The following is a 144,179-nucleotide window of genomic DNA, read 5'->3' on the forward strand; positions in this document are numbered from 1 at the left end:
ACTATAGAAATCCACACACTTGCTTGCTTTTGATGCCCAACACTATAACTATATTTCCATTTTCTCCTTCCTTTTTGAACTTCAGCTCAATTCTCCTCATAGTCTCAACTGTAGCAATTGCTTATTTGTAATTCATGGAATAATATTTAGTGCATTGCTTTCTGCTTGTGTTGAAATTGCACATTCTTTAAAACACTATGTAAGTTCATTATGGATAAATCTGTAGTCTTCATTTTTGGATCCTCTCGGAACATATTGTAGTGTTTGAATATGAATGATCAGTAAACATATGTCATTCATTAGCATAGAATAAATTTTTTTAAAGCTCAGTGAGAGCCATTTAGGGCCCGGAATGCCTCTTAAGATCCCTTGAGATAATTATCTTAATTCAAGACAAACAAACTAGTGCTTATAATGGTGTCTCATGAACCAAGAGAATTTAAATATTATGACAAGTACTCAGTCAAGAAAGAATATATGGAAAATAAATCTATCTGAATTGTACAAACCCGTTAAGTTCTGATCCTAAAGCAAATAAACATAATCTGAACATTCATTTATTTTAGATACCTTTCAAGATAGATTTCATATAATGTTGCTGTACTAAGAGTACAATTCACCAAGTAGTCTTTACCTTATTCTACATGCAGAATTGTTAGTATCTCATCATCACAGAAGAACTTTCTTAACTATGGAACAATTTAACAACTTTTTCTCTAGAGAGATCATAGAGGTCTATACCCAACAATATGTGTCATCTACTCTGAAGGAAAATAAAGCATCCAGAATGCATTGTTTTATAATAAAATCATCTTCCATAGTATTTGATTTATCCTGGACTCATTCCTCAGAGTAAAATCAATGTAATGAGGCAACACATCTTTTGGAGTTCTAATTTCTTTTTAAGTCATATTCTTTTTAAAGACGTGAAAATACTTAGATGGCTTAAAATTAAAAAATAATAGTTAATTATTTTGAAAATAAACCTACATGTTAGAGGAACTGACTCTAAAACTGTGTTTTACCTTGTTTTAACAAGTACAGGGTATTTATATTTAACCTGATAGGAAATTGATTCCTCACTTTAGTTGCAGTGAATAATTGTCATTAATTCACAATGTTAATTTCTTAACATTATAAAGAATAGTATAAGTTTTTAAAATAAATTTTAAAATGCATTTGTTTTAATGTCTTCTAGTAAGTATTCATATTATGACTAAAGTTATATATTCTAAGTTTATTTAAGCTACCAAGGAGTCTTCGCTTTTACAGAGGAATATTTGATAAATTTATGCTATAATATTTAACTGAAGGAATAGGGTATAGTATGATCATAAATGGTTCTCAGGACTTTCACCTTTGTGATGCATATCGGCAGTCCCATTTGTTTAACTTGTCCCAAACATCACACAATTTCCCAATGCCTATTTTCTAATTTTTATACCTGATAATTTCCAGTTAACTTTTCCTCTCATTAAGGAATAGAAATTAGGAAAGCCCTGCTTTTAATTAATGTAGCAAAAGACTTTGAGACTTTATCTCAAATTTGATTTTTTTTTACTTCATTTCTATGTGGTGATAAATCTAAAAATGATATGAATTATATAAAGTGAAAATTGATTCTTTTTAGTTTTTTAATTCATTTGCCTTTTAAAAGAACAGCAAATGAGTTTGCATTTTTTTACAGAGAAATTCTTGGTTTTCTAGGACTTCCCTGAGAGGCTGAAATGAAAATATAACATTATTAGAAAGCCAGAGTATGGAGACCCCAGAAGTAAATCTGCCAGTTGTAACTTACAGTTCTTTAAATCATGTTTAAAATATTATTGGGGGTTTATAAAGCAGTTATACGGGACAGAAAAAGCTCCAAATGTGGGTCTCAAGGATCAAATATAACAATGTTCATTCTAAAGTATCTCCCTACTTTACAGATGCATTAAGATTGTTGACTGAATAATGACCCTTTGTTCAATAACATGTGTAAGTTCCCTCTCCAGGTCACTGTAGGAGTGGGTATCATTGTTGCCCTCCTAAGTGACTTTAAACATTATAATGATATCTTATTCCCATTCTAATCAAAATATCATATTGATATACCATGTGTTAGGAGGCTGAATTTTAGTAGTAGTTGCCTAAATTCAGCTATTTCTTTCATCATGTTTAAACTTCAATATCACATTTACATAAATAATATATACTTCCTCGTATGATTCTACATTTTATTTACCTTTCTATAGTCAACTTCAAATGTCTATGTAGATAGTGAGATCTAGAATGTTGTTTCCTTGTTCTGAAATTTTGGTAGCCATCAGCTTCTAGGAAGTAGGAATTTTGTAAAAACTACTTAGGCTGACTTTCTTTTCATTGCTCAAATACATGAGCGAAACAGACAATTCCTTAAACCTAGCCTAAGAAGAGCAATCTGTTTATGATATATTGAAACGGTAAGAGTCACCCTGAACACTCAGCTTCTTTGTTTTCATTATCCCACCTTATTTTTGCCCTTTACTATATAGCATCCAGCTCATCCTATGTTCGAAGGGTTTTATATTGTATTTCTTACCCCCTCCCATTATCAATGGTTGCATGTAAGTGTTGCCACCCACCCAATAGTTATCTTTTTGTAACATGATTACTGATGATTTTAACCTTTGAACATGTCAGCAGTTTAACTAAAAACATAAATCCAATAATGGTAATAGTTTACAGATATTGTAATTTAGTATCATGAACACTTTCTGTGAATGGCAAATACAACAACAGAATGCTTCTATTATGATTAAAGATGATAAAGAAAGATGTTAACTACAGAAGTTAATACTTTTTTTTGTTTGAGGGTTCATTTTTGTTATCTTTAAATAGTTAATTTCAGAAAAGTTACTTAACCAATATTGCATAAGTTTTCTCATCTCTAAAATAGTAATAATAAAGCAATCTACTTATAAGACATTTGAGGATTAAATAGGACAATATATAGGAATTGTCCAGAATACCACCTATCACACTTAATTAACAAATAATAGCTATTATTATCTAATAACATGATTTGGGTACATAAGATATTTAATGGTGAGAATTAATGTCTTAGTAATACAGCCAGTATAATTTGTTTCTTAGTATATATTAAGTAAGTAGAAAAATTGATTAAGTTTAAATATGATATGGTTGAGACTAATTTTTTAAATATTCTTCTTATCAATGTAGAAAGTTCAAATCTTCCTCTATAATAGTCAATAAAGTTAGAAAATAACATTTGAAAAAATAACTGTTGTATGTTATCAGAACCAGGACACTAGTTCATGTTTTGCTGCTGCTGCTGCTGCTGCTGCTGCTTTTGCTGCTTCTTCTTCTTCTTCTTCTTCTTCTTCTTCTTCTTCTTCTTCTTCTCCTTCTTATCTTCTTCATCCTCTTCTTCTTTTTAAGATTTTATTTGTTTATAGCATTTTATTTAAATTCAATTTGCAAACATATAGTATAACACCTAGTGATCATCTCATCATGTGCCTTCCTTAAGGCCTGTTTCCTTGTCTTTCTCCAATTGACTTAATTCACTCAACATAATACCCTCCAGTTCCATCCACATCAATGTAAATGGTAGGTATTAATACTTTCTAATGGCTGAGTAGTATTGAATTGTGTGTATATACTATATCTTCTTTATTCAGTCATCCTTCAAAGGGCATCGTGGCCCCTTCTACAGTTTGTCTATTGTGGACATTGCTGCTATGAACATTGGGGTGCAGGTTCCTGTCGTTTCATTGCATCTGTATCTTTGGGGTACTCAGGAGTGCAATTTCTGGGTCATAGGGTAGCTCTATTTTTAACTTCTTGAGGAAACTCCACACTGCTTTCCAGAGAGGCTGCACCACCATGCATTCCCACAAACAAAGTAAATAGGTTCCCCTTTCTCCATATCCTCACCAACATTTGTTTCCTGTCTTGTTATTTTTAGCCATTCTCACTATGTAAAGTAGTATCTCCTTGTAGTTTTGATTTGTATTTCCCTGATGGCCAGTGATGCAGAGCATTTTCTCATGTGCATATTGGCCATGTCTATGTCTTCCTCTGTGATATTTCTCTTCATGTCTTTTGCCCATTTCATGATTGGATTGTTTGTTTCTTTGCTGTTGAGTTTAATAAATTCTTTATAGATCTTGGATGCTAGCCCTTTATTTGATATGTCATTTGCAAATATCTTCTCCCATTCTGTAGGTTGCCTTTTAGTTTTGTTGACTGCTTCCTTTGTCATGAAGAAGATTTTTATCTTGATGAAGTCTCAATAGTTCATTTTTGCTAGTGTTTACCTTGTCTTTATAAAGTGTCTGGCAAGAAGTTGCTCTGGCCAAAATCAAAAGGTTGTTGCCTGTCTTCTCCTCTAGGAATTTGATGTATTCTTATCTCACATTTAGAACTTTCAACCATTTTGAGTTCATCTATGTGTATGGTATAAGAGAATGGTCCACTTTCATTCTTCTGCTGGCTGTTCAATTTTCCCAACACCTTTTATTGAAGAGATTGTCTTTTTTCTAGTGGATCTTTCCTGCTTTGTCAGATATGAGTTGATCATAGAGTCAAGGGTCCATTTCTGGGTTCTCTATTCTGTTCCATTGATCTATGTGTCTGTTTTTATGCCAGTACCATACAGTTTTGATCATCACAGCATTGTAATACAAGGTTGAAGTCAGGCATTGTGATGCCCTCAGTTATAGTTTTCTTCTTTCTATCTATCTTTATTCTTAAAAAAAGAAAGATTTATTTATTCATGAGAAAAAATATTTATTTATTCATGAGAGACACTGAGAGAGAGGCAGAGATTAGGCAGAGGGAGAAATGGGCTCCCTGTGGGAACCCAATGTGGAATTTGATCCTAGGACCCCAGGATCGCACCCCGAGCCAATGGCAGACACTCAACCACTGAACCACCCAGGCATCCTTGGTTTCCTGTTTCAACATTCCTCCAGTTATTCGGGGTCTTTTCTGGTTCCACACATATAATAGTATCATTGATTCCAACTCTATGAAGAAAGATCATGGTATTTTGATAGAGATTTCATCAAATGTGTAAATTGCCCTGGGTAGCATAGAAATTTTCACAACATTTATTATTTTAACCTATGAGCATGGAATTTTTTCCCTACCTCTTTGTGTCTTCCTCAATTTCTTTCATAAATATTCTATGGATTTTAGAGCACAGATCTTTTACCTCTTTGGTTAGGTTTATTCCTTGGTATATTATGGTTTTGGGAGCAATTGTAAATGAGATTGATTCTTTAATTTTTCTTTCTTCAGTCTCATTGTTAGTCTATAGAAATTTAATTGATTTCTGTGCATTGTTTTTGTATCCTGTCACATTACCGAATTGCTGTATGAGTACTAGCAATTTTGGGGTAGAGTCTTTTGGGTTTTCTACATACAGTATCATGTCATCTGCAAAGAGGGAGAGTTTGACTTCTGCTTTGGCAATTTAAGTGCATTTTATTTCTTTTTGTTGTCTAATTGCTGAGGCTAGGATTTCTAGTACTATGTTGAATAACAGTAGTGAGGGTGGGCATCCCTGTCCTGCTCCTGACTTTAGGGGAAAAGCTCTCAGTTTTTCTCCATTAAGAATGATATTCACTGTGGGCTTTTCATAGAAGGATTTTATGATATTGAGGAATGTTCTCTCTATCCCTACACTTTGACGAGTTTTAATTAGGAATGGATACTATGTTTTGCCACATGCTTTTTCTGCTTCCATCAAGAGAATCATATTGTTCTTGTCTTTTATTTTATTAAGGTAATCTATCACATTGATTGTCTTACAAATGGTGAATCACCCTTGCATCCCAGGGATATATCCCACTTGGTTGTGGTGAATAATCCACTTAACGTACTGTTGGATCCTATTGGCTAGTATCTTGGTGGGAATTTTTACATCAATGTTCATCAGGGATATGTCTGTAATTCTCCTTTTTGGTGGGGTCTTTGTCTGGTTTTGGGATCAAGGTAATGCTGGCCTCATAGAATGAGTTTGGAAGTGTTCCTTCCCTTTCTATCCTGCGGAACAGTTTTAGTAGAATGGGTATTATTTCTTCTTTAAACGTTTGGTAGAATTCACTTGGGAAGCCATCTGGCCCTGTACTTTTGTCTTGGGAGGGTTTTTTTTTTAAGATTTTATTTATTTATTCATGAGACACAGAGAAAGAGCGAGAGGGAGAGAGAGGCAAACACAGTCAGAGGGAGAGAAGCAGGCTCCATGCAGGGAGCCTTATGTGCGACTTGATCCCAGGTCTCCAGGATCATGCCCTGGGTCAAAGGCAGGTGCTAAACCACTGAGCCACCCAGGGATCACATCTTGGGAGGTTTTTGATGACTGCTTCAATTTCCTTGCTGGTTATTGGCCTGTTCAGGTTTTCTATTTCTTCCTGTTTCATTTTTGGTAATCTGTAGGTTTCCAGGAATGCATCCACTTCTTCTAGATTGCCTAATTTGTTGGCACATATTTGCTCATAATACATTTTTTTAAATCATTTGTATTTCCTTGGTATTGGTTGTGATCTGTCCTCTTTCACTCATGATTGTATTATTTTTGAGTCTTTTTTCTTTGTAACAAGTCTGGCTAGAGGTTTGTCTATCTTATTAATTCTTTCAAAGAACCAGTTCCTGTTTTGTTGATCTGTTCTATAGTTCATCTGGTCTATTTCATTGAGTTCTGCTCTAATCTTTATTATTTATATTCTCTGCTTGGTTTAGGTTTTATTTGATGTTCTTTCTCCAGTTTCTTTAGGTGTACATTTAGCTTGAGTATTTGAGATTTTTCCAATTTTTTGAGGGAGGTTTTTATTGAAATGTATTTCTCTTTTAGGACCACCTTTGCTATAACCCAAAGATTTTGAACAGTTGGGCTTTCATTTTCATTAGTTTGAATGAATCTTTTAAATTCTTCTCTAATCTCCTGTTTGACCCATTCATTTTTAGTAGAATGCTCCTTTACCTCCAAGAGTCTCAGTTCCTTCCAAATTTCTTACTGTGATTGAGTTCTCATTTCAAAGCATTGTGGTCTGAAAATATGCAGGGAATAATCCCAATCTTTTGGTATCAGTTGAGACCTAATTGGTGATCCAGCATGTGGTCTATTCTAGAGAAAGCTCCAGGTGCACTTGAAAAAATTGCCTATTCTTTTGCATTAGGATAGAATGATCTGTATAAATCTGTGAAATTCATTTGGTCTAGTATATCATTCAAAGCCCTTGTTTCTTTGGTGATCTGCTTAGAAGATCTGTCCTTTGCTGAAAATGCCACTTTTAAGTCTCCTACTATTAATGTATAATTATCTATGTGTCTATTTACTTTGGTTATTGATAGGTTGATATAATTGGCTGCACCTGCAATTAGAGGCATAAATATATATAACTGTTAGGTCTTCTTGTTGAATATACCCTTTAAGTATGATAGTGTCCCTCTTCATCTCTTAGTACACTCTTTGATTTAAAATCTAATTTATCTGATATGAGGATGGCTAACCCTCAGACTTTTTTTGAGGATCCATTTACATGGTAAATGATTGTCCATCCCCTCATTTTCAGTCTGAAGGTGTCCTTAAGTCTAAAGTGAGTCTCTCTCGTAGACAGCATATAGATGGGTCTTGCTTTTTTATCCAGTCTGATACCCTGTCTCTTGACTGGATAATTTAGTGCATTCACATTCAGAGTAACTATTGAAAGACATGAATTTAGTGTCACAGTATTACTTATACAGTCTGTGTTTATGCATATTATTTATTTGGGCTCCCTCTTTGCTTACAGTGTCCCCCTTAATATTTCTTGCAGAGCTGTTTCATGGTCACATATTTTTTTCAGTTTCTGTTAATCCTGGAAGTTCTTTATCTCTCCTATTTTGAATAACAGCCTTGCTTTATAAAGTATTCTTGGCTGGATATTTTTTTCTCATTTAGTACCCTGAATATATCATGCCAGCCCTTTCTGGCCTGCTAGGTCTCTGTAGATAGACCTGCTGATATTTCTCCCCATATAAGTTAGGAATATCTTGTGTTGAGCTGCTTTTAGGATTTTCTTTTTATCTCTGAAATTTGCAAGCTTTACTATTATATGTTGGGGGTATTGATCAGTTTTTGTTGATTTGGAGGGGTCCTCTTGCATATGAATGTCTGTTTCTTTCCCCAGATTAAGGAAGCTATCAGCTATGATTTGTTAAAACATAGTTGCTGGTCCTCTCTCCACAACATCTGGAATCCCAATAAGATGGATGTTATTTCTCAAACTATCACTTAATTCTTGGAGTCTCTCCTCATGGGCTCTTCATTATTTTTCTCTTTCTCAGCTTCTTTCCTTTCCATTAACTTGTCTTCTATGTCACTATTTTCTTCTGCCTCATTTCCTTAGGTGTTAGAGCATCCAGTTTAGACTACATCTCAGTGAAAGTATTTTTAATTTTGGCCTGATTAGATCTCATTTCTGCAATAAGAGACCCTCTAGAGTCTTTTACGCTTTTCTCCAGAGCCACCAGTAATTTTACAATTGTATTCCTGAATTCTACCTCTGACATTTTACTTAAATCCTAATCCATTAGATCTGTGGCAGAAAGTATTACTTCTGGTTCTTTCTTTTGTGGTGAATTCTTCTTTCTAGTCATTTTGTCCAGTGGAGAATGGCTATATGAGTGATCAGAGTAAAAAACATCAACCACCACCAAAACAAAATACGCCCTAGACAATTCCAAAGAGGAACAGGGACCAGAAAATAAAAGAAAAAAGACAACAAAAATGAAAAACAAAGTAAAAAATAATAAAAAAATTAAAAGGGGGAGGAAATAAAGGGGGAGAGAAAATATAGTCCCACAGAGTGGACTAAGATGGTGATCCACTTGGTTCTGTGTATTTTGGTTTGTATTTTAGAAGGCACTAAATTCCAAATTTATATTAAAAAGCAAAACTTACATAGAGAAACAACAGCAACAACAAAAAAACAAAAATGAGAAGAAAAAAAGGGAGGTGGAATGGGAAGGAAGAGAGAATATAATCTCACAGAATGGACTAACACGGTGCTCCATTTGGTTTTGTGTGTATTTTGGTCTGTATGTTAGAAGGTACTAAGTTCCAAAATTAAAAAAAAAAAAAAAGAACACACAAAACATATATCTACAAAAACTAAATTGAATACGTTGAAAGGAAGCCAAAAATGAAGAATATATCTATGACATGTAATTGTAAAAATATGAAAGTCAAAAAGGAAAAAAAAATGCTCTGAAAAATGAAGAGTTGATAAAATATTATAGTTAAGAAAAAGGAAGGAATATTGGAAATTTTTAACCTGAAAAATAAACCATAAGGAAAAGATCTTGAGTTTTATATTGTATTTTCCCTCAGTCCTAGAGTTTTCCAGTCCTGTTTGATCAGTAAATTTGCTGTTCCCTTGTCCTTCTAGCTGGTCTTCTACAAGAGGGGTCTGCTGCACTGATTCTCTGTGCCTGGGTGGGGATGCCCCGGCCTTTGCCAGGTGGCTGAGCTCAGTGTAGGCATTTTGCCTTGTCGTGTCTTTGTTCCCTGGAAGCTGCAACTCTCTTGAGGGTCTAACAACAACAACAACAACAACAACAACAACAACAAATAGTGGGGGCCAGATCTCCAGCCCCAGAGCCAAGAACTCCCAGAATATACCAAATTGCATATTCCTTTAGGACTCACTGGCTCAGATCTTCCAGGGGGCAGGCAGGGGTTTGGGTGAATAGCAACAATTCCTACAATTCCTTTCCACCTTGCAGCAGGAAAGCTTTCATCATCTTGAGTGATGAAAGGCTCCCTCCTTCCTGGAGAAAGCAGAGATTAGCCTGTTTTTCTCTGCTGCCAGGCCCTGGGTCCCCTGGGTTGGAGAGCATTCACCCTGTGCAGTGGGCACCTGCTCCACCTCTCCTAGATACAGCAGAGGGTTGCTGCATTCCAGTCCTTGACAGCAACCCAGCGCCGACAGTGGTCTCCTGATCCAACCATGGTTTGCATTTTATGGCACAAATTGAGCTTTCTCCCAGGCTCACTGACCTAAACCTATTTCTCAATCCAGTGCTTGGGAACTTTCCCAGCTTAGGCACCCCTGTTCTTTCTGACCCTCTGGAAATACTGAGACCTCACTGCCCCTCCTGCAATTCTGCCCTGTTTCATCACTGAGCACTTTTCAGGCAGGGAAGACGCTCTCAGGAGCAGATTTCTAAAGGTCTTGATTGTGCACCCCAGGGCTCTATCACTTTCCTGCAGCTGGCTTGCAAAGGCTCCCTCCCACTCCCCTCTTCTCGTCTCCACACTCCTACCTTGGCAAGAAGTAGTCAATTTTCTATTTGTAGCATTCCAGCTGATCTTTCTTTACACTTCATGTTGAATTCATAGGTGTTCAGGATGGTTTGAAAGTTACCTAGCCAAATTTGAGGAACCAGATAAAATTAGGACCCCTATTTTTCTGCCATCTTGCCTCCCTCTTGTTTTTTAGATTCTATTTATTTATTTGATAGAGAGAGAAGCAGCAAGCACAAGCAGGGGTGGTGGCAGGCAGAGGGAGAAGGAGAAGCTCTTTTCCTGAGCAGGGAGCCAGATATGGGCCCTGATCCTAGGCCCCAGGGATCATGACCTGAGCTGAAGGCAGACACTTAAGACTGAGCCACCCAGGTGCGTGCTATGTTTTGCTTCTTACTGGACATGTTAGTTTAAATACATAGTTTAAAAACATATGTATGTTTAATACATATCACATATGACTAAGATATGAACAAACTGATCTGTCCTCATAACAACCATAATAACCTCATAACAACTGTAAACTCTGTACAAAATACAACCACCAGAAGGCTCTGAAAGTAGAGAAAGCAAGAAGATTCTGGAGGGACTTTGAAATTTGGAGGAATGGACCAGCACAGGTGGATTTCTCATTTAGGGATAGTTTCTAACAGCTTTTTAGAATTATATTAATTACAGTGATATTTTATTTTCAAGTGGTCTCCTTCAGATCCCCTTTCCTCCCCAGAGGCTCTGCCATTGAAACTGGTTGTAGCAGAATTATGTGTATAACAGCAAAACATAAAGGCCTCCAGCTGAGACATCATGCTGGGCTCCCTGGTTCTGAAGTGTTCTGTGCACACATTGGTGATTCTTTATAGGAAAAAGTGCTTTCTGACACAGCTTTACAAATGGAGGACAATAGAAATCTTCACCTGACCTCTCTGGTCTCTTTGCTCTAAGACCATACAGCTGTGATTCACATCCTTATTTTAATATCATTGCTATATTGTATCATTTTCCTTCAAATAAGTGTAGACTTGGAAGCATCATCTTTGTGGGTTCTGTGAGAATTTTTTAACAATTGAACCCTATTTATCTATCATTGTTATTGCATGTATATGTTACTGGAACATAGATATAGGTATAATTTAATAAAGAGAATTATGATTGCAATTAATTAGCACAAAACTATGCTCAATTGATGAAAAATGTCAAGCAAGCATTTTGTAGGAAAAGCATGACCTGTGAATTCAAATGTAGATAAATAATTGCATTTATTTCTTTAGTTCCTTTTTTTATTCTTCACTATTAAGCTGTGTTACTGGTCTTTGACTTGTTTGGTTGATCAGTGGGAGATTACAGTGAATAATTACAGGAGTGCAATATTTGCAAAATTATGCTATGTCACTAACTCTACATTGACTTTCCACAAAATGACCTTTTATTAATCAATATATAAAAGTCTGTGTTTTAGAATAATATCTGTTAATTTCTTTTTTAAAATATAGTTCTATTTTGTGTTTTCATTGCACATTAAAATATATCAATATTCAAAGAACTTGGACAAATCAATCTCTGAGATGCATTTGCAAAATACTTCGTTTTGATAAAACATTATGAAATGTGGTCTATAATTTGATACTTTGGTCAGTTTTATTTTCTGTTCCATTGTTATGGAATAAAATTAAGTAAATTGTTATTGTATCTGATTATATTGTGTGTGTGTGTGTGTGTATGTGTGTGTGGTTGCTCCTGATAGTTAATAGCCTTGGTATCCACTATAATATGCCTATGTGACCAGCAAGGCATAAAAACCCCAACTGAGACTCCATTTTGGGTCCTTCACTTCTAAAGGTTTTGTGTACATGTTGGTGGGTCTTGATCTTACAGACAATTTGTGTTCTTACAGACGGAGGATAGTTTCAGCTCCCACTTGACCTCTCTAGAGTTTGAACCCTCAAGGCAGTTTGGCTGTGATACATTTTTTTTTTTTTACCTTTAATGGAGTTCCCTGGTCCTAAAATAAACTAGATTTGTCATAATCGTTCTGTTGGAACTTCCGAGTTACTTTTAGACATTGAAGCCTATTTAGCTGCAACTATTAGTGCAAAACCCCATACTTTTTGGCTTGAAGAATTGGAAAGCATTTTGAGGGATCCGCAGTCTCTTGAAATTAGGGAAAGAATCCAATTCTAAGGATAAAGTTTGCCTATATCCCTGCTGATCCCTAAGCCATGTGTGTAGGATAGATGGCAAAGAGTAAATCTTCAGGAAATAAAGAATTGAATTGAAATTTGAGCTTCTACACAAGGACACTGCAGCTTGAATCCAACCAAGTTAACTGCCTACTAACACAATAAAAATCACAAAAATCAGCACTATGCCAATGAAAATAACAGAGTTCTTATATCAAGTGTCCATAGTATAAGATCACAATAAGCAGGACACAATACAACATAGCACTGTATTTTATTCTACAAACAAAGAATCAGAGAAATGTGACCTTTTTTTCAAAAGAAAAAAAAATCAGTGTAGACCTCCCTCTAGATGACCCAGATGTCAGAATTAGCAAACAAGGACTTTAAGCAACTATTATAACTGTTCTTGAGGTAAATAAAAATGTGCTTGCAATGAATGAAAGAATGAAAACTTAAGGAAGTTTCAGCAGGAAATAGAAACTACATTACAAAATCTTTTTTTTTTTTTTTAAGATTTTATTTATTTATTCATGATAGTCACACAGAGAGAGAGACGCAGAGACACAGGCAGAGGGAGAAGCAGGCTCCATGCACTGGGAGCCCGACGTGGGATTCGATCCCGGGTCTCCAGGATCACGCTCTGGGCCAAAGGCAGGCGCCAAACCGCTGCGCCACCCAGGGATCCCTACATTACAAAATCTAAAGGAAAAGTTCCTTGCAAAATAAAATGAACAATTTTTAAACCATTTATAAAATGACAAATTATATGATTGAATTGATAAACAAATCCATCTGTGTGGTACTTTCTCATATGACTAAAATGGACCCTGTTCTCTGCAGTACTTTGACTTTACTTGTGTTTAAATCAATGGTCCCATTCCAAGCAGAAGCCCACTTTGAGAACTAAGGAATTTCTTTCCTACAGAAATCTATAAATCCTGATGGACCATAAAGACATCATAAAGCAACAAGGGAGTATTCCAGGTATCATATATCATATAAACCTAAATATGCTGAAAATCAGAGAATTCTTGTCCTTTAAAACACCTTCATTTTCCTAATATTTTTATATTACAATATGATCATCATATTGTCATAGACATCACCTTTGCCAAAAATTACAACAAAGTTAGAGGATCTTTGGAATGTATAGCCTCATTTTACTATCAGCAGTTTTGGGTTCCCACTTGTAATATTTAATTGTGTTGGAGTTACATTTCTAGTTTAATCTATTTCCTATGTCATAACAAGAGTCAAGTCAATACTCATTTTTATAAGCAAACATATTTTGTAATTTAAAAACAGTAGGAAAATGAAATATAAGCTGTATAATCCTACTTAGGTATTTGCGAGTAAATATTTGGTTTTGTCAGATGGCAAATTAGTGTGTATCTGTGCTAATGTAGCACAACGTACTTAAAATAATTATAAACAACATATTTTTCTTTAAACTGAGCAAATCGATTTGTACAAATGAACATGTGCTTTTAAAGTTCCGTGTTAGAAACACTTTTAAATGTGTTCTGAAGGGTCAGTTTGTGACAAGATATAACATATTTAACACAGTGGTAGATCACCTCATGATGAGCTAGGTCATTTGAAGCAATAAAACCTACGGTATTGCTTTTTTACTTTGCTTCACCAAAGAGCAGCATGGAAGCATAATTGGGGAATTCAAAATGATGCAGTTCTCTAAGACCTGTGGTGAAAATGGCTATGTTTTCATTGAAGATTTTTTGTTTGTTTGTTTTGGCTGCTATTACTAATCCTTTTCTTTTTATCTACTTGCTTGCTTTTAAAGGATTTCTTTTTCAACCAAACTACCAAGCAACACTTTCTGCTTCAGTTAATCCAGCTTCTACTTATGTTTGTAGGTGTTTTTATCTTTTCAGGTACTCAGATCTTCCAAGGTTTATTCAGTCCCAGGCCTACATCCCTTTAGTTGGTGGTGGACAGTTTCTTTTATTCTGTGAAAGAATGAATAGTCACTTTCAGCCTCTAATAAATTTTATCGTCATTCAAGTCAGTAAAATGGCTTTTAGGCTCTGTGCTTGTAAACTATAGAGTACACATGCCCAGCTTTCTGGGAATTAGTAGAACTCTTTTTAAAAATGATTTTTTCCCTATTTGCTAAAAGTCAGTTATAATCTTGATGGATAGCACTTTTCCTATTCTGAGGAAATACTTCTTCATAAGTTAAATCTACCCTGTTTTCAGTCATCATTCTGGCCTGCAAGATGAGATAATGTTATATGAAGTAATGCATTATGAGGGCAGAAAAAGGGAAAAGAAAAAAAGAAAAAGAAATTTTTCAAATAAAGGAACTACTATCTTGACATTTTATCCCAAATAATTAAATCAACCAAAGGGAATGAAAAACTGAGCTTATAATTGTACAGATAGCTGATGGATACCATTTTGCAAAGCTAACTACAGCCTTATCTCAAGTCTCTTCTTTAATTCCTTTAGATATTATCTTACTTATGTTTTACAGCAGCTGTTTTATTATATGTTACAATAAAGTAAAGGTATTAATAGAGCAAAGTGGAGAGCACATAATGAGCTTAAGCTTCATCTAGAAAACTTAATGTTTTCCCATGCATGAGAAAAGAAGCTCAGAAGTAACATGACTTCATGACTGACAGGGCCTTTTCTGGTTCTAAGAATCATACCCTGTGGCAACACAGTTCCTGATTATTTGCATAAAATAATGCTTCACATATACTTTCATTTTTCATATATTAATCTGACCTGAACATGTGTTCATCTTGTAATTTTTCCTGAATAGGTGTATATGATATTTCCTAATATCAAAAGGCAAAATACATATTCTGTTCAAAAAGAGAAAAAAACTATCTTGTTTTCATTACTATTCAGTCTTATCATTATGTATTTTTAAAAACCTATAAGGAATGCTTTTGTTCTCATTTTGGGAATATATTCCAAAATAGTCAAGTGTAGACATGAAGGTTAGGAAACCATATGTCTGATACAGGGTTCATATCTAAAAAATATAGGGAACTCATATAACTCAAAGGCAAAAAAACCCACAAACAATCCAATTAAAAAATGGGCAGAGGCCCTGAATAGACATTTCTCAAAAGAATGCATACAAATGGACCAACGGATATGTGAAAAGCTGCAAAACATCAGTAATCATCAAATAAATGCAATTCTAAACCACAATGAAATATCAACTCACACTTATTAGAATAGCTATTAGCTAAAAGTCAAGAGATAACAAGAACTGGCAAAGATGTGGAGCAAAGGGAAACCTTGTACACTCTTGATGGGAATGTAAATTCATGCAGGCATTATAGAAAACAATATAGAGGTTCCTTAGAAAGCAAAAATAGAACTACTATACAGCCCAGCAATTTCATTTCTTGTTATTTATCCAAAGGAAATAAAATCAGTAATTTGAAGAATAAATGCCACTTCCTTATTCATTGCAGCATCATTCACAGTAGCCAAGATATGGAAACAACTTAAATGTCAATGGATAAATGAATACAAAAAAAAAATGTGCTGTGTCTGTGTACTTGTGTATATGATGGGATATTATTTAGCTTAAAAAAAAAGAGGAAATCCTGCCATTTGTAGCAACATTGATTAATTGGAAGACATTATGCTAAGTGAAGTAAGCCAGACACAGAAAGAAAAATTACTTCATGATCTCACTTATATGTGGAATCTAAAATACTCAAACTCATAGAAGCAGAGAAGTAGAATGGTACTTGCCAGGATCTGTGGGGAAAGGGAACTGGAGAGATGTCTGTCAACAGATACGATGTTTCAGTTACACAAAATGATTAAGTTCTGGAGATCTAGTGTACAGTGTGGTAAAGATAAGAAGAATGTATTGTATGCTTAAAATTGGCTAAGAGGGTAGATCTTAAGCGTCTGACAAGAAAGAAGAGAGAAAGAAAGGAAGATAGGGAAGGGAAGAAGGAAATGATCATTATGTGAGGTGATGGATATGTTAACTAACCTGTTTGCATTGTAAACTTTAAATATACACAATTTTATTTGTCAGTTATACCTTAATAAAGCTGACAAAAACTAGTCCATGTGTAAAGGCAATAAATATGCTCAATGTTTGAGTAAGAAATATTCACAACGTTGAAATAAAAGTGTTTGCAAAGGAAAATTGCAGTCTTTATAATGCACTGTTTTAGTTTATCTGATCCTGTAGGGATTCTGTGCTTTCCTTTGCCTTTATTTTTCAACTTAGTGATTTGTAGATAATCAATAGCAATGCAAAATAATTTGTGTGTGTAGGTATGCAAACAAATTCTGTCACATGGAGGTTCAATCTGATTCTTTCCCCAACTGTATTAGAAGTCAGTCTTGCATTTGTTTGCAAATTCATTTCAATATTCCAGATCTATAAAAAATGTCTGTTCTTTGGAATCCTCCTTGATCCATTTGTAACTTCTCATCAGTTCTCTCATTTAATTAATGGGTTACTAAAATCTTTGCTATGTGTTCATTTTATCAATATATCAGAGCCATGATTCTTACTTGAAATTTATTTTTTTTTACCTTGGTAAATTCCAAAATCATTAAAGGCATTAGATATTTATATATTTGAAGGTAGGAAAAAAAACAAAAACATGTTATAAACCTCAGCACAAATGTCTTAATCACCAAAAACATATCGAAGGAGACTGGAAGCTAGAATTGGGAAGTGAAAAAGAGTGCTTAGGGATTGTCTCCTTTGGTTTGTTCTAATCTATCTATATGTTTCTTATCAAGAAAGAAGAAATAGGGATGCCTGGATGTCTCCGTGATTAAGTGCCTCCCTTTGGCCCAGAACATGATCCTGTAGTCCCGGGATCGAGTCCCACATCAGGCTCCTACATGGATCCTGCTTCTCTCTCTGACTATGTCTGTCTGTCTGTCTGTCTCTCTCTCTGTGCCTCTCATAAATAAATAAATAAAATCTTAAAAAAAAAAAGAAAGGGGAAATAAACAATTGGTCTCAAGTGCAGGCCTGGAAGGTTTAAAGATGAAGAGAGCAGTCATTCTGTTGTTGAGCAGAATAATATAAAGATTGCAGGAAATGGGCTGGAGACAAGATAGCCAAATAGGAACTGGAGCTAAAGAAAACAAGTAGCATTAAAGAAACACTTAAGAAGTGTTATTTCTTTCTTTCTTCTTTCTTTCTTTCTTTCTTTCTTTCTTTCTTTCTTTCTTTCTTTCTTTCTTTCTTTCTTCTTTCTTTCTTTCTTTCTTTCTTTCTTTCTTTCTTTCTTCTTTTTCTTCATTCCTTCCTTCCTTGGGTTTTTTAATGTAATTAGTATATAATTTTATATTAATTTCAAGTGTTCAATATAAGGATTTAACAAGTCTATCCATTTTCAATGCTCATCAAGATAGATGTATTCTTAGTCCCCTTTAATCTAAAAAGAGATACTTTAAATTATCTAAATCATCATGAATTTGCCTGACACCATTGATTCCTGTCACACATATATTTCAGTTAAGGAAGTGTGAAGTGTGGTTTTAAACTCAATATTGTGATCTCTGTTAGGATGTTCTCATTCATACATAAGTTATTATGAGACATAACTAATGTGAAAAGTGGATATACAAAGAATATACTAGGAAACCTTCTATTCTTAGGATAATTTTATTTTTTTTCTTCCCAACACTTTTTCTAGATTTCAAAATTTTTTTTTTTTTTAAGTTTTTTATTTATTTATGATAGTCACACAGAGAGAAAGAGAGGCAGAGACACAGGCAGAGGGAGAAGCAGGCTCCATGCACCAGGAGCCCGATGTGGGATTCGATCCCGGGTCTCCAGGATCGCGCCCTGGGCCAAAGGCAGGCGCCAAACCGCTGCGCCACCCAGGGATCCCACTTTTTCTAGATTTCACATGCTACACTTTAAAATCTGTATTTGGCATTAAAAATTTCAACTTTCTTATACTTTATAGTTTGACTGACTTTTTAAATAGTAGGCTGATACTTGGATAAGATGCTTCTTATTGAGAAAATATTATGTACTTGGCAATCTGGTTTCTGGTTTATAGTTGAATTCCAAAACTGAACATATCTATTGTGTCTATGTATAAGATGATTTTTTAAATGCCTATATTTTATTATAAATGCATCCAATATTTTAGGTTTATCATCCCAGTTATAGTTACTCCCAACCACAATTAGAATTCTTGAAAAATGACACAAGAGAAAACTAATGTATTATGTGATGCTAGCACATTCAGATTTTTTTTAACATGTGTGAGCAAAAGAAGGTGAAAGCAATGACTGTTCAGTGTAAAAACTGATGCTTAAAAAGTAGCAAATATGCTAATCCAAAGAGGTCTACAAGATATCTATCTTATTCCTCTAAATTCAGAAATATGAAAGAGAAAGCCTTTAATCTAAAGCACAATTTCCAAGGACAGTGGTCCAGATACCTTTGCTGTCTGCATTTCTTCCTCCACCTAGCACATCTCTATATCTATTGCAGTTCACAGTGACCAAAGAATATGGATAAGGAATTAGGAAATGGAAATATTGGTTTTGGTGATGGAATTTGAAAGTTGTACACTTGATATTGAGACCAGGGTTGGGATAGGAGTACTCCTGATAATATTTCATAAAAGGTACCACAGTTATTCATATATTAAATTATGTTGAATAAAAAAGTAGATAATGAAATATAAAATATTTCTTAAACCTAGAAAAATATTTGTAGGCAAATTTGTAGAATGATATACTTTAACCCATGCTCCAATATTTTGTCTGAATGAAAAGCTAGTATCACCCAAAGGATACCAACTAGGGATAAATGCCATTTTTAAAAATAAACAGCCAGTCTGAAGACTCTTGTCTTGGTTGAGAATGATTTAAGTTAAGAAATGAAAAACAACAATATAAGTATATGAAAATAAATTCAAACATTATGGAAATGGATTACGGATAATCCATATGGCTGAGAGGAAAAGTATATCGTTGGCCCTCATTTTGAAAAGAAAAGCAGCCTTCATAATTACCACATTTTTACTTTACATATTTGAAAATGTGAAGTCTCTACTAAAAAAAAAAACAAATCTCAATGTTTTACTTCCCTGAAGAAATGTGGCAGATTCAAGTATATATTCCAGATATTTAATACTTGAATCAAATATATATTACCAGTACTAATTTCAAAGAGCATCTTTAATATTTACTAACAATATTACAAGGCTCACCTCTGCTGCTCAGTATGGGAAGGTGTTTTCTTTCCTATGGGAATATTATGAGATATTCTTGCCTATTTTGGTGTCAAAGTAATTCTTGGAATGGGTGTTAGGCTATAAAAGTTTACAAAATAAATCTTGCTATTTTTGTGAGTTATTCTGGAATTTAATAAAGTAAAATATAGAATAAATTACAACACTAAGATTTGTTTGGATGCCTACAAATTAGAAATAATTCTACAGAAATAAGAAGCATAGGTAGGGAGAACATAGTCTCCATAATATAAATGAAAAGACAATCAAATGGGGATGTGACAAAAAAAAAAAAAAAAAAAAAATGTAGAACCACAGGATAGAAGGATCCAAAACTAAATATCATGATTTGGTTTCTGGAAATGACAGATTAGTTTATATCGAACTAACTTTCCTCCAGATCTTAATTTTTAAATATGAACAAATATTTTCCAAAGCAACTATGTGAAAGCACCAGAGAAAAAAACAATTATCAGGCCAAAACTAGAGAACATTTGACTCTTGAATGAAGACACTGTGCTGGGGGAAATTGACATTTCTGTAACTTTTCATTAGAATCATTTTAAGCCCATTAGGTATAGAGTAGCTCTACTGACTTGAGAACTCAAAGAATGAAGTGTAGCACAGCAGTATCTGGGATATGGTGGTGGAGAGGAGATATCCCAAAGAGAAGGAACTACCAAAGAAAGAATGCACAAAATCCGCATTTTAACTCTGCCCAAAGCTTAGCTGACTCCAGAACAGGATGTGTGTGGTCATGCCAAGAACCATGGTGAAATCAAAGGCAGGGGCTGAAAGAACCACAGGAGGTACAAGTTTGGAGTTTGAGTCCAGCTAGATTAACCGTCTGTTTGAAGAGAAATCAATACTCTTCAGGAAGATAAGTAAATCTAAGTTCTCTACAACACACCAATTATAATATGAAGCATAAAAGAACAGCATGGTAAAATTTCAGAAAATCAAAAAGAATGAAAAACTTGGAAGCAGGTAGAAAAATTTCAAAAGCATATTAAATGTGAAAGAGTACACATGACACTTGATTTTCTCCTCAGAAGCAATTAAGGAGATAATAAGGAAATTACACCTTTAAAATGCCTAAACCTTAAAGAAGAAGAAGAAGAAGAAGAAGAAGAAGAAGAAGAAGAAGAAGAAGAAGAAGAAAACTCTATCAACCTAGAATTTGATATCTAAAAAAAAAAAAAAAAAAAAAGCAAGACCCAAAGTTCAAATAAAAATTTCAGATAAACAATAACAAAAAATAAATAAAAAAAAAAAAATTGAGACATATAGTTGCAACAGACTTTGCACTTTAAGAAATGCTAAAAATGATCTTTACATTTAGGGAAATGTCAACATGTAGAAACTATGATCCACAGAAAGAAAAGAAGAATACTAGAAATTATAAATATGTGGATAACTTATGACTATATACTTTTTACACCTTTCAATTTTTAAATAGATGAATGTTTAAAGCAATATTCTATCCATGAATTGTGGTATTTAGAATATAGGAAAATGCAATATATATGACTACAGTAGAACTTAAGGCAGCAGTAAATAGAAATACAAAGTTGTAAGTTTCTTACATTGTACATGAGATGATGCATTAGTAATTTCAAGTAGACTGATAAATTAAGGTTGCATACTGTAACCCCTAGAGAAAATATTATAAATGTTTCAAAGAAATATAGTAAATCCTATTATAGATTAAAATAAAATGTTAATAAGAAGTTGATATACTGAAAGAAAGGCAGGAGTAAGAAGTGTGCAAACATCAGGTGTGGCAAACTGAAATAAATAACATAGGAAAATTAGTTTCCATAATAGTTATCGGGCAATATTGACTTCAAGGCAAAGAATATTTCCAAAGAATGGCAAGTTCATTGAAGACATAACAATTGATAGAGAATGGAAAGTCTTTTTGAGAAGTGGTGCTAAAACAACTGTATAGGGGACGCATGGGTGGCTCAGTGGTTGAGCGTCTGCCTTTGCCTCAGGGTGGTCCTGGAGTCACAGGATCTAGTCCCACATTGGGCTTCCTGCATGGAGCCTGCTTCTCTCTCTGCCTACGTCTCTTTGCCTCTCTCTGTGTGTCTCTAATGAATAAATAAATAAAATCTTTAAAAGTAAATAAAACCACGGTATACTGATATGAAAAGAAAATCATGTTTATTTCCTACCTCACAGAATACACAAAATGAATTGATCAATCATATATTTATAATGTAAAAGTCAAAATAATAAAAAACTTATAGAAAAAGTAGGAGAATATTATCACACATTGGGTGGGGGTAGCCAAAATATTTGAGCAATAACAACAGAAAACCCCAAAATAAATCCTAATAAATTAGAAGAAAAAAGCATCTGCTTGACAGAAGATATTGTTAAGAAAACAAATAAGGAAGCCATAGACTGGAAAAATATTTGCAAATATTTTTGAGGATTGTGTCCAGAATACATGAAGAATCCTATAATTCATTATTTTTAAAGTAAAAAAGCATGTAAAAATCAGAAACAATTCTCATATAGACATGTCACGAAAGTAGGTATATGAATGGGGAGTGTATTACAGAGTCCTTTCCTTCTCTGAGCTTACTTAAAGCTAGAAGCCTTTTACATCACCAGATATTTGGGCCAGAGCAGTATCCCTTTTGTACTGTTTCCAGAAACAGAAGAGGATTATCAGTTATCAGGCATTGTACTTCCTGCCTCATGGCAGGAGGCACAAAATGCAGGATTTTATGTTTTACTTTGGAGGGGATGTCCTAACTCTTTCCATGAGGACTTGGATCCTAAAAATTGTACAAATATAAAAAAGTTCTCTGTATCTTACTGAATATAACTCCCACTCTCTTGTAGGGTATATGTCTTACCAAGGCTTCTTGTTCATCTGATTCATTAAAATAATAGATCTATGTGATGCTTTGTAGAATAACACAGGACAAGAGATTTAACAGTCTTGGGACAAACTATAATATATATTTTTAACTAATATATCTGAATATGGATGATTATGATGCTTTTTTGTTTTCGTTTTTCTGATGGGGATAGTTGAGAGTGTATTCTCCAAATTTTTGGGTGTATACCATGTATATTAATCTGCTCTTAAAGATGGCATGACACTGCAATTGAAATTACTACTTGATTGAACTTGTGGTCATCTAGATATTATGTGTCCAGAGCCATTCAGTTTCTGTAAGGGCATGACAAGCCAATTAAAGGAAGATGTAAAAGTGAGTACTGCCTTTTCTTCCTTTCAATCCTTCACAGTGACATTCATTCCCCTCCCTACTTCTCACCACCATATTTTTTTGAATTTCCTCTCATGGAGAGAAGAGAGAGCAATTTTAGAGACTTCATGTGGCTTTTCCTATTATTATAATTATTCATACATATACACATCAAGGTCTTAATATGGGGATTGAGTCAATTGCTAAATATGCCAATCCTAATTAAATATTCAGGTACCAGAGAAGTAACCATCAGATAGTTCACTGAATGTAGGAAACACACTGTAAGCTAGACATTGTTCAGTACCATGAATTGTTGCCCACTATACCCACTTTAGCAGGGGGGCTGTGATGACTTTTCTCTTCCTCAGATAGTAATATCAATGCTATGTTTAAAAACTCCTAAAATCATCTAGGTATTCCACTTTCTCCTATACATAGAAAACCAAGATATTAGGAAAATATTTTCTATAAATGACACCATATGCTATGGTGCTGCGGGTTTCTTACTTGCAGGAAACTGGTCACCTTTCCCTCCAAAGGTTTTGGGTTTGCAAACTAGCTTACAGCCATGAACGGAGTTCATTACTTGATTTCATCTTCATATGCATTCCTGGTTATCTCTGCACATACAACATAAGTATCCTTGTTGGCTGCCCATCCATTTTTTTCCCAAGAGGCATCTTGGCCTATCAACCATCTGCAGCTTTCTGCACATGGTGCATCTTTGGTTGTGACTTTAGTCTTGAGGGTTACTTGCAGTGAGTGTTTGTGAATCCCTGGCTTCTGATGATTAAACCCTGGAAACCCTATAATTTCACAATATCTTTTTCCATGAGAGAGCCAGGTTCTGTAATAGCCTTCCCAATCATCAGCCTTGGCATTAAGAAGAGACCCACCACTGCACATTTTAGTGACACTGGTGACCCTTTCACCTGCATACTTTTATGGTATTGGTGAATAATGCATGCTCTGGGTATGATGTGGACCATAATCATCTGGTAGGTCTTTAGCTATACATCTTATCTCCATTCCACCAATATCTAATGTGGCAAATTTAACTTTGCCCAGAGTAATTTCTTTTTTTCTTTTTCCATCAGTTTAGAAATCATCCTAGTGGTGAGCTGGCACTATGTTTTGGAGTTCTCTATCTCAGGAAAGTATTCTTAACTCAATAAATCCTTCCTATCCAGTTTATGTTCCAGACCCCTTATATAGACATCCTCAGAATCTCATACCTCTTGTTTCTTTCACTAATGTTGCTTAGGTCAACATTTTAAATTATAACCTCTTTCTTCCCTTAGAAAATCCAGCATATCCCCAGGGGGGGTTATGCTACAAATGAGTGCCAGTTTAAGGGTTAGCAGACAGAAGAGAAAATTGGGATGGGTCTTAGGAGGGAGGATCACATATTGTTTTACAAAAGACAGGCCTCTATTCTGTCTTCTAGCAAGGGTCACAAGTGATGGCTCTTCATGAATCAGTGCCGTGTCAGAAGTTTCAAAGGAGAGCACCTGGGTGGCTCAGTCAGTTAAGTGTCTCCCTTCAGCTCAAGTCATGATCTCAGGGTCCTGGGATCCATTCTCGCATCAGGCTCCCTGCTCAATGGAAAGTCTGCTTCTTCCTTCCCCTGCCCTTGTACTCTGTCCCTCTGTCTCTGTCTCTTTGTCTCTCTTCCGCACCCCTCAAATAAATACAATCTTTAAAAAAAAAAAAGGTTCAAAGTACTCTAAGGAATCAAAATATTCATGTTATTCATGCAGATGCCTTTGTCCTGTGTGTCACAGTTCTAAATCAGGTCCCTCACTTGGCATAACAGCCTTGCTGGAGTTGTACAAGCTGGATTGGCTTCCACCCACCAGCTGGAGAGTTTCTTTGTATGTAACTACAGAGGCTCTTTGATTTTCACACTTGGCTTTTAATTGTCTATAATTTATTCTGAATTGTTCATTATATTTCTACTGAACATCAGTGCTACTAAACAATAGCTTTATCCATGTAGCTATTTTCTCCACACATCTCAAAGTCTGATACAATGAAGCTGCTATTTCATTCCCTCACAAGCTAGTACTTTTCTATCTACCCTCCCAACTCTGGACCAGTGAGTATTTTAACCTGGACCAATGCCTTGTGCTACAGGTGGTTTGTGCTTCACCTATTATTAGTGACTATGTATTAACACCAGATTATAAGTGATCTTATTATCTGTTTTTGGACCACTTCCAGGACCAGCTGTGATAGGTTTAGTTCCTTAGAAGCATATGCCAAAATAAGCTTTAGAATGTGAACTATATTTTAGAATGAAGATATATGGAGAGAAGGGAAAGGAAACAGAATTGAGGAGAGGAAGCATTAGTACTCTAATGTATGCCAAATGAAGTCTTAGCGAACGTATGGAGGACAAAGAGCAAGTACTAAACATTAGATAGCCCCCTATCAGGTTAACAAGGCCTAGTCTTCTTCTTCTTTTTTTTTTTTTTTTAAAGGATTTTATTTATTTATTCATGAGAGACACACAGAGAGACAGAAACATAGAGAGAGAAGCAAGCTCCTTGAGGGGACCCCAATGTGGATTTGATCTTGGGATTCCGGGACCATGCCCTGAGCTGAAGGCAGATGCTCAACAGCTGAGCCACCCAGGCACCCCAACCTAGTCTTTAAAACAAACAAAACAAAACAAAACAAAACAAAAAGGACTTTTATTTATTTATTTGAGAGCGAGAGAGATCAAGGGAGTGGGACAAAGGAAGAGGGAGAGAATCTTAAGCAGCCTCTGTGCTCAGGATCTCACCATCCTGAGACCACGACCCTGAGATCACCACCTGAGGCATAATCAAAAGTGGGATACTTTAACGGGCTATGCCACCCATGTGCCCCTGAAAACACCTGGTCTTTTTACTCCCGCCTTATTCAGTCAGTGAATGTGAGCTGCTCTGTAAAGAGAATTAATCAGGGTTCTCCAGAGAAATAGAGTCTGTGTGTATGTGTGTGTGGACAGGGGAGAGGTGAGGGTAAGGGAGAGGCTTATTATAAAGAGTTGGCTCTTGATTCTCTTAATGATTCTAACTGAGCAGTTAAGGAATTTTAACAAGGATAAATGAAGGGTACGTGGTCCCTGTGAGTTTCAAATATGGATAGTGGGAAAATGAGTGAGGGTGCTGAAGTTGAGTTTATGGTTATCATATGGGTAATTAAAAGTGTAATTTTGAAGTGGAACAGTCAAGATGAGTTAGGGCATGGCCATGATAATGGGTATCTAAAGTAGAAATTGGGAAAACAAGGAGCTTTTCTGTGGTTGTTTGGATAATCTCTAGGCCTTTTGAAGATATTGGAGATGGTAAGAGGATTTGGAATAGAAAGAACTATCATTAAAAAGATGACAAATCTCCAAAGCAGGAGGGGTTCTAAGCAGGTGAGCAGTGAGCAATCATGATAAAATGTGGTAGAAAGCTGCATAAGCGTCAAAGTAGGAAGCTTTACTTGTGAAGGTAAATATGGAAAGCTTTCAATGTAGCAGTGGTCACAAGGAAAAATTTTAATCTTAGGAACTAAAGTATGGAGAAATGAGTAACCTACATACATCTGAGGAAATGGAAATATTCATCACAGAGGAGAGTTTGGTTTTGTTTTTGTGAAATATTCATCACAGAGGAGAGTTTTGTTTTGTTTTTGTTTTTGTTTTTTAAGCCAGAGAATGGGGATTCTAGAGGGTAAAGTAGGACAAATTAGAAAGGAAGAAAAAATTGAATTTTAGTATCAGAATGAGGGGTCAAGGCATGAAAGATCAATGGCTTAGACAATGTTCCCTACCAATAACAGTCTGGGTGCTGTGTTATTGAAGCAGAGTCTTCCTTGCCTGTATGGTAGGGACGATTCAGAAGAAGCAAAGACAAAAGTTGGTGATAATGTTAGAGAATTTTGGAACACCGCCTTGTGGACTTCACTGTCAGTTTAGCCACAGCAGACTCATGTATTTACCAGATCAACTCCAAAACACATGAGGATAATGTTACTATGATTGCAACATGTCACTATCTATTTATTTTAATCTTGAGAGCATTTGTTTCATCTAGAACAGCCAACTTATATTTTATATCTCTAGATTGAAACTGTCAATCATGGTAAGCTTGTGACTCAAATTTCAGAATTTTCTCCATAAACAAATCTTACAAGATTAAAATGTAGATGCCACTCCTTTAGCACTTTTCTGACTTATTATTTTTAATTCTTTAGTACATCTCAGGTATAGGCTATTTGCTGTCTGGATATCACAAATTTGACCTACAAGTTAATTGTCGGTAGGTTATTATTTTTCTTGGTTCAGTGTCTCCATCAATTCATCTCTCATGCTCTTCCATACATGTGTTTTCATGCTGCTCTCCTCCCTTTTCTCTTCCATCTTTTCCTTTCTTTACCTTGCTTGTGTCTTCTTCATTTTTCTTTTTTATTTATCCTGTAATTTATTTTCCTTTGCTTTTCGTCATCATCTTTCTTTTTATCTGATTCTTTTAAATTTGCGTAATACCTGTCTTTCGTACTGAAGTGTTAAATAGCTCTTGTTTGGGGGCTTGTAGGTTCTTTATGAGATAATTCAGAACTTTAAAATAAAGTGAAAAAGGAAAATTGTTCACTATATTGGTGATAACAATACAGTCGGAGATCAACAGCCAGAAAAGGACAGAAAGAATGACGGAGAAATAAAGGGGAAGAGGTCAACAAAACGTCATTGAGAATGAAACATTTGCACTTAATTTCCATGAAGATATAATGAGTGCCCTGTAAGAAACAGAAATTGCAGTCTGGATTGAGGAGAAAATAATGGTGATGAAAATAGAAAGTTTGCCATAGAGTAACTCACTGTACAATCCAAAACACTAGTATATTTAGTCACATCCTACTGCCCCCTTAGCATATGGTTTTATGAGTATTAATTCTTATCTAATTACCTGATTAACTATAGTTTATATCTTGATCTGTTCTAAATATTCAACCTCCTAAAGGCTGACTCTGTTTGGCAAAGCCACAGTAACCTACCAGGGGAAAAATTATTCTTTCAGTGAAGTAGCAGTAACTGGAGAAAATATTACCCATGGGATATGGGAAATAAAGTTAAAGGCCAGTGGAGAATGAGCTCACTGTGTACAGTGTACCAAAAGGAAAAACTATTTTGAATCTGCCAATAGTGGAAATGTTTGGCTGTCAATTTGTTGAAAGTTTAACCCCATAGATAGAATAGATAGATATAGAGATAGATAGATAGATAGATAGATAGATAGATAGATAGATAGATAGATGGAAGATAGAAATATCTGTATCTGATAAGGTAACTAGCTAACAGCTATTTTGATTTTGAAAATTCAAGAGTATGTTTTTTTTGAAAAATATATTTTTGCATATCACTATAATATTCAATATATATAACATTTTTTCATTATAACATGATTATAAAGCACAAATACCTTGATATGCAAAGGAGTTGAGTAAAAATGCTTTGTCCACGATTTTTTAGACATCTAATTACCAATTTCTAAGTAGTATTTAATTAAAAGATTTTTAATTTAGAAATGTAATTGAAAATACAAATTATCCTATTGAAAGAACTTAAATAGCTCTTTAATGTCCCACTCCCATAAATTGAAACATCTGCCTATGTTTTCTATTCTCCGATAATGTCAATATGAGATCTCTAGTCCTAAAGCTAAAATGTTTAGAGCTTCTATGATTTCTTTCATTTATTAACCTCTCCTTTCAATAAGTTGTTGAGTCTGCCTCCTATGTATCTTTCAAATTCATCTCAGTTGATAATCCAAAGGCAAGTTTTAGCGGCCTATATAATCAAGTCCATATCCTTAGTGATACTCTCAGTTTTTTACCGTATTCTTCTGTTCTAGCTTGTCACATCTACTTTAACCCAACAGTGGACAACTAATATCACTATGTTCTGTCCACTAGAAATATTTGTCATTTAATGACTGTGCACTTTCAAAATTTGGTTTCAATGTTTATGCCTATGTCTTTCCCTGTAATAAACATTTCCCATGATTTTAGCTGTCAAAATCATAGAGTTCTCCCCCGACTTTTAAGTCTCTTTTAAAAAAAACTTTTCAGGGTGACAACCAATTCCTGCAAACATTGCTACATTCCATGATCAGGACACATGCCATATAGCATGTACAGGATGAATTAAAGTTGGTAAGGACAGGAGAACAGGAAGTCTGTGTGCTTGAGGAAGGTAGAGAAATACAGAGAAAATACGTAGAAGAAATGCTCTGGATAAAGCACAATTCCCTGAAAGCAAAGAGTCTTGTCTATCTTTTGAAATATTATATTGTATTCTTGAGAATAAACTTAAGGTCTAAGTGATTTTTAAAATTTAATTTTCTTAATTTAAACTTTTAATGAAAGCCTTGAAGATTCACATGCAGTTTTAAGAAAAATACAGAGATCCAGTTTACTTAGTTTTACTCAATAGCAATTTACAAAACCCTGGTATAATTTCAGGACAGGGTTTTTTAATTTTTAGATTTTATTTATTTCTTCATGAGAGACACACAGAGAGAAGCAGAGACATAGGTAGAGGGAGAAGCAGGCTCCCTGTGAGGAGCCCAAAGTGGGACTCCATCCCAGGACTCTGAGATTATGCCCTGAACCGAAGACAGATGCTCAACCCCTGAGCCACCCAGGCATCCCTCAGTAAATGATATTGACGTTGATAAAAAGTACTGTTTTTATTCACATTTTCACAGTTTAATTTATACTCTTCTGTGTGTGTGTGTGTGTGTGTGTGTGTGTGCTTAGTTCTATACAATTTTATCACTTGGGTAGGTATCTGTATCTACTACTACAGTTAAGATACAAAACAGTTCCATAACCAAAGATTCCTCAGGCTGCCCTTTATAACCACATCATCCTCCCACCTAACTTATTCTCATGCCTAACCCTTACCAACCAGTGATTTGTTCTCCATTTATAAAATTTTGTAATTCCAAAATGTTACATAGGTAGAATCATAAAATATGAAACCTTTTGGAATTGGTGTACCTCAGTATTATTCACTCAGGAAATTCTTGTTGGAACAGCCTGTTCAAGCCTTCTCATTCAACCACTGCAGTTTGCTATTCCCTGGTTATTCGTGCATCAATAACCTGTTTCTTTTTATTGCTGAATGGTATTCTGTGGTATGTTTTTTGTTTTGTTTTCTGTTTTTTTTTTTTTCTTTTTATTCCATGGTATGTTTTGACCATAGTTTGTTTAACCATTCACCTGTGAAAAATATTTATTTCTGTTTTTTATTATTATTACAAATAAAGCTATTATGAACAGTCAGGTATATGTTTTTGTGTCAACATATATCCATTTCTCTGAAATAAATACCCAAGAATGCAATAGCTGGGTCTGAAGGTATTTGCACTTTAGTTACAAAAAAAAACTACAGAATTGCTTTTGTAGAGGCTGGAACATTTTCCTTTCTCATTAGCAATGTATGAATGGTCAGTAAAGTCGACCCCATTTCATATTGTCAATATTATTTTTTTAATCGTAACATTTAGATATATATATCAAATGATTTCTAACTGTGATTTTATTTTGCATTTCCCTTATGGCTAGTGACGTTAAATCTATGCTCTTGTTTTTTATTTGCTATCTTTATATCCTCTTCAGTGAAATTTTGTTGTTTTCTTTCACCTTATTTTTCAATTGGATTATTTTAGATTTGTTTCTCTCTCTCTTCCTTTCCTTTCCCCCTTTTTTTCTTTCACTCTTTTTGAGATTCAACAGTCATTTTTATATTTAGATACCTGTCCTTTGTCAGATACTCAATTTGCAAATATTTTCTTCCAGTCTGTGGTTTGTAACTTCATGCACTTAATAAGATCTATCACAGAGAAAATGTTTTTGAATTTGGACAAACTTTAAATTTACCAATTTTTCTTTTTATTTGTTGTATTTTAAGATCAACAGTTATCTATCTAGCCCTAGATCTCAAATATTTTTCTCTAATGTTTATTTCTAATAGTTTTATGTTTTTACATTTCATGCTTAAATATTTATTCCATTTTAACTAATTTTCATATAAAGGTGTAAGGTTTATGTTGAGCTTAATCTGTTTTGCTCCAACACTATTTGTGAAGTATTGAATTGAATTGAATTGAATTGCTCTAAATGAAAAGTTTTTACACTATCGTCAATAATTAGTTAAGAATATTTGTGTGGGCTCTAAATTCTAGATTTTCTATTCAGTTCCATTAATCTACCCATTCTTCCTCTAATACCACACTGTATTAACTAATATAGCCAAATAGAAAAACTTAATATCAAGTATAGTCATTCCTCTCACTTTATGTTTCTTTGCCAAAATGAATTTTGCTACTCTGAGGGCTTGCCTTTGCATATCATTTTTAGAATAAACTTGTCTCTACAATAAAAAAATCTTGCTTCGGTTTGACAGGAATTGCGTTAAACCCATAGATTGATTTGGGAAGAACTAATACTTTTGCTATGATAATTATTTCAACGTATGAACACAGTATATCTTTCAGCTAGTTCAGATCATCTTTTATTTAATATATGCTTTATAATTTTTAGCATACAGATGCAGTTTAGTTTGTGTTTTCTTAAGTGTACATCCCAGGATTTCCTTTTGCTTTGATATTTTGTTTTAAATTTCAGCTTCTGCATGCTCATTTTTAACATATAGAAATACAAATGATTTTTGTATGTTGATCTTATATCTTGAGACTTTTACTAAATCCACTTTTAGTTTTATGAGGGTTTACTCTTTTTGGGGGGAGTCCTTGGAATCTACCATGTAGATAGATAATCATGTCTTCTGCAAATAGGAAAGTTTCCTTTTATTAGTTTGCATATCTCTCTTGCTCTCTCTCTCTCTCTCTCCATCTCTCCCTCCTCTCCTCTTCTCTGTCTTTGTCTCTGTCTCTCTTCTTCCTTATTGCATTGGCTGGAATTTCCAGTACTGTAGTTGAATGAGAGTAGTCAAAACAGAAATCCTTTCAAGTTTATCAGTCTTTTTCCATTTGTAAAATGTTAGCTGTAGGTTTTTGTAGTTGTTCTTTATCAAGTAAAGAAGGTTATCCTCTGCCCTGCACTTGCAGAGAGGTATTTTTGCTTTTGTTTTTTGTTTGTTTTCTGAGTGTGTTTTGGATATTGTCAAATGCTTTTTCTGTATCAATTGAAATAATCATGTGATTTTTCCCTTTTAGTCTATTGATATTGTGGGTTTATTGATTAATTTCGGAATGGTGAATCAGATATAATGACCTAGAAAAAAATCTCATTTGGTCATAGTGTGTCATTCTTTTTTAAATTATCGGATTTGATTTGCTTTTATTTTCTAAGTTCATGAGAGATACTGGGTTATAGTTTTCTTTCTTTTCTTTTTCTGGGGGGGGCTATTTTTTTCTTATTTTGGTATTAGGGTAATACTAATCTCATGAAGTTGAGATATATCCTCTCCTCTACTATTTTCTGAAAAGGACTGTGCAGAATTTTGTTAGTTTTTTGTTTTGTTTTGTTTTAATGTTTGGTATTCTGCAGTGAAACAATCTGAGCCCAGAGGAATTTTCTCTGGAGCTTTTTAATTATAAATTTACATTCTTTAATGCTTATAAAACCATTGATTTTTGGGGTGCCTGGATGGCTCAATCGGTTAAGCCTCTGCCTTAGGCTCAGGTCATGACCCCAGAGTCCTAGGATGGAGCCTGGCATTTGGTTCCCTGCTCAGCAGGGAATCTGCTTCTCAGTCTTCTCCCTGTTCCTCCTCTCTCTAGCTATCTGTGTCACTATTTCTGTTTCTTTCTCTCTCAAATAAATACATAAAATCTTGTTTTTAAAAACCTATTTATTGTTTTATTTAATCTTAATTGATTTTCAGTAGGTTTTGATTTTTAAATAATTAGTCCTGTGTCAAGTACATTGCCAAATTTATCAGTATAAAATTGTTTATTGTAGTCCTTTAATATTCTCTTAATAGTTGTAAGATCGATAGTGTACCCTATTTCATTCTCAATATAGCTTACTTATTTCTTCTCTTTTTGAATTTTTCTCCGTATTGCTGAATGTTTATCAGTTGTACTGATTGTTTTGAAAACCTAGATTTTTGTTTTATCTATTTTATGTTTTTCTCCTATTTTAATTTCATTTACTTCTGATGTCATCTTTATTTTTTTCTTCCTTCTGTTTGCTTTGGTTTTATTTTTCTTCTCTTCATAATTTCTTGAGGTACAGAGAGTTTATTCATTTGAGATCCTAATTCATTTATAACATAACTTGAAGTCATAAATTTCACTCTCATCACCATTTTTTAAAATTTTTATTTAAAATTTTGTTAAATTTTTATTTTAAAAATTTCTCTCAGACTTTCCTTTGGACTCATGGATTATTTAGAGGTGTGTTATTGAAGTTTCATGTGTTTAGAGATTTTCCTGTTGTCTTTCTGTTATTGATCTCTAATTTGTTTCAGCTATCATCAGACATTACACATTGATCTTTCTTTTTTTTTTTTTTTAAATATTTTTTTCTTTATTTATTTATGATAGTCACACAGAGAGAGAGAGAGAGAGAGAGAGGCAGAGACATAGGCAGAGGGAGAAGCAGGCTCCACACCGGGAGCCCGACGTGGGATTCGATCCCGGGTCTCCAGGATCGCGCCCTGGGCCAAAGGCAGGCGCCAAACCGCTGCGCCACCCAGGGATCCCACACATTGATCTTTCTTGATGAATGTTCAATGAGAACTTGAAATCAAATGCATTTTGCTGTGGTCAGGGGAAGTGTTCTATATATCTGAATTAGATCTTATTGATTAATTTGGTTGTTCAGATCTTCTATCATCTTGCTGCTTTTCCACTTAGTGATTTCATCCATTGCTGAGAAAGGTATGTTGAAATTGCCACATTAGTCGTGAATTTTTTTTCTCCTTCCATTTTTATCATTTTTTGCTTCATATATTTTATGGTTCTTTCATATAATGCCGACACAGAAAAGATCATTTTGTCTTCCTGGTAGTTTGATATTTTTATCATTATCCATTCTTCTTTGTCTTAACTAATTACTTTTTCTTTGAAATTTAACTTATCATATTTTAATGTAATATATTTTTCTTTCATTTTTTCAGAATAATGTTATATCTTATATGTTTTTCTATGCTTTTACTTTCTGACTACTCTTACCATTGAATTTGCAGTGAATTTGTTTTAAGCAGCATACAGTTTAGTAATTTAAAAACATCCACTGCTAATCTCTCACTTCCGATTGGTATATTTAGACTATTTACATTTAAATTAATTATGGACATGTTAGAGCTTAAGTCTGTCATTTTATTATTTATTTTCTATTTGTTTTCTCTGGTCCTCATAATGTTGTTCCTCTTTTCTTGTCTTTTGATAGACTACTTGCACTTCTTATAAGAATTCTAACTGATTTATTTATAGTGATTTTGAATATACCATTTTGTAATGTTTTTATGGCTATTGCTCTGATATTTTGTAAATAGCTTATTGCCATCTACTGGTATCAATATTTTACCTTTTTGGGTAAAGTTTAGAGACTTTCCTCTACTTTGATCCTTGTTCTTTATTTGATTTAAATATCAATCTATTGCATATCAGAAAGAACAATATATTGGGGTACTCCAAGAATCCTTCTTTATATCATTTCCTTTCTGCTTGAAGAATTTCCTTTTGGCAATATTTTAAGAGTGTGTCTGCTAGGAAAAAAAATTCTTTTAGTTTTCCCTTATTTGAGAATGACTTGATTTCCATTCATTCCTGAAGGATAATTTTAATTAAAATGGAATTGGTCATTGACACTTCTCCCCCCCCCCCCCCCGCCATCACCTGAAAAAATGTTATGTCACTTCCTCTGGCTTTTATGGTTTAAGGTGACACATATAAATTAGTGTCTCTCTATGGGGACATTTTCTTTTTATTTTAAAGATTCTATTTATTTGAGAGACAGAGAAAAAAGAGAGCATGAACGGTGGGGAGGGGTAGAGGGAGAGGCAGAAACGGCTCTGATGTGGGGCTTCAATCCCAGGACCCTAGGAGGATGACCTGAGCCAAAGACAGTTGCTTAACTGACTGAGCCATCCAGGTATCCATCTATGGGGACATTTTCTGATATTATTTCTTCTATAATTCTTTCAGCTCTGCTTTCTTTTTCTTCTACTGGAACTGACCTTATGCATGTTGGATTTTTAATATTGTGTCATAGTTCCCTGAGAGTCTTCATTTATTTTGTTTTAATATTTTCTCTCTGTTGTTACATTCAATCAATTCTATGTTCTGTCCTATGTTCTGTCCTTAATTTCACTGATTCTATCATCCCCACTATGGTGTTTATCCTCTATTATTTCCACTCTACAATTGAGTCTATCCAGCAAGTTTTACTTTTTTTTATTTTTTTAAAATTATTTATGATAGTCACAGAGAGAGAAAGAGAGGCAGAGACATAGGCAGAGGGAGAAGCAGGCTCCATGCACCGGGAGCCCCATGTGGGATTCGATCCTGGGTCTCCAGGATCGCGCCCTAGGCCAAAGGCAGGCGCCAAACCTGCTGCGCCACCCAGGGATCCCCTCCAGCAAGTTTTAATTTAGCATTGTATCTTTTAATTCTCTAATTGTCATTTGGCTAGGTTTGGATTTTGGAAATCTTAGGTTTGAATCACCTTCTGTTGAAAAGGAGACACAGGACACTCTAATGCTGCATTTTTTTCTGTAGTCTCAGGGTTCTAAATCAATATATATTCCTCTGACCACCTTTCAGAGATCATCCTTGATTGCCTCTTGCAATATCTCTAAGGTTTTTAGTTGTACATACCTGGGAACAGCAGGGAAAAAGGAGTCTATATGATCTCGTCTAGGGTCCTTATATTATTTTAATTCCAGTGATTTATCTGAACTTCACTGGAATTTAATATATGTCAATCGTTCATAAGAAATTTATAGGAATTCAACACTAATTATTAGACTTAATATTGTACATGGCCTATGCATATAAGCATGGAAAAAGAAATACCAATCCTAGGATTTTCATATTTTATAATCACCCTATTAACATTACTAACTGGATCCAATAAACTAATGAGCAGAATACTCTTGTAGATATCTATACAGCATTTAGTTTAGGAAATTTAAAAATGTACAGTTTGGGCAGCCCGGGTGTTCAGCAGTTTAGCGCTGCCTTTGGCCCAGAGCATGATCCTGGAGACCCAAGATCGAGTCCCACATAGGGCTCCCTGCGTGCAGCCTGCTTCTCCCTCTGCCTGTGTCTCTGCCTCTGTCTCTTTATTTCTATGTGTCTCTCACAAAAAAAAAAAATAAATACAATCTTTAGAAAAAATGTACAATTTTACTTTATGACTCTTTATAAGCAGAGAGCTATAACAAGGGGAGCTATAATTATGAAGGTAGAGATGAAATATATAAGATTGAATCAATTTTTTCAACGTTATGAACAGTGAAATGAGCATTTTGATTCAATGTTCTTTCTAAAAAATAATACTGATTTGATTATTATTATATATATATTTTTTAATTTCTTGGTCGATAAAAGTAACTCTGTGTTCATTTATTTAGGAAGCCAAGTCCTAGGGTGCCTCAGTGGGTAAGTTTATTACCGTTTGACTTTGGCTCAGGTCATTATCCCACAGTCTTAGGATGGAACCCCACATCACCTTCCCTGTTCTGTGGGGAGCCTACTTCTCTCTCTCCACTCTGCCTCCCACTCACTCCCCTTGCTTGTGTGCTCTCTCTCTATGTCAAATAAATAAATAAAATCTTATGTTGATTAACATAATATTATTATTGTCCCAGGAAAGTAAAAATTGTGAATAAGGTTATTATACATTCCAGGGACTTCCTGAAACAGCCACGTTCTCTTCAATAGAAAGTGTCAAATTACAATTATTATCTGATGACTCTGAAACCCTTACTTCAAAATTCACATCTTAACTATGTCTATAAATCTTTAAATTATTATACCGTGATTCGTTTTCAATCCTAACCAATCCCCATTCATTGAATGACCTGCCTGAACTGCCCTTAAATATCTTAATAAATGTCCTAGCTTTGTCCTCTCTTTGGATGGTACTAAGGGTGTATTACCACGGTATTCTCCTTTCTGTGGTAGACAATAAACCCAGCTTTGTCTTTTCAACAAGTTGTATTGGTGATATTTTAAGTAGCAAGCACTTGACAATATTTAAGAATGTCTATAAACAATCGTTCAAAAGAATTAGTAACCATAAATCCCTTTTGAAAGTGTTTCTTGAGCATGAGCTATACTTTAGAATCTTCCTTGGATAATAAAACTTTTTCAGTGATAACCTTTGTACCACTCATCATTTTAGGCTATAAAGCCTAAATGTCTATAGACATTATGTCAGTGATGGAAAGAGGTATGTACTATTATTACGATCCCCATTTCCAAATCTGTAAAGTGAAACTTAGAAGGGTGAACCAATAAGCCCACATTCATCAGAGGCAAGATTTGGCCTGAGAATATCTAGTTCCAGAGCCCATGTTTCCAGGTCCTTTCTTAATCAACCCTCCTCCAGGTTCTGTTATATTTTTAAATGCTGAATTTCATTCAATTTTCACTGCCATCCCCATTTTGCAAACAAGGTCACTTAAGTCTAGAAGTATTAAATTACCCAACATACAGTTTGAAAAAGGCAGGATTTAAAATTTAGAAAAATTCACTACTTTCCCAAGGTTATAGAGAGTTAAGACTTGAAGGTAGGAATTTGAATTCTGAAATGAGTAATCTTTCCCCTAACCACTGCTAAATGAATTTAGTTTTTTAAATGAAACATCCTCAATGGTTATTGAACAGGCATGTGCCTACTTTAAGAGTCTATGAGTCAAACTAATGCTTTTCTACTTAAAAATATAAAGGTGGTAATCTACACAGGAAATATTTTTAAAACCAATATTACAGAAACTTCTAGGTCTTCTTGATTAATTCTTTTCTTGTTATAGCCTTGTGTTCACAAAGAAATGCATGTCAAACACTACTATTTCCTGATTTCTTAAACTTTAGAAAGAACATTAAGTGCTGTTTAGTTACTCACAGAAGCAATACCCCATTCATCAGCTTATTTATTAGGTGTAGCTAGTAATGCTAATGGTAGTGACTATAAAATAACAAAAGCCCAGAGCTGATATTTCTCTCTTCACATTGGAAGGGCAAACTTAGTAATTACCTTATATGCTTCATTTAGCAGACTGGCCAGAGAGGACAGGAAAAGATTTATTCAAGAAATTCCACATAATAAGGGTGGGAGGTATCTAAACTAAGGACCTTCTGTTTGATTTTTGTCTTTTATATAGTTCCACTTATGCCATTCCAAATTATTTCAAAAATTCACATATATTAAGTTATTTTCTAGACTTGTATTTAGTAGCACAAATCCTGTGCTGTCAAGTTCCTCTGATATACTCTTTTCTTTGAATTTGTCATGAGTTCACATGTCATCTTTTTCTTCAATTTGCTGCACTTAGAAAAATGGTGAGAATCGCTACATCTTGAATAGCGATCTTCCAAATTTAGGCACATTTATAGGTGTCCCAGATAGATGACTTCTCTTTGTTCAGGCTCAAAGTAAATGTGCATAGGCTTCAACCTCTACCATTAGAAATTTTGAAGAAGGGTGCTTATGCACTTCAGGTATAGAAGTTTCTTAGTAAGAACAGCTGTGATAAATCACTATAATTTTTTTTATTTTCTTTGTTCTTATTTATACTGTTTATGAGTGGAGATTATTCATCTTGAAGGATAGTTTTGATTTTGATGAAGAAAAACTAAAGAGAGCCTAAACTTTTTCTCTTCTTACTAAAATTGACTGTTACTTTTAAAATGTGACAAAAATTCTCTCCTTAATCAAACTACTCAGGCTCCTCTGAACTCTGTTTTCAAGTAGGCTCTGAATTTGAGCTTCCTTGTTTGTCTCCACATTATTCAATTTTAACAAGAAGCCTCTTACATTGGTTTAGCCAGAATTCTTCATCCTTAATATCCAATCACCCTTGTTGTCTTCTGGGGTTCCTCGCCTGCCACCATCCCCCAGGGGATGACCAGTGATCGCAGTCTGCCTACAGCAAGAATCCTATTAGTTCTGTATACCAGATTCCTTCCTACCCCTGATGTTTCCTCTTAATAATTTTTCAGCCACTGTTTCCCATCCTGCTTCTTGGCTATAAATTTTCCCTTCCTTGTTGTGTTCAGAGTGGAATGCAATCTCTCTCCCTGACAACAAAACTCCATCACAACAGTGGTTCCTACACCTAGAGCAATGTTTCTGAAAAAAGTCTACCTTACTCTTCTTTAATAAGTATCATGAATAATACTTATGTAACAAATAAAGTCATAGATTCCTCAATGACATAGAAAAAATACGATCCACTTTGCACTTTTTCCAAAAGGCATAAGTTTTACTAAAACAGGTACACAGAAAGTGTCCCATGATTAAATGAAAATGTGTGGCTCTTATTGGCCATGTGGAGAGTTTTCTGAGAGGCATTCAGCAATGTACTGCTTAATTCAGTAGACCTGCGTGTGACATTGCTTTTCTTTCTTAAAACAATAGGTCCTGAAGGGTTAAGATATTCATCTGGGTATATATCCATCTAATTTGAAGCAGAACAACAATGTTGTGCCTCTGAAACAGAGCATATGTTTGGTGGACTTGTTTTCTGCTTGCATTGGCTGGAGATAAAAGAACCACACAGGTGAGATACATCAGAAAGAGGAACTTTTAAGAAGGCAAGGAAAAGAGAAAACTAGAAATACTTTGGGATTTGCAATAAAAAACATTCAAGTTCAGATGTCTAGACCTTCACCTTTTCATTGAACTTTTTAAAAATTAGTTCTGGAAAAAGTAGTTTAATAAAATAATGCATGACATTCCGTGGTAGAATGAGGCAAAACTTGTAAAAACACACAGTATATGCTAAGCATTCAATAAACACCCTTTCTTTAAAACACAACACGAAAAAAAAAATTTTGTAATTAAAAAAATAAAATACAACATGCTTTGTCACACTTAATTACTTAATTATCATGAAATTCTTATAAAATACAAATATATTTCAGATAAAACAATTGAAAAATTAAGTGAGCAATCTTGCCTTAGTAGCAGTTTTAGCTTATGAAAATGAAGAAATTAGGCTATGTTCTTCCAACTTTCTCTTATAACAATGGAAGTTTTTATTTCTTTCAATCAATTTAACAATGTTTATAAACATATCTATAGAAAAGTAAAAGTGGATCCTGGCCCTTAATGGTTCTTCTGTGGGGGTGGATATAAAAAACACATGGAAAATCATGTGTGATGCATGTGTTGACGTGTCAGCTAGTAAGATGTTAGCGGGCCAGCTGTGGAAGAGGGGACATCAGGCAGCATTAATGGTGACTTGAGGGCCTGGACTACTCAGAGATTCATATTTACCCTTATAATGAGCAGCAAAGTGGGAGGTGATGCACATCATTTAGACAGACAATAAAGGAGGACGTATTTGCACAGGACAATATATATTTTTACTTCTGTGGATTTTGAGTCTCTAATTTATTATTGGAAATAAATACTTTAGTCAGTAGGCTTTGGGTTTTGCTGCCACAGAGGAGAAGTGAGGATTCAATATAATGATTTGGGCCTCTTTTGGAAAGGTCATACTTAAATAATATAAATAGGAAAAGTATGGAGAAAAAAAAAGGGGGGGCCAACGAGGAAACAGTATTCCTAGCATGGAGCCCCAGATCCATGATCACTCATATAGCAAATATCAATAAACATTAGTTAATTGAAGGAATGATAGGACCACTTTATGTTGCTATTGCTACTGCTATTGCTGTTGCAACTAATAGAAGAAGCAATAAAGTGAGAAAGACTATTAGTTGCAACAGCAATAATAGTAGTAGCAATAGCAACATAAGGTGGTCCTACCACTCATTCAATTAACAAATGTATACTGACCATTTGCTATTACTACTACCAGTGTATTCCAGTCAACTTTCAAGTATTTAGCTTTTATCTCTGTATTTCTCTCTCTCTCTCTCAGATCTCAGAGAGTCACTTTTCCTCCCTTATCTTTGTGGAAGAAAATGACCAGTTTCAGGATGGATATTGTCATACTACAATAATCCTCCAGACGCATCTACTGGGCTATTTTTCATTCCTCTAAATGAGGTAGGATCAGGACTGGGAAAAAGAGTGAGATGATCTAGCTTCAACTGATCTCTAGTCACTAGAGGCTAGCATTGTTCACAAAGAGCATTTGACACGTTGTACAGCAACTATGATTGTGCTAGTATCTAGGATAATTCCAATAGGAAAGGGAGAACATGGAGCAACCTCTTCCACAATCAAGATAAAATTGAACCAAACCAATATGGCAAGGCAGCATCACATGACAAGATCTGTGATTGTTGGCAAGTTATTTGACCTCTCTCTGTCTCAATTTATTTATCTATAAAATGTAGATATGACTTACAGAGTTATTGTAAGAATCAAATGTATCAATACACTTGGAGAAGTATTGGTTAGTGCCACTCATACATTTCCTTGTTTATTCTCAGAAGAACTCTATGAGGGTCCCATGTTGCTCCTGAGACATAAGCTTAAAGATGTGACTTAATCAAGGTAATTCAACTAACAAGCAAGAGGCAAGGACAGTTTTTGAAACTAGATATGTATTTAAAGAGGAAATATAGGAAAATGACACAAACAAATATTGACTGTTGACCTCCCAAAATCTCACCTCCCCAAAAATTTTTGATTAAATGAAACTACTTTTGTTAGACTTATGCAGTAAGATAGAACTCCACTGTAAAGAGGTCTTAATAATATTTTAGGGAAAGATACTAAAAAGGATTTTAGTGCCTAGGTTGGAGGATTTTAAGGTGGATCTTGACAAGTAGGCAACTGGTTAGTATAGGGAAGAGTATATAACCTAACATTTTTTGGTTGGTAGCCATGCTGTTGGAGTGTCCTGAAAGAAGTACTGGTGAGCAAGCTCTTAGATAATTGAACTGCTGTTTGGTTCACAGTCTTCTAGGAACAGTTAGTTTCTTGGAGCAAGCAGGTGGGGTATTTTTGTTTGGTTTCAGCATTCTTTAAAAGAGACAGGAATTATCTTAGCTTCAGCTCTGAGAGGGGAAAAAGCAAAGTAACAGGAGGATACCAGCTAAAAGAGTGTCACTAAAGGTCATCTGGGGAAATCTATCTTAATTTATAAATGTTCATCAAGAAAATACACAAGTTTTGATATAAGAATAAAAATCTTGCAGCATAGTTCTTTCATTTTTTGTAAGACTTTTTCTAGAGGAATGGAAAATAAAAATGATTTGAGTTCTGCTTTGACATGAGAATCCAACTCAAATTGGAATTTAGAAAAATGAATGACTTACAGAAACCCTCAATAGCATAATTCTGAAAGCCAATTTAATGTTAACTACCAAACTGCTAGTACATAATTTCCCCTTTTTAAATTTATGTCTTTTAATTTTGTTCTTTTATTTCTTATTGTTGCCACTCCTTACCCTATTTCACATACAATTAACTTATCATCAGGGTAACATTGTCGAAGTTATTTAATTTTATATTTAAAATACTGGTAAAATACCTACTAACATTGTTGCCTTTTTGAAAAACTTAGACTAATGAACTTGAAAAATGAATAAACAACATCCACTAATCTCTCATGTCACTGAAGCTCAATGACTTACCTTCATGAATGCACAAATGGATTGAGCCTACATTTTATGGATGACAGATAGGGGTGAAGGGAATGAGGTAGAAGAGGGAAGGCCACACACTTTATTCACCTGTGATATTAAAAATTCTCCCGAGAAATTTAAAATTGACAAAATAGGCTTGATATATTTAAGATAATCCAGTGGTTTCTTTTTTTATTTATATAGTGAGCTTACATGTATATGTGTGTGTGCATATGTGTATATTTGTGTGTGGTATGTTCAAAATATTGTGTGTGAAATACTAGGTTGAGAGGTAAGCAGGAATGAAGATTACAAAAAATGATGTTGGCTTTCTAGAAAGTCTTTTTTTTTTTCTTTTTCTAGTGAGATCCTTTAAGTATGTACACAATAACACAAATAACATCTAGATAAAGAATTGTATGAAAAGTCCTGAATGAATTGCTCACATAGGGAATTCATTAGAAGCCCAAAGGCAGAGGGAATCTTCTAATTATAGGTAAAGTTGGAGAGTTATGAAATGTTTAGTAGTATTTCTGTAGGTAATCTTTTCTTGTGTTGTTCTGTAGCATTCAGAATTTAATGCTATTTATTCAACAATCTATATGTAGCAAATGTTATTAAATCTACTACTGAAAATCCTTGGGATATAAGAGTGGAATAATAAAGGAAAGTTCATGGACTTCACCATCTAATGGAAAAATTAGAAATTAATTGGAGAACCAAATTGTATAAATATAAAATTATCACTGTAGACATTACTGCCCAGAAGAGATACTCCCAAGCCCAGAGGTATTGATCACTAACCCTATTTGGGAAGCCAGGGAAGCACATTACAAAACAAGTGGAGATGCATCTAGGATTTGGAAGAAAAATAGAAATGCCACGGTGCAGATGGGACAGGGTGGAGAAGGAAAGATGATTTCAGGAAGCGGAAGGGAGTATGGTGAGTTTCAGAGACATAAGAAGTACAGTGAGGCCTGATCACAGAGAGTAAGAAAGAAGATAGGGCACAGAAAGACTAGAAATGGTTAGCAGTAGAATTGTTGGACTTAATTCTCATCCAAAAAGAAAATACATTAAATGGGAGATTATGGGATTAAATTTACATTTCATATGATTATTCTGGTCGTAGTTTAGATAATTGGTTGGGAAGTGCCATGAATGCAAGGTACTCTGTTTAAAAACTCTATCAGTCCAGACAACAGTAACTTGGACAATGGAGATTGAAGTAGATGGATTGCTTCCTGATTTATTCGGGAGGGGTGGTGAGGAATTCGATACATAGGGCAACTGGGGGAAAGGTATCTAGGATGACTCTTGAATTTATGGTTTGTCTAGTAAGGTAGTAGTGCTAACTTCACTTCAGTAGAGGACAAGGTTTGGAGGGAGATCATGAATTTAGTTTGGAAATATTGATTTTCAGCTACATTAGAGATATTAATTAGATATTTATTATAGGCACATAATTTGCTTAACAAATTGGAAGATGATGAAACAACGAAACAGTCTTAAAAAGGCATGGAATGGAAGCTTTTTTTTTTTTTTTCCATTAGGAATAAATACTGGAATCAAATACAAGCAAGGATAGTTTTTTAAATTATTTTTTAATTTTACTTCCGGTATAGTTAACAGGTAGTGTCATTTTAGTTTTGGGTGTACAATATAGTGATTCTCTACATTACTCAGGGTCATCATGTAAGTGTACTCTTAATCCTGTCCACCTATTACACCACTTCCCACTTCCCTTCTGTTAACTATCAGTTTGTTCTCTATAGTTCAGAGTCCATCCTTTGGTTTGTCTCTTTTATTCTTGTTCTGTTTCTTAAATTCCACACCTGAGTGAAAGCATATGTATTTGTCTTTCTCCAATACTTATTTCACTTAGCATTATACCCTCTAGATCCATCCACGTTGTTGCAAACAAGATTTCATTCTTTTTATGGCTGAGTAATAATCCAATATGTATATATAATATGTATAATAATATAATATATTTAATATATAACATATATATTTATTTATATAAAATCACATCTTCATCCATTCATCTATCAATGGACATTTGGGTTGCTTTCATGATTTGGCTATTGTAAATAATGCTGCAATAAGCATAGGGATGCATATATCTTTTTGAATTCATGTTTTGGTATTCTTTGGGTAAATATGCAGTAGTGGAATTCCTGGATCAAGTAATAATTCTATTTTAAATTTTTTGAGGAATCTCCAACTGTTTTCCACAGTGGCTGCACCAGTTTGAATTCCTACCAGCAGGACACAGGGGTTCTTTTTTTTTTTTTTTTTTTCTTCTCCACAGCCTTGCAGATATGTGTTGTTTCTTGTGTTGTTGATTTTAGCCATTGTGAAAAGCATGATGTGATATCTCATTTTGGTTTTGATTTGCACTTCCCTAATGGTGAATGATATTGAGCATCCTTTAATGTGTCTGTTATATCTTCTTTGGAGAAATCTTTATGTCCTTTGGCCATTTTTTAGTTGGATTACTTGTTTTTTTGGGTGTTGAGTTGTATAAATTCTTTATATATTTGGATACCTACCCTTTACCATATGTTATTTGCAAATATATTCTCCCATTCAGTAGGTTGCCTTTTAGTTTTATTGATTGTTTCCTTCACTTTGTGGAAACTTTATTTTGATGTAGTCCCAATAGTTTATCTTTACTTTGTTTCTCTTGCTTTAGTAGAGATATCTGGAAAAATGTTACTATGACTGATGTCAGAGAAATTACCACTTGTGTTCTCTTCTAGAATTTTTATAGTTTCAGATCTCACATTTAGGTTCTTAATCCATTTTGAGTTTATTTTTTTGTATGATGAAAGAAAATGGTCCAGTATCATTTTTTGGCATATACCTGTCTAGTTATCCCAACACCAATTTTCAAAGAGACTGTATTTTTCCTATTGTAAATTCTTGCTTTTTTGTCAAAAATTAATTGACATATGGTTGTGATTTTATTTCTGGTCTCTCTATTCTGTACCATTTGTATGCAGGTCTATTTTTGTGCCAGTACTATATCTTTTGATTATCACCACTTTGTAGCATATCTTGAAATCTGGGATTGTGATAGTTTCAGTTTTGTTATTTTTTTTCAAGATTGCAACAGTTATTTGGGGTCTTTTGTGGTTCAATACAAATTTTAGGATGTTTTGCTTTTGTTCTGTGAAATATACTGTCGGTATTTTGATAGGGGTTGAACTAAATCTGGTAGATTGCTTTAGGTAGTATGGACATTTTAACAATATTTATTCTCACAATTCGTGGACAGGAAATCCAGATTTCTATTTATTTGTCTCATCTTCAATTTCTTTCATCAATGTTTTAGTTTTCAGACTATAGGTCTTTTACCTCCTTGGGTAAGTTTATTCCTAGGAATTTTATTGTTTTTGGTGAAATTGTAAATGAGACAGTTTGTCTCCAATTATGTGATTTAAGATATTCCTGTTCTATTAAGGTAAAAGCTGCAAACTTTGGTAAAATTAGAAAAATTAACAAATCCTTCTAAAAATACAAAACTGAAAAAGAAAAAAAAATAACAAAAACACGACCAAACCCTAAATTTTATTTTATTATTTTTAAATTATTTTTTAAAGATTTTATTTATTTATTCATGAGAGACACAAAGAGAGAGTCAGAGACATAGGTAGAGGGAGAAGCAGGCTCCATGCAGGAAACCCGATGCAGGACTTGATCCTGAACCCTGGGATCACGTCCTGAGCCAAAGGCAAATACTCAATCGCTGAGCCACCCAGGCATCCCCCAAACCCTAAGTTTATAGCTTTCTTGGTACATATACAATACCTACAAAAAATTGATTCAAAAAAGTACTTGTCTTCTTAATTTCTCTTTCTGCTTCATTATTAGTGTACAGAAATGCAATGGACTTCTATATATTAATTTTGTATCATGCAACCTTACTGAATTAATTTATCAGTTCTAGGTTTCTTGGTGGAATCTTTAGGGATTTCTGTATATATAGTCATGTCATCTAAAATAGTGAAACTTTACTTACCAATTTGGATGCCTTTTATTTCTTTTTGTTGTCTGATTGCTGTGGCTAGGACTTCCAATACTCTGTTGAATAAAAGTGGTGACAGTGGATATATTTACTTTGCTCCTGACCTTGGGGGAAAAGCTCTCAGTTTTTCACTATTGAAGATGATGTTAGCTGTGAGTTTTCATATATGGCCTTTATTAGTTGAGATGAGTTCCCTCTAAACCTAGTTTGCTAAGGATTTTTTTCATGAATGGATATCATACTTTGTCAATGCTTTTCCTACATCTATTGTAATCATCATATTTTTAAAAATCTTTTTTCTTGTTGATGTGTCGTATCATGTTGATTGATTTGCAAATATCAAATACCTTTGCATCCCAGGAATAAATCCCACTTGATCATGGTGAATTTTCTTAACATATTGTTGGATTTAGATTGCAAATTTTTTGAAGATTTTTGCATCTATGTTCATCAGAAATATTGGCCTATGGTTCTCTTTTTTTCTCTTTTTTTTGTGTTTTTATCGGTTTTTCTATTCGAATAATGCTGGCTTCATAGAATGAAATTGGAAACTGTCCTTCCTCTTATTATTTTAAATAGTTTGAGAAGAATAAGTATTAACTTGTCTTTAAATGTTCGGTAGAATTTGTCTGTGATGCCATCTGGTCCTGGTCTTTTGTTTTTGTTGGGAGTTTTTTTGATTACTGATTCAATTTCATTGCTGGTAATTGGTCTGTTCATATTCTATTTCTTCCTCATTCGGTTTTGGGAGGTTATATGTTTCTAGGAATTTATCCATTTCTTCTAGTTTGTCCAATTGATTGACATATAATTTTTATGATATTCTCATAATTGTTTGTGTTTTTGTAGGGTTGATTGTTTTTTCTCATTTTTTTTATTATTTCTCATTTTTTGTTTGAGTCCTCTCTTACTCTCTCTCCCTTTTATTTATTTATTTATTATTTATTTATTTATTTATTTATTTTGGTGTGTCTGGATAAAGGTTTATCAATTTTGTTGATAATTTCAAAGAATCAGCTTCTGGTTTCATTGATCTGTTCTATTATTTTTATATTATTTTGTTTCTGTTTTTTAATTACTAGTTCATTTATTTCTACTCTACTCTTTATTGTTTCCTTCCATTTACTGATTTTGGCTTTTGTTTGTTCTTTCTCTGGTTCTGTTAGGTGTAAGTTTAGGTTGTTTATTTGAAATTTTTCTTGCTTCTTGGAGAAAGCTTCTATTGCTATAAATCTCCTTTGTAGTATAGCTTTTGCTACACCCCAGATTTTGGACCATTGTGTTTTCATTTTCATTCATCTTCATGTATTTTTTATTTCTTCTTTGATTTCTTGGTTGACCCATTTAGTAACATGTTATTAAACTTCCATGTATTTGTGCTCTTTCCAGATTTTTTCTTGTGGTTAATTTCTAGTTTTATAGTGTTGTGGTCGTAAAAGATGCATGGTACAACTTAAATCTTTTTTTTCATTTTTCAAGACTTGTTTTATAGCCTAACATGTTATCAATTCTAGAGAATGTCCCATGTACACTTGAAAAGAATGTGTATTCTGTTGTTTTAGGAGGGAATGTTCTGAATATATCTGTTGGATCCATTTGGTCCACTGTGTCATTCAAAGCCACTGTTTCCTTTTTGATTTCCTGTTTGGATGATCAACTCATTTTTTGTAAGTGGTGTGTTAAGCTTCTCTACTATTACTATTTTACTCTCCATGACTTCTTTTTTTTTATGATTTATTTATTTATTCATTCATTCAGAGAGAACGAGAGAGAGGCAGAAACACAGGCAGAGGGAGAAGCAGGCTCCATGCAGGAAGCCCGATGTGGGACTGGATCCCAGGTCTCCAGGATCACACCCCAGGCTGCAGGCGGTGCTAAACCGCTGCACCACCAGCGCTGCCCTCTCCATGACTTCTTTTATGTATTTTATTAGCCTCTTTATGTATTTGAGTGCTCTCAATTTGGGTGTACATTTATTTATAATAATTATATCTTCTTTTTAGACTTTTCCCTTTATACTTTTATTGTAACCTTCTTTGTCTCTTGTTACAGACTTTGTTTTAAAGTCTATTTTGTTTGATATAAGTACTGCTACTCTGGCTTTCTTTCCACTTCCACTTGCATGATAAATTCTTCTTCATCCCTTCTCTTTTAATCTGCATATGTCGGGATCCCTGGGTGGCGCAGTGGTTTGGCGCCTGCCTTTGGTGGGTGGTGCGATTGTGGGAGACCCGGGATCGAGTCCCACGTCAGGCTCCAGATGCATGGAGCCTGCTTTCTCTCTCTTTCTCTCTCTCTCTGTGTGTGACTATCATAAATAAATAAAAATTTAAAAAAATGTTTAATCTGCATATGTCTTCAGGTCTTAAAGGAAACTCTGTAGGTAACACATAGATGAATTGTGGTTTTTTTTTTTTAATCCATTCTGTTTTCCTATATCTTCTTTTTTCCCTAAAGGTTTTATTTATTTATTTATTTATTTATTTATTTATTTATTTATTTATTTATTTTTAGTTTTTTAAATTTATTTTAGAGAGATAGAAAGAGTGCATGCATATGCTGGAGTGGGGGGAAGGGCAAAGGGAGGGAGAGAGACAGGAGGAGAGAGTCTCAAGCAGACTCTGACTGAGCTTGGAGCCCACCATGGGGCTCAATCTCATCAGTCTGAGATCATGGCCTAAGCTGAAATCAAGAGTTTCAGCCTTCACCAACTGAGACAATGAGGCATTCTTTTGATTGGAGCATTTATTCTATTTACATTCAAAGTGATTATCGATAGGTATATACTTATTTCCATTTTATTACTTGTTTTATGATTGTTTTTGTAGTTCTTCTCCCTTTCTTCTCTTGCTTTATTCTCAAAGTTTGCTGTCTATACTTTGATTCCTTTCTCTTTATTGTTTGCATGTCTATTACTGATTTTTCATTTGTGGTTACCATTAGGATAAACGTAACATCTTATACATATAGCAGTCTATATTAAGTTGGTGGTTGCTTAAGTTTGAACCCGGTCTAAAAGCACTAAACTTTTATTCCTTTCTCTCTCCACATTTTAGGTATATGTGTAGGTGTCATACTTTACATCCTTTTATTTTGTGAATCACTTGACTGATTTTTATATATACTTAATTTTACTGCTTCTGTGCTTCCTGCTTTTCTTTCCTACTTATGGTCTACCATTCTTCTCAAAAGAATCGCCTTTAACATTTCTTGTAAGGTTGGTTTACTGGTGATGAATTCCTTTAACTTTACCTGCCTGCTCCTCTATTTTTGGAGAAGTCTCCCAAAGATTCCTTCCCCTCCAGTCCTTGCTCTGAGATCAGTGAATAAGTCACCTTCCCTTATACCTCGGGTGTTTTTCAATCTGCTTCTATGCTGTATCTCACTGGGATTGTTTGTTATGCTGTCTCTTTAAGAGCAGAGACTCAGTCTTGGATAGCCCTCTGACTGTCTCAGAGCCAAGCCCATTGATTTTTAAAGTTCCAAGGGTTAACACCCACTGATTATGAGGACTTGCTACATTTGGCCCTTCTGGGTTTCAAAGCTAAATATTATAGGGATTCATCTTCTCAGTACATGTCTCCTGTGCCTGGGGTGCCTGTTATGAGGTCTGCTTCTTTTCCTTCTCTGCACCCACATCCGGTTCTTTCCTACACAGCCCTTTGGGTTTGTTTAGCTCTGAACTACTTACTTCTTTGCCATTCCTACCTTCTTCAATGTGGCTTCTTTATATTTCACTGTGGTGAGTCTGTTCTGTCAGTCTTCAGGTCATTTTCTGGGTTATTTACACTAATGTAGTTGTTTATAGGGGTATCCGTGGCACAAGCTGAGATGAGCCTAGAATCCTCCCTCCTTGCCATTTTTCCCACAGGACTAATCTATTTCTTGAGTCTGGTGGCCAAGAAGTCAGATTATTATTACAGGTTGTAGATCACCAGAACAGCTAATACTATGTACTGTTGTGGTTCTAACTTAGTTTCGGCAAAGTGATTCCATTTGCAACATTAAATTAACATTGCTAATAAGAAAGTAGTTGGTTTAATTATTTTACTTATCAATAGGTAGAAATATTGCTGTCAAAGTTCTTAGAATAGGGATTGATTCGTGTAGTGACTACACAAGTTTCTATTAAGTAAATATAAAATTCCATTTATAATATGAATTTAGTTTCTGAGGGAGACAGAAAATATAAACAGAGAGAGTTTAAACGTAGTCTCTGTTTTTTACATTTTTAGAAAAACAAGAAAAAAAAGTCTTACTTGAGAATCTGTCCAAATTTCCCATACTTAAAACAATCTACACAACTGTAAGTTTTAGAGAGATGCTTCACACAAGTTTTTTGGAGTCTAATTTAAAAATACGAGCAATGGGGTACAAACCAGGAGATGTTACTTCAAAGCCCAGATGAACAAGTAATTAACTATGTGACTTACATAAAATTCACTTAACCACTGTACTCCACTTCCTCATTTGCAAATTGAGATTTGAACTAAATAATCTTTAAGGGAAAGGATCCCAAAATATGGACTATTGACCACCTGCATTGGCATAATCTATAAAAACAAAAATAAAGTTCCTTTGCAAACATTCTGAATTAAAATTATACGAGGCAAGGTACTGGAAACCACCCTTTTAACTAATTCAGTCTTACTCTAATTTTAAGATTATTTCTCTGAAAATTATTGCAGATTCAAACTTATGTCTCTCATTTAGTACTTTACTATCCAGATTCCAGTTCAAAGCTTTCAAGGAAGAGCAATTTCCCACCTCACAAGGCAACCAATGAAATTTGAAAGCATTTCTAATTGTTCCATTTATTGAGCCAAACAATTGTGTTTCTATGATTTACAAACTCTCAAAGCAGTTGAAAGTGGAAATTACAATAATGGTGGCAAACAAAATATTAACATAAGGATAGTGTGAAATTTTGAACTCAGGGTATTTACTGCAGACATTAATGCTTATTATCATTTTAGAATAGATATGTATAGACAAGTATATTTATAAAACCACTGAAAGCCACTGGATTATAAGAACAAAAGCATGAATCTTTTCTAAAAGTAGAGAAGAATTTAGAGTCATCTATATAGTGTGAGAGGAAAGAAATTTGACTACTAACAAAATAAGAGGAGCTTTTAGTGAATGCTTTCTGTTGGAATATAAGTTGTTCTTTAGCCTATACTAAATATAATCTTTAAAGACATTTATTCAAAATAATCCATGTATTAACCACTTGATGTCATCAAGAAATCTCCTGTATTTTAGATGGATTATAAACTATTCTTGAGACAGATATTTTATCTCATAGAATGTGAAACTAAGAAGGAACATGGAAAAGGAGATTATTAGTGTGATATCAGTACACATGTTTTGAGTATCTTAGAAGAAATTTTTTATTTATAAGTAGCAGTATATGCCATTACTGTCACTATTTTTATTTTGTTTTCATAACATTACAGTGCTTCTTTATGTTCGAAATATTATAAAACTTGATGAATTTAAACCATACTATTCATTGTTTTTTTCAGGAAAAAAGAATTCTCAAGATGATAAATTTATAGGTCTACATATTGTTTACTTATTTGTGTATTCTATTTGATTCAACTTCACCTTAGCAAGCATCATTCATGTCTCCAACAAGTTATTAATAACTATTTCACGGTTGACCTTACAAAACCCAATATTGTCCCCGATACATAAACTTATATTGTTCAATGCAAGTATTTACAAAATTGAATACTAATCAAATCAGAAAAAAATACTTGTCAGTAGTAGTCAATTTAATAGGCTATCTATTCCTTCATGATTCAGAATTATATGCACTACATGTAAACACAACTACAAATTATGTATCCTTTCAGCAGGGACAATTTCCTAGTAAGAGTTCTCTCCTCTATCCACCTGTGTAATTTCTCTCATCCCAAGAGAAAATAATTTGAAAGATTGACCTCATTATCTGAAATGTCAACCACCCTGAAAGTTGTGTCCTTCTCACTTATTATTGCTCCTGACCCATTGCAGCTGTTAGAGGTCTTATTTTATTTTATTTTATTTTATTTTATTTTATTTTATTTTTTACATTTTTTAATTTAAATTCAATTTGCCAACATATAGTATAACATCCAGTGTGAGATCTAGACTATTTTATAAACTCAAATTTGAATGTTTTTAAATGAAATAGGAGATAAAAATATTCTATGGCAAAAAACAAAACAAAACAAAAAAAAAAACAAAAAAAATTCTATGGCTGCATAATCTGTGGAAATACAGTAGAATAGATCATCAATCTTAAAAGAGGATTTTTTTTTCCTTTTCCATTTGTTTCTTTCTTGGAAATATTATCTGAGCCATGCCATTATGTACCGTGTTAACTAATAAGGTTTGTTTCTTACTATTGAAAATAGAATCCCTACAGGTATTACCTAAGCTAAACCCAAGGCTTTATTTATTCCTGTAAGTTAGAAAAAAAGAAAAGAAAGAAAAGAAAAGAAGAAAGAAGAAAAGAAAAGAAAAGAAAAGAAAAGAAAAGAAAAGAAAAGAAAAGAAAAGAAAAAAGAAAAGAAAGAAAAGAAAGAAAAGAAAAGAAAGAAAAGAAAAGAAAAGAAAGAAAAGAAAAGAGAAAAGAAAAGAAAAGAAAAGAAAAGAAAAGAAAAGAAAAGAAAAGAAAAGAAAAGAAAAGAAAAGAAAAGAAAAGAAAAAAGAAAAGAAGAAAGCACATTGTAATTTGGGTCACATTTCAAGTAATAGTGTGATTAACAGATCTTACCTTTCATTCTAATCAGATGTGTATGACTTCAATGATTGTCATTGAAGGAGATGCTTGCAAATACTAACCAAAACTATAAAACTAACCAGATTTTCCAAGGAATGTAGACTTCTGTGATTTTGTTAAGGTCATTAAACTAGAAAGTATTGGGCTTTTGAAGCCCTTACATAGCCCCTTCTCAAATATCTCAAATATGTTTTTAGAATGCTTTTAGATATTTTCAATCACGATATACTAAACTGTATAGACTATTTGAATACTACTATCTCTGCCTTCTAAAAATTACTTCCTTATTTGGTACCCAAATAAAACAATATTCCACTGAAAAAGTTGGCACATAAATACTCTCAGCAGGGTCTGAGGTAACATCCCATAACTAAACATAATTGCATTTCCTCTCAGCAAAATGCATGAATAGCTAGACTATATGGGATTATTATAGGCTAAACATAATACCCCTTCCCATCAGTTCAGTTTATATTTTGCCACCAACTGTGTTTGCCACATTCTTACCAAAGTACTTTGGATTTTTAGGAATTTTTGTATTCTGATTCTATGAATAATGGATTGTTGTGGTATTCCAATATTCTATAAATCTTGGCCATTCATGAATAATGAATATGCCTCCAGGGAGGAACTTTGGCACTGGGGAGTCTGGATGCTTCTTGAATTCTATAAATAGCTGCACTTATTGGCCTGCACCTAAACACAAGGGAATTAATTCTCTCTATAAAATGTCCTCTGTATAATTTTATAAGCAATATACCTTTGTCCTAGGATTTTGGTTCTTTTTGTCAAAGTGAAAGTTGTTTTTAACATAAATATTTAACTTTCCCTTGCATCTCTAGTGACTCTAGCATAAAGAAGTAAAGTTCATTATTACAGTACAGAGTGTGAAAAGAAGCCTGGAAAGTCAAATAAGTTAGACATGTTTCTATTGATTATAACACTACTGAGAGTAGAAGGAGATAGATAAAAGCTAGAAAGTTAGAATTAGTTTGAAATTATCTCTCTAAGGACTGAGCCTTTTGGACAAAGCAGTGGGTAAATTACAAGCTGCATTTTAATAACCTTCAGGACAAAATTATGGATGTGCTATATATTTGTATGTGTTCTAAAAGAAAACACACTTGTATTGTTATCTATGTCCTATTCTTTAGAAATATTTAGTAGATATTCTAAGGAAAATTGCACAAAATGTCTCACAGTTGCCATAGTGGTATAGTCAATATGTTTTGGATGTAGTGAACTCAACCTTGTTTTGAAAAAGAAAAAAATATGTAGCCTTGGTATTCCTATGAAACAGCACTGGCCGGTAGAACTTTTTGTGATGGTGAAGATATGGTAACTACTCACCACATGTTGGTATTGAGAATTTGAAATGTGGCTCCTGTGGCTGACAAACTGAGTTCTTAATTTAATTTGATTTCACTTAATTTAAATTTACATGTAAATAGACATATGTAGTTAGTGGCTTCCCTATTTGACAATATGGCAATTTAAAAAGCATTAAACAGGTGAGCTTTCTCCTACAATGTTAGTATTATGATTTGTTAGGATAAACCTATTCTTTCTAAAGATTTATTCATTTTTTTAGAGAGAGAGAGAGTGCATGAGAGCTAGTGCAAACAAGAAGAGTGGCAGAGAGATAGGAGAGAGAGAACCCCTAGCAAACTACATGCTGACCATGAAACCTGACCTGGGGCTTGATCCTAGCACCATGAGATCATGACCTGAGCTGAAATCAAGAGTGGGACACTTAACCAACTGAGCCACTCAGGGTCCCCACCATTTTTTTAAAGATTCATTTATTATAAGGATAGAAATATTTTTAAAATAACAACAATTCTAATTATTTTATACATGTTTGAACATATTAGAATCTGGTTCTGGTGTCCAATAATAGTGTTTAATTCATGTCATATTAAATAGCACAATCGAAGAGTATTATGTGCCCCAGTGTAAGCATAAATCATAGTTACATAAGTCTAAGCTGCATCTGTGTTCCTCAAACTTGACAGTACGTAAGAATGAGATGGAGCACTTACTAAAGCAGAGATTCTTATTTGATAGGACTAGGGCAGGACCTAAACATTTACATTTCTCCCAGCTCCAAGTGATGCTGCTAGTAGTGATTCATGGACCACAAGTTTGATTAGCATTCAGTGGTTTCTTAGTGCGGCAGTCCTCAAAATGCAGATTCTAGATGAACCTTCATCAACAGAACTACCTGGAAACTTGTCAGAAATACAAATTATCAGGATTTACCCCACATCTGTTAAATCAGAAATTCTAGAGATGGGCCTAAGAAGCTGGAAAGCATGTGGCTGATTATATGTTACTAATATAGTTAGGGCATGTGAAGTTATATTTTTTACTGTGATTCTACTGAAAATCAATCCATTGCCTTACATGTATTTAATAAATGATGATTTAATTCTACCAAATGCAGAAATAATCAATACTTAAAGAAAAAAATTGTGTTGTCATGACAAGATTTTGAATTTTTTAATCTAGTTTTTTTTTCAATTTCATAAAATGCTTTTTAAAATTATTATTTATTTATTTATTTATTTATTTATTTATTTATTTATTTTAGACAATGAGACAAGGAGAGAGAGAGAGAGCAGGGGAGGGAGGAGCAGAGGGAGATGGAGAGAGAGTCTTAAACAGACTCTGTGCTGAGGATGGTGTCTGAGGTGGGGCTCCATCTCAGGACACTTAGATCACAACCTGAACCAAAACTAAGAGTCACTTAACTGACTACACTACCCTGATGCTCCTCATAAAAATGCTTTAAACATGAAAAAAGTACTATAAGCCATGAACTACTGAATTTTAATACGTGCTGCTTTATGATATGTTTACGTAAAGATGGTAGTCTCCTAGGTGCTTTCCAGAAGACTTCAAGAATATCTATTTAATTCTCTCTTCTTTATGCATTGCAAAATTTAAAACACTTGCATCTGGATAATGCGTAAATCTCAGAAAGATTTACTTAAGAGTGGTGACTAAATAATTATTCTACTCAATATCCTGCTTGGCAAAAATGTGGGGAATCATGTACTCTCAGACAAAACTTAGGGATATAAGTCAACATAGAGACTTTTGGGGGAAATTTGGCAGAATATATTAAAATGAAAATGTATGGGGCAGCCTGGGTGGCTCAGCGGTTTAAGCGCCTGCCTTCGGCCCAGGGCATGATCCTGGGGTCCCGGGATCGAGTCCCATGTCAGGCTCCCTGCATGGAGTCTGCTTCTCCCTCTACCTGTGTCACTGCCTCTCTCTCTCTCTCTCTCTCTCTTTCTCTCTCTCTCATGAATAAATAAATAAATCTTTTAAAAAAATGAAAATTTTCTAGAAAATCACTTATACATATGCATGAGAAGAATATGTTATATATAATCAGGAAAATTTGCAAACAACCAAAATTTTTACCCTGAAGAAACTAGCTAAATAAAATATGGCTGAATCTGCTTATGGAATATTATACGGTAATTAACAAAAATAAATAAGACATTTCATTAACAACATCTAAGACAATTAATGTGTTGGGTGGAAATTACAGAAATAGGCAGTATAAATGATTCATATAAAAAACAATTACAAAAGTAATGGATTGGTCTCTGTATTTGTTGTACATGAAATAACTTCTGAAGTCAAACTGATAAGTATTTGGGGGGATTTTGATATATAAATAATATATTTTTAAAATTTTATTTATTTATTCATAGACACAGAGAGAGAGAGGCAGAGACACAGGCAGAGGGAGAAGCAGGCTCCATGCAGGGTACCCAATGTGGGACTCGATCCCGGGTCTCCAGGATCACACCCCAGGCTGCAGGTGGCACTAAAATGCTGCACCACTGGGGCTGCCCTATATAAATAATATTTACATGAACAAAATTTAAAAGTAGAAGTCAATACAAAATCTTTTTTTTTCAATACAAAATCTGATTCTTGCTCATCTCCAATATAAGCAAAGCTCCTTGTAATATGATATCTTTAAAATGTTAGTAACGTGTAGGCTTACAGAATTGTAATAATCCCAGAAGCATTTACATATCTGCAGCCTACAGACCAGTTTGCTTTGAGAAGTTAGATCATGATCAAGGTCTAGATAAATGCTTTAGTATAAAAAATTTCTTTTTATACCTTTACTACATTTCATAGAATTATCCTTTTATATTTTTTGTGAGTTTTCTCTATTTCTCTTATATGATAAACTTTCTCTGAATTTATTTGCCTGTATCAAGCATTTTTAAATTTTATTTTAGTCCTTGTATAATTTCAATAAATACTTTTCACATTTAAGACAAATGTAATTAAGTTCTCTATTTGAAAATATCCTAATTGTAAGAAAAACTAACTGAGTTAGAAAAGGGTGCTCTTGACACATTTAATCTGATATATTATTATTCACTTTACCTTTCTACAACATGGATGAATTATTCATTATTCTACCAGTTAGGTGCTCAGAGTCATCAAGTATTTGCCTTAGTGCAATATACACTGAATTTGCACATAGAGGTTTGTATAGCATAGAAATAAGTAAATGTATAAGATCCTCTTAAAAAAAAAAACAAAAAACATTCTTCTTAACATTTTAGACATAATAAAAAATGTTGTACTGTCCCTATGGCATGTAGTATTATTTTAATATTGAAATTAACTCTAATACTACTTAACCGTGATGATCAGTTCAGTTTTATGTGTGAGTTTGGCTAAGCTATAGGACCTAGTTATTCAAAGAAACACTAATCTAAGTGTTGCTCTGAAGCTATTTTGTAGATGTGTTTGACATCTATAATCCGTTAACTTCATGTAAAGGAGATTATTCTTGATAATCTGCATGTGGCTGATCTCATCTGTGGAAGGCCCCCATCAGCAGATCTGAGGTTTCCTGGGGGAGAAGTTCCTCCTGTCAACTTCAGTATTGGTTCCTGCCTAAAAGTTTCCAGCCTGCCCTTCCTAAATATATGAAAGTGGCTTTGGAACCAAAGAATGATAGGGAGTGGAAAAATTTTGAGGCTCAGAATAAAAAAAAAAAAGCCTAGATGTCCTTGAACAGAATGTTAGCAGCAGTATGAACATTAAAACTGCTTCTGGGGCAGCCCAGGTGGCTCAGCAGTTTAGTGCTGCCTTGAGCCCAGGGTGTGATCCTGGAGACCCGGGATTGAGTCCTGTGTTGGGCTCCCTGCTTGGAGCCTGCTTCTCCTTCTGCCTGTGTCTCTGTCTCTGTCTCTCTCTCTCTCATGAATAAATAAATAAATAAATCTTAAAAAAAAAAAAAAAAAAACTGCTTCTGGTGACCTCTTGGAAGTGAGAAGCATAGTGGAGAAGGTTTCTGTTGTTTTAGAGACTACCTGTGTTGTTATGAACAGAATGTTGAGAGGAATGTGGACATTAAAAGGCTTAGAAAGGAATGAGCAACATGTTGTTGAAGCTGAAGGAAAGATGGTCGTGGTTATAAAGTGCCAGAAAACTTATCTAAATTGTGTTCTAGAATTGTGTGGAAAGAAGAACTTACCTGTAATGAATTGCAATATTTAGTTGAGGAAATTGCCAAGGTAAGGGTTTTATGTGATCTTGTTTCTTACTGATGTTTATAGGAACATGCAAGAGGAGGAGGTTAAATCGAGGAAATAATTTGTGATATAATAAGAAAGATATTTAGTTTTTGTTCCAGTTCCTGGCACAGAGCTCCTAAAGCCCCTTGGAATTTCCTGAGTGATAAGGATGATAAAAGTGTCTCTTGTTCTAATAAGGTGACTCCTGGCTGGGCCTAGCTACTTTGGGGGGGCGGGTGCTGTTTGCAAGAAAAAAACAAGCTTTGATTAGAGCTTGGAACTTTCAGTCTCATGCCCTAACCTCCAGGATAGGTGTAGGTCTGAGGAATGACTGAATTAGCAATAGCATGATCATGCTATGGAATGAAACTCGAATAAAAACCTAAAAGAAAGGGGTTCAAGGACTTTCTGGGTTGGCAAACACATCCATGTCATGGCAGGATGGTATACCTCAACTCCCTGGGGATAGAGACTCCTGTACTTGGAACCCTTCTGGACCATGTCCTGTGTATCTCTTCAGCTGGGTACTCATTTGTATCCTTTATAATAAACTTCAATAATAAGAATATAGCATTTTCTTGAATTCTAAGAGTCATTCTAGAAAATTATCAACCTTGGTGATAGATTGTGGAAACTTCCAAACTGGTAGTGATGTTGGGCAGAAGTATGGGTGACTGGGGGGCCTGCTACTTGCCACTGGCTTCTGAAGTGAGGACAATCTTGTAGAACTGAGCCCTAAAATCTTTGGTGTCTGACCCAGACTCCAGATGGGTAGTATCAGAACTGAATTGAATACTAAGACACTCAAAAGTTGGTATGGGAGACTCAGAGAACTAGTTGGCATGAGGGGGAAACAAACAAAACAAAAACCCAAACCTCTCAGAACTGTTAAGCAAAACGGAACTAGTACTTGTTGATTTGGTAAATTCTCAGCCTACCAGATTGTAAAAAAAATGCAAAAATGAGGATAAACATAAAATAGATTACAAATAATGGGTAAAGTATTTGGGGAAGCTGGGCCAGTGTGAATATATTTAGCATGTGCAAGAAACATGAATTTTGGATGATAAGGCAGATTGTCGTGGATTACATGGTGGCCTAGCAAAGATATGTTCACATCCTAATCTGTGAAATCTATGATCATTATCTTGTTTGGAAGAAAGTGTTTGCATCTGTGATAAAGCTAAGGGTCTTGAGAGGAAGAACATATCCTGCATTGTACAGTTGGGCTCTAGATGCTGCCACATGTGTCTTATGACATAGAGGGAAATTAGATTAAGAAACACAAAGGAAGAAAGACATAAACAAGAGGAGGCGGCAATATGACCATGGGTGCAGAGATTAGAGTGATGTGGCCACTAGCCAAGGGAAACCTGAAAATACCAGAAGCTGGAAAGGACAAAGAATGGAGTTTTCTCCAGGGGATTTAAGGGTGCACAGCCCTAGCCACACTTTGATTTTAGACTTTTCATTACCAGAAGTGTGAAAGAATAAATTCCCTGTTGTTTTCAGACATCCAATTTGTGGTGATATGTTATAGTAGCCCGAGGAAACTAATACGTTAACTAAATCTAATTTCATTTTAAGAAAGTTGCCTTTTGTAGGTACAAAAAAACTAAATTAAAAAGATCAAATACATATCTTTCCTCTATTAGTGCCATTTATAGTCTACTTGCCTCTTATCAAGTGGTACCAGAGGGTAGAAAATGCTACAGAAGCATAGATGATCTTGTGTACCTCCCTATGTATTTCCTCTGAAGTAGAGAACAAATAGAAAAAGTGACAATGTAACAGAATTTGACTGATATACTCATGTATCTGAAAATTGAAACCTCTCATGATAGGAGCAAAAGTAACTATTATGATCCTAAAAAGGCTAAAAGTGTAGTCACAATTTCTCAAGTTAAATTTTTCATCACTTTTGGAAAGCCAATTTTAAAATTATAAGTATGATCACCTACAAGGATGCTCTAACACTATGTTGGCTGTTAGATAACATAGCACCTATAACAGTGTGATATTTTCTAAGTTGAACATGTAAAAGAGATGAAATCTGGTAGGTCAAGACAGTGATTCTCCACTTGGCAGAAGTAAGTAGAGGGAATGACAGATTTATTTGTTTAGTTGTTGTTGTTGTTTCCAAATTCCTCATGTACTTTAAGGATCTCATAGATCCTCTTTAGATGAATATCCATCACTGTATCCAAGAAAATCACTGCCACTATGAGCTTTTTATTTAACAGGTTGTACATTTTTCTTCAGATGTGCTGCAATAAAAAATATTAGCTAGGGATTAGTGTCTTGTTTATAAGTTATCATTGTGGATTTGAAAATAAATGCTAAAGTGATTCATCTTTATCCCTAACATATTTACCATTTTTTGTATATATAGAGAATATTTGTATAATATTTGCTACTCCTAGATTTTGCAAGATCGGTATTCAAAAGAATGGTTATTTCTTCTTGGGCCATTTGTTTGCATTTTAGAAGACAATTATATCAGTAAAAAAGGCTATGGCTTCATAGTTTTAACAGTTAAGTTTGCTGTGGTTGAAATACAGAATTCAAGGTTTTTCCTAACACCACTTCACAGCACTTTGAATTTCTTTCTTCATAAATGAAAAATAATGGTTCTGAACTTTGTGTGATGTATAATGATAAAATTCGAAGTGGAATGACAGCACCTTTAGTAATTCCATTAGCAGTTTTTAAGTCCCATATGCATGCACAATAGGACACCATATTCATTTGGTTGAGTGCTTTGAGTATTTTTTCAGGCTTTGTCACTAGATTGGGAGCAAGAGTAGGATTTGGGGAGCACTGAAAATTAGTGAGTGATGAACTGAGAAAGAAGAGGTCAGGAATTGATAATGGCAACTTCACAGTGCTGAAATTACCTCCTCCTTAATCCTTTTAAGCACCACCTGTGAAATGGCAGGAATAAACAAGTTCTACTGGTATAATAGAAAATCAGAAAAAATGCTTCATTCTAAAGATGAAATTTTATGTACCACAAATCAGGAGCCTTGCCACTTGACTATTAATATCAATGTTGCAAAATGTAGATAGTGTAGGTTGACAAAGTTGTAAAGTTTTAATACTTTTTGTGATTCTCTTTCTAAATTGTTCATAATTCTTTTTAAAATATTTTCTTAATGTTTATGTTAAAGACATGTTTGAGAATCAAACTTTGTGTTTCTGAACATGAGGTGTAAGATGAAAGAGGATGATTCTAGGCTTGGATCTATGGTTGCTTCTAATATGTTTGGTAATAATTGAAATCTTCAAAGTCAATTCAAAGTAATGAACCAAAGCAATGATGGAAAAAAAAAAACTGCATCAACAATAATAAGAACAAATCCCATTTTTACCATGAAAACTAGAGTCAATTATTTTTACACAAGTTGACAATCCTAGTTATCTAATTGTATTGTATATCGAGGGTTGCAAACAATATCAAAGAGAGGCAAGTTGAGTGAAAAGGGACCAACACAAACCACAGTCTCTTGACAAGGAAAGGTATTAGAAATGGTTCTTAGAAACTTAAACTCAGCAAAGATTTCCTAAAAAAAAAAAAAAAAAAAAACTAGTTGTATTCAATGAAGAGTTTCAAAAACCCAGTTATTTAGTGATGGGAATTATTATCCCAAAAAGGAAAAGTCACATAGTCAGTAAAAGCATAATGATGGAAATACATAAAATTATAGCAATAAAATGCTAGGTTAAGAAGCAGTTAGGTAAATAGAAGACCCCATTCTCTATTGGTATAGTAAGTTGAAAAAGTGAAGACATATCACCTAAAACTGAAGAGATTTGAGAGTAAATAAATAGAAAACAACTCTTTACAGATAGATAAGTAAACAGATTTCATCACTGACTATCAAGTCTTAGTATTTGGAAAAATTGTCAATGTTGGTCAAATTCACAAACGACTTTTTCTTGCTGCAACAATAAAAATCCAAGATATATTTCATGTTTTGTCTTCATATCTCGAAGGTTCTGTCCAGGAAGAACTGTGTCGGTTTCTTTACTAATGTTATTATATTAGTGGTTGGCTCCATGAGAGGTTTTGCTTCTTGTTATAAAATAAAATCTTGACAGGGTTATAATACACTGCTTTGTTCCCAGATAAATGCCAAAATATTTGGAGAGGAAATGAAAACCAAAATGTCTGGATGATGCTACAAAATGATTGATTTTATTAAAGGATGATCCATTCCCTTGAGTATGTTAAAAGATATGAAAAACTGGGACAAAGAGCGCATAAGTCTTTTAATACATATAGAAATCTGCGGTCATTGTAGAGAGAGTTCTCAGCAAAATGTTTCAGCTGCAAGGTGAATTTCAGTAGCACATTTAAGGAAATATCAAGCCAAATTTTGTCGAATGCTTTGAAAATAATGTGACTGTCCATAGTAAACTAATTAGCAGTCATTGTTTCCTCACATGAACTAGGTGAACAAGTCCCTGTTAGGCTCTGGACTGACAGGATTCTTACACTTTATTATTTATTTATTATTATTTATTTATTTATTTATTTATTTTTTGATTCTTACACTTTAAAAGGAAATTGTATCTTTGAAAAATCATGATGGAAATGAAATCTTTAAAAATTTCTATTTTTGCTTGGGTTTGCCAGTGAAGAAGGATATCAACAAATATCATCTCAATCTCACATTAATTAAAGGTGGTATTAATCATCTGCCAGCAGAAAATATCTTCAAGAAAAACCTAATATCCAAGGCATTTGCTAATGTTTAAAGTGTCTTAATGGTATTGAGTCAGTTATATCAGTGACAAAATAAAATAACTAACAACCTAGAGAAAAAAAAAAAAAAAAACATAGAAAATATGACTAGAACAGCCCGGGTGGCTCGGAGGTTTGGCGCTGCCTTCAGCCCAGGGCTTGATCCTGGAGACACAGGATCGAGTCCAACATCGGGCTCCCTGCATGGAGCCTGCTTCTTCCTCTGCCTGTGGCTCTCTGCCTCTCTCTCTCTCTCTCTGTCTCTCATGAATAAATAAATAAATAAGTCTTTAAAAATTAAGATAAAATAAAATCCTGAAAATCTCTTAAAAAAAAAAAAAAAAGAAAAGAAAAGAGGACCAAACCATTGAGGTAAAAGATCATGCTTTTAGAATAAGGTTAATTTATATAGTCAAAAATATAGAAAGGCTGGAGAATTTTAGAAGACCTAAAATTTACCAAAAATCACATGAATACTCTGAAGTTGAAAAATAAAATGGTGAAAGTATAGTTCAATAGACTTTAATAACACACTAGACAGAGCAGGAAAGAAAAGTAGTAAAGTAAAATGTAGTTTAGCAGAAAATGTCAAATTGAAGTCTGGAAAGAAAAAAATAAAAGGCAGATGGCCTTAAAAGTTATAAAGCATATGAAAGAAATAGCTAATTTTCAATAGTTGGAGTCCTATGTAGGGAGATAGAATGAGACAATTCATAAATGGAGGGAAAAATTATTTAAAAATTAAGAATTGGGGATCCCTGGGTGGCGCAGCGGTTTAGTGCCCGCCTTTGACCCAGGGCGCGATCCTGGAGACCCGGGATCGAATCCCACGTCGGGCTCCCGGTGCGTGGAGCCTGCTTCTCCCTCTGCCTGTGTCTCTGCCTCTCTCTCTCTCTCTGTGACTATCATAAATAAATAAAAATTAAAAAAATTAAGAATTGAATGCAGGTGTATTAAAAAAAAGTCATGACAAAGTTGATTTATCCTACAAATTCAAGATAGGTTTAACATTTAACATTTAACATTTACAATCCTCCACATTAACAAGGTATGGGAGGAAAATCATGACTATAATGATAGATGCCAAAAAAAACATATTTAACAAAATTCATCAACTATTCATGAATTTTAAAAATAATTAGCAGACCAGGAATAGAAGGGAGTTTACTTAATACTGAAATTCCTATAGTAAACTGCCTATTTAATGATGATATATTATAAAATTTCACTGTGAAACTAGGAATGGTAAAGGTTTCCTTTTTTAAGAGTTTATTTATTTATTTTGGAGAGAGAAAAAACAGAGAGAGAGAGAGAGAGAGAGAGAGAGAGAAGGAGCAGGGGAGGGCCAGAGGAGAAGCAGACTTCCTGCTGAGCAGGGAGCCTGGCTTGGGGCTCCATCCTGATCCCAAGACTCCAGGAACATGACCTGAGCAGGAGGCAGATGTTTAGCCAACTGAGCCACCCAGTCACCCCAGGTTCTGAGAAGGTTTCTAACACCACTTTTACTCAACATTTTCATTGGAGGAACTTTTGTGATGAAGGAAAAAGAAGTAAGAGATACAGGGATTGGAAAGGAAAGAATAACACTGTTATTATTCACAGATAGCATTATATAGTATATAGGAATCCATAAGTATATTAGAAAGAGAGTTAGTGTGTGACTTAAAAAAGGTCATTGGATTAAATATTCACATATAAAAATAAATTGTATGTTTTTACTTATAAACAAGAAATGCAATTTTGAAGATATTATTCATTAAAAAAAAAATACACTAAGAAACTAAGACTATTACACTAGGAAAAATATTGAGATGGGGTCACTGAGTGGCTCAGTAGTTGAGCATCTGCCTTTGGGCAAGGTTATGATCCAGGGTCCTAGGATCTAGTCCTGCATCAGGCTCCCTGCAGGCAGCCTGCTTCTCCTTCTGGTATGTCTCTCCCTCCCTCCCTCTCTCTCTCTCTCTCTCTCTCTGTCCTCATAAATAAATAAATAAATTATTCTAAAAAAGAAAAATATTGAGATAAAATACAGATTATTCAATGGAGAAGAATCCACCTGTATGTCAGCTTGTCATTTCTTTCAATGCCTTCTTGATAAAAATCTCAGCATGTAAGTAGAAATGAGATAATCAAGAACAGTAAAGATAACCTTGAAGAAATGAACCCTGTTGGAGGATATAATTCTTATTAAGACCTGGTTGGCTTAGTTAGTTATATAAGGGCCTGACTCTTGGTTTTGGGTCAGGTTGTGATCTCAAGGTCCTGAAATGGAGCCCTGCCTGGGGCTCTGCCCTCAGCTTGGAGTGTGCTTAAGACTCTCTCCCTCTCCCTCTGCCACTTCCCACTTGCACATGCTCTCTCTCTCTCTCTCTCTTTCTCTTTCTCTCAAAAAAAAAAAAAAAGACTTATAGTAAGGTTATAGTTATCAGTATATATGTATACTATATACATATATTTTACATAGTGCTATATTTACTCAAGGATAAGCAAATAGCTAAATGAATAGAATAAATAGTGCAGAAACTGGCCCTACATAAGACAAAGATGCATCTACCATATACTAAGAAAAAATGCTCTTTTCAATTAAGTGAAGCTGAGTTAATTATATACTTGCATAGGAAAATATAAACCTACTAACACCATACCCTACAAAAAAATTTAATTGCAGATGGATTTAGACCTATTCGAATGATAAAGCAATATTTCTATAATAAAACATATAAAACATATATTTATGACTTTGGAGTAGGCAAAGAGTTTTTAAATTGGCTTCAAGAAGCACTAATCCTAAAAAAATATTGATAATTAACTCCATTAAACTTAGAAATTTTGTTCATGAAAAGAAACCATTAGGAGGGAGAAAAGGCAAGGCACAGAGCTGGATATATTATGTTGGAAAAAGTATTTGTATCCAGAAAAAACAAAGAATTCCAAATATCAACAAGAAAAAAAAAAGACAACTTTACAAAATAAAATTTGAACTTATTCTTTGCAAAAAGTGATGTCCAAATGACCAAATAGTTCTATGTAAAGAATTTTAATCAGTAGTCATGAAGAAAATAAAGAATAAAGATTCAATTAAATGGCACCATGCACCTACCAGAACAGTGGCAAAATTAGAAAAAAAAAAAAAAAAAAACTTAAGAAAATATAATTTCAAGATTTGATGAGAATATGGAGCAAATAAAAAGCTCATTTATTCATGTTTGGAATGTAAATTGGTGCATTGCTTTAGAAAAAAACATTTGCTATATTTATTAAATCTTAGTGCTCTCTCTCTCTCTCTCTCTGATCCAGACCAAGGATATAACTGAAATGTCCATGAACAATAGAGAACTATTGCTAAAAACAACAATGTGATAAATCTCACACACTTAATGATGGTGAAAGAAGCTGGACACAAAACAATATGTACTATTTACTTTCATTTGTATAAAACTCAACTATGAGCAAACCAAAGTAATGAATTGCTTAGCACCTTAGGAGGTGCTAAGAAGCAAGATAGGACAAAATGGAGACTTCTGGGATAATGGTAATGTTCTGTACCTTCAGCTGAATTATAATTCTATATTCACTTAGTAAAGTATCACTGCAATGTATAGTTTGTAGTCCATGTACTTCTCTATGTGTGTGCCATAATTCAATGAGCATTTAAAAGAGTAAATTTAGAATTAAATAAATAAATGCCCTGCAAATAATTTTTATAGCCATGCCTATGGCTTTACCCTTTATTATTCTATCTTTTCTGTTGATTTGTGAGACTATGCATGTAAAGATCCTAAATTATTTTATTTTATTCTTTTTATTTTTAGAATAAATTTTGATTTAGCACTATCATTTCCAGTAAGGTCAAAAATTGGTGTTTATTCAGATTACAGTTTTTAGTATAGACCTCATTGAATTAATACCGGTTTTCCTAGCTAATGATAGAATATGCATTACCATTTGTTTATATTTTTTGTTTTATATTCTTAACTTTCTTAATATTTTATCTTTTTTATTGTCTTAGTAGATGAGTCTATTTTTATTTATTAATTTAAAAAAACTGAATAGAGCTAATACACGCACGTTATCTTAGTTTCAGGTATACAAGAAAGTTATTCAACTTTTCTACATGGTATCTTATGCTCACCACAAGCATTGTTACCATCATTATACAATGCTATTACAACCTCATCAACTATATTTCCTATGCTGTGCCTTTTATTCCAGTGACTTACTCATTCTATAACTGGAAGCCCATATTTCCCACTTGCCTTCATACATTTTGCTCATCCCCATATCCCTCCCCTCGGCAACTATCAACTTGTGGTCCTTTAATTGGTATTTCATAATGTTTTATTTTGGAAAAACTACTTTTCATTAAAAAAATTAACCTTGTAAGTAGCTCCTTGAGCACATTCTCTTATAACGTGAAACTATTTTGTTGTTGTTTTTCTTTGGCATCTAAGTATCCAATTCGATCATCTGGAAGTTGTGGCCATTTTATCTATATCCAAGCTTTCTATTTCCAATTTCTTGCTTGTTTCTTTTTTCTTAGTGTACTGTTCACTCTGCTTATAAAAATAATACATATTTTATAAATCCTTGATGAGAAATCCAAGGTCATTTGTTTAGAATCAATCTGAAATAGATAGCAGGCTGAAAATTAACAGGTCCACCTTCTATGATTTTCTGGTAAAGCATTATGTGGTAAAGAAGAGGTGAAAAGAGAATTACAATCATTACAGTAATTATAGCATTTGCCAGAAGGAGTGAAATGAATTGTTTAAAAATTGGCTATTTTCAGTCTAGAAGTACGTATTAAAATTAGATTAATCTATATCAAAACTTCTGAGTCAGAGAGGCACTATTGGGGGAAATTGAGTCCTGAAAATAAGTTTGTTTTCTAAAATCTCATGATTAATCACCATAAGGGGCAGATTTCTTATCTCTCAAACTAGTATCTGGATAAAGGTGTATTACAAAATCATTTCATAATCTAAGAACAATTAATTAATATAAATTAAATACAGACATTTTGACAAAACATAAGATTTTAATCATCTTTAAAACAATGCTTTTCAAAAAAAATGCTTTTATTTTGAAATAATTTTGGCTGATTTTTTTTTGTCCAAAATAAAACAGGATTTAGCATCCAATGTGTGCATGAAATAGTAAAAAACAGATAGAGTATTAGATACACAGAACTATTTCCTTTCCTTATCTTTGAATATCTATTGATAATATATTAAAATTTATAACTGCAAAAATGTAAAGTTTTCCTCATTCTGAGTCCTGCTTTTGAGCATCTTCACAAAGAAAAAAATCTAAAAATGCAAAAAATAGGTAAATTGCTTTTCAGGATGCTGTTTATATTTAGTTTGTTTTAAAGATTTTTTTATTTGAGAGAGAGAGACAGAGAAAGCAAGCTCATGAGAGCAGGGGTAGGGGCAGAGAGGGAGAGAAAGAGATGCAGATTCCCTGCTGAGCTGACTCAGAGCTCCATCTCTGAACCCTGAGATATGACCTGAACTGAAATCAAGAGTCAGATGATTAAGCAACTGAGCCACTGGGCACATCTGGGGATCTGTATATTTAATTATAAATAGAAAACCTAACCAATCATTTTGATAATGGCATTTTTGTTTCTGTTTTTGTTTTTCTTTCATCTCTTTCACAATGTACAAAGGATGTAATAAACTCACTAAAATGAGCACTAGGTCATGAATAGTGATGGTTAACTTTTCTGAACTTGTCTTTCAAGAATAAGAGGTTTATAGAAGAAATAACATCATGCTTTACTAATTAGCAAAAATATTTATTTGCATTTGAATCAAAATTCTGTTAACTAATATAAAACAAAATTTGGTAACATTATGAACACTGCACGTATTTGTCATTTTGAAGGTAAGTCAAGATTGTAGAGATTATGGTAAAGATAATGGCTAAATTTACTTGCTGTTGGACATCTTATCAATGAAGATTGAATCACTTGTGTTTCACCCACTTGTGTGGGTAGTTAAATTGTTGACATTCTTTCCCCAACCAAAATATTCTTATGCTTCTGTGCTTGGGAAAGGTAGATAGCCAATTTCCATTTCTCTAAGCAATTTCTTTCTTCCTTCATCCTTTAATTATTTTGACCTGGAAATTTAGCATTAATTAAAAAATAATTTATATACACTGGCATTTGGCAAGCAATGGATCAATGCTACTGTGAGATACATATATCATAGTTAGACCATTTCCATTCATAAGTAGTTCAGTCATTTAGACTAAAAAAAGCTTTACTTCATGGATGACTTCGTAGTCAAAAATGGCAAATTAGTATATGTTTGTTTTAATTGTCTTGATAGTCAAAGGCCAGAGAGGTAAAATGAGTGAAAGAAGGTGAATGAAATCAATAAGTCATAGGGAGTGGTGGGGAGTGCAGCCAACCAAAGAACAAAGATTCTGCATGAAGCCACTCACTGAGTACTGCAGATTGTCACTATACAAGAATATAAGGAAATTGTTTCCATCTTTCTGTTTCTAAAGAAGCTGATAATACGAGATCTTTGTTTGGACCCAAAATCACTCTCTCTCTCCCAATCTCTCTCTCTTAACATAACCTCAAGATTTTATTGTCTTCTTAGTATAACAAAATATGAAGCTTAGAACTGGATCACTTGGCCCTTTTTATTCTATCTCTTCTCAACTCAAAATGCTTTCATCTCTTAATAGCCAGTGTTTTCTCAGATTGCAGTTGGGCTCAACATATTCAAGCCTCAGCACAAAGTTAAATCAGCTTAGTCTGCCCAGCATAGCAATTCTGTTTCCTGTCAAAAGGCTACTTTCCCTGGGCATGAAGAGAATCTGCCTTTCTTGTACTGTGTCACTTTGTGGCATTGGTGCTTGCCACACTTCTCGGAGAAAGTCAGGCAGGTTCAAGGAATATTCATCTTGCTTGTGAGAGAGCTATGGGCACGGAAAAAAAAAAAAAAGGAAAAAAAAAAAAAAAGCTCCTAACCCTTTTTTGTAAGAAAACATGGTAGACAAAATAGAACATATCTGTAAACCAGATCCAAACACTTTGGGCTTTAACTGGCCGCCTCTCTTTTTGATAAATGAGAGCAATATTCAAATATTTACTTCAACCAGTCTTAAGACAAATAAGACATGTTTGTAAGTTCATTGTATGAGCTTACATTTTAGTCTGTGAATGGGTGAGGGTTACTGCAAAAAATTACCCTTGGCTGGGGACTAGTTTGTCATAAAAACATGATACCTAAACACAATTCTGCAGTGCTGGCTTGCCAGGGAAGAAAATAAAAATTGTCATCCTAGTCACTACCAGTGGTGGGATAACTATTCCCTACATATATTTTACCAAGGTATCCTCTGGGGTTTTCAATCACTTGCTCTTAGAAGCCCAAATTGAGTGTACCTATACTGGCATAAGGGGGACTTTCTATATATGTAAATATGTATATATGTACATATGTATATATGTAAATTTTAAGTCTTTTAAGAAAAATTTCCTCTCTTTTTCATGACATATTTGTTTGCATATAAAAATATTTTAAGGAGTATTAACATTACTGTTCCAAGAACATGTGACAATTTGTTTTGTGGCTTCCAAGAGGAGAAGTCTTACAATCAAAGAATTACTTAGCCTGTGTGGTGGATTGGAATAGTCCATAAGGTGCCCCCTAAACACTGATCCAATAGAGTGGCCAAAGACACTCTACAGACAAACCATACAATATCAGTAATATTTTGTAGCTCACATCTGCATTTCAATTATTTTTCAAGTTCTGAAGAGAGCCAGACAATCATTAACAATATGTTATTTCCAGAAATCAGTCACAAACTGAACACTACTAGTCCACAACTTAATAAATGAAGCATAGTTTTATTGCCTCCATTGTCACATTTATTACAGACAGTGGTAGTATACATGCCAGAATTATCTCATATAAATAAATAAAAGTCTAAAAAGTATGCACTTTTATAAGTTCTTAAACACTACACCCACAAAAGGAGAAATTAATATAAGCAATATTGTCTTTTAAGAAAAACAGGCTCTAGCAACTATTTCATAAGGCTAGCAACCTTAGTTTTTATTTATTTCAGTCCCCTTAGCTGTTATGAATTATTTAAATGATATATATTTATACTGTATAAAACCTGATTGTGTATTTATCTAGAGGCAAATTAGAAGACAATGTATTTCATGTGGAAGTCGACTTTTGACGTTCTATTTTTCACACTAAAATTCTTGAAGCAGCATAGGTCAATAGTCTAAAATCTGTGCTAGTCCTTTTTATTACAATATAAAATTTGGAATCTTTCTCTGTTGTAGGCAGAAGGCGAGTAATCTTTTAGAGTATGCACAAAGATTTTTCTTTTTTCTTATATACTTGCGTTCCTCAGCTTGTTTAGATATGATAAGAGTAATGACAAAATAACATCTGAGTGTGTTCACACTGTGTATGACATGACTTCTTAGAGAATATAAAATTATATGTAATAGTATATAAGATAAATAGTTCTGGAGTTAAAGTGAGTAGTTTGTCCAAGTAACTGACTTTGAATATTTACTATTTGAGTGATTTTGAATGTTATCTAACCCTTCCCAGCCTTACTTTCTTCAAATGTAAAATGATAAAAATGATAATTTCTATTCCATAAAATCGTTACCAGAATTGAGGCAGATGATCCATTTAAGGTACTATGCATTTGCTCCTTGTTTGCTCCTATTGTTATAATTAGCATTCGGTATTGATCTGAATGAATATAGGCAGTTGGCTTTATTGAATCAGTTAGTTATAATGTCATTGTCAACTCTCAGCACTGAAATTTACTGTTTTCTCAGGGAAGTTGCTTAACCTCTCTGAGCCTCAATTACTCATCTGTAAAATAGTGCTAATAGTATCTTCTTTCTTGTTCTAGTGTATTGAGGATAAAGGAGATAAAATATGTCAAGCATTCAGATCTGGGTAGCACATGGTAAACACTCAGTGAGTGTTTGTTAACATCATTCTTTATTTTCCTATTAAAAGTCTCTAATCCTTGGGCAGCCCGGGTGGCTCAGCCGTTTAGTGCCTGCCTGCAGCCCAGGGCGTCATCCTGGACACCGGGATCCAGCCCCACATCGGGCTCCCTGCATGGAGCCCGCTTCTCCCTCTGTCTGTGTCTCTGCCTCTTTCTCTCTCTTTCTGTGTCTCTCATGAATAAATAAATAAAATCTTTAAAAATAAATAAATAAATAAATAAATAAATAAATAAATAAATAAATAATAAAAGGTTTAATCCAATGAATTGGGATTCAATATTTTCATTTAATTTCTTCTTTCTTTTAGGCTCTTTTCCAGTTTCAAAGAAATTTCTTACATAAAAGTTAATTATCTTTATATATACACATCGTTATTTTTTCCCTTATATCAGCAACTAAATTTTCTTTAATACTAATAGATAAAAAACTGCATATTTGTCTTTGCTTTCTACTTCAAGGCAAAAAGTTGTCTTTTGGTTTTGTTTTGTTTGCATCATAGAAGTTTGGATGACTGGGTTGTCTCTTTACTTCTGGCATCCTCCATCAGTAGAGACACATGAATTGAAATTCGCAGAAGACCATTGTTCTTAGCTAACAAAACACATGTGGAAAGCAAACCATTAAATAGCTATTATATATGTCAAACCAAACAAGCTATTGCTTGAGTGGTATTGATTGGTGGAAACCCTTGGAAGTAAACCCCAGCACTTGCTGGCCCTGTTGGACTCATGAGTCCTCTAATGGCAGCAGCTCCACGACCTGTACAAAGTCACTGCCCAGCACTGACCAGCATACCTCAGAGGCTCTAAGGACAACCTGAGTATGGGTACAAGGAAATGAGTCAGTGTCTATTGATCTATAGAGATTGCTTTTAGTACTTGACAAATCTATTCATCCCTACCAATCTTAATACAAAAACATCTCCAAGTGATAATACCAAAGCCCATTTTGTACGTGTTGTTTTAATCTCCAAATCTCAACATTTTATCTTTTTATATATTTCAGTGGTCTTTCTCCACTATTACATTATATCTTTCATAAATAAAAATATATATTTGTGACTCTATACAAATTAAATATTTACAACAATGGAATTTGTATTGCTTTCCAAGCTATACTTAACATCTTTGAATATAACAGCAGGTAATGTTTCCCTTTAACTTTTTTTGTCTGTGTGGGCAAGTGATAAAAGAAACATGTGGGATGCCTGGGTGGCTCAGCAATTGAGCACTTGCCCCTGGCTCAGGGCGTGATCCTCGGTCTCAGGATCAGTCCCACATCAGGCTCCCTGCCTGGAGCCTGCTTCTCTCTCTGCCTACATCTCTGCTTTTCTCCTTTCTCTCTCTCTGTCTTTCATGAATAAATAAATAAAATCTTTAAAAAAAAAGAAAAACCATGTAATTCTGTGAACTTAAAAGTAACCTATCATGTTTTACTTCTTTTATCTTTATGTTATTCCTCAAAATAATCCTTTCCCAATATTATATGAGTTATTGCTTCATATTTCTCTTGCATATATCCTTTAAAAAGTACGTAAAAGGAACTACTCATACTCCATGCAATGTATACTTTAATTCAAATTCCCAAATATATTTGCAGAAATTAAATTGTCAGCAGATATGCCTGATCATGACGGTGCAATTTATAATTTCAATGATTTTTAATCATGTCTATTTGTTATTAAATGTTAATTTGATTGCTCTATCACTTATATTTTTTTCAACCAATGTACAATGACAATTAGCACATAATCTGCAAAATGTGTTAATTTGCACAGTATTTCCTTCTATTTTCTTTTGTAATATTATTTTATGCCTCAGGTACTCACACATTACTTGTGCAAATATTGATAAAAATATTCAGAGACTAAACATGTGCGGATTAATAAAAGAAGCAGATTGCCATTACCTTAAGTATAGTATCCCTGTTTCTTGGCAGGGGCAAATGACCTTCCCGCCCTCTTTCTACCTCCTCCATATCCCCCTGCCTCTCCTTAGAACAGGGAAGTAAAAAAGACCCAAAGTTTAACTGGCTTTAGCAATTTAGGAAAATTTCTTGGTATGTATAAGTCCCACTTTCTTCATTTATGTAAAGGAAATAATACTCCTTTCTTCTCAGGTTTGCTCTGAGTCTAAAATGAGAGGATGCATATAAAATACATAGCACATAATAGACACATTTAATTCTCCTCCTTTCTCATTTTGTTGAACCCAGTAATTAACAGTCACAAGAGGATCCCTTAAATATAAATTTAATTTGAGATGCAATTACAAGGATATGTTGGCCCTCTGAAAGCAAAATTGATGCTTGATGAAGGTGATTCTTCCTGGATTGAATAGAATCGCATGGAAGATTAGTCTTCAACGTCATGAGTGTAATATCAGCACATCGGTTCTTACAAAGACAAACAATGGCATTTAGGGATTATGATACTAAGAAATTATAGATTAATTGTAGATTTTAGAAATACTTTGGAGAAAACTAAGTACATTTTTTAAATGATAGAGAAAAGGGAAGAGAGAATACTGCTTTTTGATGATAAATTTAACCAACTGAAAAAATAGAGCTTACAAAAGCATTGGCAAAGTTAAATTAAATGTACACTGACTTTCTCAAAAGCTACGTTGGATTTTTGGAAGAAAACTCCATGATTTCACATCATTCAGGACTACACATGTTAGAGTGAGGAAGTTAAAAGAATGAAATATGTACCATCTAAGCCATGTCTAGTGAAGAGACACACCATTTGTGACCAAGTTCAGTTAAAAGGCCAGGTAGCAGGGTAGTACCTGGAATCATGATGTGTTCCAAAAGAAAAGCCCAATTTTAAAACTATTATTATAACCAAGGAGAATGGAGGGAGGCAAGTTAGGGTGGCAGATGGACAATTTGGGGGAAAATAGAATACAAAGATATAGAATATAGGAAAAAGCATTAAATTTTCTTTATATTTCCTCACATAAGTATATATATAGAAAGACATAAGTAGTATGAAATATGAGAGACTCATACACGTGTGTAAAATGTCTTTGAAGTGAAAATAGTAAAATCTGCTTGGAAGAGGTAATCTTCCAAATCTGAAAAATGAATTGCTTTCTCAGTCCTACTTAGACACAATACAGGGAGTACCCTTACCAGCAACAAACTAGTGATATGTTCCCTCCACACACATACACATACAAAAATGTCGGAAATTTTGTTTCGAAGTGACAGGTCAAGGCCAACCCTTGATAAAGTCAAAGGAGGGCCTCTCTGTTGGTTAATCATTGTGAGCTGACCTAAATTGTCTCCCATGCTCCACTAATGCAGAGATAGGGCTACAGCATTTCTTTTCATTTAAAATAGCAAACTGAGTTTGGAAATACTGCATGATTTTAGAAGATGCAGGGAAGGCCGCTTTTTATTCACTGCATAAATGCTGCCTGTTCAGCTGTAACAAGCCAGTGAAGCTGGAGGTTGCAAATGAGAAAGGAGAATCACAGGGGTCCCTATTAAATTCAGCTTCTGCTCTTCATTCAGTTTTATCACTGGCTAAATAAAGCTTGGTTTTCGGTGATTCAGGTTTTGTGAGTCCAGACCAAGTTCCTTCTACTCAATGAACCGGGTCAGTTTGTGACCAGTCTAACTTAAAATCGATGAGTATGACTTGTTTAATCTGTTGTGTAGATTGAGAGTCACTGAGGATTCTAAATCTTCACTTACCTTTCATTCAATAATGCTCTGCTATCTCCAGCATGAGAGGAATTACCTCACACACACTGGAAGCTCCAGATGGTTTTGCCTCTAAGATATATTCATTGTGTTTTGGTTCCTACATTCATCATTTCATACTGTCCTTGATTGAAACTGGACTTGAACAGAACTCTCCTGAGTTACCTCAGAGCTGAAAAGCTTAATCTAGTCACAGTTTATTAATGGCGACAGTAATACATAATGAAATGTCATTAATTCACACGTGTAATATTGGTTTCTAATTTGAGGCATCACATCTAATTATCAGTAGATTAGTTACTCAGATTCATAGCCTGGTGACAATGGGGAAAATGTGCCTACTTCTACTACCTGAACTGTCAGAAAATAGAATGATGTCTATTTCTTATGAGGGCAACTAGGAAATCTCTGAAGCCTTCACATCGTTATAGATTTATGGCTCAGTCCATAAAAAGCTCAGGAAAATCAGCTCTGCTGCTTGTTATTTCTCCGCAGCTCTCATCCCAGACTGTGCTTGCAAAGAGCTTCATCTTAGAAAAAGCACTTTATTTCAGTGCAACAGTTAGAGGCCATTATCCCGCTGGATTTGGGAGTAAAAGGGCATCAAAACATGGCAGCCATAATTCTAAAAGCCCTGACTTCTGAAAGTATAAAAGAGTTCAACATTTGATCAACCTTTTAGGGGGCATGCTTCTTATTCATGGCATGAATTCCTAACCTCTGACTCTGCGTTTGCTTAGCTAACATGGAGCGTTTGCACCCCAGAGCAATCTTGCTTCCACTTACAACTATTGTGTAAGGCTAGTTTCAGAAAGTGCTTTTGAATTCTGGGAAACTACAGTCACAGGCATATTGAAGTCACAACTACATATTCACAAAGACTGGCCTCTTTACAAAGGACTCTAAATGTTTGTAGCAAACATTGTCTCTATTGGCTTCAAAGCACCCACAGCCAGTCAGCAGGGAAATATGAGGGTGGCAGGTAAACATAATCAAACCATTTGTGGGAAATGTGAGAGAAGAAAGAGGAAGGGTAATGAAGCATAGATGCAGCAAGGCTGTTTCCCATTCTATTTAGTGAAATTGTCTCTAATTGTTTTTCTCCCTGGAGGTAAAAAAAGAAAAAAAGAAGAAAAACAACAACAACAACAACAAAAACAAAAACAAAAACAAAAAAAAAAACAAAACAAAAAAAAAAAGGAAAAGGAGAGAGAGAGAGAAAGAGAGAAAGAGAATTTCAATATGATAAAACTAAGCTTTATCCTTGCCACTTTCAATTCCTTCACAAAGAAATATGTACGTCATTATAGTTATACCCAATAGCAAATCTGTAGCCAGGGATTTGTCAGCAGTTCCATTACAGTCCCTTATTTTTGAAGATTTCTATTTCAAAGTAAAACATTAGCTTTAGGGTAAAATTGGAATGAATATTCTCAACCTAGGAGCATTTTGCTTCGCTCCCTATTGCAGGAAAATCTTAAAAAAATTGTTAGGGGGTCCCTGGGTGGCTCAACAGTTTAGGGCCTTCCTTCGGCCAGGGCATAATCCTGGAGACCCAGGATCGAGTTCCACATCGGGCTCCCTGCATGGAGCCTGCTTCTCCCTCTGCCTGTGTCTCTGCCTCTCTCTCTCTCTCTCTCTCTGTCTCTCATAAATAAATAAATAAAATCTTAAAAAAAGTGTTGTCAGTTTTTTTTCTAGAGACTTTCATTTATATCATACCTAATGTGAAGATTCTCATGATTAAGATTCAATTATCTAGATATAATTATAAAAAGTGGTAATATCTTAAACTCAAGTTTTTCTTTCTATCATGGTGAATGTAGCTGAATGTGAACCATCTATGCACATGGGAAATAGGGATGCCTGTGTGGCTCAGCCTCTGAGTATCTGCCTTTGGCTCAGGGTGTGACCCCAGGTCCAGGGATCCAGTCCCACATTGGGCTCCCCACAAGGAGTCAGCTTGTCCCTCTGCCGCCTATGTCTCTCCCTCTCTCTGTGTGTCTCTCATAAATAAATAAATAAAATCTTAAAAAAAAAAAAAGAAAATGGGAAGTAAGAGAGGCATGGTGAAATAAAGCACCTAGTAAATTCTGAATGTCATGTAACTAAGTTGTTTTCTTCTTTCATTTTCAACAGCCTCATCAGCTATCAATCAGACTCATAAACTTGACCAAAGATAGTACGTACAGTTTATACCAAATTTCAGAGATTTATTCTATACTATTGAGCAGGAAAATGGGCATTATGAGCAATGAAAAAGAAGAAAATTCAACAATGATCTAAAAAGAAGCCTATGCCTCAGGCTCATGGACTGACTTTGAGGAACTCCACAAGTCCCTGATATTTATTTAACAGGTTTTGTGTATGTGCATGCATGTATATATAGATATGACTATGCAGGAACCTGAAAATAAATATATAAATATATAGATAGATAGATCTATATACATTCTGATAAATATATACTTTTTTCTGACAAAATCCTATATTGAATGCCAATGATCTAGAAATTCCATTAAATAATTCGTTAACAAGTAATATATGACTATAATCCAATGGAATCAACCTAGTACGATTTAGTACATAGTACTTATAAAAAGTACCTTTTAGGGATCCCTGGGTGACGCAGCGGTTTGGCGCCTGCCTTTGGCCCAGGGCGTGATCCTGGAGACCCGGGATCAAATCCCACGTCAGGCTCCCGGTGCATGGAGCCTGCTTCTCCCTCTGCCTGTGTCTCTGCCTCTCTCTCTCTCTCTGTGACTATCATAAATAAATAAAAAACATTAAAAAAAAAAAAGTACCTTTTACCTCTACTAAAGCCTAAGGTAATCTGAAATGTTTTTCAAATGCTAAGTATTCACCATTTTATGCAAGAAAGAAAAATAGTGAGAATTGGAACTTGTAACTTAATGTATTGGACAAAGAAAGCACCAGTGAAAAGAACCTTGAAGATAAACCTTTACAAGAATTACAGTGAATGGCAAAAAATATGTAATTAAAAATATATATATCTATGTATCTATATCCTCATCCCAATGGTGTGACTTTGGGCAATACCAGATTTTTCTAGGCCTCATTGTTCTCATGTGTAAAATAAAGTTGCTTATGGCTCTGAGAATATATTATTGCAAAACTTGATAAATCAATATGGGTATCCATTCTTTTACCATTTTGTGTTTAAAAAATTCAATGAAAAGGCTGATCTTAATTAAATTTGTTCAGAAATATTCAGGCACATTTTCAATCATTTTGGTTGTAAATTCTGATGAAAGTTGGGATTGGTATCTTATTTTGCTTTTCTTTGCTTAATTATTGTTTTGTCCTACTACGTGAAAGCAGAAAATAATATTTGTTTCTATATAAAGATTAATTGTGTTACGTAACTGACCATAAATATCGCAAAGAGTCAGATATAGGGCATACTAGAGCTAACAGAATTGTCTGTAAGTCTTTGAAATGTTAAGGGATACCACAGAGGTGCAAGGATACATTGGAAACTCAGCGTGATGTCTTTGAATGAAACTAGAAGGAAGAAGCAAGGATGAATGAGTAGAAGCATTAAATAAATATGTTCCCTTGGACAAGTTACTAAACTTCTCTGTTGCAATTTATACATCTGTGAAGTGAGAATAACAGTACCTAAATCATAATGTTATTATGAGAAGATAACATTATAATTATAGAATAATTATATAATTAGATTTGTTACTTTGATTCTCATACTCTTAACTTTGTTCTGAAAGTTGCAAGATTATTTCTAAAGAAAAACCAATTCATGTAGCCTTTCTAGAGTGGCTTCCTTCCCTTGGTAATATGTATGTCAGCTTCCTCCATGTCTTTTTTTTTTTTAATATTTTATTTATTTATTCATGAGAGGCACAGAGTTTGAGGCAGAGACATAGGCAGAGAGAGAAGCAGACCCCATGCAGGGAGCCCAATGTGGGACTCCATATAGGAACCCCAGGATCATGCCCTGGGCTGAGGGATTCCTTGTTCTGAAGTTTTGACAATAATAAATAGAACTGCTATAAACATCCGTGTGCAGGTTTTGGTGTGATAATATGTTTTCAAATACGTTAGATAAATACCACAGGGCATGGTTGCTGCATCATATGGTAAGAGTATGTGTAGTTATGTAAGAAACTGCCAAACTGTCTTCGGGAGTGGCTATACCATTATGTATCATCACCAGAGATGACTGAGAGTTCATACTGCTCTGCATTCTCACCAGCATTTGATGTTGTCACTGTTTCTGATTTTGGCCATTCTGATTAGGTGTGCAGTGGTATTTTAATGTTTTGATTTCCATTTCCTTGATGACACATGATGTGGAGCATCTTTATAATTTTAACTGCGTGGCATTCCAGAAAAGACAGAACTATGAAGACAGTAAAAAAGATCCATGGTTGCCAGGGGAAGAAGCAAGGTATAAATAGAGCACAAAAGTTTTTTAGGGCAGTAAAATGACTGTATTATATAAAGATGATGGATATATGTCATTTTATATTTGTTCAAACCTATACAATATTAAACACCAAAAGTGAACACTGATTTATTTTTTTTGAACACTGATTTAGACTCTATGACTCTTGGTGATAATAATTTGTTGATACAGATTCATCAGTTATAATAAATGTACCAATATGATAAGGGCTGTTGATAAAGGAGAGGCTATGCATATGTGGGGCAGGGGTCCCATGGGAAATCTCAGTAAGTTTTGCTGAATTTTCCAGTGAACTTAAAAATGTTCTAATAAAGCCTGTTAAAAAACTAAGTGACAGGTAAACATTAAGCTTGTTGTTACATTCATGATTTTAGTTGTAGTTGTTTAGTTGTACATGTTTGTAGTTGTAGTTGTTTAGTTTGTAGTTGTTTAGATTTAGTTGTAGTTGTAGTTGGTTATAATATGAAGGTTTCCAGACAGACATCAGGCAAATCAATGAAGAATATGTTCCAAAAAATGAGCTTGTTCATGGAATGGCAGATAATTAGTTTGCTCACAACATAGGAGAACAAAATTTGCAATTCCGAATAGCTGGACTGCCCAACAAATAGTTTAATGAGACTTATGTTTCTTCTTATTATTTAAATTGCAATTATAGGATTTTATATTCTTAGTTTTTAATCTGGTTTTACTTGAAAAAAAATTCACAAATAATTATTGGTGACACTGAAAGATATTGAAAGCATGGCCTTTGAAAATATATATTGGAAGAAAACTAACAGAACAAAAAATTAAAATAAACGAAACCCATTTGCTCTACTTGTAGCATCTTTGATGTAGGGTAGTCTGCTCCTTCCTCCTTCACTTACCATGTCTACATTTTAGGAAAATGTTTCAACTGGATGTTAGTTAGTGCATATTTGCTTATGCAGTCATATTTCAGATGCTTTATATTATTAAGTATTAAGAAACACGCAATAAGATGATTGAAATGGTCTGTTCCCAGAGCAAAGTGTAATCTTTGCATGAATTTTTAAAAATTCCTTGTATTCTATACATTGAAATTTTGATACTACTTAGTTTGTAATTCTATTTCTGTCTATATCTGAATTCTAAGGACTTCCAACAATTCTGAAGGCACATAGGAATGATTATAAACCATCAAATCAATGATCTTAGTATTCAGAGTTATTTCAACTCCACCCTCAACCCCCTACTCAGCACTGTTCTATAAAGCTCTCACAGTAAGAATCATAAAAAGTACATTAAAATTTCATCTGATGTTGATTTTGCTTTTGAGTATATATATCTCAAGCAGTTTAGATGTTTATGGTTCCTTGTGCCTTATTATATTTAGTTAATGCACTTAATCACTTGGCTGAAAACGCATGTAATGCTCTAGGGTTTTCATGGGAAGTAGTCCTTATTGTATCCATCATTATTTTACTTTTTTGTTAAAAAGCACATCCATTATCCTTTCCTTTGTGTTAAGTTCAGAGAACACATGACTCTCACACATTTATTTCATTTCTCTCAGATTTATCTCCTCAGTGCATTTTTCTCCTACAATTTCTCTTCTTTTTTACTTAAATCCTTTTCTATGAGGAATGTATAAATGTAATAATATATATAGTACATATTTTAATTAAATATACAAATATATTTGATGACTTGTGTGTTTTATATTATATATTTATAAATTAAATAAAATAAATGTATATATTTTATGAAATAAAATATAAATAAAAATTTAATAAAATATGAAATTAAAATATATGCATGCATACATCCATCACCTATCATCTCTCTGTCTAGAAGTTTACCAATATATGTTATCTATTGCTTCAGAACAAACTACTTCAAAACTTAGCATCTTAAAACAACAAATTAACTCTCTTACAAAATTTCTAAGGTTTTATATAATTCTGGCTCAGGGTCCATCATGAGGTCATAATCAAGCTATCAGCACAGGCTTCATTTCTCTGAAGGCTTGACTCATGCTGAAAAGTCCACATCTCAGCCCTCTCATATAGCTGTTGGAGGGGACTTCAAATTCCTCACCACTTTGTCTCATCTTGCCATGCATGGCATGACTGGCTTTCCCAGAAGCATTCATGCAAGATTGAAAAGGGACCACAGTGTCTTTATAATCTAATCTTGGAAGACACATACCATCATTTCTATTGTATTTTATTGGTTAAATAGAACAAATTATATAGCAATGAACTATATAAGGATGTAAGTAGGGAGAGGTTTCATGGTTATCTTAAAAGCTAGCTTTAAGCCAGCATTAAAACCAAATATTAAGATAATAACTGGATTTTTCTTTAACATTTTCTGCCTTGTAGGGAGAAAAAAACACGCTTTTGGTTGTGTGTTTGTGCATATTTTATGAGATAATATTCACATACTATAAAGTTCACCCTTTTAAAGTGTGCCATTCAGTGTGTGTGTGGGGGGGTTCTTATTGTTGTTGTACATTCACAAAGTCATACAGCCATTGCCACTATGCAATTATGGCACATTTTTTTCACTCCAAAAGAAATTCTGTACCATATAGCAGTCACTGCATAACCCTTCCTCTTTCCAGTTCCTGGAAACTATTATTCTACTTTCTTTATTTATAGATAGAGCTTTTCCATCATTTGATATAAATGGAAATACACAATATGTGTCTTTGGGGGTTATTATCTTTCACTTAGCATATTGATTTCAAGGTTGTATATTGATATACATAACGCCTGTAAGTACTTCATTTTTAGAATATACCACATTTTGTCCTTTCATCAGTTGTTGGGCATTTGGATTGTTTTCACATTTTTGATATTGTTATTTCACATTTTAATATTCATACTGCTATGAATATCCAGGTACAAGTTTATGGATGGGCATATGTTATCAATTCTTTGATGTGTACCTAGGAGTGGAACTGTTGAATTAAAGTATACTACTTTGAGGAACTGCTAGATTGTTTTCCAAAGAGAGTATAAAATGCTGCACCAATGTATGCTCTCATAGGCAATGTTAACAATTGCCCCTTCTCTACACACTCAACAACACATTAACAATTGCCTTTCTAATTTTAGCTGCCCTCGTGGGTATGAAGTGGTATCTTACTGTAGTTTTGATTTCCCTTTCTCCTTATATGTGTCTTTTGACATCTGTGTTAAAATGACATGCACTTTTTCGACCAACAAAGGAAAGGAAGGAAAGAAGAAAGAATGAATGAGTGACAAAATACTGAATTCAAGATACACATGCTCACATGATCATACCAATGCATTATATTTCTTCAATAAGAATCCTCCAAAAATTGAGGTGACTCATATGTTAAGTTTCCAAGTAATCAACATTAGACTGGAACTGATACTCAAGACATATTTATTGTCTTAAATTAAATGTATTAAATAGAAAACAAATGATATTACCATCAATCCTGAGTTCTAAGCCAAAATCACAGTTGAACTTGTTGGGTTCCAGTAGGGTGAAAAGCAGAACACAGTGTATGGGTTAGGATCATAGGGTTAAGATTTAATTCTCCATCCTGAACAAGAATCCATACTGAACATACTGAACATACAGAAACAAATGATATTGCTACAAGGCCGGGGTGGCAGTTTCAAACTCAAGTCAGCCATGATGGAAATTAGGAGAAAAAAAGTTTACTTAGGAAGAGTCAGAAAACCATCTGAGGATCAAATAGAGGGAAAAAGGTTAAAAACCAGTGGAATAAGACTATGGCTGCCAAATGTGTGTCAAAGACTGGCAGCATGTGTGTGCACCACTTGGATCTCCCTTCACAGAATTGGATAATCAGCTGTGAGGAGTTCAGTTCTCTGACACCCACCACCTGCCTTTGAAATATAGTACAGCATTTGCCTGAGGCCATGCTGTCCCCAGGCAGCCCCCAGCCAAAGGGAAAGCATGGTGGCAATATTAAGCCCAACCAATTCTGCCCCATGCAAGACTCTTCTTCCAGCAGACTTTGTGTTTGAACTCCCACAGGGACTTGTTGAAATTTTTTTCAGAGCTGCAATGCAGGCTGAGATTTTGCTTATCCAATAGGTATCAGACCTGTAGAATTATCTGAAGGATTTCAGGAAGTCTACTCCTTTTATAGCCTTCTCCCCTTATCGCTCATTAGTATTCCCTCCAATAAATTCCTTGCACTTCTAACTCTGTCTTTACATTCTGATGTGCCAACTGGAGGAACCAACAGGTACAAAACCAGTTTTTTTGTTTGAGACCCTCTAAAATTTGCTGTCTTCCGGGGTGGTGGTATGGAGTAGAGCTTTAGAGATACTGAAAGGGATGACCACACCATAGATGGGGAGCTTGAGCTTCATTGGAATCCTTATATTTCTAACACCACCATATATTTTTATACTATTTTAACCACTTTTATGTAAATATTCTTAAATAAAACAAATATTTATTTTATTATAAATAAATAAGAAAATAGACCTCTTAATCACTCTGAATCTTCTTTTAAAGTCTATATTATTGTATTGTGTGCCATCAGGTTGCTGAGAAATGTGAAGCTCTTTTTTCATGATAATAATGCTTACAGGCTGCAGTTCCAATGATGTCACCTTTTTCACTTCTTATTGATATATATTTCTATTCTGGTCCTACATGTCTAAACAGGTAAAACATGTGATTTGGAACTATGGCAAGTCTGAATACCCAATAATTAAGTTTAGTTTCTGTTGTTAAATCCATCCCCAAATCAGAGACTAGCTTTGATGCCTGATTCCATTCATACAAACTCTCTTGTTTGGGTTTATTAGGTCAAAAATATTTGCTAAACCAGAATGGATCCAGAGGAAGAGTGGTAAATGGTAGTAAAAATATAGATTTTAGACTTGATAAACCTTACTATTCGCATGTCTTTGGGTAAGGAATTTCACTACTTGAGACATTTCCCTTAACATCTATAGAATTCATTTAATAACAAAATATATACTCTGTTACTTCAAAGTTTAAAAAATATAAATGCTTACAACATTCATCAGCATGCTGCACAGTCCTTGGTACATATTATATTGGTCCTCTTTAACTTCTCTACAGGAGTGATAAATTATTTCAGAAGTTAATGAGGGACTTTATCAAATAGATATTTCTTAGCCAGCTATGCTTGAGCAGTTTGCCTGCAGGTTGTGCTTAACTAAATGTAATTTGTAAGACATAAATCTTAAATAATTAATATTTGCTGTTAGAACCATGTATGTGATTATGTCATAATCATATCTAAGCCTTAGTATGTCTGATTTTGTGAATTTATTTCCCAATCAGTATTTCGTGAGTGGAAGTCACAGGAAAGTTGAAAACATATTAGTTTGGAAGGTGGGTGGTATCAAGTAATGGAAGCCTACACTAGCACTTTTGAATTTCTATTTTAAAAATCAGTGCATAATTTCAATAATATAAATACTTTCCCCTTTAATACAGAACAGTTTTAGAGATAAAGTGTACATTTACAGCTCTTAGGGGAGATTGAATGAACATACTCAAGACTCAGACTTTCAGATTTTTTTTCACATGGTGAATAGGAATTTGGTTATAAATGGTTGTGAATATCATAATTTTATATTGTCTTTCTTATTTCTTATATATTGTTTAATTGCACTCATAAAGGACAAAAAAGCAAAAAAAAAGGTAAAACAGATAATCTGAAAATAATTTGAAATAAAAAAGTTAATAGGTGACGGGCACTGGGGGTTATTCTGCATGTTAGTAAATTGAACACCAATAAAAAATAAATTAAAAAAAAAGTTAATAGGGACATAAAACAATAATAAATCTGCAATCAAAGCTTTATATAGCACAGGGAGTACGTAACTATTTGGTAATACTTAAAAACCTTTAAGACAAAAGAATAACAATTCTATTTAACTGTGATTATATTCAACATTTAACATTGATTAAATTCAATGTGGATTTTTATTTCTTTGGAATGAAAGATATCAATAGAAGTAATGTCTTTTGCAGAGAAACTTTGGCATAAAGCACGTTGAAGTGCTCTAGCTTTTTTTGTCATTAAAACGAATGACATTGGACCCCTTTCTTACGTGATACACAAAAATCAACTCAAAATGGATTAAAGATTTGAATGTAAGACCTGATATCATAAAACTCCTAGAAAAAAAACATGGGAGTTAAGTTCCTTGCCATTAGTCTTGGCAATAGTTTGGGGTTTTTGTTTGTTTCTTTGGAGTTTTTTTGGATTTGACATCAAAAGTAAAAATTAGCAAGCAGGACCACGTTAAACTAAAAGGCTTCTGGACACCAAAGGAAAGCATTAACAAAATGAAAAAACAATTTATAGAATGGAAGAAAATATAAAACATGTATCTGGTAGAGGTTAATATCTGAAATATATAAGAAAAATTCACAACTCAAAAGCAATAACACACACAAACCAATAAAAAATATATAGGTAGAGGGACTGAATAGACTTTTTTTTCCAAAGATGATGTATAAACAGCCAAAGGTACATGAAAAAGTGCTCAGCATCACTAATCATCAGGGAGAGGAAATCAAAACCACAATGAGATATCACTTCACCCCTGTTAGAATGGCTATTATCAAAATGCTAAGAAATGTGTTGATGAGGATGCGAAGCGGATGTTGGTGGGAATGCAAACTGGTGCAGCCCCTATGGAAATCAGTATGGAAGTTCCTCAAAAATTAAAAGAACTAATATATGATCTGGCAATACCACTTCTAGGTATATATCAAAAGGAAAATTAAAACAGGTTATCAAAAGTTATCAAAGGTTATCAAAGGGATATCTGTACTCCCATGTTCATTGTAGCATTATTAACAATAGCCAAGATATGGAGACAACATAAGTGTCCATTAATGGATAGATGGATATAAACAATGTGGAGAAATATATGTATATATTTCTCCACTATATATATATATATATATATATATATATATATATATAATATATACATCCATGAGTAAAAAGAAAATTTTACCATCTGTGACAATATCAATAGAACTTGAGGACATTATGCCAAATGAAGTAAATCAGGTAGAGAAATACAGATACCACATGGTATTACTTATATGCACAATCTTAAAAAAAAAAAATGTCAAGCTCATAGAAACATAGAATAGAAAAGTGGTTGCCAGAGGCTGGAAAGTGAAGAAAATAGAAAAAAAGTTGGTAAAAGGGTACAAACTTTCACTATATGATGAATAAGGTCAGAGGGTCTAATATATAACATGGTAGCTATAGTTAATAACAGTGTCTTGTACAATTTAAATTTGCTAAGCAAGTAGAACTCAAATGTTCTCACACACACAAAAAAGATAAATATGTGAGGTAAAAGGTATACTTATTAACCAGATGGGGGAAATCCTTACACAATGTATACATACATCAAATCATCATGACATGCACATCTCAGAATTTTATTTTTCAATTTTAAACATCTCAGAATTTTATTTTTCAATAAAGCTAAAGTTGAAAAATAATAAAAATGAAATACATATAATCTGTTGGATACTTAAAGTAAAATGCACAAATTTCAATAATCTATTTTTTTAAGATTTTATTCATTTATTCATGAGAGACAAAGAGAGAGAGGCAGAGACATAGGCAGAGAGAGAAACAGGCCTCTCACAGAGAGCCTGATGTGGGACTCGATCCCTGAACTGAGATCACGCCCTGAGCCAAAGGAAGACACTCAACCGTTGAGCCACCCAGGTGTCCCAATAATCTAATTTTTAAGGCAATTTTACTTCTTTCTAATGTTGTAGCACAGGTAGATGAATTTATTATATTTTATTGTATTTTAAATTAATTTTTGTTATAAAATAATTTAAACATACAAACTAAGGAGAACTTAATATAATGAATACCTGTATAATAATTTTCTAGTTATATCAAAAACATATACATCTTTTTCTTTTTTAAACCAAGTAAAAACTAAAGATATAAGTAAAGCTACTTACAGAACTTTTTTTTTTTATTTTTTTTATTTATTTATTTTTTTTTACTTACAGATCTTTTTTAAAATTATTCCTTACCTCTTAGAGTTAGCAGTTTTCATAATTTGCTGTCATTATTCTCATATATGAGTTTATACACATACTTGTACATTCATAATTAGTACACATTATTTGTTGTTCTTGCATTTTATATAAATGATGCAACTTTGTTGTATATCTACAACTCCTTCATTTACACTCCAGGGGAATACATTGACTTATTATTCTTCAATTTATATATACCTTGTCTTATTAATGGACATATAAAGTGTTTCCAAGTATTCTTAATTACAAACAGAACTGCAATCAATACTCATCTATTTCTTTCCTTGAGCACATGCCTGAGAGCTCTTTAGAATAAACCTACTGGTAAAACCACTATGTGGTATGGTACATTTCAGTTTTGTCAATTTATATTTCATTGTTCTGTATGAGAGTTGTCTGATTTCCACACCCTCTCTAGGTAATAATGGTAGTCTTTTAATTTTTTCAATCTGATGTATATGAAGCATTATCTCGTTTATTTCCATTTGTCTGATTTTGAGTTGTTCTAATAAGACAGATCACCTTTTCATATTTTTACTCTTATTAAGGTTTTCCTTTCTGTCAGTTGCTATCCTAATTCTTTGTCATGTTTTCTTGTTGGACCTTGTCTTACATTGATTGACTTAACATGGTCTTTTAAAATACTAAACATTTTTAAATCTTTTTTTTTTAATTTTTATTTATTTATGATAGTCACAGAGAGAGAGAGAGAGGCAGAGACACAGGCAGAGGGAGAAGCAGGCTCCATGCACCGGGAGCCCGACGTGGGATTCGATCCCGGGTCTCCAGGATCGCGCCCTTGGCCAAAGGCAGGTGCCAAACCGCTGCACCACCCAGGGATCCCAAATACTAAACATTTTTAAAGTCAAAGCCATATATATGGCTTATGTAGCATTTCCCAATCTGTGGTTTATTTAATTTTATATGTGGTCATTCTATTTATAAAGAAGTTTTAAATTATCATGTAAAGAAATGTGTCTTTCTTATCTTTATGGATATTATTTTCATATATTTTAACTAAAATATTATCTTACCTTGAAGTCACAATGATATCCTTCTATATTTTTCCTTTAAACACTTTAAAATTATATTCATGTTAAACATATGTTTGTATAAGTGATTTATGTCGTTTGTGCAGCAGATCACTGATAATATTTGTTGAGTTCATACGTGTTTCAGGTACTATTAGAAGCTCTTTGTATTATTAACTTGTTTCCTTTTTGAAGTATTACATGATGTACATGATGTTTTCTGCTCCATGATCCAACTAAGGAAACTGAAATGAAAGGAAATACAACCTGCCCAATAGCAAGCCTGTGATGGAGACACATGGCTGACTGGGATTCAAACCCAGGCATTCAGCCTCTTCTGAGTCAAATCACAATCCTGATTTTTAGTGTTAACTCATGCCTCAAATCCATCTTGAAGTGTAATTTCAAGGTTCATTTTTGATAATCGAGTTTTTTTCTGCATAAAGTAATTAAATACATCGTTTACCATTTGTCCATATGTAATAAATAATATTACACATTGCATTAAAATGAATTTAGTACAACAATCTTCAGTACTATTATAATTGATTTAATTCATTAAATGTATTGTATGCCATGAAATACAATGGAATTATTTTTAAATTTTCTAAGTAGGGTGCCTAGGTGGCTCAGTCATGATTCCAAGGTCCTGCTTCTCTCTCTGCCCTTCCTCCCTGCTTGTGTGCACTCTCGCAAATAAACAAACAAATAAAAACCTTAAAAATAAATTAATTAATTTCCTAAGGAGATTACAAATTGTATATTAAAATGAAAATTATTTAGGACTTTTTTTTAAATTTTATTTATTCAATAGAGAGGCATAGACATAGGCAGAGACATAGGCAGACGGAGAAGCAGACTCCTCTTAAGGAGCCTGATACGAAACTTGATTCCCAAATCCCAGAATCATGCCCTGAGCCCAAGGCAGATGCTCAACTGCTGAGCTACCCAGGCAACCCTGTATGACTTAAAGTTTAAGAAACAATCCTCTAAATATTCCCCTATGGGGCGGGGGGGCGGAGGGGGGAACACCTGCCTTCTCTTATCTGCTCATCTCCACAACTTATTCTGTCCTATCAGTAAAAGAATTGCTGAATTGCTATGTAAATCTTGAGATTTCCTCTTGAGTTTATATAAATGGGTGATTATATCATTAGTTTAATTTTCTTTTCTGTAGTTTCCAAGTGTACTCTGGTACTGTGACTTTATATTCTGTAATAACAGATTAATTTTTAAAAAGTACTGTCCAGTACGTTTTGTGGCTCAGTGGCTTTCAAATGCTGCCTATCAAGACCCATCCTCCCCTATTCAGCTGTGTGCACTATACCTTGTTTGACTGACATCCATGCTGATGATTGAGAATCTTCCCAAGCCTGTTTCTAGTTATCAATTCTAAGTACAGATAGACATAGATGGAGTAGTTCAAAAGTACAGCAGTTTATACAGGGTCAAAAATGGGTGTGCTTAGTACCAGGTTTCATTTTAATTATCAGATCATTAATACTAAAGACAGTTGACTACTTTTATCATTCTAAAGCTAAAGTTGGGTTTGCTGTTACTTTTATTGAACCATTGCAGGATGAAGCTACCAGTAAAGGAGTGTGCAGAATTCAGATCTGCTATAAAATTTGCTTTAAAAACATAAATAAACCATTAAGTAGGGTACCTGCAATGGTTTGGGGTTCTAAGAGGATTGATAGTTAACACTTAAAATGTTAACATTAACATCCTTCTTGTAAGATTTAAACACAAATCATGGGTAGTAGACTCAATATACTTACTGGAAAATGAAGGGTGTCCATAGCCGTTATGCCATACTCTCTTTAAACTTAAAGTAGCAATTTTGGCCATAGGATAAATGTATAAAGGAATATAAATGTATAAGGAAATATACATTTTCAGTTTTAATTTTTTCCCCTAAAACCAGAAAGTTAAGTTTGATCCTCTCAATAAAGTGCTAAGATACACAAAGTTAGCTAGGTCAAAATTCAGTGCTAGAACAATACCTAATTTTACATGGAAATATTACAAAATGGTTCCATGATTCTGAAAACTCTCACTCCCACTGAAGGTATTTGGGAATGGAAATTTGAAGAAAGAGAATTTCTCTAGAGATAGCTGGGCTGGGCTTGAGCTCCCCTTCCCTTCTCCAGGATCCAGAATCCCCTTGTCCTCAAAATGATAGGGGAAGTCCTCATGAGATCTCTCAGAGAATTTGACATTTGGTCTGTGAAGTAGGGTGGATAAGGTGAATCTGGGTTGAGGGCATAAATAAAGGAGAGGAGACCACTTTGGTTGGTAAGTCCTTACAGGGTATGTTGGATATACGAATATTTCTTTTAGACCTGATTCAGAGAAAGAGAGAGAGAGAGAGAGAGAGATTTTATCCAGTTATAAGTGAAAAAAAGCCCCAGTTAAATGGGCAGGATGAAAATACATAGAACGTGGTTATGACTGCATCCCACGTGTGGTGCTTTTTCACTCTTTACATTGCACCAGTAAGCTTGCTTTCCTTACTTCCCAGGTGTGTGTTTGGTTACTTTTCTATATACCTGTTTAGCTTTCTCCTCTTTTTCAGTATTTTTCTCGACTTTTGTGTTTTCTGCTTTGCACTAACATTATTTGCAAATGTCTCCTTAAGCAATTCAGTTTCTAAATTCAGCATCTGCTCTCTTTATATTCAGTGATAAAACCAGCAAAGTTGCAGCATCAAAGTAAAATTACTAGTCAAAAGATTTGAAATTGTTTCCCCTTAAAATGAGGTGTAAGAAACCATGATCCTTTTTGGAAAGCACCAGGGTATGAGCCTGCTTTGAAAAAGACACCTGCTTGCAATTTATCCACTGCAGGTTCATGAGAAGTGTGCTTATATAATATTACTCAGGACTTCTAGAGAACACGGGCTGGTAGAGGATCAGGATTTATTTTCTAGTTAATCTTAAATCCCAAGGGAAAATATCCTAAAAATATGTCTAAAAGTATGAGTGGTTTTTTATCACAACAAACTAGTGTGGTTTCAAGCATCAACTAAAATATTCCAAATTAAACATAAATAGCAACAGATCTCTAATATGAAAAGCCACTAAATGTATGCAAAACTTCTTTAGCCTGCTTACTTGATATAAATTCCTAAATCCTGTGTGATTTCACTTCCAACTTTAGTGATGTGTTTATGGCACTTAAACTGGTTTTTCCTTTCAATTATTTTGAGATATAGTTCAATTATTGGAGAAGGCATAGAAAAATGTTAAGCAAAAGTGGAAAATAGCTTTGAGAAGAGATTTGGCTGTTCTTTTCTCACTGCTCACCCATCACAGCCCAATCCTGCTCTGTGGGGCAGTAGCAGGGGCAGAGAAATCATCTAAACACAGGCTGCCACAGATGCTCTACTGTAAGGCTAAGTTGAAAAGCTACCAGTAGAACATGGTTCTCTGAGTCAGTAAGTGTCAGTTAGCTGCCAGTGCTACCATTTGGCAGAAGTTTGAGTGCGCAATAATGAACAGAAGAGAAAAATCTAAGGAATCAAGAGGAAAGTAACCATATTAAATAGTGGATACAGAAAGGGTAAGTTCAAGAGAAAATCAATAGGACAGCAGCACTTGGAGAGAGACAGAGAGAGAGAGAGAGAAAGATGAAAGAAAGAAATAGGCAGAAACTGTAAACTATTCACACAAAATTGAATGGGTCTAATCCTACAAAGTAAATTTATTCGAGAAGAGCTAAGTTTTCTGTAAAGGCAGCAATGCCCATTCTTCACTCTGGTTACCCTGGCAACACTATTCTTTTCTTAAAATAATGCCATTATAATAAGAAAAAAAAATGAGCAAAAATGATGTGAAAAGTGATTAGAGGGCAGGTCTCAATCCACCTTAGAAAGTGCTCCAGGGAAAAATTTGAAAGCTATTTGTTTCATAAAGGAGTGAAATCATGAGGAAATTCACTGGATTAAGCGAAGACAAGTAGAATGTGTTGCCTTCAAATGTTTTCCCTGTGTGCTGCACAGTTCCACCCTTGGACTGAGGCTAATAGAAATCCCGTCTGCTTTGTCATGCACTAGAAGGGGCCACTGAATCCTTTCAATTTCATCTGCCTGAAGTTTGGGGGAGGGGGGGAGCGGGGAGGGGGGTGGTGGGAATTGCTGGGCCTTCTGGGATATGGGCACTCAGAACCCATGCATCACTTTCAGACCATGGGATTGGTTCCACACACACTGGAATTTGATGCCTAAATGGTTCCAAGTCTGTTTTCAGGATCTGCCTGAGTCTTATATAGGACAGATTACTCACTGTAGTGGGTGCCTCCAGGTTCAAGTGTCAGCCAAGGGGAGATTATTTGTGAGGATTTAGGACAGATTTGGAGGTCCAAGTTGGAGCGCTGAGCTTCACAGTATAGGATTGAAGCAAGGCTGGAGGACAACAGAGGCATACTGTGCAGCCACATTTAAGCACTAAATTTTGAAGAGTGCTGTTTTCAATGTAAAAGATAAGAGCATATTTAATTATTTGTTATTTTCAGTTTAATGTAATATTTAAGTGTTCGACATATGGAATTTGAGACTTCATTTCTGCTCTTGTCCTGGTCTTGCAAATATCAAGGGCAGACCTTATGCTGTTTGTCATAGATTATTGCACTTAACATTTGTGTCGGCAATTCTTTTTCTCTGTAAGTGCTTTAAAGGCAAAGATGAACAATAACCTACACACATTATGAATTCCCTTGGAATATGATTTGGAAAATCTGTAAATACAGAATTAAGATGATTCATCTTATTCTTGTGCATGCACAAAATTCCATAAGGCCTTTTATTCATCCTCCCATCAAGGACCATAAAAATGAGCAGACCAGGAGCCAAGGGAGAAAGTATTTGCAGAGGTAGCCATGTGGATCTTTAAAAACACATTAAAGAATTAAACAGAAGAGTTAGCATTGTGAACATAATTCAAGCAACATGTAAAATTTTAAAATATCAAATTATTTTCATATTTTAATCTTAAAAATCAACTCTTAAAAAGTGTGACCTAATGTTTCTCAATAGACTTCTTGAGTTGGTAACTTCCTTATTATTATTTTTTGAAAATATGAGTGTTTTAAAAATATTGTTCCCACCAGTTGATCAAAAGAGGCAAAGAATATGAAAACATTTTGAAAGTATTATATAAGCTTAAATAGTTTTATATGCGTTAAACTAAATCACTCAAAATAATTGTATGTGTACATATTGCACAGTGAAACTGTATTATAAAATATAAACATTAACCTAATTATAGTGAACAGTTATGAAAATAATTTTGAGATAAATTTTGCATTGTTACCATTGATTTCGATTAGATGGTAAGTAATGATAATAAATGTCTAAGGCTGAAATGTCAAATCTATTTCTCCCTCACATTTAATTTTAGTATTTTAGTATAACCTTCTTTGTTCAAGTAATTTGTCTAATCACTACCTTTTAGAGTCAAGTTACAAAGCATGGTAGCATTCGCCAAAAATCATGTTGCAGAGAGCTAAATGACACTGGGCAGGACTCTGGGGACACATGATGAGCAAGTACAGAGGAGGTTCCTCTTCCAGTGAAGCTTACAATCTAGTTGGGAAAAGGTAATGAAGAAGCCCTATATATTAATAAACATGTATAATTTCTCTTATTCAGGTAAGTGGTTTGTGTGAAAGGAAAATGATGTATAAGAGCATCTTACAAAGCAGTGGTTCTCAAACTTTAGCACACATCTTAATATTTTAGAGGGCTTAATTTACTGTATTGAAACTCTAGAGCTTGATTTTGCACATCTAACTACTTTCCAGGTAAAGCTGATGCTGCAGGTCATTAACAAACAAAAAAAACAAACAAACAAAAGTCAATCCATCATAAACAAAACAAAATAACAACAACAAAACACCTCACCTAAAACCTAGATCAGGAGATTACCACTCTTACATTTGTCTCTAGAGTGCAAAACAATTTAAGCTCAACAATTATTGAATAAATATCTACTGATTTAAATTACATGCTCTGTAACATATTCCACTTAGTAGATATTTCATACTGGGAATTTCTTTCTTCTTATGGCCATTTCTTCAGAAATAATCCTGAATTTATTATGATTACTACAATCAATTGGGCAGTAAACGAACAGGTAGTAGTTTTATGACACAAACTACAAACTCTGTATCTTCTCCTTTCCTTTTTTGTGGTTATCATTTATAAAATTACATTTTAAGGTAATAGGAAGTGCAGAAAATTTCCTATGAGAGAAAATGAAGGTGGTAATTCCTATAATGGAAGCAGTAAGATATTAAAACACAACAAAATATGTGTAATACTACAAAAATAATTTAAATAAATCCTGTGCCAAGATGCCATTGATGTAAAATCTATGGTTTGGTTTAAGCTGAGGAAATTATACAAAGCAATCATTAGAAGTTACACGGATTCAAAATGTCACTATGTCAAAATATCGCAAACTACATCAACATAGTTGAATGATGAATAATTAATATTTGTAATATTTTTCTACCCTATCTTTCTTATCTTTGAGTAGGGATATTCCCACTCAAACTGAAAAATGAAACACTAAATATTAAAATAAACTGAAAAATTAAGCATTATGTGAACATAATACTTTATAAGGCCTAATGTCTGTTCTTTCTATAATTATATAGATAGGAATACAGAATTAAAATTTAATGTGGTTATAATTGTATAATTGTATTTATATACATTTTTATAGTAATGAAATGAATGATTATAACAAAGAAATTTTAGAAATAAAGTAGTATATATATTATTAAATTATTCACTATTTTCCCTCTGGGCTACAGCTACCCAATGCAACAACACTATAATTTTCAAGTAATGGAAGAAATGACCTTTGTATGCATTTAAAAGAAGCTATTCCTAAATGTTTCCTTCAGGCTATTATGCTGAATTGAAATTCTTCAACCTGACATTTTTGAGGATTCTACTTGCTTCAATAAATTAAAGTTTATTTGTTTAATCCTAAATAGCAACTCTGAAAAAGAGTAACTTAATGCTTCTCAAGAATAACTTTGCTCAAAGGATTTTGGCTATAATAATTTGTATTAGCTGGCAATTAGTCATATATTGACTTAGCATGTCTCTCCAAAAATATAAAATAACATATGTGCCAAAATATAAATAAATCAGCATAGAATGGACAATAATTAATACTTCTTACATCTACACTGGATAACTAAATAAAAGCAAAATTGGAAATAATTTGTATGTTCTTGGAACAGTTTCTTCTTTTATTTAACATTTTATTTTTAAGTAATCTCCACATCCAACATGAGGCTTGAACTCACAACTCTGAGATCAAGAGTCACATGTACTACCAACTGAGCAGGTCAGGCACCCCTGTACAATTTTTGCTTCCTGTTGTTACAAAAATTTGCAGGAAAAATGGCTTAACTAATACATTAGACCTAATTCTGATTTGAGTAATTTGTCTTTTCTATATAACCATGACCTGTAGTAGTTGGAGTGAAATGCAATTAGAAATCATGAGACTCAAGTTATGATTAATTTTAATGTAAGTAAATGTCCTGAAAGAGGAAGCAAAGCTTTATCAAAATTATTAAAATAAAGGTTATGAGACTCAGCTATATTGCCATCTCCAGAAAATTGTTTCTTGATCCAAACATTAGACATAGAATGGATCACATGTCCCCTCTTCAGTAGCATCCAATGCTTGACTGTGGTGTGATCTACTAATCTACCTCCCTACATGCCATTGATAATGCTTATTCACTTATCTCTCCATTCTTTTTTTTTTTAAGATTTTACTCATTTATTCATGAGAGATACAGAGAGAGAGAGAGAGAGAGAGAGAGAGGCAGAGACACAGGCAGAGGGAGAAGCAGGCCCTATGCAGGGAACACGATGTGGAACTCGATCGTGGGACTCCAGGCTCATGCCCTGTGTGGAAGGCAGGCACTAAACCACCCAGGGATACCTTACCGGTCCATTCTATTGAACTGTAAACTCTTTAGAGACATCTTGAATGTGTCTTACTCATTTTTCCCCTTCCCTTTCTTTTTTTAACTTTATTTTTTGTACTAATGATGTTGTACATTCTGTGGGTTGGAGAAATGTATCATGACATATAACAAGTATTATGGTGTCCTATGGAGTATTTTTGCTGCTCTGATAATCCTCTGGGCTATGCCTATTGATCTTCCTTCATCCCACTCCAGGCCTTTGTAAACTACACTGATATTTTTATCATCTCTAGTTCTGTCTTAACCAGAATGTCGTATACTTGAAATCATGCAGTATGCAGCCTTTTCATGCTGTTTTTTGTTTTGTTTTGTTTTGTTTTGTTTTGTTTTTACTTAGTGTTATGCCTTTAGTTTCCTCCATGTCTTTTCATGGCTTGATAGTTCATTTCTTTTTAGTGCTGAATAACATTCCATTATCTAAATGTACCACAGATTATTAAGCTATTCCCCCCCAAAGGACATCTTGGTTTCTTTCAAGTTTTGGCAATTATAAAGCTGCTATAAACATCCGTATGCAGGTTTTTGTATAGATATGTTTCCAAGTCCCTTGGGTAAACACATGCATTTGCACTCCTACCAGCAATGAATGAGAGTATTGATGTTCCACATCCTCACCAGCATTTGATGTTGTCAGTGTTCACGATTTTGATCATTCTAATAGCCATATAAGTGCTATCTTATTATTATTTTAATTTGCATTTTCCTGATGAAATATGATTTAGAGCATCTTTTCATGTTTATTTGCCATCTATATCTCTTTTTTGGAGAAATTTTGGCTCATTTGTATATCAAGTTATTTGTTTTCTTATTGTTGAGTTTTAAGAGTTCTTCGTATATTTTAGATTAACAGACCTTTATCGGATACTTCTTTTTGCAAATATTTTCTCCCAGTCTGTGGATAGTCTTATTCTCTTGACAGTGTCTTTTGCATGGCAGAAGTTTTTATTTTAATGAAGTCTAGCTTATCAAGCTTATTTTTTATGGATTGTGCCTTTTGGTTGGGTAGCTAAAAAACCATCTCATCTCCATAAACAAAGTTATCTAGGTTTTCTAGGTTTTCCTTTATATTATCTTTTAGGAGTTTTATAGTTTAAATTTAGATCTGTGATCCATTTTGAATTAATTTTTTTGTGAAGGGTGTAAGGACTACGTTTAAATCCATTCCTTTTTTTTTAACATGGACCTATCTCATTGTTCCAACACTATTTATTGAAAAAATAATCTTTGATCTATTGTATTTATTTTGCTCCTTTGTCGAAGAAGGGTTGACTATATTTATGTGGGATTGTATTCATCTCTACAACTCAACACCCAGCACTGTGTCTGGCACAGAGTGAGTTTTCACCATATTTTTGTTCAGTGAATGAATGAATGAATGAATGAGCAATCTTAGATTAATATTATGTGGCTATAATGTTTTATTTATTGAATTTCTAGGTTTCTTAAAGGCAGTTAACAAAATGCACACTAAGATAAAAAAAAGTAAGTGAAAGTGAGCACATTGAAAGAAAAATGATTAGAATAATATTAGTAAGCAGGGACGCCTGGGTGGCTCAGCAGTTGAGTGCCTGACTTTGGCTCAAGGTGTGATCCTGGAGACCTGGGATTGACTCCCACATCGGGGTCCCTTGTATGGGGCCTGCTCTCTCTCTGCCTATGTCTGCCTCTCTCTGTGTCTCTCATGAATAAATAAATAAAATCTTTTTTTAAAAAAGAATAATATTAGTAAGCAAACAGAATAATGGAATTTTTTTAATTGCTAATTCTAAGTTAAATTTTAGATCTTAGCATCTCATTGGCTACCTTAAAAAAGGGGAAACTGTCACAACTATATAACATTCTGAAAAAGGCAAAACTATGGAGATCATAAATGATCATTGGTTGCCAGGTTATTGGAGAGTGGGAATAGGAAGAGCACAAATAATTTTAAGGCAGTAGAAACACTCTGTATGATAATATAATGGTGGATACACACCCTTATACATTTGTCCAAGCCCATAGACTATACAATACCATAGGTGAACTGCAGTGTAAACAATAAAATGTTGATTATAACATATCAATGGAGGTTCATCAATTCTAGGAAATGTACCACTCTGGTGAGAGATGTCGGTAATGGGACAGGGGTGGTCTATGCACATTTGGGGACAGAGGAGCATATGGGGAATCTTGGAACCTTCTCTTCAATTTTGTGGTGAATGTAAAAACTCCTCTAAACAAACGTTTAATTTGCTTTAAAAAAAAGTTGATTAAAAAAAGGAAGGCTGTTGATAAGAATGAACTCTATAATAAATTTAAAAATTGCCAATTTGAAGGAAATACAGTTAATTAGTAAACTAGATAAAATAACAAACTTAATATGTGGTCAGTTATAAGTGAATGTTGAGCTATCAGAGTCTCATAAACTAAAGCAAAGAGAGAAACATAATCAAGATTTGATGCAATCAAAAAACAAGTTTTTGTATATTTTGAAAATAAGAAACTAGAAAAAATTCCCTGATACCTCTTGAAAGAACACTGCGTGATATGGTAAGCAGTATCCTTTTAAAAATCCCTATTATAAAGGCAAGATTTACATAATGGTTCCTACAGCATCTTCAATCCAAGCCGAGCACATGATGCCACAGGAAAGTCCAATAAAAGAAGGTAAGATAGCAAAGCATTGAGGTCTAAGTCCAGAGACCCTAAAATAGAGCACCTATGAAGGTACTATTCTCCACATCAAGGGTGACACATGATTCAACACATCCTCCAAGAGTAACCCCATTAATAGCAACCATGGGTTTTTATTGGTTCATTTTTTATTTGTTTTTTATATTGAGGAAGAAAGAGTATGAAATTATAGTCTATGGAAATCTAGATACCTGATAGTCATTCTGATGATCAAAGGCAGGCCTATGGGGTACCTAAGTGGGTCAGTTAAGCATCTGACTCTTGGTTTTGGCTCAGATCATGATCTCATGGGTCCTGGGATGGAGCCCCAAGTCAGGCTCCATGCTCAGCAGGAAGACTGATTGAAGAATCTTTCCCTCTGCCCCTCACCTCACTCTCCCTTTCTTTCTCAAATAAATACATAAATCTTTAAAATTAAAAAAAGCTAACCTATATGCTTTATAATTAGTTTTGAATGGTAAGGATGGCTGATAGCTAAAATGAAAATTAGATTTCAAAACAAAGAATTTTGTCTAAGTCAGTGGTCCACTCCATCCTTGGATAGAGACAGCAAGAGAAAATATAAAGCGTCTTATATTTCTTAGCAAATAAGTCTGCATTTGTTCCAAAATAAAATAAATAAATGACTGTGCCCTTAAAGACTTACACCTCACTAGATGGCCTCAATAATTTTATCCTGAGAAATTTTCACAACAAATATTATCAGTCACTCACCATGGCCTCTAAAACATTGCATTTTAAGCGATTTGACTTCTCAGTGAACCATTAAAAGCTAAATTAGTTGTAAAATATACCCTGAGGTAACTAAACATGTTAGCATGCTGGATACAATTGTTAGATATAAGCCAATTAGACCTGGAGAACATGTGCCAAAAACTGATTTCAGTTTCAGAGTAGTTGATTCTACGTCATTTCATCTGATAGCAATTGCCAGCTACTAGATCATGATAATGAAGTCATGTTACCAACATGTTGTGGAATACAGTATCTTTATTGTTGGTGCTGTTGTTATTTTTTAAGTAAACTCTCTCCTCAATTGGAGCTCGAACTCATGACCCATGATCTACCGACTGAACCAGCCAGGTACCCCCAGAACATGTTATCTATTGTTTGTCTACAGTTGTGACAACCAGTCATTCAGTTTATCTAAGATCAATATTAAGTCATAAATACAAAATTAAGAGGGAATGTTAAAAATTCTGATTTTGAGAAACTGGGCTTTGGTATATTTTTCAACATTATATCACTGGAAGATTTGTGGGTAATAAAATTATGTATCCATATATTATACCCATCTACATTGTAAGCATTATATTAAATAGAATTCAATGTACTGCTTGAAAATGAAAGTTATATGTGTAAAGCTTTAATGATTTAAATCACTTGAAATCTACAAATTCAGACAAAAATTATCATGATCAAAATTGATTATGCTATTTTTCAACCATCTACATTTTTAGTAGATGTCTACATTTCATCATGTTTAAACAGAAGAAAAATTCCTTATGATTGAATCTGAGAAGAAATTTAAAAAGTAAAATATCTAAATTGTATATTTATCATTGTAAAAAAATTTTGGTTTTAAAATTGAAACTTGAGACCAAAACCATTTTCCTATGTAAGATACTTTCTTTTAAAAAATTTTTCAGATATGTTTATTCATTTATTCATCAATTTATCAATTATTTGTTAAATGCCCATTAAATCAATACATTTTACTTCTTAAACTTGCACAATGTTAAATGTTGATTATATCTCAGGAAAGAAAAGAAATAAAAGAGAAAAGAAGAGAAAAGAAAAAGAACATAGCCCAGTGATGGACAAAGAAAAAACAAATCCCAAGCTTTAAGACCTCTGAGTTCAGAGGTGATATAACAAGATTACCACATAGTTAAAAGCCCAGGCCAACCTGATTCTCATCTCTTCCCCCTTGAACTAGTTGTGTGACTTACTTAACAGAATCTTAATGTTCTTACTTAAGATGACAATCTTAGAGGCAACAATTCTGCTTCCCAGAGTTGCCTTGAGAATAAAATGAGATAATGTGCATAAACCCAGCAGTGGAGTAATGGCTTATGGTAACTCTTTACCAATAACTTCTAAATGTTGTAAAGGTGCATGAAAGATCAGAATGAGGCTTAGCCAGGCTTTTCAGTCTAGGGGTAGTCAGATCTATAGGAGGGGACAAACAGGACATTATTCTGGAAGTAGCCCCAAAGAAGAAACTGAATTAAAAAAAAAAATTAAGCACCTTCTATGTGCTAAGACCTGAAGAGATTAAGGAGCTGAGGTCCCTAACTGTCATGGAACTTATAGTCAAAAATAAAGCAAACATCTGTCTCTATCTCTGTCTGTTTTTGTGTGCATGTATGTGTATAAAAATGTAATTTAGAAATGATTACAAAGCTTAATCACTATAATGAAAATTAAGATGCAGAAAAGGGATGCTCTGAATAGAAGAAAATATATCAAAAGTATCAAATAAAATTTCATGATGCTGTTTCATTTAAACTGAAGTCTAAAATGTAAAATTAGGAAATGACTACTTGAGGAAAATACTAAAATTTCTATGGAATTATAAAAATTACATGATGTTTCTGAAAAATAAAAGTATAGAGGTCTTATAAAATTATGGTAATTAAGACTCTAGTACTGGCACAGAGGGATCTGTGGATCAGAATAGAAACCCTAGCAGTAGACTCACACATGTTTGGAACATTCAGTATATGACAAGCGAGCACTGCAGATCAATGGGGGAAGAAGTGTTCTTCAATAAATGGAGCTTAAAATAAAATGGTAACCCATGTGGAAAACAGATAAAATTGGATGCCTAACTCATGTCATGAACCAAAATAAACTTTGAATACATTAATGTCAACAACAAAACTAAAACATTGAGCAGAAAAAAAATTATACATTTATAAGATACTGAATTAAAGAATAAATTCTAATTCTAAAACACTACACAGAAAAGAGCATTGACCATAAAAGAAAATATTGGTAATACTGACTATAGTATACTACAATTAAGAAAGTGGATTCTTTCAAATATACTATAAGAAAGTAAAAAAAAAGAAGTTACAAATTGTAGATGTTCAAAGAGCATACAATTGGGAGTTATTAGTATCAAGTATCAAGATATTAGTATGAAGTATCAAGTTTCTTAATAAGAAAATCACAACCCAACCGAAATAAATGGGCAACAGACAGGAATAGACACATCTTAAAAAAGGAAACACATATAGCAAAACAACTTAGGAAGAATTATTTAATATCAGTTGTGATGAGGGAAATGCAGAACAAAGGTGTAATAACATATTCATTCAACTAGCAAAAATTAAGAAGGCAGATAATATTGTTAGAAGTCATGTTACTCCATTTTTTTAATTGAGGTAAAATTGATACATATCATTTTATCAGTTTCAAGTGTATGATTTAGTATTTGTATGTACTGTGAAGTAAATACCATAATAAGTTTAGTTATAATCTGTAGCTATACAAAATTACATTTTTTTCCTTATGATGACTTTTAAGAATCACTCTCTTGGCAACTTTAAATTATGCAAGATAGTTTTAGACTATGGTTGTCATGTGGTAGATTATATTCCTATGATTTATTTTTTATCTGGATGTTTTCATCTCTTGACCCCATCACCCATTTCTCCTAACCCCCAACTCCTAACCCTAATCTATTCTCCTCTGGCAACCACTAATCTATTCTCTGATTTATGAATTTTGTTTTGTTTTGTGTTTTTAGATTCCATATATAAGTGAAGTCATATAGTATTTGTCTTTATATGACTTATTTCACTTGTTTAGCATAACAACCTCAAAGGCCATTCATGCTGCTGCAAATGGCTAAGACTTCCTTTTTTTATGGCTGAGGAGCATTCCTTGTGTGTGTGTGTGTGTGTGTGTGTGTGTGTGTGTATAAAATCTTCATTCATTCATCCATTGATGGACACGTAAAGCTGTTTCCATATCCTGGTTAATGCAAAAAATGCTATAATTTATGGAACATAAGGGTGCATATATCTCTGAATTAGTGCTATTTGTTTTACTTGATAAAGGCCTAGTAGTAGACTTGCCGGATCATATAACAATTATGTTTTTAATTTTTTGAGGAACATCCATACTGTTTTCCACACAGTGGCTATACCAATTCACACTCCCATCAATAGTGCGCCAGGGTCACCTTTTCTCTACATCCTCACCAAGCACTTATCATTTCTAATCTTTTCGAAAAGCCGTTCTGATAAGGTGATGTATCATTGTGGTTTTGATTTGCATTTCCCTGATGATTATGATACTGAACACTTTTTCATGTGCTTAATGTTAAACCCAAGCTGTGGATTTTATTGTATTGAGATATGTTCCCTCTATAGCTACTTTGTTGAGAGTTTTAATCATAAACAAATGTTGAATTTTGTCAAATGTTTTTTTCTGCATCTATTAAGATGATCACATGCTAATTATTTTTAATTTTCTTAATGTGGTATATCAGTTTGACTGATTTGCAGATATTGAACCTTCCTTGCATCCCTAGAATAAATCCCACTTGGTCATAGTGTATGATATTTTTAATGTATTGTTGAATTTGGTTTGTGAATGTTTTGTTGAGTTTTTTTTGCATAGTAATCTTTTATGATCGTTTGCATTTCTGTGATATCAGTTGTAAATTTTCCTCTCTCATTTCTGATTTTACTGATTTGAGCCCTTTTCCTTTTTCTTGGTGAGTCTAGCTAATGGTGTAATTTTTATCTTTTCAAAGAACCAGCTCTTAGTTTCATTGATTTCTTTTATTGTCTCTTAAATCTCTAGTTCATTGATTTTTTTTCTCTGATCTTCATAATTTCTTTCCTTCTAGTAACATTAGGCTTCATTTGTTCTTTTTTGGGTTACTTTAGATGTAAAGTTAGATTATTTATTTGAGGTTTTACTTATTTCTTGAGGTAAGTCCATCTCTCCATGAACTACTCTCTTAGAACTGCTTTTGCTACATTCCATAAATTTTGTGATAATCTATTTTTATTTTTGTAGGGCATTTAAAAAATTTTTTGCATTGATCCATTGGTTTTTCAGTAGTATGTTGTTTAATCTCCACATATTTGTGATGTTTCCAGCTTTCCTCTTCTGATTGAATTCTTCCATACCATTATGAGTGGAAAAGATGCTTGGCATGATTTAAGTCTTCTTGATTTATTGAGACAATTTTGTGGCCTAACATGTGACCTACCCTAGAGAATGTTCCAAGTGCAGTTGAAAAGAATGCGAATTCTGCTGCATTTAGGTAGTATGTTCTATACATATCTATTAGGTCCACTTGGTCTAATGTGTTATTTAGGGCCAATGTATTTTAATTGATTTTTTTGGTCTAGATGATCTATTCATTAATCTAAGTGGGTATTAATGACCCCTACTATTGTTGCATTGCTATAAATTTGTCCCTATAGATCTCTTAATATTTGCTTTGTATATTTAGGTGCTCCTTTGTTTTGTGCATAATTATTTATAAATAGAATATCTTCTGTTGGATTGACCCCTTTATCATTATGCAATATCCTTCTTTGCCTTTTATTATAATCTTTGTTTTAAAGTCTATTTTGTCTGATATAAACATAACTATACCACCTTTATTTTCATTTCCACTTGCACAGAATGTCTTTTACTGTCTCTTTACTTTCAGTTCATGCACTTACATCTGAAGTGAGTCTCTTGTAAGCAGCATATAGGTGAATCTCTCTCTCTCTCTCTCTCTCTTCTTTTAAATCCATCAGCCACTTTATGCCTTTTGATTGGAAAATTTAGTTCATTCACATTTCAAGTAATTATTGATATGTATGTACTTACTGCCATTTTTAAAATTCTTTTCTGGCTCTCTTTGTAGTTCTATATGTCCTTTTTTTCTCTTGATATTTTCTAATATGAGAATTTCTTTAGTGTTATGTTAGATTCCTTTATCTTCTTTGTCTATCTACTATAAGTTTTTGCTTTTTAATTATCATGAAGTTCACATATAAGAGACTATATGTACATAAAGCACTCTATTTTTTTTAAGATTTTATTTATTTATTCATGAGGGACACCGAGAGAGAGAGAAAGGCAGAGACACAGGTAGAGGGATAAGCAGGACTCCATGCAGGGAACCTGATGCGGGACTCGATCCTGGGACTTCAGGATCATGCACTGGGCTAAAGGCAGGCGCTAAACCACTAAGCCACCCAGGATTCCCCTGAAGCAGTCAATTTTAAGGTGAGGATCTCTTTGGGTTCATCTTATTTAGAACTCTCTGTGTTTCCTGCTGCTGGATGTAGGTTTCCTACTTTAGGTTAGGGAAAATTTTAACCATTTTTAAAAACACATTATCTTCCCATTTGTTTTTCTCTTTTCCTGCTGAGACCCCTGTAATGCAAATATTATTCTGCTTGATGTTATCCCATAGGTCCTTAGCTGTAATCTTTACTTTAAAATTTTTAAAATTATTATATATTTTTTTAATTTGCTGCTCTGGGTGAGTTCCAATATCCTGTGTTCTAGATCTCTGATCCATCATTTTCTTCTTCAATTAGTTTGCTATTGAACCCTTCCAGTGAAGTTTTCAGTTCAGTTATTGTATTCTTCAGTTCTATGACTTCTTTCTGGTACTTATGTTATCTATCTCTTCATTGAAGTTTTTATTTTGTCCATTCTTTTCCCAAGCTTGGTGAACATCTTTAAGACCATTACACTGAACTCTCTATCATTACTTATCTCTGTTTCATTAATGTCTTTTTACTAGATTTAATTTTGTTTTTTGGTTTGGAACATATTCTTTTTTTCCCCATTTTGCTTCACTGTCTGTGTTTATTTCTGTGCATTAGGCCAAGGTACTGTCTCTTCCAGTCTTGAAGGAGTGACCTTGTGTAGGAGATGAACCTTATCATTCAATTTGCTTTTGCTCTTGATTGTCTCTTGATTTTGTAATTGCCTAAGCAGCCTGATTAGTTCTTGACAAGTCCCAGTTTTTGAGGATTTGCCAACATTGTCAATGTTCCAAAGGGAGGGATTTCAGTCAGCACTTAGCTTCAGGCTGCTTGGAAGTCAGATCCTCAGACACTAGTTTTTAAAGTTATTGAGATTTTAAATCATCCTGTGGGAATGCAATCATAAACCCTGATGACCTCCAACTAAGATCTGGAGGTGTTCTCTGGGAAACAGTTGCAAAGATTTGGACTTCAGGGAAGCTGAAGGCACCCATAAACTGTAATATGGGCAAGGGAAAGCACGATGATAGTGTTGCCCATCTACATTTCCTGATAGAACCTCAGTACTTTCTAGATGTATGGGAAACCTGAAGCCTGTCCCATTGTCTGAATTCAAGGCCAAGTAAACCGGCCTTATTCACAGGGAGTCTAGGAATGTGTTTCAATCTGCTGTCTGTGTAATGCTCTGGGAGTGGTAGCCTGCCGAGAATGATCTTTCTGATTTTTAGATTGCCCTGGGTCTCAGGAGTGCAAGACCCCAGCCACTATATTGTCAGGAGTCCAAGGGTCATCCCTATGTAGACTGCATTTATCTATCAGTTTTATGTAGGCAATGGAAAACTGTTGGGGACAGAGCATGCCAACAGGCTTTAAAAAGGTAGTGGGAAACTGCTTTGACTGTGTGTATCCACCAATCCTAGCAAGGCCGTGTCAGAACACTGTGCCTGAGTACCTCATCAGCCTTAGCAAGGCAGCAGGAGAATGCTGTGATTGTGCATACCCATCTACTGGCTTTAGTAAGACTGTGGGAGAGTGTTGTGGGTTCACATTTCCCCCAGCTTTAACAAGACAGCAGAATAATGCTGTGATCACTTGCCTTAGCAAGGCAGAAGAAGGGTGCTATGTCTGCATGTGTATATCTGCACTAGTAAGGTAGAGGGAGAGACACAAATGGCATCTGCCAGTGCCTGCATCCCTGGAGGGAGTCCCAACTGGTCTCTGACCCTTTGGCAGATGCTTTAAGATTAGCAAATAAAACTGCTTGGTGTATAGTCTAGGCAAGCTGTTGTTTTTGCACTGAGTCTCAGGAAAGTGAGCCTGAACAGGAGCCTTTTAAAAGGAATATCTCAGTTCCCTCCAGCCCTTTGGGTCTTTTGGACATTAGCCCATTGACTTTCAAAACCAGTTGCTTTAGGGGCAAGCTTCAAGACAAGGGTAGCCCAGGTCCCAAGGGTATCAGGACCTAATGTGGGGCACACACCCCTCATTTATCAGACAGAAGCTCTAGACTTGGGAGATCCCTACCTATTGTGGGTCACCATATGGGGGGCAGGTTTTGGTGAGACCACATCTCTGCCTGTCCTACAGTCTTGATGTAGCCTTCTTATGTTTTGTTGTGGAAGAGCTGTTCAGCTAGTTTTCAGGTCTCTTTCAGAGATAATTCTTCCGTATGTAGATGTAGATTTGGATGTCCATGGCAGAAAGTGAGTTCAAGATCTTTCTATACTACCATCTTGGACTACCACTAAAAGTTACTTTCTTATGGTTCTTTTTGATAATTTAGAACACATGACACACAGAAAAAAGAATCAAGGAAGTCTAGACTAGAATCATTTTCTGCCATAAACTTAAGAAATCATAACTACGTGGTTGATATTATTCCACATGAAAGAATATTTGGAGAGCTGGAGTTGTATAATGCAGACATGGATTACTCATGTTAATGATGTAGAAAATACTTGAAATAGCTCATTATTTTCCAATCCCTTATACATTAATCCTGGACATCTCTATATAGCCAATGAATTTAACTTAAGGAGATTGGTCAAGACAGTCTGTCCTGAATAACATCCTGACCGGACCACATTCCGGACTTTATAGAATGAGGGGAAGTAGACAAATGGAAAGTAGCATCTGCTCTGTTTCCTAAATGAAGCTGGTATAACAGAGGTTTCCATAAAAATGATAACATCACGGAAGCATTTAAACATAATTGGATTACTCTCAGTACAATTACCCCTATAAATGTGCTTTGAGTCTTCCTATGACCTTCTCTATCTAACTGGCAAAATTTAGTAGGAGGATAGAAAAGCAATAAATACAAGATGTTAATTTAAGTGTTTTAGCAGCATAATTGCTACTTATTAACCAGTATTTATCTTTTTTGGACCTCACTGTTGAGTTTCAGCAAGTCTTATAATATTTATAATATTTATGCATATATTTCATACATACATATGAATAATATGTATCCTATTATATTTTATATCATTTAGTAACACATTGAATTAGTACTTATATAAATAAATATTATTTCTATATATTTTCTTTCTAAATTTTTGATGTTTTTCATAAAATTAATATGGAAATAATCTAAGATTCTGGTGTTAAGTGATTTAGAGACTTAACAGTAAAGCATGACAGAGAGTAAACACATAATGAGGACTTATAAATATATGTGTACAAATAAGTCTATTTTAGTTTGCCCTATGTTTTATTAGGATAGTGTTGCTGCACATCTCGCATACCTCTCTCAGGAAAATTCAGATTAAGAAGACTTGGTTGAATTATAATGTCAAATATTAGAGATTTGTGTGCAAACTCATCAAGGTAGTTGTCCAATTACAGTCCCTTGAATACTGCACTTAAAATTGAGAAGATAATTGATTTAGCAAAATTTATCACATTTTTAAGATAAATTATATAACTGTTCTATTTAGCCAAAATTACTCTAATGAATCCATGAAAAGCAATTATGTATGCAAAATATCTGGTAGATACGGTCTTAATATTTGTTATTCTTCTCTGTAGTGAAGCAAAATTTCTTACAGATTCATCTCCAACCATAGGTATGACAATCACTACTATAAATCCATGCTAAAGCCTCTCATTATTCTTTTGCTATGTTGATGCTTCTGGGAACATTTTTTAACTTTTGAAGTCATCTGATAGTCTATAATTCTCTTAATGGAAATTCTAGACCTTTTTTTCATTCCCAATTTCATTCTTTTAGTTAGTGCTTTCAGTACTTGAACAGGCCCAGTGCTTCTGCAAGAATGAATTTGATGCCAATACAGCCATTAGAAAGTACTGAATTCAGATACAGTCACAATGTCAATTACAAGCATGGTTAGAAATAGAATATGGATGGAAACTGAGGATGCATATAAATAAGTTACCATCCATTTTTTGTATAATATTCCACACATAAGCGCTAAGAGACTCTACATTAAAGTTATCATGCTGAGCTATAGATCCATTTCTTTTCTGCTTGTATGTTACAATATCTACATGATTTTTCTGATAGGCTTTGAAACAGTGACCACTGGGCAATTTGATATCTTAGCTGACAAATGATTAGCAAAGAGGATCTTAATGTGTTGTGAGTAGAACAATATCTCATATTATATAATTTTGTAGCATTAAGGTTGTCATATACTGTAAGATCCACTTGTAGAAAATACATAGTGATTTTTCAGTTATAGTGAAGTAGGAATTGCTGCAATGGATTGGAATATGCAAATTTGAATTCCACTTGAATGAGCTTCCATTAGAGTCAAGTTTTCTGCCAGAACAAAAAAAAAAAAAAAAGCATTTATAATACAATGCTTACAAAATGTTTTAAATAATGGTCTGATACATTTTTTTTACTAAATGAAAGCTCAGTTTTTTTATTTGTTCAGGCATGGACAAGTTGAACTACTTTGAATTTTGTCATCTATGGACTACTACCTGCTGAGTCAATGATTTCTCTGAGCTTTACTTCTTTAACAAATAGCAGCAGTGATAACAAAAACGCTGCTATTATTAAAGCAATTAACATTAATACTGTGTCTAGGAGATATACAAAAATCTTTTTTAAGTGTAATTTTTTTTATCGTGAATCCCTTAAGTGGGACAGAAGTTAACATGAAACTAGGCATTTCAGGGGAAAAAAAAAAAACACCTTTATTAAAAAAGAAAAAAGTAGGTCAAAAAACAAAGAGAAAAAAAACAAAGAGGAAAAATAAGGGATATTTCTAGACTACATATTTCTATGTAACAAGTCAATATATCAGTATTGCATTACAATATAAAATAGAGAAGTAATAGGGATTGAGGAATCTATATTGTTACAAAATCCTCATAACAATCTATAGGAATAATTTGCTCCCTGCTTTATGAGCAAATACTAAGTTTATATGTATGATTTTATATCACAAACCATATTCCATAAATCCTAAAATAATTATTTTGTTAGTATATAGGAAGTTACTAAAACAAGACAATGCATTCATCCAAGGCAGCATATTACTGAAAAGGTACTATTGTAAAAGCAAATATTTTCTTTTGAGAATCCTGTATGTGTCTGCTTTAGCAACACAGTATGTATCTTTCAGGATAATCTAGGTTATGCTGTGATAAAAACAATCCAAAAATCTCAACAAAAGTTTATTTCTTTTCCATTTTCCATGTCCATCAGTATTGACTGCGGTCCTGCTGCACATAGTCCTCAATTTTGGATCCATGCTTAAAGAGCATTCACCCACTAAAACTGTTACTATGAGAGAGAAAGAGAAGATAGTGAATTATACCAGCTCATAAAGCTCTGGCAGCATGAAACATACTGAAAAAAGCAAGTCTTATGGCCACACCTCACTTTAAGAATACAGGGATTGCCATTTACCAAGTGCCAGGGAATAGAATTAGAAATATTTAGTTTATAGTTTTAATGACTTATATAGAAGAATATATATATTTCACATACAAAATCTGCTGTTATACAAGTCTGGTTATGAGAAGATGATAGACTAAATTACGTTATTACATATAGTAACATAATTATATATATATATATACTATCAGCTTAACCAAAATGAAATCAAACTATATCATCATCATCAAAAAACAAGTAAAACAGTATTTGAGAAGGATCACAGAAATGATTTACAATTTTTCTTTTTTTTAATAATAAATTTATTTTTTTATTGGTGTTCAATTTGCCAACATACAGAATACACCCAGTGCTCATCCGGTCAAGTGCCCCCCTCAGTGCCCGCCACCCAGTCACCCCCACCCCCTGCCCTCCTCCCCTTCCACCACCCCTAGTTCGTTTCCCAGAGTTAGGAGTCTTCATGTTCTGTTTCCCTTTCTGATATTTCCTTACAATTTTTCTACTGAATGTTATAATGTTTTTATTCCTTTGGAAAAAAAGAAAAGGAGAAAAACAGGAAAAAAAAAACATAATAACTATGGTTAGGTTCACCCTTAAGTTCATTTTGTCTTAAACATGCAGTATAAGTGGCATTATTTTGTTAAGTATGACAAAGTTAGAAAATATTTTTGATTATTTTCATGATTGAGAGGAAATACTGTTAAGAGAATGGATTGCGGGATCCCTGGGTGGCGCAGTGGTTTGGCGCCTGCCTTTGGCCCAGGGCACGATCCTGGAGATCCAGGATCGAATCCCACGTCGGGCTCCCGGTGCATGGAGCCTGCTTCTCCCTCTGCCTGTGTCTCTGCCTCTCTCTCTCTGTGACTATCATAAATAATAAATAAAAAAATTAAAAAAAAAAAAAAAAAGAGAATGGATTGCCTGGAGCTAGACCACCTGTGTTTGATTTCCAATCTTACCATTTACTAGCTGTGTAACTTTGGACAAGATACCTAAACAGTTTGTGCTTTTGCTTCTGCATCTATAAAGTGAGCATCAAAATAGAAGTCATAGAGTTCTAGGCACTGGACAGCTCAGTGGTTGAGCCTCTGCCTTTGGCTCAACTTGTGATCCTGGGGTCCTGGGGTCAAGTCCCCATCAGGCTCTCCCTGGGAAGCCTGCTACTCCCTCTGCCTATGTCCCTGCTTCTCTCTGTGTCTCTCATGAAAAATAAATAAAATCTTAAAAAAAAGAAGTCATAGAGTTGTTAGGAGGATTAAAATAACTAGTACAGAAAAGGTCCTTAGATCAACCCTGTGTGCACTAGTGGGACTCAGTAGAAGTTAACCAATTATGTTGCAATCTTCTCTCTCCTCTATTTAAAATAAAGAGGCAGAGCCAATTGGGATTTTATTATTTTTTTAAAGATCTTATTTATTTATTCATGAGAGACACAGAGAAAGAGAGAGGCAGAGACACAAGCAGAGAGAGAAGCAGACCACATGCAGGGAGCCCGCCATGGGACTCAATCTCGGGTCTCCAGGATCACACCCTCGGCTGAAGAGGGCACTAAACTGCTAAGCCACCTGGGCTGCCCGCCAATTGGGATTTTAGATTATGCACCTTGCCCTTGTCATCTCACCATACTGCTAAGAGGTTTAAGGAAGAAATAAGGCAACGAGACAGAGACAAGTTCTAATGTGCAAGACTTGAGACTAATCGAACTACCAAGATGCTCCTGAAGAGGAAATTTTGGGGGGAGGGTGGGAGGCTCTCATCCCCTTATGGTGAATTATAACCCTAGTGGATGCACAGTTAGTACACATATAATCTGATTTTTTATATATTGTTTTGAAGCCTATTCCATTTTTCCCATTCCCTGACTTCTCTCTGTAACATTTATACAACTGCGTACACACACACACACACACACACACACACTCACAACATACAGCCAGGCATGAGGGATGTGAGTGTGCCAAAACATGTACTAGGAACAGATAGAAAAAACCCTGGTTTATAAGTGGCAGCTCATTTATTTACAATTTTGCTCATAAATTATGCACTCTTCCTAATATAACTCTTTTCCTTTTATATGTAGTTAGTTTAAGTGTCCAGTTTGAGTAAAATGTGTAGACTGCTTAGAAATCATTTTTATAAACTAATTGGAATAAAATTTACAATAAGAACTGTATAAAATGTGTTTCTTGTGTGAAAATTTGAGTTTTTCCTTATCTTTAATTGTATAAACTTTAAAGATTGACATTTTATTGCATGATGTATATTCACAAATGTGTATGCAAATGACATAAACCTATGTAACCTATGTAACTGTTTTACTATCACCCAGATCAAAACCCACCATTCATCAGGACACCAGGAGTCCACTTTAGCCCCTACTAATTCTAAAGCCTCTTCTCCCCCTGAGATAACATGTGTATACACACATGTTATATATACATGTATACTGATATATATACATGTGATATATATGTATACTGAAGTAAACTGAAGTTTACTCCTTTTATTTTTACTTGTCTTCTATGTAGAAATTTCTAACATTACTGTTTAGTTTCTCTTGTTTTATTTTTTTTTTTTAATTTTTATTTATGATAGTCACACAGAGAGAGAGAGAGGCAGAGACACAGGCAGAGGGAGAAGGAGGCTCCATGCACTGGGAGCCCGACATGGGATTCTCTTGTTTTAAAATCGTGTACATGGGATCAAATTGCATGTTTTCCTTTCTATCCTGTATAATTCACTCAATATTATGTAGACAAAATCATCTTTATTGTTACTTGTAGCTCTAGTTTCATTGCAGTGTAGTAATCCCTAGCATGAATTCTATTATGTGGTTTTGGAGGTATTTCTAAGTATATTATTGCACACATATCAGTGATCCACAAGTACACAACCATTTGTATGTATTGAATATATATATATTACATATACATATATATGTAACTAATGTACATATATGTATGCAGGTATACATATAAATGGTTTTAATTGCTTAGTTATGTATATTTCAATTGTACTAGATAATGCCTGATGTTTTCTAAAATAGTTGTATCAATTTACAAAAGTATATGAAAATGTACAATGCTCCATATTCTTGGCAATGCTTGGTATTATCACACTTCATTTTCCCAACTAAAGGATGCGTTTTGAAACCTCATTGTGGTTTTAATTTACATTTGTCTGATAATTTATGAAAGGGAATGACATGTAATGTCTGTTGGTCATTTTGATGTCCTCTTTTATGAAATAGGCATTCAGATTGCTTGTTCATTAACAGTCTTGAGTATTAGTGGTTAGTAGGTTTGTTTTTTTATTTAATTTTTTTTAGTCTTTTACAGCTTCTAAAGGGAAACATTTAAACATTTCAGCACTAAATAAATTGTTTAGGAATTGTCTACCTACAAATTATTAAGTGTAGGTAATCCCCCTATATTCCTACCTGACTAAAATTTTATGTAAATACTGAAACATTTGAAACATTTTGAAATTCATTAAAAGCTTTTTTGTGAATCTATTGAGTTGCTCATTAAAGTGCTCTTTGAATATGCTATGTTCTTCATTAATCTGTTAATATAATGTATATTATGTAAATGTGATATGTAATATGTTAAACTAACCTCCATGAATATTCTTTATGTGTTGCTAATTCTGTTTAAAATATTCAAGAATATATTTATGAGTCAGAGTATTTGTAATTTTCACTTTTGTACTGCCCTTTTAAGGTTTGAATATTAGGATTTCTCTAGATCCAGAAAACTAGTTTGGAAGAGTTGTATTAGTTTTGCATTTTGTTTTCTTTGTTTGATAAGTTCTCTGGACCTGATCTTTTTTTATTGGGGCTATATTTCCACTAGTAATATAATTTTTAAATGTTTAAATGGTTGTTCAGGCTTTCTATTATTGCTTTGGTTAACTGATATTTTTTGAGGTATTGTTTCATTTGTCCTTAATTGTCAAAAGTTTAGACCATTGGTTTCATAATTACATTATTTTGTTTTTAAAGTAATATTTCCTTTCCAGTCTTAATATAGGTTATTAGTAACTTCTCTCTCTTATTTATCATTATCATCATACATTTTTATTTTAATTAGTTTTCATAGGGATGGCTGGGTGGCTCAGTGGTTGAGTATCTGCCTTCAACTCAGGGCATGATCCTGGAGACCTGGAATCAAGTCCCACATCGGGCTCCCTGTATGGGGCCTGCTCTCTCTCTGCCTGTCTGCCTCTCTCTCTCTGTGTCTCTCATGAATAAATAAATAAAATCTTAAAAAATAGTTTTTATAATATGCCAACATCAGTCTCTCTTGCTATTCTCAACTAAGTACTTTGTTTCCCTTATTATTTATCTTATTATTTTTATTATTTCCTTCTAATTTCTTAATATCTTATCCCTTTATAGTATTGCTTTCTTTAATTTATTGAGGTGTTTTAATTTTAACTTTAGTTATTTGCAAAATAGACATTTGTCTATAGATTTTCTCTGTATCTTACAGTTATGACTTGTGTTTCTTAGTAATTCAAAATAATTTTAAATGCATATTATGATTTATTTTCTCTATAGGTTAACTAGAAGTATTTCCAGACATGAAGGGTTTTAAATAATTTATTTATTTATTCAGTCGTTCATTCACATTCATTTGTTTATTCATTTATATCTTCATTCATTTATTAAAATGCATCCAAATCTAAATTGCAGTATGGTCAAAGAGCACATTCTATATGGTTTCAATATTTTGAAATATTTGCTTTCAAAATATTATTATTAGAGTGGCTTTACACTATACAATATTGGCAACTTTTATAAATGATCTATATGTTCTTGAAATCAAGTGTTTAAAATAGGAGCATTGCTTAATTTTTTTTCTTTTTTTAAAATTAAATTCAGTTAGTCAACATATAGTACATCATTAGTTTCAGATGTAGAGTTCAGTAATTTATCAGTTGCATATAACACCCAGTGCTCATCATCTCTCATGGTTTGTCTCCCTCTCTGATTCTTCCCATTCATTTTTCTCTCCCTTCCCCTATGATCCTCTGTTCTATTTCTTATATTCCACATATGAGTGAAATAATATGATAATCGTCTTTCTCTAATTGAATTATTTTGCTCAGCATAACACCCTCCAGTTCTATCCATATCATTGTAAATGATTTCATCTTTTTGATGATTGAGTAATATTCCATTATATCTCACATCGTTTTTATCATTTCATCTGTAGAAGGACATCTAGTCCCTTTCCATAATTTGACTATTGTAGCTATTGCTGCTATAAACATAGGAGACTAGGTACCCCTTTGGTTCACTATATTTGTATCTTTAGGGTAAATACCAGTAGTGTAATTGCTGGGTTATAGGGTAGCTCTATTTTTAACTTCTTGAGGAACATCCATTCTGTTTTCCAGGGTGGCTGTAGCAGCTTGCATTACCTTCAACAGTGTAAGAGGATTCCCCTTTCTTTGGATCCTCACCAACATCTGTTGTTGTCTGACTTGTTAATTTTAGCCTTTCTAGCTGGTGTGAAATGGTATCTCATTGTGGTTTTGATTTGTATTTCCCTGATCCCAAGTGATGTTGAACATTTTTTTCATGTGTCTGTTGTCTTTGGAGAAATATGTCTGTTCATGTCTTCTGCCTATATATCAAGTTTCAATGCATTATGGTCTGAAAATATGCAGGGAATGATTCCAATCTTTTGGTACCAGTTGAGACCTGATTTGTGACCTAATATGTGATCTATTCTGGAGAATGTTCCATGTACACTTGATAAGAATGTGCATTCTGTTGCTTTAGGATGGAATGCTCTGTATATATCTGTGAAGTCCATCTGGTCCATTGTGTTATTCAAATCCCTTGCTTCCTTGTTGACCTTCTGCTTAGATGATCTGTCCATTGTTGTGGATGAGGTGTTTAAGTCCCCTATTATTATTGTATTATTATCAATATGTTTCTATAATTTTGTTATTAATTGCTTTATATAATTTGCTGCCCCCAAATTAGAAGCATAAATATTTACAACTGTTAGATCTTCTTGTTGGATAGACTGTTTATGTCTATAGGGTCCCTTTGCAAACCTTATTACACTCTTTGGCTTAAAATCTAAATTGTCTGACATAAAAATTGCTACTCCAGCTTTCTTTTGATGTCCATTAGCATGATAAATGGTTTTCCACTCCTCACTTTCAAGCCATAGTTGTCTTTGGGTCTAAAATGAGTCTCTTGTAGACAACCTATAGAAAGGTTTTGCTTTTTTACCCAATCTGAAACATTATGTCTTCTGATTTAGCATTTATCCCATTTACATTTAGAGTAACTATTAGAAATATATGAATTTAATTACATTGTATTACCTATACAGTCACTGTTACTGTATATTGTCTGTATTCCTTTCTGGTGTATATTATTCTTGTGCTCTCTCTTGGCTTAAAGGATCCCCTTTAATATTTCTTGCCAGGCTGGTTTATTTTATTTTTTATTTATTTATTTATTTTTGCCAAGCTGGTTTAATGGTCACAAATTCTTTTAGTTTCTGTCTGTCCTAGAAGCTTTTTATCTCTCCTTCTATTCTGTATGAAAGCTTTGCTGGATAAAATACTCTCGGCTGCATTTTTTTTTTTCTCATTTAGCATCTTGAATATATCAAGCCAGCCCTTTCTGGCCTGCAGGTCTTTGTGGATATATCTGCTGCCAGCCATATGTCTCTACCTCTGTAGGTTTAGGAACTTGTATCCTCGGCTGCTTTTAGGACTTTTTGCTTTTTCTCTGAAATTTTCAAGATTCACTACTATGTTGAAGTATTCACCTATTTTTATTGATTTTGAAAGCAGTTCTCTGTGCCTCCTGAATGCCTGTTTTCTTCCCCAGATTAGGGAGATTCTCAGCTATAATTTGCTCAAATACACCTTCTGCCTCCTCCCCTTTCCTCTTCCTCTGGGGCTCCAATTATTCTAATATTGTTTCACTTTATGGTATCATTGATCCCTTACATACTCCCCTAAGGATCCAGTAGTTATCTCTTTTCCTCAGTTTCTTTACTCTCCATCATTTTATCTTCTATGCCACTAACTTAATTTTCTATCTCATTTATCCTAGCAGTTAGCATCTACATTGTTGATTGCATCTCAGCAATACCCTTTTATCAATTTTGACCTGATTAGATTTTAACTCTTTTATTTCTCCAGAAAGGTATTCTCTAGTGTCTTTAGTGCTTTTCTCAAGCCTAGCTAGTATCTTTATAATTGTTATTCTGAATTCTAGCTCCAACATTTTACTAATACCCATATTTATTGAGCCTCTGGCAATTAGTACTGCCTCTTGTTCTTTTTTCCTGGGAGGAATTTTCCATCTTCTCATTTTGTCCAGAGAAGAATATATAAGCAAGGAAACAAAAATATCAACCACGACCCCAGTGAAATATATAGTAGACAGGTCAGAAGAGATCAGAAACAAACAAACAAAAAAAGGAAAAATGGAGAGAATATATTCAAACAGGTGGACAGAACAGGATGATACACTAGGTCCTGGGTGTATTTTGCTCTGTTTGTTAGAAGATGTTAGATCCCAAAATTATATAGAAAGAAAAAGTTGGGGATCCCTGGGTGGCTCAATGGTTTAGCTCCTGCCTTTGGCCCAGAGCATGATCCTGGAGTCCTGGGATTGAGTCCCACTTCGGGCTCTCTGCATGGAGCCTGCTTCTCCCTCTGTCTGTGTCTCTGCCTCTCTCTCTGTGTCTCTCATGAATAAATAAATAAAATATTTTTAAAAAGAAAGAGGGCAGCCTGGGTGGCTCAGTGGTTTAGTGTCGCCTTTAGCCCAGGGCCTGATCCTAGACACCTGGGATCGAGTCCCACCTCAGACTCCCTGTATGGAACCAGCTTCTCCCTCTGCTTATGTCTCTACCTCTCTCTCTCTCTCTCTCTGTCTCTGTGTGTGTGTGTGTCTCATGAATAAATAAATAAAATCTTTAAAAATAAATAAATAAAAATAAGATAAAAAAGAAAGAAAAACTTATGTATATACAAAAATAAAATTGAGTACAATGAAAGGAAGCAAAAAAATGAAGAATATATATATATAGTGTAAATGTAAAAATGAAAATTTTAAAAAGAGAGCTGATAAGAAACTAGTTGAAAAGGAGAAAACAAGAAAAAGAAAATTTTAAACTAAAAGATTAAGGAATCATGAGAAAAAAAAAAAAAAAAAACCTCAAATTCTGTATACTATTTTCCCCTCGCACTGGAGTTTTATACTTCTGTGCTCAGTAAACCTGATCTAAGCCAAATGTTACTTTTGGTTTTCCGGGGGAGAGGCCTGTTGCACTGATTCTCAGGTGTCTGCCCAGGTAGAGTTGCATCTCCCTTGTTTCTGGTTGCTCTATGTGACCTTTGCTCCCTGAAGGCTTTCTGCACCACTTTAGAGGATGAAAACATAAATATATAAAAATATTGGTGCCCTCTTCTCCAGGTGAAATACTGAAAGATTGGGGCTCCCCCTCTTCAGTGCACCCTCAGGGAAAATCAGTCAACCACTTTTGTCTCTCTGGTTTCCCCCATACTCTGTCTTCACCCAGACTGTGACCAAGCATTTTTATCTCAGGCATGCAACCTTGTTTCGATTCTCCAAACTCAGCAGACTCCTTCAGCCTGAGTCTCCAAATTCTGCGGACTCCTGGGAGGCATGCACCCACCCTGATCCTCCAGAGGAAGGAGGGTCTCATCATAATTCTGCTCCTTGCTGGGCCCCTGCTGAGAGAGTGGTCACCCTGTCATGCTGTGGTTCAGAGTCTATGGCAACACTTAGCTGAAAGCCCACTTCTGGGCGAGCTGATTGCAGCCCACTTCCCTGCTTCAATGCTTGGGAACTCTGTCACACTCAGGCACCCCTATTCTTTCTGTGACCCCAGGGAACCTGAGACCACACTGTCCCATGTAGGAGTCTGCCCTCCTATGCCACCAGAGTGCCTTTCAGGCAGGGATGTCCCTCATCAGAGCAGACTTCTTAGAGGTCCAATTTTGCACTCCGCTGCTATATCACTTTCCAGTCGGTAGCCAAGTGAGACAGCCTTCCTCCCCTCCTAATACTGGCTAATAAGTTTTGCTTTTCATATTTATGGTATACCTCTTCTCATCTTTGTACTTTCAACATTTCTATAAGTTTTTATTTTAGATGAATCTTCCCATATGTTGCCTTGGATTCACTTCTCTGCACCTCCTACCCCATAGAAAGTGGTCACTTTTCTATTTGTAGAATTGCAGCAATTTTTTTCTTAAATCTCAGGTTGAGTTCACAGGTATTCAGAATGATTTCATAGCTACCTAGCTGAATTTGAGGGATTAGATGAAACTAGGGTCCCCTAATCCTCTGCCATCTTCCTATAATCAGAAGCATTATTTTATGTAAATATTTTGTCAATTATTTTTCATATTTTTCAAATCTCCAATGATCTTACTCATACTTTCTCTGCCTATTCTATTATTTTGAATGTTGCATTTAAAATCCCCTTTCTGGGAAACCCAGGTGGCTCAGCGGTTTAGCGCCGCCTTGGGCCCAGGGTGTGATCCTGGAGCCACGGGATTAAGTCCCATGTAGGGCTTCCTGCATGGAGCCTGCTTCTCTCTCTGCTTGTGTCTCTGCCTCTCTCTCTCTGTGTCTCTCAAGAATAAAAATAAATAAATAAATAAATATCAGTTTAAAAAATAAATAAAAAATAAAATCCCCTTTCTGATTTGTTTATTTCACTTGTACTTGAAAAATTTTGGTTGTTATATTTTGGTGCTATGCTAACAGATCATACAACTTATAAAATGTTACATATTGCAGATGAATTTAATCATTTACCATGTTAAAGTGATATTATGTATATTTTATCTTAAAATAAGTTGTGTCTGCTAATATTATATTATACTAGCTAACAAGTTTTCCTTTTTTTTGGTATCTCTCCTCTCATCCTTATATTTTCAACATTTCTATAAATGTATATTTTAAATATATATTTTTTAAATTTTTATTTATTTATGATAGTCACACAGAGAGAGAGAGAGGCAGAGACACAGGCAGAGGGAGAAGCAGGCTCCATGCACTGGGAGCCCAATGTGGGATTCGATCCCGGGTTCCAGGATCGCTCCCTGGGCCAAAGGCAGGCGCCAAACCGCTGCGCCATCCAGGGATCTCTATAAATGTATATTTTCGATGAATGTCTCATAATTGCATATAACTGAATTTTTTATTTTCTCTCATCTGACCATCTTGGCCTTTAACTTGTAGCTGTAATTAATAAAATTTAACTTTGCATTCAATATAATCATTGTTCAGTTTACTTCTACTATCTTGTTTTGTGCTTTTAATTTTTCTGATCTGCTATTTATTTCTCATTTTTCCTTTCTTTGGTTTCTCGGAAATATTTATTCTCAAAAAAAAAGAAATATTTATTCTATTTTCGTCTTTGGAAGTTACATAACTTGTTTGTATTCTACTGATGAGTACTATATAATGAATTGTGTCCTCCTTCCAAGAAAAGATATATTAAAGTGCTAACCCTCAGAAACTCAGAATGTGACCTTATTAGAAATAGGCTTGTTGCATACACAATTAGCTAAGATGAGGTCATACTGGAGGAGGTAGGGTCCTACTCTAATATGAATGTGTTTTCATAAGAAAACCACATGGCCCTGTGACAATGGAGATGCACACAGAGAGCATAAGTGATAATGAACACAGAGACTGGACTAAGGTAGCTCTAAACTGAGGAACATGAATGATTGTCCACAAAATACCAGAACCCAGGAAAAGTTAAGGAAAGATTCCCCTACAAGTTTCAGATGGAGCATGGCCTGCTGATACCTTGATTTTGGACTTTTACTATTTTGCAAGGTAACAGGTTTAGAGAGCTTTAACCTCATTTACTTTCCTCATGATTTCTATATTACTTTTGTATGGTATTTTAAGTAATATTAGTTTAGGAGTGCCTGGGTGGCTCAGTCAGTTAAGTATCTGCCTTAGCTCAGGTCATGATCTCAGGGTCCTGGGATTGAGCCCTGCATCAGGTTCTCTGCTCAGCAGAAAATCTGTTTCTCCCCCTTCTTCTGCCCCTTCTATCCCTGCCCGTGCTCTTTCTCTCTCTCTCTCTCTCTCTCTCTCACTCTCTCTCGCTCTATTCTCTCTCTTTCTCTCTCTCTCTGCCATTGTCTTTCTCTCTCTCTCTCTTTCAAATAAAGGAATAAAATCTTTTAAAAATAATATTAAATTACTCTTAGAAATTCTAATCCTTATAGATGCTTCCAATGTTTATTTTGTTAAACATTTTAAGAATGGTTATATTGGTGCATCCATCTGTTTTGTTTCTATTTGATTTTATTCCTGTTGTCTCCTTTTCTTTCTAGTTATCTTTGACTGATTTCTGGTCATTGCCACTAAAAATTTTGACAGAGAGTAGGAGTTCCAAGGCTAGAACTGACATTGTCCCTTTCAGGGAGGTGGTGCATTCTGTTCTGCAGATCCCTGAGAGCTCTATCATTCAGAACCATCTCAAATGAAGTTAATCATTTGAGAGTCTTTAGTTCCTCCAAGGTCAGAAAAACACAGGATGCAAATTCTATCAAATTTTACATCTTTTAGTCTTTTCTTCCTTTGAATAGAGCCAATGTGATTTGTGTGTTATTAATCTGGTGGTGCTGTGGGAGCAGACATTCTTGTGTAGGTCCTCCTATTTATATTAAATAAGTCATATTTTGGGGTTATACTTTAATATAGGGAAAGAGGCCTAACTGAATCTTTACCTCAAATAAGCTCAAGTCCTAACTTCTGCCCTAGCCCTGTTAAAGTCTCAGAACCAGAGCCCAGGGCATAGAGGTATCAAATGTTCTCAAGCCATAGCTGGTTTGATGCTTCTGTATCACAATTTTATCTTTAGTCATAGGCTTTCATCTCAAAGTTGGCCTTGGAATTCTATACTGTGTTTAAATGTTCTGTGTTTTTTGTTTTTTTTTTTTAAATCAAGCAGGGTTTTGTTCTGTTTTTAGTAAAACCATTTATCAAAATAATCTAGTCTATCAATAATATAAGCTAAAATCTTTTACCTTCTTTATTATTTTTATTCCAATATTTTTAATTTTTGTACTGCATACAAATGTAATTGAGTGGGATGATAAGAAACTCTTAGTATACTTTCACTGGTCAAGATATTAAACATATTTCATATTTACCATAAGGTGTTTCTTGTCACAATTTGTTTTTAAAGAATATTGTTTATGTAAACTTTTAGCTTTTGGTTTATTCACTCAATCTGAGTGTGTGCATTTCGTTGAATGATAGGAGTCTCAGGTTAGACTATGAATAAAAGAAATCTGTGTAGCTATGTGCACTTACTTTTAAAAAGAGAATAGTTTAGGGGGGCACCCAGCTGGTTCAGTTGGCTAAGTGTCTTCCTTCAGCTCGGATCATGATCCCAGGTTCCTGGAATTGAGTCCCTCATCAGGCTCCCTGTTCAGTGATGACTGCTTATCCCTCTCCATCTGCCTCTCACATCTGCTAGTGCTCTCTTTCTCCTTCTCTGATCTCTCTCTCTCAAATAAATAAAATCTAAAACGAGAGAATAGTGAGTGTTCACTCAGAAAACAAACAAACAAAAAACATATCAGTAGTGAGAAGAAATTTATATTGATAATAATTCATTGGTAGAGTACAGATAATTACATAATTGGGAAAATTTTGTATGGAAGAATTAACACCTTCTCATTGACATAGACCCTATCCTTATCCCTGTAGAATATGAAACTCATTTCATTATCACTCACTGTCCTTCACTGACCTTCCTCCAACTTCTGTACTTACATATATTAAATATGATCTTATCCCTGCTTGAAAGACAAGCTGATATATAATTGCAGATAATTACATTGATTTACAATCAATTTAATTTAGCATGTTTCAACCCATTTCCTTTAAATATATTTTTGCATTATTTAATTCATAAGTTTTCTCCAGTCTATGTTGCTGTTTTTCAGTGTGTTTAAAATATGACATGGTGCCATGGTACAAAATATAACAGATATAATGTCATGGAGCACTGTGGGAAAGAGTAGCCCAGTTACCTGTAATCTTACCAGATTTTGACTGGTGCAATCTAAAGTTCCATTAGCTGCTTTCAGAGCATTTCCAAAATTCTTACTCCTAGTATGATCACAGTCAAGTTAGAAATCTGAGATCTTGTACATTAATGACTGATAAATTAGATATCTCTGATCCAGTTAAATATCATTTGAAATATAAGATTTTATACTGATTTAGTTAATTGATCTCCGTTCATTTCAGTCCATTTCTCTGAACAATTGAAAATTTTCTCTATCTAAATGTTGTCACCTTACTTATGTATTATATATTTCTGTAATCATTTTCTGCTGCTCCTCTGGAAGCTTCCCATATTTTAATGGCTTGAAACAAACAAACAAAAAATTATCTTGGGATGCTGGGGTGGCTCAGTGGTTGAGCGTCTGCCTTAGGCCCAGGGCTTGATCCTGGAGGATCAAGTCCCGCATCTAGGTTCCTGCATGGAGTCTGCTTCTCCCTCTGCCTATGTCTCTGCCTCTCTCTTTCTGTGTCTCTCATGAATAAATAAATAAAATCTTTTAAAAAATTATCTTATGCTTCCGTAGGTCAGAAGTTGGACATGAGTCTCACTAAGGTAAAATCAAAGTGTTTGCAGGACTGTATTCTTTTCTGGAGACTCTGGAGAAGAATACATTTCCTTGCATTTTCCAGCTTCCATAGGTCACCCACATCCCTTTGTTCATGACTCTTATTAAAGCAATTAAATAGAGAGGACATTAGTTTGAGATTGTTCTAATATCTTGGTAGCCTGTGTAAGTAACCCAAAATCTAAGCCAGAGTCAAAGTACTTGAATTCAAGAAATGAAATTAGAAATAATGAATCACAAACAGCCAACTAAAATTTCCCAGATAGAGTGATTCCTAAGTTATAGGCAATCAAATCTTTTTTTTTTTTTTTTTTTTTTTTTGCTTTGTTTCTATCTCTTCTCTTTAAAAACTTCTACCCTAGCTCCTACTAGTGGAGCATGTTTAACCAATTTCCAGTTGGTACTGCCCAATTTAATTTGATTTATACTTAAATAAACTTTTGAAAAATTTAATATGCCTCACTTTATCTTTTAACATCCCCTTCCATTTTGAAAGCCAGAAGAGTGATTCTGTGATTCTTCTGTTGTCTCAACACTCTGGCCACAGCCAGGAAAGGGTTTCTGTTGTTAAGGACTCAGATGATTAAAACAAATCCACCAAGATAATCCAAATAATCTCCCCGACCTTAAGGTCTTTAAACATTATCCTTTTCTCATGTAATGTAACATATTCACAGGCTCCAGAGATTAAGATATTAAGACATGGATATCTTCAGGGAGCAATTATTCTACCTAATGCAATACTTTATTAATATTTATTTATTTATTTATTTATTTATTTATTTTTGCCTATTTATTAATACTTGATATTTATTGAAAAAGAATGCAAAATGATTTTTCCAGGTAGTATTGAAGAACCAGGCTGAGTGTCTGTTTTTCTTTGTATTGTTTTTAATATTTTGTCCAAATACACACATCTGTAAGACTGCTACAATTATGAAAGAAAAAAGATAGTTGTACAAACCGGTGCAGAGAAGAAAAGGAATTTTGACAGTTTGGCTGCCAGGCACTCTAGGCTCCTATAGCAATCTGGTGGAGCAAGGGATGACTCTGGGAGTAGGTTGGGAACTAACCAGATTGAAATATTAACTCCTTCAGGATTTTGCAATCACTTATTTGACTCAGATAATAACCAATTTCTGAGTGGATGTCAAACGTCTATGTAAGTACTCGAAGCATTTCAAAAATTATAATAATCAATTGAAATTAGCTCCCTGTTTGGACTTAGTGAATGCTGCTACACCAGTAAATAAATCGTTGCAGTGACCAAAGAAAGCATGATAAATATTTCTTATTAACAGTTTGACAAACAACATAGATGTAGTCCTTCACTTTTAGATTTTATCATCCATGAGAGATATAAATATTAAACAAATAGACACACAAAAAATAATTACATATATTTGAAACTGCTCTTATGAGAACATACAGAAGTGAATGACAGGAAGTGACTCAACTGGCTGGTTTGAAATGGTTCTCTGAGAAAGTAGCATTCAAATTGAATCCCAAGTATGAAGAACTCATTAGGTAAGGGAAAATAAGAGTACTGAGGTGTATTCCAGGTAAACAGAACAGTCCAATGTAGAGCACTGAGCTGGAAATGAGCTCAGCACTTTGTGAAAGTATGAAAGACCAGCTGGGCTGGGTCTTGTGAATGAAAAGGGCAGGTGGGAATGCATAAGCCTGGCAAGTCATTAGGGTTTAGGGGCCTGGAAGACCAGGTTAATCATAGGTGCAGTAGTAACTCAAATGAGAAATGGGATTAAAAAAATTATTAGTGAAAGCATAGCCAATGGGGATGGTGGTTGAGAAGAATTGATTTTGGACATGGACATTGAATAATGAGTAAGTATTTATCAGCCATACAAGGGAAAGAATGACATTCTAGACAGAATGAATAGCATGCACAGAGGCAAGGAGGAAAGAAACAGCAATACTGTGCCGTGTAAAAATTTTATGAGCACGCTTTCTTGGCTGTAATTAATCTCTTCAATAAAGAAAAATGGAACATCAAAAGGATGGGAGCAGAAGCTGCATTATTTTACTAGGGAAGCCTATCTAAATTGACATTAATCTATTAATCTGCCCTTTTTGTGTAAATTTATTTAGCTGTCATATATCTACTCAACTGAGCAGGAAGTTTCAGGAAATAGGCCTGAGTTAATTTCTTGTTTACCAATATATTTAATCAACATATTTAACCACTTCGGACCCAATTCCACTTAGTAATTTTTATATTTATCGATACTTATATATTTCTCCATGGTAGTGATAGTATGTGTTAAATATTACTGATAGACAGTCCATGTTTACCTGTTTTGCTTTTATCCCTCTCTATATCATTACATATAAAGCACTCCTCATTTGAAGATACAAAATAATATTCAGTTCTCAAATTTGCAGAGTCTGTAATGGGGATAAGTCATAGATACAAGAAAGTGTAAGAGAGATAATTATATTCCAAAATTGGCATAGGTCATATAGGAATTTAGAATAAGCAAATATTAATTATTTTGAAAATTTCAACAGAGGCAATGGCCTTGGATGATGGGAAGAATTTGCAGTTGTTCAGGGAAGGGCTTTCTTTTTAGAGAGAAAAGCCAAAATAAAGGCCTAAAAGTGTAAAGGGAAGATAGAAAGTTAACCACCTTGCAGGGAGATCAGGGGATCTTCACATTTAGACAAACTGTGAGGACAGCTATCTTCTTTGCAGTCTCAGCAATACGAGAGTCTGCTGTTGCAGTGTTCCTTTCTTGTCACTTAACCTTGTTTTCTTTCACTTATCCACTTAGTTTATAGCTTTGATTTATGGGTGTCTGCTTTTGGCTAGGTGTTGTCATCTGGTTCCTTCTCTTGTTCAAGATCATTCATTATTTATCACTTGGGACTCAACCCTTACCTGTGGTTATAACTGTCACTAAATAGCTCATGATTTAATTTCTCTCTCTCTCTCTCTCTCTCTCTCTATATATATATATATATATATATGTGTGTGTGTGTGTGTGTGTGTGTATGTGTATATATATATATATATATATATATATGGAATTTTTAGAGAATATTGTTATGATATTTACCTCCTTGGGAAAATGAAGTCTATTTTATTATTAACAATGCTTAGTTTAGGAATCTAATTTTTAATGAAGAAAGTGAATAATCTTTGCTTGATGGGCATATGTATTTCTCATTCTAAAATATGATTATTTTTTTCACTAAGAGAAACAATACAATTTAGTTATCATGTTTAGAAACAATTATAAAAACATAAGACATATTCATGTTCATAGACTGTCCTACAGTTGGGTATATTAAGTTATTTGTGTATGTGCATGCACAAGTGTATGTGTGTGTGGGGGGGAGGTAAATGTGTGGTTGCATGTGTTTTTAATGACTTCTTGAGATGTAACTCTTCAAATTTCTTTAGAACAAGAACCTCAAGAATTTGTCATCCACTTGGGAAAAGTTAAATTTGGATCATATGGCTGACACCATAAACAAAATTAATCCTAGATGGTTTGATAAGCTAAATGCACAAAATACATGTAAGTAGTAGAAGAAACTATATTTTTAATGTTTTTTAATCTTGGGATGGGGATGAGCATGGAATCCAGAAGCTATAATAGAATAAGACTTAGTGATTTGATGATCAATTTACATTCTTAAGCTTCATATAGCAAGTATACCAATAAAATTACCCCTTATTTTCAGTATCATATTATTTCACTCATTATAGAATTTAAGAAGAAAATAAAAACAAATGAACAGAGAAAAAAAGGCAAACCAGAAAGAAAGAGAGAGAGAGAGAGAGAAAGAAAAGAAAAGAAAACAGACTCAACTAGAGTGAACTGATAGTCACTGGAAAGGAGGTAGGTAGGAGTATAGGTGGTAGGTGAAGGGGATTAAGAGTTCATTTATAATGAACACTGAATTATGTGTAGAATTGTTGCATCACTGTATTGTACACCTGAAACTAATATAACACTGTACGTTAACTACACTGGAGTTATTTAAAAAAAGAAACTCAAAATTTCAGGCACGGGTCAGGAAAAAGCATATCAGATTTAAAGATTTCTGCTATAAAGCACTGGGCATTTACTGAGCTTTGTATTGATTTCAAAACGTTCTATAAAGTTTGCTTTAACGAATTCATTTAAAATGTATTATACTCCTAGGATAAGGTGCTATTATTTCCTTTGTATAATTGAGAAAACTGAGGCAATGAAGGCCACAGAGATTTGCCCAAGTTCACATAGTTACTTAAGGGAGAATCAGGAAGCAACTCTAGAGACTTGTATTCAGAGCCTTAACAACTTTCTACTGCTCATTCTCCCCAACATATGATGAAAAGAGCTTGAGATAGCAAATTATGGAACTAAGCACAGGAAAGAGGAGGCAAGGAACATAAAATCATGGCTTGAATAGTTTGCCCTTATGGGTAAATCTTTTAGTATTGTGGGTATTGGGTCGGTATTTTTGCAGTAAAAATAACTAGATATTTATATGAACATAGGGTAAGAAATAGAAATAAAGGTAAAGATCTTACTCAAAGACATTAATGACCTAAAGTCTTACAACTAACTAAAATAATTCACAAAACATATATTCAGTGACTTGAGTTCTGTTACAGCTCAAAATTTGGGGCTTTGGTCCTAGGACTGGTTTAAGTTTTGGATAGAACAGCATACTTTTTTTCTCTCCTAGGACACCTAAGTTACCTAGAATTTTGTTGACCTTTGTATGTCTTTTGAAAAAAAAAAAAAAAAGTCCTCTTTTTTCTTGATTCTTAAGAATTTGGGCTCACTTAGAACATCAATTTATCGCAATGGCTCTTAACATAATTCTTTTTCCAAATACATATCTTCTTCAATCTCATGACTACAATTGGTATTAAGTCCTTAAACACTGCTTTAATTTCATTCTGTTTCAGTCATTTGCAAAGTGTTTATAATAGGCCATTTATTGGAGCTACAAATTCATACCAACTATTTGGGGAACACAGTTCTGGGGAAATCATTGCCCACTGCTTCTTTGCAATGAACAGGAAATTTACATCCTCAGCCACAGATGACCAGACCATGGAATGTAGAGGAAACAATTCATAAGCTGTTTTGTGATTTATGACATGCAGGTCAATTGATTCAAATCTGAAAAACTAAGAAACCATGCTATTTGTTGATAGAAACCAGCCCCTGAAAATCATATGGTGAAAGTGAGATCTAGGACATGGGAGCACATTGAAGTTAAGAGAATGTCTGTCAAGAGAAATAGCATGTAAAAAGATGTGGCTATGGAAGGAACCATATGTCACTGAGATGTGGAGATAAGAGGTTCCTTATGTCCCAGAACCTTGGACCCATTCAGCTGAGGATTGTGTATCTACTGCTTCAAAAACTAGAGAATCCTTGAAATTTTTGTATTTTTTCATCCTTCTAGTTTTATTGGAGATTAATGGAATGGATTATAAGCAAACACAAGCCTTCATAGAACAACAAAACTTTACTTACTGGCAACAGCTTTTCATATTTCTTTTGTGGTAAAAGTGTCTTGGGACTATTATAAGATACAAGTATAAATGTACAAAGTTAATAATCTTCATGTGTATATTCAAAAGGTAATCAAGATTTTCAAAGTTATTCAAAAGGTACTCATTAACAGCCTTAATTTTTCCTCAGCATTCTTCACTTGCTTTCATCATTTAATAACATTATGGACATATACATATGCATCTAAGTATATGTCAACAATTTTACATTTAATTCAATATCTTTAAAAGCAGCATATTCCGAGTAATGATTATGGTACAATTTATTCTGCATTTGTCTCACTGGAATTAATAAAAAAAGCTAACAAAAGATAAAAATTTTAAAATGTATAAAACAATTTTTTTTGAGAAGTACAAAAAAAGATACAAACTCTCACCTGCCTTGACTAAAATCAAAAGACAAGGTAAAGGTATAATTGGTAATGGGACAGAAAATAGAATAAAAGTTGAAAGTGATTATAAAAATATTTTAAGAAACTTCAAAATTGCAAGGAAATTTGTAGCATTATATAGAACTAGTAGGTCAAAATTCACCCATAAAGAAGTAGAACACATCAAAAATTGTAAAAGAATCAAGAATCAAATTAAAGACCAACTACTTAAAATTGCAAGAGTTCCAGGTGGTTTTGGAATTCAGTTCTAATTAACCTCTAACAAAGTGATAATTCAATTGTCATTTAAAGTAGTCCAAAACATGAAAGTTTACATACATCTTATAATGCTAACATAATCTAAATGCCAGCACCTAACACGGTAGAAACTACTGATAATATACAGTAAATATTAAAATAATGTGTGTAAACATTGGATACCATATTTTATAATATAATACCATTTTATAAAATTAATTATAATTAATTATATAAAGAAATTATATAAAGAAAAATACGTTGAAAGGAGTAAGCCAGTATGAAAAAGTACCAGTATTTTCAGCTATGATGTCTTCACAGAGTGCCATGGTTTTAGTACTGTAACTAACATAAATTTCAAAGGTAACCCGATTTGCTGGAGCTACACACTAAATATACAACATCACTTATTTCTGCACAAAGGGATTATTTCAAGTAGCACAAAAAGTAAGGTTTTCTTCCTTTCTTCTTATTATTCCCGAGTTGATGAAAACTCCTAATGTCTGATGCAATTGCAAACTCAGGCATTTGGGATTTAAGTCAAATTTTATGTAAAAAATGTGCATAAATTTCCTTGTATGAGAAAAATGACTGCTAAACTTGGTAAAGAATGAGTCTCAGACAAAAATCAGCATATGATAAAAAACTAAGGTGACACAATTTGAAATTGCAGAAGGACCAGGACAGAACCAGGTCTCTTTATCAGACATTAAATTTTTCACTCCACCCTGTTAGGGAGAGTTTTAACGTTGGAGCCACTCTGAATATTATTCTTTGGGTAATTGTTTTTTAATTGGTAGCTTAAAGATCCATACCCTTCCTCAGAAATTTTATCATACTATCCTTAAAGCCTAAAATGACTTAAATATTTCCAAAGCATAGGGTTAATGAAGCTAATACCTGTAGCTTTTTCTGTCAGTTCATTTAAACTGTTACATTAGCCATTATTCTGATTTTTTTCTTAGGGGCTCTCTTTTTTAGTGTTAACATTTTATGTTAGCTTTTATATATGAATTTTATTTCATTTAATGTATTTAGTTGATGTTAATGCTGAAAACTCTAGGATTTTCTTTTATTGTTTTGACATATTTTAGTTTTTAGAAGAGTTAGGAGAAATTATTTTCATTATTCACCATTTATTATCTTTGTGGCTTATTGGATTTTATATTAGAAAATATCTTTAAATTATAAAATTAATAGCTATTATTTCCTATACCCTATAACCATTTGCATAATGTAAATTGCTAAATAAGTTGTGAAATCAAGTTAAGAATGATACCTTTAATACAGTTTAAATGAGTGTATTAAAATCTGTCCTTACCTTAAGATAAAATGTATAATCTACCAGTAAATATGGGTTAAATGAAATTCATAATCTTGAGACATTGAATATTAAAATTCTAGAGCTAGTAAAAGCACTGAAGTCATATTGATTATGTTTAATGAGTCTCTTAAATTAATGGGTCACCTGCTGATTCAGGAGCTAGTGTAGACCTCCAAGTGGGTAAAAATGAGTATTGTTAAGTTGATTTATTGCTCCTGAAATCAATGATGAAAACAAGAATGGTAACAGAGCTTTCCACCAAATGATTTAATGAACATAATCAAACATTCAAATTATGAATATATCTATTATGAGCATACTTTTTGGTACTTGGGTTCATTAGGAGCTACTTCATTAAAAGCATACATAAAAATCTTAATTTTCCTCCATTTATTTTTCATTTTGTAATGTATAAAATGTCAATATGCTGACATTGAAATGTATGATAACACAATTGACCCAAAAGTCTGTGCATAACTGATCATTTGTATGTTTTTTTTTCACTTGTATGTTTTTATCTAGTAATAACAACAACTCCAACAGCAACAAGAGAAATATTACCCATAGAATTTTCTCATTTGTCGAAGTTTCTACTTGGTACAAGTAACTGTTAAAAGCAATTGGATAGCAGTGAACCAGACAAACAAGGTAGAAAAAAATATAATTCAAAAATACGTGGACCAGATACTTTCAGATAGTCATCGATGTCATAAAAATTCCATTTGGGTAGCTATACACAGTTTTCAAATCATTTTCATTTCTATTAATCACATTGATATTCACAACAATGTTGAGTGAGGAATATTATTGTAAATTTACACCTGGGAGTGTGAGGTTCAAAGTGAGGATAGAGAGCTGACCTAAGACTGAGGGAGAGAAAGAAGAATGAGAGAGAAGGCGGACAAGGTGGTGTGGGAGAGTACAACTTTAAACTTAACTGTAAAGACAAAACAAAAAAAAACCACAAAACTTAACTGTAGGATGGAAAAGTCAATGGACCATATAAAACATAAACCTGCTTTCTAAATACCATTCTTGTCAGGTTCCAAATAAATGGAGTAGGAGCATTTAAAATAGAAAACGTTAATATCATTTATATTATATCAGTAACTTTTTTCTTCTATCCCTTACCCTTCGTACCGCAAATACAGAAATCATTATTTTTGTTAGTTTTCATTTAAATACCTTTTCAAACTTCAGTAAAATATATTTATATTTTTATTTTTAACAAATTTTCTTAGAGTTTTATCTCAAGAGCTTGGCTTTCTACTAAGAAGTATGATAATTTGTAATTTTCTTATTCTCGACATTTGAGTTTAAGGATCCTGGAACCATGCACCTTAAATTAGTTCCTCCAATATATACAAATATGTTCCTGAGTTAAATGACTTCTGGATATTTTGAAGGAATTAGTCACCTCTGAAGTAAAAGAATATATATATACTTTATAATGAAAGTATCAGTTATTGTGGGACACCTGGGTGGCTCAGTTGTAGAGTGTCTGCCTTTGTTTCAGGGCATGATCCCAGGGTCCTGAGATCAAGTCCCTCAACAGGCTTCCCTCACCACCCCGCCACAGGGAGCCTGCTTCTCCCTCTGCCTATTCGTTGCCTCTCTCTGTGTCTTTCATGAATAAATAAGTAAAATCTTAAAAAAAATAGACCATTTATTGTTCTAATTCCAGTAATATCCATTTATTTCATGAACTCAAATTATTAAAAGTATTTATAACATTTCACTGAAACATGCGTCTATGTAAGGTCTCCCAACATGTTCTCTTTCATTTGAGAGTACTGCAAATTAGAGTAAGGTTGTCCGGGATATATATATATATGGTAAATGGCAAATGTCTCAGTCTATAAAATGCAATGAAATTCCTAAATATTAGTTTTAAAAAACAAAACAGTAGTAGTATAGTATAACACAATATATAAGCAGTTTTCACACACAGAAAATAATTGTGTATACACTATATGTAATATAAACTACAAAGCATTAACTGTATGTGTATTCATATATGAATATATGAATATCCATGTATACATATATTTTCCCCTTGAGTGTCAAAAACTGTCATAAATTCCCTATATTATGACAGGTGAGATCTTCAAAACATTAAGGATACAGACCTTAAATGATGGATATATAGATTTATAGATGTTGTAAAAACTCAAAGTATACTGTGGCCATCCCTAGCCCCAGGATCCAGAGCTTAGGAGCTTCTAGTATACTGGAAAGACTTTGGAGTCAGACAGTTCAGGCTTGAAAGTAAGTCTCTATCATATATAAATTATATATATATATATTATTTTTGACATTATACTTACTCTCTTAGTCCCCATTTGCTCCTATGTAAAAGTGGAATGTGACCTATGAAGGGTGCCATGACAATTAAATGGGGAAAGAATAGTCTTTTTTTTTTTTTTAGGTGAATTCTGCCTCTAGTGTGGGGCTTGGACTCACAACCCTGAGACCAAGGGTCACATGCTCTACTGCCTGAGCCAGCCAGACACCCTGGAAGAATGGTAATTTCCACAATTGTGCCAGGACAACTGTATATCCCCATACAAGAGAACGGTGTTGGACCCATAACTCAGCCATATACAAAATTCTACCACAAAGTATTCATAGATTTCAATGTAAAAGCTAAAACTAAAATGCCCTTGGAAGGAACATAGGAGCAAATCTTCTTTTCTCTGGATTAGGCATTGATTTCTTAGATATGCCAGCAAAAACATAAGCAAAAAAGAAGAAATAAATAAACTGAACTTTGTTAAATGAAAAATTAGTGTTTCAATAGCCAAACTGTGGAAGGAGCCTCAGTGTCCATCTAAAGATGAATGGATAAAGAAGATGTGTCCTATGTATACAATGGAATATTACTCAGCCATTAGAAATGACAAATACCCACCATTTGCTTCGACGTGGATGGAACTGGAAGGGTATGATGCTGAGTGATGTAAGTCAATCAGAGAAGGACAATCATTATATGGTCTCATTCATATGGGGAATATAAAAAATAGTGAAAGGGAATAAAGGGGAAAGGAAAAAGAAATAAGTGGGAAATATCATAGAGGGAGACAGAATATGAGAGACTCTTAACTCTGGGAAACAAACAAGGGGTGGTGGAAAGGGAGGTGTGTGGGGGATGGGGTGACTGGGTGACGGGCACTGAGGAGGACACTTGATGGGATGAGCACTGGGTATTATGCTATATGTTGGCAAATTGAACTCTAATAAAAAATAAATTAAAAAAATAATTAAAAAAGAAAAAGAAAAATTAGTGTTTCAAGGAATACCATCAATAAACAAAAATACAACCTACAAATAGAGAAGAATTTTTTGCAAACTACAAATGTAATGCAGAACTTGTATCCAAAATAAGTAAAAAAAAACACTTATAACTCAATAATAAAAAGAAAACTCAATTTAAATAATAGCCAGAGAAGTTGAATAGACTTTTCTCAAATAAAACATATAAAAGGCCAATAAGCATATAAAATATGTTAATTTCTGAAATGCAATGCAAATAAAAATGAGATACCGATTCATTCCTACTAGGATGGATATAATCAGGAGGACAGACATTAATAAGTACTGAGGAAGATTATACTCAGACATTACTAATGGGAATCTAAATTGGTGTTGCCAACATAAAAGAGAGTTGTTCATTCCTCAAAAAGTTAAATACAGTGTTACCAAATCTTCTAGCAATTACATTTGTAGGTGTATATGAGGAACATATGTTGACACAAAAATTTAAACACAGATGCTCATATCAGCAACATCAAAGCTGAAAAGTGAAACCAGTCCAAATGTCCATCGCAGATAAATGTATAAACAAATTGTTAAGGCCATAAGATGGAGCATATTATTCATATAATAGGTGTGGGGTTTCTTTTGGGTGTGATGATAATGACTTAAAATTAGTGATGATGATTGCACAATTTTGTTTAAACACTGAAAAATGCTGAATTGCATATTTTGAATGATGAATGTATATGTGCATGCGCATGTATATATGTATACAAGCTATTATAAAAACCTAAAGTGTGACATTTAACTCTGGGATGTTCTATACACATTAAAGAACATGCAAATGTAAAATACCTGTTATATCATGCCTTATAGCCAGAAAGTACTCAGCATATGGTTATTATTAATATCATTACATAAATAATATTTGAGGCTTTAAATGTCTTGACACTAACAAATGCATCTGTCTTTTGGAAGAGGATACAGGATACACATTAGCTGAAAGGAAAAGATAATGCATGTTTTTATTTTCTTTGTAATTTTCTTTACTCGTGGCCTGAATAAAATAAACTTAGGCAGATGCCTTTTGGTATGCTGTACCACATTATGTAAAGTTTTGTTTCTCACCAATCATTCTAATTCTAGACATTCATGAAAGCATAGTAACTAAATCTTCAAAAATAACTACTTCAGATAGTACTATATAAAAATCTTTGTTCAGGGCAGCCCACGTGGCTCAGCGGTTTAGCGCCGCCTTCAGCTCAGAGCCAGATCCTGGATACCCGGGATCGAGTCCCACATCAGGCTCCCTGTATGGAGCCTGCTTCTCCCTCTGCCTGTGTCTCTACCTCTCTCTTTCTCTCTCTCTCTGTGTCCCTCATGAATAAATAAATAAGATCTTTAAAAATGATCTTTGTTCAGATTCTGTTTTAAATTTAGTTTTGGGGGAAAAATTTTCTCCTTACAATATAAAGATATTAAAATGTGGTATATGCTGGTCCATTATATAGAACATACAAATGGCTTGGCTTGTGTGAGAGCTCATTAGCAACTAGGACTAAAGTCTGTGTTTTTAAAATACTTTTGATATGAGATATAAGTTCTATTCTTTCCATATTTCTACCTTAACTAAAATTTCTATAAAGTCAAGGGAAATCTCAGATAGCGAGTGTACTTATCCCAAATGTGCTAATGTTAAGTACATAGAGGGAAACTTTATTCCACTTGGATTTTCTTTTCTTCTTTTGCTTATCAAAATATCTTCTAATTGAGAGGGAAATGAATGTATTATAGTGTTATATATTAGTTTGGCTGACCTTTAACTCCAGTTTTTCCTGGCACACGGTAAGATTATATATCCCTATATGGAAGTTAAAAGTGTTCTCACTTCTTGCTTTTTCAAATGTAATATACTGCAAAGAATACGTGTAACTTTCAAGTAGAGGCCATTAAGAGACAATGCGTAGTATATTGCCTTCCTCTGCCATGGCGACCAGGTATATTCCAGATAAAGGAAGTTCCATTTATCTGTGTCTCATATGAGGAAAATCTGGGATGAATTTATAGCCTTAGAATATACCTTTACTTTTTTTTTTTCAGGTGTTTAAAGCCATTGAGATTCACAGTTGGCTATTACCACAAGATAGCCAAGACTGTCTTGGTTATGACTTAATGGTGTTTTAAAAATCCTAAGGTGTTAATATTATACTTAACTTTTAAACATGTGGTCAAATAAAATATTAAATGCCAACATATGCACCCCCACATACGTCCTTACAATAGAGTCACATAAATTATGCATTATTCAGAAAGTTTAGAGATACTTTTTGAGTTAAAGTTTTAACTTGAATAAGCATATTGATCAGTTTTATGGTGTGAAATGATGTTCTTAAGTACAATGTGTCTATGGTGAAATGTGTTATCCAATATGTTCATTACTTATAATTCAGATTTCTTCACACATTTGTTTCATGACACCTAAATGTAGTTTACAAAACTGGAAAAAAAGTGGCTGTTTTAAATCAAGTAAAACTCACTATTAATACACATTTTCTCTATCCAAGTGAAGTGAATGATACTAGTAATTTTTCAATCTCGATAACAAGAAGAGTCTCTTGATTTTGCTTGCTTGATACAAGTTATATCTGCCTTCTCTCTAGTACTACTGTCACCTGTTTAGTTCAGACTCTGACCATCTTCCTCTGGGATTCAGGAGAATTGCTCCATTGGTCTATGTGTACTTCTTATAACCTCATTATTTGCATGGTTTTAGAGCAACTTTTATTAAGCCTTCTCTTAAGGAATTTCAGTGGCTTCTTTTTGCCCATAAAATGCAATCCTCAGTCTTATGCACAACGACAGGATCTTGCTACTATGACTATAGTAGGTGGGTTCTACATGAGTGTGGTCTTTTTCCCTTCTCCACTCTGCATTCACCATACTGAGATAGTTGCAGCTTTCATAGGAAACCAAGATTTTTTAGTCTTCTGAAATTCTGTCCATCACAATTCCTGTGTTAAAAGTACCATTTAAAAAATAATAATAATAAAATAAAATGTAAATATCACTTTCAAAGAAAGCATGTCAATAAATGCAGCAGCATCACCCTAAATATTCAGCCATTATTTGTACCACAAGTAAGACTAAATTATCACCTCACTATCTGCTTCCTGTTCTTGTACCTTTTCTCCAGTTGTTTTCTTTAAAATTGGACTTTCATTATTCCAGCCCTGTCTCAATTTTGATATAAATCTCTGCTAACTACAAGATCAATTTAAACTCTTGTACCTGTGTCATTCAACATTCTTCCATAATGAGCTGCCACCTACTTTTCTGGGGCTACCTCCCATGCCTTCACTACATGTTGTCAGCTGAACCACTCACCATCTCCAAATATGACTTATCCTTTTGGAGCTCGGTTTCCTCCTTCATACCCATTTTCCTGAATGTTATCAATGTAGTCTTCATTATTTATATAGTAAATTGTATATCTACATCTGCATTTTTTAATGTTTGCAAGCATATTAAATGAAATTAATATTTCTCATTTCTCCCTTCTGCTCCTTATCCAGTCCCCAAGAAATTTCCCCAGTTTACTATATCTATCTTTAGTCTGGTGATTATGACCAGTTTAACATTTTTAATAGAATATGAAATTTAATAGGTTATTCTACTGTAGGGCTTACTGCAACTTAAAGTAAATTAGCTATTGTTTTTCAGGGTTTTTTTTGTGATACGTTTTCATCCAATTGTTTTCATTTATTCCTTTTCATTTCATTTGAAATAAAAAGATCATGTGTTCTCATTGTAATAAGTGAAAGGGTACACAAATGGTGTAAAAGTTAACAATGTCTTCTAACCTCCATTCCCACCTCTGTGGTGTAATCAATCTGAGCAGATTGCTGTATGTCTTTGCCCATTTATCTCCAGTCATACAGTCCCATGAAACATATGTGCACATCCATAGGAGTGGCAGACATTGTTAGTCACTCACCCAATATTCATTTTTTTTCTACTTTGCAAATAAAAACTACTTTTTTTTTTCAGTGGGGGATGGGAACAGTTGCCAGTGTGCCCTGTTAAAATATTTACCATGATTGCCTTCCTTTCAGATAAGAGCACGATGTGATACACTTCTCAGCAGTAAAAAGAATGTAGATGTCAATGAGGTGGGCTTTTGGAAAAGTTTTTAAAGGGAAAGCGGCTCAGTTGTCCCCTAGGCTTGTCATTTAGACTTTACTATTGCCAGTTACTTTTGATAATATCTAATCTCTGGAGATGGCTTGGTAAAACTTTTCTCAAATGGGTGGAATATTCATAAATTGAGAAAATATTTGGGAAATTGTTAATAGCTGTAAGAAAAGGACGTAATTCATCCTATCTTTTTCACAGGGATCAGTATCTTCCTATTACAGCAAAATAGAACATAGAACGATTTGTTTGTTAAATCTATCAACTGCATCCACTTTTTGTGCATTGTAGAAAGATGAATCACAGATTAAATAGAATCTTAGATGACATTCACTTATGATTTCTTGGATTTAAAGTTATAAGGCTGGGATCCCTGGGTGGCTCAGTGATTTGGCGCCTGCCTTCGGCAGGAGGCGTGATCCCGAAGTTCCAGGATCAAGTCCCACATCAGGCTTCCTGCAAGGAGCCTGCTTCTCCCTCTGCCTGTGTCTCTGCCTGTCTCTCTGTGTCTCTCATGAATAAATAAATAAAAATCTAAAAATAATAATAATAACGCTATAAGGCTTGGCATCTTCCACAATTTCTTATTTCAATTATTTATTTAATGAACAAAATTACATCTTTGCTTTGTGAAATTCAAAAAAAGGATTTTACTGTATGGTGGGATATTTAATGTTGAAATCCTGTTTAATGCTCAACATTAGTTAAGTGTATAGTTCTCTTTATTTTAATGACAACTTTAATAAAGGAATGGATACTCAGGTGTTTCATAATTATAATTTATTAAAAGCTCTATTCATTTTTACTTGCCTCTAATTTCTCAACCTTTTTCCTATGACTACTCATACTTTCCATGTAAGGAATAAGGTAAATTATACATTTTCCATTATGATAATTATTAGATTATAAAGATGTTTTTTTGATACTAGAGTATAACTCAGTCTAAATGATATATTTCGTCATAAAATAATTCATCCTTTGTAATTAAACGCACTTTTTTAAAATGAAGGTTTTTAAAAATGTAGTGGTGAAGGATAAATGTGAGCTAACAATAGTCTTAGACCTTCAGGCAAGGAATGGAGCATTTCTTCGCATAATTTATAACTTTAAAAATGTGGCTTCTAGTATTTATAAGTCACAGCCAGCAAATTTCAAGTTGATATCATCTTGAAGTGAAGTCAGCAATTTTTCTTCTAAATTTAAGTAAAACTTTTTTCTTCTCCCTCTTTTATTGCTGACATTTGTTTCTAGCATAGTTTTCTTATCTATTTAACTTTTATATCTTGACTTGTGGTTTATGCTCAGCTGCTACTTTTTCTAATAAACCTATATAATCTTTATTTTATACTTTTCTTCAAATCCTCTTTTTTTAAAAAGTCAGGTGCATGGGTGTAAACTTTCACAGTTCTAACAAGTCAAAGAAGTAGTTTTATTTTGCTTTTTGCACTTGGCAAATCAAATCAAACTGAGCAATAATTGAACTGATGACCCGAACCAATGAAGAACTCATGGAAGCCACTGTCTGGTCATTCTAATTTGAGAATAATCCAAAAATCATCAGGTCAAAATCATAAGGCTTCAGTCAAAGCTATACTAAATCTGGACGTATACTAAATCTCACTGGTTGAGCATCAGCCTCAGCTCAGGGCGTGATCCCAGGATCCTGGGATCTGTTCCACATCGGTCTTCCTGCAGGGAGCCTGCTTCTTCCTCTGCCTGTGTCTCTGCCTCTCTCTCTCTCTCTCTTTCTCTCTATCTTTGTGTCCATGAATAAATAAATGAATAATAAATAAAATCTATTTTAGAAAAGCTATACTAAATTGGGCAGATGACTGCTTAGCTTCTGAGCAAAAGTATCTTTATTTATGAACTGATATCACTAAAACTTTGCTGAATTCTTGAAGTAAAATAATAATATATAAAAATGCTTTATAAATTAGAAAATACTCCATATAGTTTGGAAATTATTTTTCTTATTAAAAAGACTAGTTTATGAAAAAAAATAGTCAACTAATGATATTTAGAAAGTCATTTTATGTATGCTAACTAGATCCTTAGTTCTGGTAAGACAGTTGTAGGAGAATGGTTAAGAGAATCAGCTCAGGACTCAGGCATAGGGGAGTACTCAACAGTTAGCTTGATAAATCCCAGGGCAGTTAAATGCAGTCATATTGTCTAGTACGGTAGTCAAAATGCTGAGATGACCTTAAATCAATCATGCAGGCTCTTTTATAATATGCTCTCTTTTGAGCGTGATAAAAGCTGGCACTTGCTTCTAGCCAATAGAATATGACAAAAAAAAAAAAAAGGTGTCACACCCCAATTAGATGATATAAGACCTCAATTAAAATTAAACACACAAACACACACATACACACACAGAACTCTCAAAATAACTTACAAAAGAATTACAATGTTTTTTTTTTTAGATTATTTATATAGTTGAGTATTTAGGAATATATTAAGTGGCTACTGCAGCATTGATGGTATGCTTTTCTGTTTAAGAATCCATTATTTATGGACAGGCTGGGTGGCCCAGCGGTTTAGCGCCACCTTCAGCTCAGGGCATGATCTTGGAGACCCCAGATCAAGTCCCACGTTGGCCTTCCTGCATGGAGCCTGCTTCTCCCTCTGCTTGTGTCTCTGCCTCTCTCTCTCTCTCTCTCTCTCTGTGTGTGTGTGTGTGTCTCTCTCATGAATAAAAGAGTAAAATCTTAAAAAAAAAAAAAAAAAAAAAACAAGAACAACACTATTTAACCTAGGAAACACTGGAAATAGAAAGTTAAGGAAACCAAGCATAGACAGCTACTCTATCCAAATCCTTTCATTAAACTTAGACCATGTTTTATTTAGAAAATCAAAGTTATTATCATTATTTTAAAAATTTTGCTTTAAAACTATGAAATAACACTCCACACATTTCTTTAAATTTGTTCCAGAATTTTAAGTGTGTGTATGTGTAAAGGGTGGAGAACTCTTAGCTAATTTTCCTTACCAAGTTAATGGAAATGTTTCTACTTTAAAATAATCACTATGCCGAGAATGCTGTAAATTGAATATGTTAAAAGTTTGCTTGTATTATATGTGATATTTTTTGGAAAAATCTTGGATGCATATATCCATCAAATGACATAAACAAACCAAAACTTCTGAACTAATAACTCACAACTAAGAATCTATCTTATGAAAATATCTAAAGTTTTCTGAATTTATTGTAAGTACT

The sequence above is a fragment of the Canis lupus genome, chromosome 32, assembly GCF_011100685.1.
Source record: "Canis lupus familiaris isolate Mischka breed German Shepherd chromosome 32, alternate assembly UU_Cfam_GSD_1.0, whole genome shotgun sequence".
Classification (NCBI taxonomy): domain Eukaryota; kingdom Metazoa; phylum Chordata; class Mammalia; order Carnivora; family Canidae; genus Canis; species Canis lupus.